At 52.4% G+C, this 121,896-nt stretch overlaps 9 protein-coding genes and 2 non-coding genes across 24 annotated transcripts; 3 read left to right on the forward strand and 8 right to left on the reverse strand.

Annotated features, from left to right (window-relative positions):
• Positions 1 to 1,547: 1,547 nt before the first annotated feature.
• Positions 1,548 to 5,603, reverse strand: POLR2H (RNA polymerase II, I and III subunit H). Of its 2 annotated transcripts, XM_041731999.1 has the most exons (6): positions 5,347 to 5,603; positions 4,973 to 5,212; positions 3,890 to 3,973; positions 3,713 to 3,806; positions 2,843 to 2,926; positions 1,548 to 1,899 (listed from the first exon to the last, which is right to left on the reverse strand). In XM_041731999.1, coding segments are annotated over exons 2-6 (381 nt in total). In that variant the 5' UTR covers positions 4,974 to 5,212; positions 5,347 to 5,603; the 3' UTR covers positions 1,548 to 1,781. The 2 variants fall into 2 exon arrangements, with proteins under 2 accessions (XP_041587933.1, XP_041587932.1); XM_041731998.1 differs by lacking the exon at positions 4,973 to 5,212 and having other exon boundaries at positions 5,347 to 5,601.
• Positions 5,604 to 7,229: 1,626 nt separating this feature from the next.
• On the forward strand, positions 7,230 to 22,060 carry CLCN2 (chloride voltage-gated channel 2). Of its 2 annotated transcripts, XM_041731556.1 has the most exons (24): positions 7,238 to 7,628; positions 9,888 to 10,044; positions 10,206 to 10,337; positions 10,695 to 10,823; positions 10,911 to 11,044; positions 11,229 to 11,306; positions 11,400 to 11,478; positions 11,603 to 11,728; positions 11,843 to 11,927; positions 12,017 to 12,118; positions 13,378 to 13,462; positions 13,601 to 13,756; positions 14,142 to 14,211; positions 14,439 to 14,549; positions 14,760 to 14,973; positions 15,267 to 15,400; positions 15,652 to 15,824; positions 15,942 to 16,056; positions 16,262 to 16,335; positions 16,554 to 16,613; positions 16,764 to 16,802; positions 16,976 to 17,080; positions 21,233 to 21,319; positions 21,450 to 22,060. In XM_041731556.1, the coding sequence occupies exons 1-24, from the start codon at positions 7,554 to 7,556 to the stop codon at positions 21,642 to 21,644; spliced, it is 2,715 nt and encodes a 904-aa protein (XP_041587490.1). In that variant the 5' UTR covers positions 7,238 to 7,553; the 3' UTR covers positions 21,645 to 22,060. The 2 variants fall into 2 exon arrangements, 1 of the variants encoding a protein (XP_041587490.1); XR_005984218.1 differs by lacking the exons at positions 21,233 to 21,319; positions 21,450 to 22,060 and having other exon boundaries at positions 7,230 to 7,628; positions 16,558 to 16,613; positions 16,976 to 17,077.
• Positions 22,061 to 22,667: 607 nt separating this feature from the next.
• On the reverse strand, positions 22,668 to 31,132 carry FAM131A (family with sequence similarity 131 member A). 4 transcript variants are annotated; one of them, XM_041731558.1, is made up of 6 exons: positions 30,487 to 31,132; positions 28,079 to 28,221; positions 25,773 to 25,866; positions 25,335 to 25,517; positions 25,057 to 25,173; positions 22,668 to 23,748 (listed from the first exon to the last, which is right to left on the reverse strand). In XM_041731558.1, exons 1-6 carry the CDS (start codon positions 30,521 to 30,523, stop codon positions 23,273 to 23,275), a joined length of 1,050 nt encoding a protein of 349 aa, XP_041587492.1. In that variant the 5' UTR covers positions 30,524 to 31,132; the 3' UTR covers positions 22,668 to 23,272. The 4 variants fall into 4 exon arrangements, with proteins under 4 accessions (XP_041587492.1, XP_041587494.1, XP_041587491.1 ...); XM_041731560.1 differs by lacking the exon at positions 28,079 to 28,221 and adding an exon at positions 29,241 to 29,301; XM_041731557.1 differs by lacking the exon at positions 30,487 to 31,132 and adding an exon at positions 28,893 to 29,175.
• A 150-nt stretch (positions 31,133 to 31,282) lies between these two features.
• On the reverse strand, positions 31,283 to 51,183 carry EIF4G1 (eukaryotic translation initiation factor 4 gamma 1). Its single transcript, XM_041731555.1, is given in 34 exon segments — positions 31,283 to 31,909; positions 35,150 to 35,290; positions 35,431 to 35,512; positions 35,623 to 35,757; positions 35,910 to 36,008; positions 37,757 to 37,838; positions 37,998 to 38,123; positions 38,643 to 38,815; positions 38,941 to 39,059; positions 39,196 to 39,428; positions 39,661 to 39,763; positions 40,005 to 40,107; positions 40,706 to 40,806; positions 41,006 to 41,165; positions 41,277 to 41,381; positions 41,577 to 41,813; positions 42,039 to 42,185; positions 42,401 to 42,598; positions 42,785 to 42,970; positions 43,136 to 43,294; positions 43,417 to 43,550; positions 43,643 to 43,829; positions 43,938 to 44,026; positions 44,320 to 44,388; positions 44,391 to 45,149; positions 45,429 to 45,495; positions 45,702 to 45,794; positions 46,613 to 46,725; positions 47,849 to 47,948; positions 48,176 to 48,352; positions 49,456 to 49,542; positions 49,841 to 49,934; positions 50,158 to 50,214; positions 51,035 to 51,183. Coding segments are annotated over 32 exon segments (4,809 nt in total). The 5' UTR covers positions 49,901 to 49,934; positions 50,158 to 50,214; positions 51,035 to 51,183; the 3' UTR covers positions 31,283 to 31,724.
• LOC121477655 lies at positions 40,881 to 40,956 on the reverse strand. Its single transcript, XR_005984321.1, has one exon. It is a non-coding gene; the product is annotated as a small nucleolar RNA SNORD66 (small nucleolar RNA).
• On the reverse strand, positions 44,178 to 44,248 carry LOC121477656. Its single transcript, XR_005984322.1, has one exon. It is a non-coding gene; the product is annotated as a small nucleolar RNA SNORD66 (small nucleolar RNA).
• A 5,302-nt stretch (positions 51,184 to 56,485) lies between the features above and the next one.
• Positions 56,486 to 65,728, reverse strand: PSMD2 (proteasome 26S subunit ubiquitin receptor, non-ATPase 2). Its single transcript, XM_041731767.1, has 21 exons — positions 65,553 to 65,728; positions 65,047 to 65,103; positions 64,521 to 64,685; positions 63,515 to 63,636; positions 63,116 to 63,340; positions 62,678 to 62,836; positions 62,408 to 62,552; positions 62,155 to 62,215; positions 61,555 to 61,701; positions 61,279 to 61,385; positions 60,963 to 61,090; positions 60,645 to 60,732; positions 59,331 to 59,493; positions 59,106 to 59,207; positions 58,763 to 58,908; positions 58,423 to 58,506; positions 58,037 to 58,205; positions 57,855 to 57,949; positions 57,511 to 57,637; positions 56,951 to 57,069; positions 56,486 to 56,813 (listed from the first exon to the last, which is right to left on the reverse strand). Exons 1-21 carry the CDS (start codon positions 65,685 to 65,687, stop codon positions 56,631 to 56,633), a joined length of 2,727 nt encoding a protein of 908 aa, XP_041587701.1. The 5' UTR covers positions 65,688 to 65,728; the 3' UTR covers positions 56,486 to 56,630.
• A 5,821-nt stretch (positions 65,729 to 71,549) lies between these two features.
• On the reverse strand, positions 71,550 to 103,578 carry LOC121477458 (endothelin-converting enzyme 2). 5 transcript variants are annotated; one of them, XM_041731772.1, is made up of 20 exons: positions 103,332 to 103,578; positions 97,402 to 97,685; positions 84,189 to 84,275; positions 83,724 to 83,859; positions 83,303 to 83,518; positions 82,718 to 82,842; positions 82,486 to 82,632; positions 82,258 to 82,323; positions 79,350 to 79,538; positions 78,317 to 78,459; positions 77,812 to 77,926; positions 76,333 to 76,443; positions 75,135 to 75,233; positions 74,949 to 75,026; positions 74,299 to 74,402; positions 74,001 to 74,111; positions 73,809 to 73,876; positions 73,456 to 73,646; positions 73,236 to 73,331; positions 71,550 to 72,532 (listed from the first exon to the last, which is right to left on the reverse strand). In XM_041731772.1, exons 1-20 carry the CDS (start codon positions 103,531 to 103,533, stop codon positions 72,356 to 72,358), a joined length of 2,745 nt encoding a protein of 914 aa, XP_041587706.1. In that variant the 5' UTR covers positions 103,534 to 103,578; the 3' UTR covers positions 71,550 to 72,355. The 5 variants fall into 5 exon arrangements, with proteins under 5 accessions (XP_041587706.1, XP_041587703.1, XP_041587702.1 ...); XM_041731769.1 differs by lacking the exons at positions 97,402 to 97,685; positions 103,332 to 103,578 and adding an exon at positions 84,975 to 85,110; XM_041731768.1 differs by lacking the exons at positions 97,402 to 97,685; positions 103,332 to 103,578 and adding an exon at positions 84,561 to 84,735.
• CAMK2N2 (calcium/calmodulin dependent protein kinase II inhibitor 2) lies at positions 93,643 to 95,966 on the forward strand. 2 transcript variants are annotated; one of them, XM_041731774.1, is made up of 3 exons: positions 93,643 to 94,057; positions 94,927 to 95,000; positions 95,233 to 95,966. In XM_041731774.1, the coding sequence occupies exons 1-2, from the start codon at positions 93,889 to 93,891 to the stop codon at positions 94,995 to 94,997; spliced, it is 240 nt and encodes a 79-aa protein (XP_041587708.1). In that variant the 5' UTR covers positions 93,643 to 93,888; the 3' UTR covers positions 94,998 to 95,000; positions 95,233 to 95,966. The 2 variants fall into 2 exon arrangements, with proteins under 2 accessions (XP_041587708.1, XP_041587707.1); XM_041731773.1 differs by having other exon boundaries at positions 94,927 to 94,998; positions 95,228 to 95,966.
• A 145-nt stretch (positions 103,579 to 103,723) lies between the features above and the next one.
• On the forward strand, positions 103,724 to 109,707 carry ALG3 (ALG3 alpha-1,3- mannosyltransferase). 3 transcript variants are annotated; one of them, XM_041731860.1, is made up of 9 exons: positions 103,725 to 104,466; positions 106,431 to 106,530; positions 106,620 to 106,767; positions 106,876 to 107,036; positions 107,550 to 107,670; positions 108,069 to 108,274; positions 108,417 to 108,493; positions 109,169 to 109,313; positions 109,455 to 109,707. In XM_041731860.1, exons 1-9 carry the CDS (start codon positions 104,271 to 104,273, stop codon positions 109,615 to 109,617), a joined length of 1,317 nt encoding a protein of 438 aa, XP_041587794.1. In that variant the 5' UTR covers positions 103,725 to 104,270; the 3' UTR covers positions 109,618 to 109,707. The 3 variants fall into 3 exon arrangements, with proteins under 3 accessions (XP_041587795.1, XP_041587794.1, XP_041587796.1); XM_041731862.1 differs by having other exon boundaries at positions 104,297 to 104,429; XM_041731861.1 differs by lacking the exon at positions 108,417 to 108,493 and having other exon boundaries at positions 103,724 to 104,466; positions 109,171 to 109,313.
• Positions 109,708 to 109,783: 76 nt separating this feature from the next.
• On the reverse strand, positions 109,784 to 121,421 carry VWA5B2 (von Willebrand factor A domain containing 5B2). Of its 2 annotated transcripts, none has more exons than XM_041731859.1 (20): positions 121,243 to 121,421; positions 120,553 to 120,697; positions 120,241 to 120,411; positions 118,264 to 118,483; positions 117,926 to 118,083; positions 117,266 to 117,397; positions 116,911 to 117,035; positions 116,356 to 116,511; positions 115,852 to 115,962; positions 115,564 to 115,772; positions 115,361 to 115,472; positions 114,668 to 114,853; positions 113,691 to 113,862; positions 113,287 to 113,600; positions 112,598 to 112,787; positions 112,139 to 112,495; positions 111,177 to 111,314; positions 111,004 to 111,087; positions 110,702 to 110,925; positions 109,784 to 110,615 (listed from the first exon to the last, which is right to left on the reverse strand). In XM_041731859.1, exons 2-20 carry the CDS (start codon positions 120,689 to 120,691, stop codon positions 110,067 to 110,069), a joined length of 3,747 nt encoding a protein of 1,248 aa, XP_041587793.1. In that variant the 5' UTR covers positions 120,692 to 120,697; positions 121,243 to 121,421; the 3' UTR covers positions 109,784 to 110,066. The 2 variants fall into 2 exon arrangements, with proteins under 2 accessions (XP_041587793.1, XP_041587792.1); XM_041731858.1 differs by having other exon boundaries at positions 113,287 to 113,603; positions 121,243 to 121,420.
• Positions 121,422 to 121,896: the final 475 nt, after the last annotated feature.

The following is a 121,896-nucleotide window of genomic DNA, read 5'->3' on the forward strand; positions in this document are numbered from 1 at the left end:
GGTTCTCAGCAGTCAGATGAGAGACAAGGACAGCAAAACTGTAATAAGTATATGGCCACTAAGTTCCAGACATCCTGTATTGGCACTTGACTCACTTTAGGGCAAATGCAAGTTAACTCATGGGCTTCTCCAATGAGAACTAATCTGTCCCTGTTGAGAATTTAACCCTTCCCAAAACTTCCTCAGGCTGATTCTATCCCTTCTTCCCTTCACACAAAAAGCAAGACTGTTAAAACCAGAACACTCGTCTCTCTACTCAACTGCATGCCAGGTCTCTCTTGTGCTACCTCGGGGCAGCCAGGATAGCGTCCTATGCTACCCCACAAACTACCACTGGTAATTAGGTTCTCTGACTCTAACCTAAATCCATCTTTCTCCAACACCCCAAAAATCTGACTCCATGTAAAAGTCCTAGGATTCCATAAAAATTCATCCCAACCCCCACTGCTTCTTCTATTCCCCTCCCACATAGTAAACCAAAGAAACACCTTTTCCTCCCCCCTGTAGAGATCATTCATTTTCAACCCATTTCCCTAAATACTGTTTCTAACACCTCATGTAAAGACCTGAAAATGATGGGGAAGGAAATATCCCCGGGCATCCCAGCAGGGGGACAGGCCCCCAAGGCAAAGTCAGGAGATCAAAAGAGAAAACTGCTTAATACACATTCTCAAAGAGAAAACTGCTTAATACACATTCAAAGTCTTTCTGGATTGCCACCCTGAATTTCCCAGGGGAACTCAGAGTCCAGTATACTTTCTCAGAGACCTCAAAAGCCAGGCTGGAGAGCCAGTTCATATGCTGGAGTGCTAGTAGGCATCACCACTTCCGCAATTTTGTTCTTGCCCAGTTATAAGTTAGTGACTGTAATCAGGCTGCTCCATTGTCCTGGGTACTGGCATCGGACTGCCAACCTCATTGGTATTGCTGCCCTGTCCACTTCACTGGTCTGTGCAGCAGCCGCCTGTTCAGCATCACTGGTAAGAACCCCCACCACTTACCCTCCCTCCAGGTCACCTATGAAATGTAGAACAGACACCTAGCTCCTCCACCTGTTCCTATACCCACCAAATCTGCTCTTCCTATTCTCTTCGTAGTAGCATCCCAAGCCAGGATCTAAAAGCCTCCATCTAAAGCTTGCACAAAAATGATGAACATTTCCAGGCTATGCAAGTGACTCATTCAAATCAACGTGATCTGACTTCCTAAGAGACTGGAAGTGTTGCAAGGACACAAGCGGGGCTCCTTGCCAATTCAAAATTCTATGCCAAATGGGTGGTATCTTCCGGGGCTGGGGTGCCCTCAAGAGCCAAAAGCACAGTACTCTCTCTCCCAGATAGAAAATCACATTGGAGGATAAATATTGGGGATAGTAAACCAGGAGGCTGAGACAACCCTAAACCCAGATACCAGGAAGCCAGAATAGATTCTACATTGACATGTGATCACCTGGCTGTGGGCCAGAAACAGAATATACCACAGGCAAATTGGAAAAAAATGATTTTAGGGTAATGGAAAAGATTTTTTTTAAAAGGTGGAGAAAAGAGTCTGAAAAAGCAAAGTTTAATTAAAAAATCATATACACAAAACAACTTCTGATTCGTTTTAAGCTCTCCCACTGGGTCTTTCACAGGCAAGTTTCCCATTGAGTCCAGATCACCTAAAGATGTAACAGTCAGCCAGCCCTTTCTGACCAGGTGGTCAACAGTAACTGCTCCTCAGGCTCGAAAGGATGTCCAAGGCCTGAGTGACTGAACAGCAAGGTTGGCTTCCTGGGTGCTTCAGAATGCCAGTTTCTTCATCAGCAGATAAACTCTGGAATCCACTTCAAATCCATGCAGGTTGTTGGCATCACCCTGCAGCCTCATGAGCAGGCCACCATAGGACACATAGGCAGAGCTGAAATGGAAGTCCCATGAGTTTAAGCTCTGGAGCAGCAGCAACCCAGTCGCTCTCCATCCCAGCTTAAGAAAAAGAGGCACCCTTCTAGCGTTTTGTCATTAGGAACCAACATTCAGACAAAGATGAATGCACAGATATGTGCAAAGTAGTGTTCTTTTTATCAACAAAAGTGGAAAATGCTACATGCCCAAAATAACAGAAATGGTCAAACGAATTAAGGTATATCCATTTACTGGAATGTTATGCAGCTATTAAATTGTTTAAGAAAAGCTTTAAACTGACACATGGAAACCTGTTTTATATAACTTGAAGGCAAATGAGCAGAAGAAAACATTGTAACAAACAACGTGATCTCAAGGAAAAAAGTACACAGGAAAAAAACCTAGAATATTCAAAAATGTTTGTGTAAAAAGTTCCCAATGGGTATAGAATTATAGGTGACTTTTCTTGCTTCTTCAGATTACTTCTCTGCTTTTCCAATTTCTTACAAAGGGCACATACTGTTTTGATAAAATTTTAAAGAAGAGAAAAGAATAGTTGGGCAAGGAAACCAAAGAACCAGGGATTGGATTACAGAGTAGTGAAACACACACACACAAATAAACAAATACCAAAAAACCTTGCAGTTTAATCACTTAATGCTGCATTTAGTTCCTGGGGAAGCAACCTTCCTTTGCACTTCCCATATCAAGATCATCAGTTTCTCATTTGGACCCCTGAGCCCTGAGGGCCTGACAAAGGGCCAAGCGAGCAGCCTACATTTCGGCTTGGAAACTGTTCCAGAACAGACAGTTTCCTTCTAAGTCCTACCTAGGTCTGAGGTGCTTGGGGAGAGACCCAACCCAGGAAACATGAAGCATGGCCCAAATTTTCAGAGCGGAGCTCAGATTATCAGAATAGGGCTGGGGGACAAGGGTTCTCACAAGACTATGGAACTTACAGACGCGTTGCTGCTTCAGTAGAAGTTTCGTCGCCCTCAATTCTGTATACTTTCCCATACATTACATACTCAAACTGGTCAGCCCTGTGGAACAGTAGGAGCAAGGTTATTCTTCAAAGTAGTAAACAAAAGTAAGAAGCTCTTTAAAAATGGTTAACTGGTAACTAAGTGTCACCATTCTAACAGACGTTTTCCAAACACAATGCCATTTAGTCCTCCCAGCAACCATATGAGCAAGGTGTGATCATCTGCACTTTACTGATGGGGAAACTGAGGCTGCAAGAGGTTAAAGCCATTCAACAAAGAACTGGTAGGGCTGAGATTTGAACTCAGTAGAGCTCCAAAGCCCTTCCATCACACCAAACTCTCTCCCAAGACGCAAGGCTCACATAGCCTGAGTCACTCGATGGTCATCTCCTTAGCCATCGATAAGGCACAACCCACAAGCATGTAATCGCTGTCCTGGAAAAACACCTGGTTGTTTGAATTTTTTTTTTTAAGATTTTATTTATTTATTCATGAGAGACACAGAGAGAGAGAGAGAGAGAGAAAGAGAGAGAGAGAGAGAGAGAGGCAGAGACACAGGCAGAGGGAGAAGCAGGCTCCATGCAGGGAGCCCGACACGGGACTCATTCCCAGGACTCCAGGATCATGCCCTGGGCCGAAGGCAGGTGCTTAAACCGCTGAGCCACCCGGGGATCCCCACTAAATTCTTAAGTGCAGCAATTTCCTTAAGGTTGCTCAGATACTACTGATAATCATTTATTCCACAAATTAAATAAGGGTTTTTTCCTATACCACTTATCTACTTAGTCCTCAAGCATATTTCAAGTACTCCTTTCCTGGGAGGGAAGTACTTCACTTCCTCACCTGGAAGGCCTATCATCTGTGGGGTTGTATTCACCGTCATCCAGGGTACCATCTTCATATAATGTACTGGCTATGACCAACCGGAACTTGTCACCTGAAAATCACGGTAATACCAGAGGCTAAAGAACAGCTGAAATGTCAAAAAGCCTTCTGCTATTGTCTGTGTTCAATACTTACCCAAGTCTACAGGGTAAATCTGAATGTTTACATCTAAGATCAGGTCCATTTTGAAAGATTCACTCTCACAATGTAGCCGAGACACTGGAGGGAGGTAGAGAAAGAGTGGCATAGGTAATTGCCAGGCTCTGCAGACCCCGCAGACCCCACTTTGAGGGATTACATGCAATTGAGCACTCATTCGAACCCCATCTGCATCCACTAGCCTCTCATCTGCTCTCAAAGAAGTGCAGACTCAATGAGAACCAGATATGCCAGAAGGAAAGGAGTGAAAACTATGGCAAGTGGACAGAATCACAGAAAACAACCAAAGGTCCCTCTGGCAATAAATAATATCCAGGTTCTAGGCCTGCCTAGGTGATTAAGAAACAACCTGACTTTAGACAAGTTATTCATTCATCCAAAGGTTTTGTCTTTTTTTTTTAATAAAGATTTTATTTGTTTATTCACGAGAGACACAGAGAGAGAGACAGAGACACAGGCAGAGGGAGAAGCAGGCTCCCTGCAGGGAGCCCGACTTGGGACTCCAGATCACACCCTGGGCCAAAGGCAGGTGCTCAACCGCTGAGCCACCCAGGGATCCCCCCAAAGGTTTTGTCTTGGGGCGCCTGGGTGCCTCTGTTGGTTATCTGCCTTCAGTCCAGGTCGTGATCCGGGGTCCTGGGATGCAGCCCCGCATCCGGCTCCTTGCTCAAGCAGGGAGTCTGCTTCTCTCTCTCTCTCTCTCTCTCTCTCTGCCCCTCCTCCTCACTCATATGCTCTCTCTCACTCTGCTTTCTCTATCAAATAAATAAATCTTTAAAAAAAAAAAAAAAGTTTTGTCTTTCTGTGCCAGCTGCTGTGCTGAGTGGACTATCAGGACTGTTAAGACCTGGTGTTTGTCTTGAAGAACATCTCAGTCTCTGGACAAAAGAAGAGACCCCCGAGGAGGCCCAGTCTGATCAATGGCAGAATAAAGAGCTGTATGGCAAGCAGCAATCCTAATTCAGAGCGGATGTCACAAAGGGCTAGAGGTTCTCCGGACAATACAAGAATACAGGCTCTGAAGTCGGATTAGTCACTGTGCAGCCCTGGGCAGCTTACTTAACTTCTCGGGGCAAAATGGGTAAGACACCAACTACTTCATGGAGGCTCCTGAGAGAACTGGGCAGGACGAAGTGTGTGTAAGGTGCACGCGACAGCGCCCAGCAGAGTGGGGAGCGACCGGAAGATGCACAGGAGGGCACCAGCACCGTGAGAACGGGCCACCCGGGCACCGGGCGCAGCCTGTGTGGAGCCAGGCGGAGATCGGGAGACGCCGAGTTCCCATCGATCCAAGGCCTCCTGATGGGGATTCCTGAGTCAGGAACTGCCGGCAGGGGCGGGCCACGCGGCGTGGGAGGACCAGGGGCCCACAGGCGTGTCCCCGAGGAGGTTAGCCCCTGACTCGGCCGCCCCTACGTCTACCTCCACCTTACCTCGGTCAAACTTCTTGCCCTCCGGGTCAATGTCTTTCACATCGAAAATATCCTCAAACAGGATGCCCGCCATGGTGAGGAGGCCACGAGAGTACGAGAGGGGCCGGGAGCGCGACCACGCTAGGGGTACGCGCTCCCCCTCGCGTGGAGGCAAGGAGAGAAGGAGAGAGCGCGCCCAGAGAGCGGCCGCAGAGCCCTAGAAACACGCATGCGCGCGGGCAGGCAGCGCCGCCGCCACTTCCGCCGCCGGCCCTCGGGGCTCCCGAACTTCCGCCCCGAAAGACTCCTTCCGAGAGGCCTCGGGAGTTGGGGGCGGGACTCGGGGCCGGGTGGCTCCGCCCCGGGGCGGGGACCCGGTTAGTCCCACCCCCAGCCGAGGCGGCGCGGCGTCTCGCAGGACGCGGAGGCTCCACTGCGCCCTCTTGAGAGGCCGGGTCGGGACGCCTGGAATGCAGGCGGGCCTACCCCAGCCCGGGACCTTGATCCTTGGCCCGGAGAAGCCCGGCGCAAGCCTTCCCCGCTGGTCTGCGTGCCCGCCGAGGGCACAGTCCACGCGGAGGGCGGACGGGGCGGAACTCCGCCCCCAGCGCGCTGACCCTGCAGGGCGCAGAGCCCAGTCCGCACAGCTGGCACCGAGGCTTCCCAGCCGGGCCCGGGCTGGACCGGGCTGGACCGGGCTGGACCGGGCTGGACCGGGCTGGACCGGCTTGGCCCTGCTGGATGTCACCCGAGCCGGCTCCGTCCCGTTTGGGAATTTGCCATGATGTCACTATGGGGAAGAGGAAAGCCTGCGCGCGTCCCTTCCCCTGGCACAGCACCCTCCCTACCACTGCCCTCTTCCCCGGGGCCCCACTCTCTTCCCCTCCGCCTCTTCAGCCCGGCTGACGTTTAACCCCATCACACAGCGCTGCCCCTGCAGCTTGGTGCCACCTGTTCCCCCACCCCCGCCTTCTCCCTCTGGACGCTGATCTACGTGCCCCTTCAGGCTGGCACCGTCCGCTCCCACAGATACGAGCTCCCCCCTCCTGGGCGCTGCTCCTCTCACGCTGCCCCGCTCCTGGGCACCGCCTCTGCCTCCCGCAGGCCCCTCCATCCTGGTCCTGCGTCCTCCCGCACACTGCCGGTTTCCTGGGCGCCGGCCTCTCCCCGGACACGCTCTCTCATACATTGCCCATCCACCCTGTGCCCACCCCACCCTCTGCTCCATCCTTCTCCAGACCCTGATAGAGAACACAGATCCCCAGGTGGCGAGACGTCAGCAGCTACTCGAGTTTCTCCTTGGGCCCAGCCCGGGAAAAACGACCTCTGTACCCCCACGCCCGCCTTCCAGGAGCCTCCTCGCCAGCACCTAGACATCTCTCCCCTCGGGCCTCACCCCTTCACCTTCCCTCCCTGTCTCCACCCCTGTACACCCCGCAGGCCAGGTTGCTCCAGGTGTGACTTCCTAGAAGAGGAACCCTGGAGAGGAGGAGGAGGGAAGAGGTTGAGACACGGAGGGTCTCAGTTCCGAGCATCACCTCCTCACCCCCGCCTTCTGGGCCTAGCGTCCCCCTCCGAGTCCCTCCAGCTTTGCTTCTCACCCTCGACGGAGCAGAGAGGGGCCTTGCGAGGCCCGTCTGAGCCGCTGCCCGCCCCCCCCCCCCCCCGAGGCAAGAGAAGGCGTCACTCCTGAGAGATTGAGCCCAAAGGGTGTGATTTAGACGGCTTTGCCGCCCCGGGCCCCAGGCCCTCCCGAGCCCCAGCCCCTCCTGCCCCTCCTGCCCCTCCCGCCCTGGCACTGGGCGCCACCGGCCGGGCCCGGCCCATCCACGTGCCAGCGGGCCCGCCCCCTCGCCCCCGGCGCCCCTCGGTCCCGGGCCTCTGCGCCGAGGGGGCGCAGCCTAGCACGTTCCAAGCGCCCCCTGCCGCCTCCCGGGTGCCCAGGAGGCCGCTCCAACGCAGACCCCCGCCCGGCTGGGCCGGCCCCTGCGGATGGGCGGGCGGGCGGAGCGGCACGGAGGGCACCGCCCCCGGCCCGCCCGCCGAGGAGGGAACGCGAGCGGGAGGCTGAGCCAGCAGCGCCCGCCCGGGGCCCGCCGCACTCTGCACTCGGCCGCCCGGGCGGCAGGGACGGGACGGTGCCGGCGCGGGCTCAGCGGGCCGGGGACGAGCCCGAGCCGGAGCCCGAGCCCGAGTCGCTGCGGGAGGCCGGAGGGCTGTAGGCGGAGATGGCGGCCGCTGGGGCCGCGGCGGCGGCGGCGGAAGGGATGGAGCCGCGGGCGCTGCAGTACGAGCAGACCCTGGTAAGCCCGGGCGAGCCCTCGCACGACGCTCCGGGACCGCTGCTCCGGGTTACCTGGGAAGCGCGGCGCCGGGGGCCTGCCCTCAGCCCGCCGCGGCCTCTGAGCTGGGGAAACCGAGGCTCGGGGGCCTGAGAGGCTGGAGGGCTAAAGGGTGGAAAGCTGCATCCAGCTGGGGCGGGGGGGCCTACGGAACGAGGACATCAGGTGCTTATCCCAGGTGTCCTTCCCTTCACCACCCCCACAGAAACACATTTTCTTTGCTCTCCCCATTCGCACCTGGGTTGAGGTCTTAGCACCCCACTACCCCTCCCCAGCGCCACTCGCACCCTGGAACTTCTCTCTTCCCTCCCATCTCCACCACCCTAGACATTCCCTCTGCCCCCACTAAGTGCGTGGCACTACGCTGTAGGTAGAAACAAGAGTGTGTGGAAAGATGTTCAGACCCAAATTCACCCCCAGCCCTGACCCCTGGGGAGCTGGCAACCCCGCCTTGGTAGGGACCCTTAGGGATTCTCTGGGGGGAAAGGCAGCCTGCCACCCTAGGATACAGGAGGTTTCTGGAGGATGTGTCAAGCAAGGAATGGGTGTGGAAATTGGGACCTTTGTCCATGCTGACTCTGGGTATCCAGCCCCCACCCACCTCAGGGGTGTCCCTTGACCTCACTAGAAGCAGGGGTCCTGGGGTTTTGAGCTGACTCATGGCCACCACTGTAACTTAGTGTTCGAGAAACATTTTGCCCCTCCTTGTGTCACTGGGCAGAGGACCCAAACTCTAGGAAAGGGAATGGGCCCTGTGGCTCCTTTTTACCAGCTTGGGTTGGAATTTGTCCAGGAAGGAGGCAGGGAGGGAACATCTCCAAAAGGAGGGGTCCTGGGCTGTGGCTGGGGCTGGGAGGTGCCCCATTATAAGAGAGGGACAGGATGAAAGGATGAGAGACAGGTGGTAAGGATGGGGGTGGGGCAAGAAGTGGGGGACAAGTCTTTGGGTAGGGGGGAGGTGTCTATCAATCTGCACTGGCTGGGAATGGGGCTTTAGTCAAAGAAGCCAGGCACCTGACCTCTGAAATGGTGTGTATCTGTTGCACCAGCCACATCTCCACCTCCTTCGCCTGGTCTCTATCTCTGGAACCGATCCTCAGGGTCACGCTCTCTCTTGAACACGCTCTGCTCCAGCCTCTCCCCCTTCTCCTTCTAATCCCTTTGTCTTTCTCCCGCACACTCACCTCCCCCTCCTGCACCGTGTCCGCCTCTTTGTATTCTACTTTCTTTCTCTCTTTTCCTCCTTCCTTCTTGCCCTCTCCTCTCCTCCTTTCTCTTCTCTGCCCCTTCCTCTGGCCTCACTTTTCCCCCTTTCTCCTCTCTCTGGTGCGCTCTCTCTCTCTCTCTCTCTCTCTCTCTCTGTCTCTATCTTCCCCTCCCTACCGCCCCCCCCACACCAACCCCAGCCCCAACAGGAGCCCTTTGTGTCCCGAAGCTCTGCGGGTGGCAGCCGGAATCTACTCCTCCCCACCCCCCAACACACGCCCAGCTTGGCAGGTCTCGGCAGCGACTCTCCCGACTCTCACCCCAACAAGTCACAGCCTGGCCATCAGCCTCTGCTGGCCCCCAACCCACCACTGGGCTTGGGGCAGCTGCAGAGTGGGGCTGAGGCCACTAAGCGCTCTCCACCCACCCAGAGACTTGTCCACTCCCAGCTGGGCTGGCAGGCTGGTGGGGCGGGGGCAGGCACTGGAGAATAGGGACAAGGGGATTAGGGTGGGTGGGAAGGGTGCAGCTGAGTTGGTCACAGGCTAGAGGCCCAGCAGGAACGTGATAAGGATTGAGGCCCCGCCTGTTCCTAGGCCCGACTCAGCTACCCCCAGTTCCCTGAGGCCCTCATTGTTACCCTTCTGTCCTTGAACATCCTTATTCTCTGACCTTCCCTCCTCCCACTTTTGGACTGCCTAGGTTTTTCCATCTTTTCCTCCTCTGGGGCCTTCCCTCCCACTCCTCCTCCATGCTCCCCAGCAGGCCTGGGAGAAGAGGACCGATTATTCTGCTACCCTCAGCACTGTGCCCTGTACCTCAGCTGTCCCTGTCCCCTCCAGCCAGGACAGCCCCCACAGTCTGCAGTGTGCATTGTTTCCACACCCCAAGCCCAAGTGGGGACTGTGGATTCAAGAGGAGGCATAGAATGTGGAGGCTGGGAGAAGGGGAGTTAGTGCAGTGGCCCCCACTCCGCCCACATCTACTAATGCCCCCATCATCTCTATTGCTCAGATGTATGGCCGCTATACTCAGGACCTTGGGGCCTTCGCCAAAGAGGAAGCTGCTCGGATTCGCCTGGGAGGGCCTGAGACCTGGAGGGGTCCACCTTCTTCTCGGGCTCCCCCGGAGCTCCTGGAATATGGACAAAGCCGTTGTGCCCGATGCCGCAGTGAGACCTGGGTTGGGGCAGGAGACCTGGCTGTGCTGTGCTGCGTTGACAGGGGCCATAGAGCTGCCCACTGGGAAGTTGGAGGTTTTGGGGGGAGGGGGTGCGCAGAGGTAGGAGCACTTTGGTGCTAGCCTGCCCATTCTTCCCTTCCCTGCTCACAGTCTGTTCCGTACGCTGCCATAAGTTCCTAGTGTCCAGGGTTGGTGAAGACTGGATCTTCCTGGTCTTGCTGGGGCTTCTCATGGCTCTGGTTAGCTGGGCCATGGACTATGCCATCGCTGCCTGTCTACAGGGTAAGGACAAGGACTGGCAAGGGGAAGGCTGGGAGGAACCAACCTGTTCCCTCCATGCCACACTTGTCCAAGTATCTTGGCTACTTGGTCACTGACCGTGTTCCCCAGCCAGCCTGACTGCCCCCTCCTCAGGCATAATCACCGCCACACCCACAGGCCACAATTTTCCTGCCGCCCCTCTTACCTAGTGTGATTTTTGTCCCAACGAATGCCCTCTAGGGCCCCCCTCAACCCCTCCTGCCCAGTTCTCTGCGATTGGTATTCCCTGGGACAGCTTGTCATATCAGTATGCCCCAGTGGCTAGGTGGGGACTGGGTGTGTGCACTCGGGGCCTAGCAGCTCGTCTTCTCCCCACAGCCCAACAGTGGATGTCCCGGGGCTTGAACACCAGCCTCTTTCTCCAGTACCTGGCCTGGGTCACCTACCCCATTGTCCTCATCACCTTCTCAGCTGGATTCACACAGATCCTGGCTCCTCAGGCTGTCGGTACAATAAAAGAGAAGGGGAGGGTGGAGATGGGACCCCTTGAAATGGGCACAGCAGATGATTCTCCTGGAATTATACCTTCTCCAGGGTCCGGCATCCCTGAGATGAAGACCATCTTGCGGGGAGTAGTGCTGAAGGAATACCTCACCCTGAAGACCTTTGTAGCTAAGGTCATCGGGCTGACCTGTGCCCTCGGCAGTGGGATGCCCCTTGGCAAAGAGGTAACCTCGGGTTGGGGCATAAAGGAGTCCCTCCCAGTGGAGGAAGAACACAGACCAGAACTTAACTGAAAAAAAAAAAAAAAAAAAAAAAAAAAACAGAACTTAACTGCAAAAAAAAAAAAAGAACACAGACCAAGGTCAGGGTGTGTCCCTTACCCACTTACAACCTGTCCCCACCCCCCAGGGCCCTTTTGTGCATATCGCCAGCATGTGTGCTGCTCTGCTCAGCAAGTTTCTCTCCCTCTTTGGGGGCATCTATGAGGTAAAGGGGAGCCCGGGGTAGGGTAGAGGGGAGGGGTGGGCTGCCAAGGCTGTGCTGATGCCCGTCTCCAACCACTACTACCACTCTTGCCAGAATGAGTCCCGGAACACAGAGATGCTGGCCGCTGCCTGTGCCGTGGGAGTAGGCTGCTGCTTTGCGGCACCTATTGGAGGTAGGCAGTCAGTGGAGCCCCCCAGCTCTGCCCTTGGAAACCCCTCCTGTGCCCCTCTCATCTGGCCCTGAGTCCTTAGGCCGGGCTCAGGCCTCAAGTGGCACTCTGCCTCGCCCCCACCCAGGCGTCCTATTCAGCATCGAGGTCACCTCCACCTTCTTCGCCGTGCGGAACTACTGGCGGGGCTTCTTTGCTGCCACCTTCAGTGCCTTCATCTTCCGGGTCTTGGCAGTCTGGAACCGTGATGAAGGTTGGGGTGGTATGGGGTGGGGGGACCTGGGGAATGAGGAGAGCCCCTGAGATGGTTCAGGTGGGGGCCCAAACACAATGCCGGTCTCCCTCTGCTACTCTTCTTTCCTTTCAGAGACCATTACAGCTCTCTTCAAAACCCGATTCCGGCTTGACTTCCCCTTCGACCTCCAGGAGCTGCCAGCCTTTGCTGTCATTGGGTGAGGAGCTCAGGGAGCCGGGTGCATCAGAGTGGAGGAGGTAAGGAAGGGAAAAACCCCTTTTACCTCGATCCTTCTTCCCTCTCCAGTATTGCCAGTGGCTTTGGGGGAGCGCTCTTTGTCTACTTGAACAGGAAGATTGTCCAGGTGATGCGGAAGCAGAAAACCATCAACCGCTTCCTTATGAAGAAGTGAGTTGGACCTGGGCTCCTCTCTAGTCCCCTTTGGGTTGTGCAAGGGTCACAGTGGGGCGGGAGGGCCAATGACAGGTGAGATGACAACTAGTAGTTAAAAGTGCCAGTTAAAGACGGTGCTTCATTGAGAAAATCAGCCAGTGGTGTTTCCCAGGATAATTGAACATTTAGGGTTTTATATGGATTATCTCAAAATTGGCACTTTGGGTGGGTATTTTTTTTTTAAGATTTTATTTATTTATTCATGAGAGACAGAGGCAGAGATACAGGCAGAGGGAGAAGCAGGTTCCCTGTGGGGAGCCCAATGAGGGACTCAATCCCAGGACCCTGGGATCACACACCGAGCCAAAGGCACACGCTCAACCACTGAGCCACCCAGGTGCCCCAAAAATTGGCACTTCTAAATTTTTAGTCAAGGCAGTTTAGATTAAAGAGTAAGACTTCCACGGTGCACCTGCCTAGTTCAGTCAGAAGAGCACACAACTTTTGATCTGAGGGTTATGAATTTGAGGCTTATATTGGGTGTAGAAATTACTTAAAAATAAAATTTAAAAATATATATATTATAAAAGAAGACTAAGCCTTCCTTAGGCCCTGGGCTTGGCCAGATGGCAGCACTCCCTAGAGAGTGTTAGTTTTCCTCCTGTTGAAGCACGGAGATGGGTGAGATTTTTTTTTCTCTCTAGAGCATAGCTCTCTCATTTGTGACCTTGAGGGTTAGGAGTGGGGAGGCCTGGGATGTGACTTCTGTTGGGACTGACGTCCTTCAGAGAAAGGGCAGCCCACTGAACCTGCTCCCTGTGGCACCTTTGGTCAACTTCACGAGTGACCCCAGCTTTTCCCAACACCGACCTTCACTCTAAGTCACCACAGAGAAACACAGAAGCAAAAGCTTTTCCACACTCACACAATGCGCCCTTCAGCCGGGGCTTCTGGGAGCATGGGGAGGAGTCACAGCTAGGAGGTGTCCAAGAGAGGGCTGGGGGTGGGGGGTTTGGACTTTCTGCTACCTACATAGGGAGTTTCGAGCCAACAGAAAGGCATTTGGGTTTATAATAACCCCAGATGGCCACCACCCTTGAGGCCATCATGTCATGAACACCAAAGGGGATCTTCTCTCCCAACTGGGTGCTTTTATGTAAGAGCTGAGACTCCGCTGTGATCTCAGCCCTGAGGTATGTGAGGGCACCCAGCCTATCACCAGTCTGTAGTAGGTACACCACCCATGTTTGATGCTATGAAACCTACATCCCTAGACGCCTGCTCTTCCCGGCTCTGGTGACCCTGCTCATCTCCACTCTGACTTTCCCCCCTGGCTTTGGACAGTTCATGGCCGGACAGGTAAACCCAGGCAGAATGGACACTTGTGCTTTCCCTTGGGGTACATCGCTTCTAAAGCCAACGGCCTCTGTTCTCCTGTGGGCCCCTTTCCTTCATCCTGGCTGTTCCCCGGCCTGAGGCACACCTGTTCACCTATAGCTCTCACAGAAAGAAACTCTGGTCACCCTGTTTGACAACCGGACATGGGTCCGCCAGGGCCTGATGGAGGAGCTAGAGCCACCAGGAACCTCACAGGCCTGGAGCCCACCACGTGCCAACGTCTTCCTCACCTTGGTCATCTTCATTCTCATGAAGGTAGGGCTCCTTCCTTGTATATATAGCACCTGCTGACCTGGGCTTACTAGGTGCCAGACACTGTTCTAAGCACTTTCCACAGAGTCATTCCTTTTAAGTCTCACAGCAGTGCTACGAGAAAGGTACTGCCGGTAGCCCCGTCCTAAAGATGGGAAGTCCAGGCACAGAGAGGTTATATAATTGGCCCAGAGCAAGATGACAGAGTGAGATTTGAAGCTAAGCCATCTAGTTCTGGAGTCCTCACCCTTCCTTCACCTCTGGGGAATTCTGGGAGAGCTGGGAGTTTGTGGCTGATGAGAAGCAAGTTAGGCTCCTCCAGGTGGAGCGGGGGACTGCCTGAGGGTTGGGGGTGCCTCTGCCTGTTTGAACCGCCTCCTGCCTGCAGTTCTGGATGTCTGCACTGGCCACCACCATCCCGGTGCCCTGCGGGGCCTTCATGCCGGTCTTTGTTATCGGTGAGTCCACAGCCACCTCCTCTCCAAGCCTGCACCCTCCCCACCCCCTGGCCAGCCCCTCTCTGCCTGGGAGCGGGTTTTGGTCCAGCCTCAACCCCTACCCCCTGCCTGTCCCCTGTACTGAGTGACCCACTGGCCCCTCCCCCACCTTCTGACCCTCTCTCTTCCTAGTGCCCCTGCCCTCCCCCTCCACTACCTGTTTCTCTTCCCACCCCCCCTCCCTGAAGGAGCAGCATTTGGGCGTCTGGTGGGCGAAAGTATGGCTGCTTGGTTCCCAGACGGGATTCACACTGACAGCAGCACTTACCGGATCGTTCCTGGGGGCTATGCAGTGGTGGGTGAGTGCTCCAGGTCCCCTTGGGACGCCACCGTATCTGAGGTTCTGGTGCCCCCTGCTGGCAGGAACCAGGCTTCCCTCAGCTGCAGAAGCCAGTCCCTTGCTCTGTCTACACTGGGTGAACCTGAGGGTCCCTAGAGGACCATCTCTGGGTGGGGAGGGTCATCTGAGACTTGGGCAGCCTGAGGAGACTGAGGGTGGCTATCTCCAGGGGCAGCTGCACTGGCAGGAGCAGTGACACACACAGTGTCCACAGCCGTGATCGTGTTCGAGCTCACGGGCCAGATTGCCCACATCCTACCTGTCATGATCGCCGTCATCCTGGCCAACGCCGTTGCCCAGAGCCTACAGCCCTCACTCTATGACAGCATCATCCGGATCAAGAAACTGCCCTATCTGCCTGAGCTGGGCTGGGGCCGCCACCAGTATGGAGGGCTGGGCGACAAGGGGGGTGCGGGTGAGGGTCAGAAAGACCCCTCTCAGACCCACCTCCAGCAAGGTCCTCAGACAGTGAAGCTCGACGACCAGCCACCTTGCTCCCTCCTAGTCAGAGCTGCCCCACCCACACCTGAGCACACTGAAAGCAGAAATACTCCTTGGCTCTTAGCCCTGGTCCCCATGACCTCTGGGGCCTTCCTTATGGCCCTGGCATGGTGGTGCTCTGGGCTACCCTCCCCATCCTGACCACAAGCCAAATGCTTCCTCTCTGTGCCTTCAGGCAGTACCGGATGCGAGTGGAGGACATCATGGTGCGGGATGTTCCCCATGTGGCCCTCAGCTGCACCTTCCGGGACCTTCGGTTGGCACTGCACAGAACCAAGGGCCGCATGTTGGCCCTTGTAGAGTCCCCTGGTGAGACCAGGAGGGGATCCCAGCGCTAGGGGCATCTCCCAGGGTTGCTTCTCAGGAAGGGGGAGGGAGCAGGAAGCTCAGAACCAGTGTCCTTGGTTCTAGAGGGAGCAGGCCAGCATTTGCCAGCCAGGAGTTCCCTCTGGTGTGTGGCCTATGTCCAAGGCCACACTCTGGGTGTGAAAGAAGGCCAGTGGGGGTGGGTAGGAGGACCTCATCCCCAGCTCCTGAGTCCTCCCACCTGCTCTATCCAGAGTCCATGATCCTCCTGGGCTCCATTGAGCGCTCGCAGGTGGTGGCATTGCTGGGGGCCCAGCTGAGCCCAGCCCGCCGAAGGCAGTACATGCAAGAGCGTCGAGCTGCCCAGACCTCTCCACCATCTGATCAGGAGAGTCCCCCTAGCCCTGAGACCTCCGTCCGCTTCCAAGTGAGGAGGAAAACCCCACAATCACACACACTTCCTGAATGTCATGTAGACTAATTGGGAGGGCGACACAGAGGTGATCTGGGCTCTAGCCTCACCGGCCCCTTCCCGCCCATGCAGGTGAACACAGAGGACCCCGGTTTCCCTGCAGCCCGGGGAGAGACTCACAAGCCCCTGAAGCCTGCTCTCAAGAGGGGGCCCAGCAATGCCATGAAATTTGGGGAGAGTCCCACAGGTGAGCCTGTCCCCCACTAACAGAGCTAGAACACGGCCCCTGAGATTTTGCTTGAGCGTATCCCAGGTAAAAGGCTGCCCAGAGGGGCGAGGGGTAACACCAGGACACCTCTCCTCTTGCCCTCCTCACCCGCTGGTCCCCTCCCTCAAAGATGACATCTCCCCCCCCCCCCCACCTGCTTCCTGCCTTGTGTTTGGGACCGCAGGCAGCATGGAGCAGGCAGGCATTGCCCTCAGGAGCCTCTTCTGTGGCAGTCCACCCCCCGAGGCTGCTTCAGAGGTGAGTAGTTGAAATCTGTCTCTTTCTTTCCAGCTCTCTGTCTCCCTGATGCTGAGACCACCTCTCCATTTACCCTGCAAAGCCTGCCTCCATTCTCCCTGCCCTCTGCCCTAGATGTCAGCTCTGTCCCTGCTGCATGCCCTTCCTCTCAACCCCACTGCTTACCCTCACCACCCTCCCTGTAACATCAACTCCTCTTTTCTCTGGCTCTAAACAAGTTGGAGAAGTCGGAATCCTGTGAGAAGCGCAAGCTGAAGCGGGTCCGAATCTCCCTGGCGGTAAGTGCTCCCTCTCTTCCTGCAGTTTAGGAGCCCTAGCTGGGTAGGGCTGGGGGCTAGCAGCATAACCCTCCCCACGCTGGGGAGCAGATACACCCACCTCAACCTCTCCTCAGCCACTAGCTGCCAACCTCCCTCCCTCTCTTCTAGAGTGACTCAGACCTGGAAAGCGAGATGACTCCTGAGGAGGTAAGGTGTGACTGGACTCTGGCCCCTCATTTTTCCTGGCAGTGTTCAGTCATCATCTTGGCTGCTGTCCCCATGGGAGGGACCATGGGGTGAAAGGGGGCAGGCCAGTTTTCAGGGAGGTGAGAGGAGCTATTGGCCCCATCCCTCTAATCCTCTCAGTCTCATCCTCTCAGATTCTGGAGTGGGAGGAACAACAGCTAGACGAACCTGTCAACTTCAGTGACTGCAAGATTGACCCTGCCCCGTTCCAGCTGGTGGAGCGGACCTCTTTGCACAAGGTAGGGTCAATGGCCAGGGGCTGGCCTGGGCTCTCAGGAGCACAGGGTGGGGATCTAGGTCTTCCCACAGCTTGGGCTCAGGCCAGTGTGTGTGTGGTAGGGGAACAGAACAGCAGAGGGTGGGCTCTTTGCTGAGATGTTTTTCAGACACATCACCTCAAAGGATGGGAAGCCAGGAGCCAGGGCCCCTTAGCCTCTTCCTGCCTACCATGGAGCCAGGCCTCATTTTTCCTCTGCTCAGCCTTGCCCCCGGGGAACTCTGGACCAAAACAGCAACAAAGACAGGGTTTGAGCTGGGTGGAAGCCAGAAGGCCAGGCGAGGGTCAGAGCCAGGCGGGAGGCTGCCAGCACCCAACAAGGCTGATACACTCACGCTGAAAAAAATGGGTGAGAAACAGGCAGGATAAGAAAATCTAATAAACAAGCTAACAAACATCCAAGTAGGGGTGGGGACACTGCAGAGAAGAGATAAACAGAGATGTGAAACACCCAGTGGGGGGCTTGGAATGTCAGACCCCAGAAAGTCTGACTTAATGTAGGCCAGAAGAAAACTGGTAGGGACACAGGAAAATCGCTCAGTAGAAGGGCAAACTGGCCTGCAGAAGTGGGGAGAAAACTTGAGTGCAGACAGTTTGGAGGGTGGGGCTGACACTGGAGAGCAGAGGGGACTCTCCAGCATAGAGGAGGGGCATCATCCAGGCATTTTCAAACTTCCATGCGAAGGCAGGGAATGCAGGCAAACCCGGCAGGGTGCTGGGGTAGAAACCAAGCGTTGTAGCTAAATTGTTGACAGATTGGACGTGTGAGCCTCCAAGACATGGGGGCTGCCAGCAGTGGAGGAACACTCCCAAGGTCTGCAGCTCTGGAGGTGCAAGCTGTGCCTAAGAGCCAGCCTATCTCGGACAAGAAGGAGCTAGGCCAGAAAGAACAGGGCACAAAGATACAGAAAAGCAAAAGGTAATTTAAAAAAAAAAAAAAAAAAAAAAAAGCAAAGGGCAATAAAGGAACTTATAAACCTTTGGGTAAAGACCTCAGATGAAAGTAGGGAACTACAATACAATTGCAAGAAAAAAATATATAGGCCTGAGAATACACTAAGTTTTTATTTAAAGCCTTTCTCCAAAAAAAAAAAAAAAAAAAAAAAAAAGCCTTTCTCCCTAAGACCACTGCAGTTTTTCTATCATCTTACTTAGTCCTCACATATCCCATAATGATGATAGGGATAATAACGCCATTTTTTTTTTTTTTTTTTTTAGTGCCTGCTGTGCGCCAGGGACTTGCTAAGCTCTTCACATGTTTAATCCTCACAACTGGACTGTAAAATAGATACTGCGATAGTCCAGTTGTTATAGATAACACTGAAACTCAGAGAAGTTAAGCAAGTTGCCCAAGGTCACACAGCTACTATGCAGCACTATCAGACTGGAATCTAAGACAGTCTGACCCAAAGCCTAGGAATTTAACCACTTTAATACCCTGAAACTCAGAAAAGTTAAGCAAGTTGCCCAAGGTCACACAGCTAGTAAGCAGCACTATCAGACTGGAATCTAAGACAGTCTGACCCAAAAGCCTAGGAACTTAACCTCTTTAATACCCTGAGAGACTGAGGCAGTGAGGAGATCACTTGCCCAAGTCAGTACAGCAGAATGAAGCCCAGAGCCCAGATTTCCTGGCCCCAATCCCAGGATTCTTTCAGAAGGCCGTGTTGTTGTCCCTCTCCCGTCAATTCACTGTTCCCAAGCCCAAGATGTGCAGGCCCTCCAACAGGCTCCCTGGTGTCTAATTAAAGTGAAAAAGAACAAAGTAGGTGTTTGTTACAAACTTAAAAATTAGAGGAAGAGAAGAAGCCTTTGAGGAACTGGCTAACAAAAGTACAAAGAACTGGAAGTGATAAGAACATAAAAGATTAGAATTCAAAATGTCCTTGCAGGCCTGAAGAATCAATTAGTAGTAGCCCAGTCAAGTTCAGGAGGAGAACATTCAGGCTGAGAGGGAATCCACTGGAAACTATTTAGGAACCTGGGAGACTAGAGCTGGCCAGCCATGGCAGCTAGATGCCACATTCATCCTGAGGCCACCTACAGACAAGCAGTGGGGGAGGCTAGGGTGCCAAAGCTAGGCCAGCTGGGCTTTACCCAGATCCTCCGTCTGCCGTGCATTAGCTAGCTTTGTAGCCTTGGTGAATTTCTTAGCCTATGTTTCACTTTCCTTATCTGCAGGATGCGGATCAGAGTGCCTACATCATAGGTTTTTCTTTGGATGAAGGACTTGATACAGGAGATTTACAACAGTGCTGGCCATAGTAGGAGTTCAATATATGTAAAGGACTCCTACTTACTGCTTACACCGAGAGGTGGACAGCGGGGTGACTTGAGAAGGCAGTGTAGCCAGGGAAGGGTTGAAGTGTGTAAGAAATTGAGGTCTTCAGGAAAAGAGTGATTATGGGAGGCTGGAAGCTGGAGTGCCTGGCTGAATCTGAGGCTGGAAGGACCAGCTGGGATGGCCTTGGGAAGGGACTTGCGGCCATTCTGGGGAGTCTGGGCTCTAACTCAAGTTTGAGAAAGCTTGGCAGAGCCAAGTTGGAGGGGAGACCAAAAACAGAACCAGTGAGGGTGCTGTGGCCTGGTCCTGGTAAGGATGGTGAGGGAGTCCGAGAGAACAGCCAAGATGTTGAGGATGATCGGCAGATCGGCAGCACTTGGTGACTGCCCAGGACCGGTGGTTTGCAAACCTAAAAGGCATATAAGCCTGCCAGAGGCTCATTCTCATCAGGATTGTGGAGAAAAAGAAAAATCCAAGGAATGATTTAATAAGATACTTGGAAGAAGATAGAGGGATTATTAAATCATAAGGAGACAAAGCTACAGAATTACTGAGACAAGAAATCTCCTAATAAAGATCTGTTTCCCTCTGAAGTCAGATGAGGAAATTAAAGGAAACGTGTAGCACATGGGATTCAAGTTGGATATGAGGAAGTACTTGCTAACCACATGACAGTTACGATAAAGGTATTGAAGGAGCACAGAAAAACTTAGTCTACAACTGAACTTCTGCCTTTAGAAGTATTGTCATGCCTTAGCTGGAGACTTAGGAAAGTTCTGGAAGTCCTCTAATAAAAAATTTAGCAACTGTTTAAGAAAATATTTTTAAAGCTTTAAGATGGTTATAATGAGTGCTGAGTAACTGGTACTCAAAAAGCTGGGTTATCAATGCCCATTTTGATTCAAACACTAAGCCAAGAGGCTTACAAACTCACAACACTGCAATAAGTGATAGGCCCCAACTCCAGGAACTGCTGTGTCAGTAGGGTGTTTTTCAAGACATCTGGCCCAAGAAAATCTACTTAGACCACAAGGGGAACTAGTTGACAATTTCTGAGCCCTGGGGATTATTACATTTGAAAATTGAGGCAAGAGTCCAAAACAAAAACATGGGAGGATGTGGATAGCTGTTACTTCCCTGGACTTCAAGCTACGTCTCAACAGCACTTGGGATGCTGCTTGGGCCCCAGAAAAGGCAAACTGTATGCAAGACAGTGCTTCAGGCCATGACTGAAGTGTCAGAGCCAGGGTGAAGGGACACTTTAACTGCCAGACAACTGGAAGCAAACGGGAAGCATGTGTCAGCCACAGAGTCCAAGGCCAGTACCCTTAAAGGATATGGAACCTCCCTCCTAGGTACCTGTGTGACTGATTGGACATCTGCACAGGACTGGGGCTATACTTCCTCCTCCTGTGGTGTGTTAAAAAAGCTCCTTCTGGAGCTGCAAAGTCCCTTCACCCTGAGCCTCATGCTGCCTCTCCCATAGAATGGGTATCATACTTCCAACAGGACTGAAATCAATGGCTGACTTCAGAATGACCTAGCTCAGTGCCTGGCCAATCATTAGATGTCACATTTGAACAGTTGCTCTCTCCTCCATCATCCTCCTAACACGGGACAAAGAATCCTTTCCTTTCTCTGTTTTTCTATCAACGTAAGCAACATAAAGATTCCCACCACCAAGTTTCTGAGGCCTGGCTGCAGAAACATTCTCATGATTCTTTTCCTTCCAGTGGTCACCCCTCCCACCTGTCCTGGGCCCCTCTGGCCAGTAATTTAAAACTGTCCCCTGGCATATGACATCCAGTATGTTTTCTCCCAAACCCGCAGACTCACACCATCTTCTCACTCCTGGGAGTGGACCATGCTTATGTCACCAGTATTGGCAGACTCATTGGGATTGTCACGCTAAAGGAGGTGAGATGATAATAGCCATCAGACCATTTCTGCTTCGAAAAAGTCATGTAGGCTTGTGTCCAGCCCACCTGGGGGTGGAGTCTGAGCAAGGAGCTCGGAGTCCGTGCACCTGACCCTCTCCCCTTTCCAGCTCCGGAAGGCCATAGAGGGCTCTGTCACAGCACAGGGCGTCAAAGTCCGGCCACCCCTCGCCAGCTTCCGCGACAGTGCCACCAGCAGCAGCGACACAGAAACCACGGAGGTGCATGCACTCTGGGGGCCCCGCTCCCATCATGGCCTCCCCCGGGAGGGGAGCCCTTCTGACAGCGATGACAAGTGCCAATGAACCCCTCAATGTGCGGCCTGAGATGACAGTGGCCATGGCTGTTGGCCCATCCTGAAGCTCTCCTATTCCTTCTGCCTTGGGAAAGGAGGCAGCTACACTAAAGGCTGGAGCCATAGCACCCCCTTCCAGGCCTGGGGTGCTAAGTTCCTCCTCCTGGTTCATCCTACCTGGAATCTGACCCAGTGCCCACCTGCAGCAAGTATTCCATGGGCAGGAAGATCAGCATCCCCCCTGGCAGGATAGGAGTTACTTGACCCCTGAGTCCCTCTGAGGGGGAAAGGGGTAGAACTAAGATGGGTTTATACTGGAACCTCCTCCAATGACCAGATGTATATAGAGATTTACAAAGATTTTTATATTAATTTAATAAAACAAATTCTTAAATAGAACAAAATAAACACCTAATGAGCCACTTATATATAGAATGCCTGTGCCCATCAGCTCTTGTTCTTACCTTGAGCCCTCTTATCTGCCAAAGCCTACAAGGCTCCAAATTCTGCAGCTACCCACACCCTCCTACAGCCCATCAAACTCCAGAGCTCACTGTGTAGAATACAGGATCTACAGAAGCCTCCACTGCTTAGTTATCAACACGCTAGCTGGGGCAGAGGCCCTCGGTATTGTAGCTTTGGCCTTTCATTCAGCCAAGAAAGACACTACACTCTTCCCTCCCTAGGGACAGACACTCCCACATGACTGTCACTTGTTGGCACGATTCCTGCTCCTGCCCCAGCCCGGCTCAGGCATCAGCAGACAACTGCCCAACCACCCATGTGGCCCCCTTGTGGCCCTTTCTGGAAGAACATCAAAGTCACAGCTCTGTAGCAACCCAGAGCCTCCCCCTTCCTTCTCCCAGCTCCACTCTGAGAGCTCTGTGAATGGGGCAGGCAGGCAGGCTGTGAGCCGCTTGGACTCTGCCCACACACCCTACAAAGGGCCAGTAAAAGGGTGGAGGGTACATGATTTCATCAATCCAGTGCCTCCCAGAGAATATCCGACTGAAAGAACAGACCAAAACCCCTCTTTCTTTAGGAAAAAGAAGAAGATTTAGAGATGATGGAGAGGCGAAGCACAGCACGAGCCCAGCTGGGCGAGGGGCCCTTGGGGGACGGCTCAATCCTAGGCTCCAGGAGGGTAAGAGCCAGCCCGCCCTGGGGTAGGGGTGATTCTATCAAGCACTGCACATGAACTCAGAGGTGGAGAGAAGCAGAGAAGAGAGAGGCATGGGGGAGGGGGAGGAGGGGCCGGGCTCCCTCCCATTCCACCCCACACAGCCCAGTCACAACCACCCCCTTCGGGGTTCACATCATCCAAGGAGGAAATGTGTATGTGGCGTTTTTGATTTAAGAACATGAACATCACTGTCTGCCACAGCTGTAGCCATGCCCCAGGGGCCCCGGGCAACCCCCGGCAAACCCCAGGAGTGGGGGCAGGACATGCGCCCCCAGCCTGGCCCCTGCCTCCTCTCCAAACACTTTCATGCAAAACACACAACGGAGGAGTGAGTGCTCCCAGGAGCCCTCTAGGCTTTGGAGCTCTGCCGGAAGCCTCTAGCCCGCACCTGGGCACAGAGGCTCTGCCCCCAGCAGCAGCCGGGAGACACATGCCGCCACCAGGCATGATGTGGGTCACTGTTCCTCCGGCTGTGCCTCATCCTCGTCTAAGGACACCACCCCAGAAGAAGCTACATCAGAGGCTTGCCGCTGCCGTTCCCAGCTGCCCACTGGCGGCGGACAGAGAGGCTGGCAGTCCTTGCAGGGGGCTGGCTCCTCCTCGGCGGGGGAAAGGCAGGACTCCATGAGGGGCGAGTTGTAGAGCGAGTCCTGGGCCTCCAATGGGCCCAGGCTACGGAAGGCACTTTCCCGGCTGGGGGGCAGTTTGGCGAGGAGCAGCTCGTCGCCCAGCAGCTGGGAGGCCAGGCGGGCTGGGGAGCCCAGCAACCCGTCCTCTAGGCTGCACAGACTGGAGCACAGGGTCTCTGGGGACACGGTCTGCGAGCAGTCGCTCTCAGGCTCCACAGAGCCCTGGCGCATAGGCCTGGAGAATCGGTGGCCCGTGAAGAGATCCTGGAGGTGGGGCCCCAGGGGCAGCTGCCCAGCCATATCTGCAGAGGGAGAGACAAGAAGAGAGCCCCTATTAGCCCCATTTCAACTGGCCAACCTGGAAGCCACATTCTCCCCATGCCACCCCTGGCACCCCTAGCTCTGGGAGGAGCTGAGTAACTTTGGGCACGTCACAACATCTCAGTGCATCCATCTCCTTTATGGTAAATCGGGGAATCTACTATACCTACTTATGGGGTTGTTGAGAGAACAAAAGAATACAGCACACAGTAAGAAAGCAATAAATGTGGGGATGCCCCGCATGGCCGTGTGCTGGTGGTTCATGCGCAAGGGGAGCCCATCCAAGGCAGTGAGTGAAGACTAGAGTTCAGCCCACCCTTCTGCTCACCAAGCAGCATGGCCTAGCTTGGGGCTGTGCCCGCCAGAGAAAGAGGTGCTTTTTTTCAAATTTGCACAAAGGTTCTACGTGGGGTAGTAGTGGCCTTGGATAAATGTTAGTTGTTATACCAGGAGTCAAAGCAGGCCTGGAACTCAATCAACAAGAACATTTGTGGTTCAGGGCTCTTTCTTGGCCTCAGGCATCCCAATCAGTCACCTCTGGACCACAGCAGAAGTCTAATGTATTGCCAATCTGCTCTGCTGTACTGCCCTTGGAGAATCTGTTAATTAGCAGGAGAGGTAGGGGCTGGTGGAGGCAATCTTCAAAGGCAAAGAAGTATCGGGGGTGGGGTGTTGTGAGGCATGAGCCCAGAAGCTACAGAGAAAGTCAGCCGTGTGTTCTGGGAATGGGAAGATGAAAGGAGGGCCGTGCACAGCTGCACAGCCCCGCAGCGTCCCCTCTGCGAGCATCGGCCCAGAGAAAGGCCCAGAGGCAGGTCTCGGATGGAATTCGAGGATGCTGAGCCTGAGCCAGCATGGCCCTGTGGGCAGTCCAGGCCCAGCACGCCTTCCTGTTTGCCTAGGGCCATGGCCCTGTGAGGCACTATGCTGCCGCAGCTCATCTGTGCTGCTGCAGCTGGCCAAAAGGCCGCCCAGGAAGGGAAAGGCAAGGCACAGCAGACTCTCCCAGAGATGCAGCTGCATAGAAGGTGTCCGTGAGGTCTCTGGACTACACAGCCCAATGGCCCAGACAGACAGAAGGCTCAGCATGTACATGAAAGGAACTGTTCCATTTCCAGCTGCTGACTGCCCACCCAGGAACGTGGAAAGCCCTCTTGCCCCCAGACTGTCAGCGACTGCGTGGCCAGGGTCTGTTCCCACCCTCCCCTTCCAAAGGCTGAGCTCTGAATCACAAGGCCTCTCAGGCAGTCTCACCCCAGCTAGGGGTCCTAGCATTGCCTACCCCTTACCTGAGTCAGTTCCTCCAGTAAAGTCCTCATCATAGGATTCATCAGTGGAGTCCTCACCATCCACTGAAGACCACGCCCGAAGCTTGGCTTCTGCAATGGCAAATTGCTCAGCCACTCCTGTCAGGGAGGACAAAGAATTTATTAGCAGAGAAGATTCACCAGCAGAATTCGTTAGCTGAAGAGCTAAGACGAGGGCTCAGGTTGGAGACAGGAAAGAGAAGAGATGGGCATGTGGAAAGAGCATCCCAATGACAAATGTGTAGCTGACCCTTTCCCACCTGCTGCAAAGCGAGCCTCTTGTTCACCCTCACTGAGGTCCGAATAGGAGGAAAAGGCTGATTCCAGGGCAGCAGGTGAATCACTTGGCTTGCTCCAGCCCTTCCACTCAATGAGGTGAGCCACTCGGCCCTGGGCCATGGCCGTGGGCTTGGTCACGTGGTCCTTCACCACCTGAGAAATACCTGCAGGTGGGGCAGAAGGAAGAAGCCTGGTTAGGGCACAGGCCAGGGAGGGCAGTGCAGGGTGGTGGTAGCTAGGGTCCACTCGTGCCTTTGGATGGGAGGAGGGAGCTGAGATTCCTCTGAGAAGGGGAGGAAGAGGGAGATCCCAGCAAGAATGCACAGGATACAGTCCCCGAGGGTATGTGCAAAAGGAAGAAGGAAGGACAAAGTGGGCCAGAGGTATGGTGGGGCGGGGGGGGGGGGGGGGGTGCGTACCATGCAGGGAGGATCTGGCCAGTGCAGCAATCTCCTGGATAGTTAGGGCTCTCCGGGACTTGGGCAGCATCGCGACTGTGTCTCCAACATTCACCTTGGGTGACAGCATCAAAAGGTCAGTGCTCCTCTGACAGCAGCATCCCCCTACATGCCCATGGCCCACCCAAAGCATCAAGGGGATATGGGAGCTGGAAAGGGAATGTCAGGGCAGTACTTAGGTCCCAGTGGCCACTGAGATACGTAAGAGGGAGAGTAAGAAGCCAGGATCAGCAAGCTATGTCCTCTAAAGGAGCAACAGAGATTCAGGCTGACCCAAAGGAACAAAACTGTAGCTACCATCCCCACCCTCCCAGCTCCCAGAGGGAGGGAGGGAGGGAAGGAGGGAGGGTGGGCGGTTGGGAAGTCAAGAACCATGGAAGGGGGCCTTTGAGAAGAAAAAAGGAAGGGATGCCATAGGGAGTCCTATGTCATCAAGGACTTCCCCCAGGTTCTCTCCTCTTTGCCCCTCTCCTCCTCTCAATCTTCAGACATCCCAGTCTCCTAGCTGTTTCTACAGCCTACCACAAACTCAGCATGACCCAAACCAAACCCAACCCCTTTTCCCACATCTGGCCCTGCTTCCTGACTTCCTTGCACTGCAACACCCAACCACTCTGCCCATTCAGGCTAGTTCCCAACCTCAGCATTACCATGAACTCTCCCTAAGCTTTTCTCCTCCCTGCTGTTCCCACTGCCAGTGCTCCCTTCCTTGAGCCCTCAATATCCCAGGTCCAGATGAGCACCATTGTGCCCCCTCAAGCTCTTACAATTCCAGGCGCTTCTCTCAGCCTAGAACGTTGTGTAAGTGTTCCTCTCACTCCTCCCTAGAGCTGGCTGGCTCTCATCTTTCAGGTCTTGGCTGAAAACAACACTCCCTCAGAAAGGTCTTCCTGGCCATCCTACCAGGTGTCCATCCTCCCTCTGTAGCAAGTCACCAACCTCTATGAACATACCCATACCCTGTGTGTATAATCATGGGTCTACTCCATGTGTTTCCCTATCTCTCGTTGGTCTCCCTTACTGGTCTCTAGCCCTTGGAGGAATTTGGTCTCTTTTGGTCACTGCTGCACTCCAGCGTTTAGCACAGTGCCCAGTACAGAGTAACCTTTCTAAATACATAGGCTGAATGAATGAGGCAAAGTATAAATGTAAACAATTTTCTCCAGAGTGCAACTGGTCACATGTCCCTATTTAAAACCTTTTCTGGGCTCCTCCACTGCCCAGTGAAGTGCTAGCTTCACAGCCAGGCACTGAAGGAGCCCACTCTGTGAGGGCCTGCCCCTTTCCAGGCCTTGGAATCCACCATCTGATCTTCTCTGCCCAAGAAAACCCCACTTCCACCTTCCCTGTCAGCAAACAGCCCTCCTGCCTCCAGCCAAAAGAACCCAGCTCTCCCCTGGGCTAAGAACGCCATCCTTGCCTGACAAAATGCTCCCTACCATCTAAGGCCTGACTCAAGTGTCGCCTCTTATTATGTTTTCAGTAGTTTTCTCTGTCTCTTCAATACCCCCACCCCACCCCCACCCCAGCATTGCCCTCGCATCTCTCCTGAGGGATCTGGGGATGGCAGGGCCTGACTCTGATTTACCTGGGCTCCTTCCTCCACTTGGCACCTGGTTCAGTGTTCCCTGGCAAGCCCCGCAAACGTTTGCCTCAATGAATGAATGAAATCGGAGATAACATGCCCCCTCCCCAGAACTGCCTAGCTCTCCAGATCAGGTTCCCACCCTTCACAAGAAGGGCCACACCTGCTCCCTTGACCTCGGGCCCACCCTCTGCTCCCCTCCCCCTCCCTCCCCCGTCTCAGTACCTGGCTTACAGGGGCCCCAGGGTGGCGCCGTTAGCTTCCGGCCAGGCCTGGGGGGAGGAGCACCTGCTGGGTGTTTCCTGGCTCGCTCTCCCTCCCTCCCCTCACTGCCCCCAGCCACCGCCATCCGTGCCGGCGCTCCGCGCAGCTGCGGCCCAGGCCCAAAGAAAAGGTGTGTGTCTCCCTGGCAACCCATCACCATGCAACAGGGTCTCCCGGGATACGGCCTGGGATGCGCTGACGTCAGCGCCCAAGGCGCGAGCAAAGCCCGCCCGCTGGCTCCACGCCGAGCCGAGCAGACCGGCGCGGGGGCGGCCTTGGGGCCCGGCCGGCCGGATAGCGCCTCCGCTCGCAGGAAAAGGGAGCCAGAAGCAGGCTGGCGAGGCGGGGGTGGGGGATACAGATCCCCTTCATGTGAATGCGGCCCCCCTTCCCCCTACCAATACCAGGGGCCCAGCACCTCTGGCAAGTCCTGGCTGTCCACGGAGGAAGGGCGGGAGGACCGGCTCCAGCCTCGGAGGGTCCGAGCAGATCCCAAGGAAGATAGAGAGAGGCCCCGAGGAAGTTCGATCCACTCCACAGCCCAAGCAGGGTCCGAGGCCACTGAGGGGTGGGGGAAAGGCTGTTCACCTGGGCTCCCACTTCTGTCAAAATCCCCATTTTCATCCGGCGCTGCCGTATCATTCTCCTCACCCCTCCCCCACCTCCCAGGATACCAGCAACCACCTGGTGCTCTCCACAATTCTGAAGACCCCTATCCTACATTCCTGACCTTCAGGCCCCTGGGGCCACTGTGTGGCAGCCCACTGGGCCCCTTCCTCGGGATGTATTTTGCCATCAGAACTCTAGGGATGAAACCTAAACTTTCATAAATTCTGAAAATCTTGGGTTTTTCGGCCAACCCATTCATTCATCTTGGAAAGCACACCACGTTCTTCCACCACCACCACCATCACCACCGCCATCCTTCTCCCCACCACCACCTTGGATCTTTTACAGGTTTGGTACCTTCTTTCTCTTGGTCTTTCCTCTCGCCAGCATCCACTGGTATGCAGCTTTTTTCTCTTCTGACAAACCCATGATTTTTTCTTACTTTCACCCCCTTGTCCCCCAAGGCTTTTTTCCTGATGCCCTGTCTGTCCCCGGCCTGGTTGTTCCTGTTTCATCCTGGTTCCCAAGATCTAAGCCAGAGTAATTGTCCTTTTGCCACCTGAGCATCCTACTTCTCAGCTTCCCCTCACCTCCCAGATCTCATCTACATTCCCTGGTCTCACCTCTGCGACTTGTCTGACAAGTCCATCGTCCTCCAGGCCCTTCACGCTGCCACAGAAACATTTTGCCCAGCACAGAAATCATAGGCATGCTGGCTGTGTTGATGCAGAGAACCAAAAGCCCAGAACCGCTCCAGGCTCAGCTCCCAGTTCTATTCTTATTTTGGCTCCGGATGCTGAGCCAGTCCCCTCCCCACTTGGAACCTGTGCCTAGTCACATAAGGAGAACACTCCTTCCTCTTGGCTTTGAGGAGGTGGGAGTGCAAGGGGCCCAGCAGAGCTCTCTAGAGCTCAGGGAGCTGAGGCCCTTCCCCTAGACAGTGCCAACAGGCAATGTACATCACAACTGACCTTTAGCTGGAGCAGCCGTCTCTGTCCCTGAGCCTCAGCCAGCTGGTGGTCCCCAGAAATGCTACCAACCAGAAGGAAGACACAAGGTTACAGGCCATCCCTGGCCCCCAGCTGGTACCTAATCAGGGCTCTCAAAGCCAGTCCTGAGGTCAGCCAAACCCTCCCCTGACTACAGGAGAGAATGACTTCCTGAACTCCAAGCCTTAGCAGGGCCAGAGGGATCAGAGCAGTCTGCTGCTTCTCAGCTTCAAAAGTCATGAGGTTAATTTAGGACTACAAATCCCAGAATTCTTCGTGGGAACCCAAAGAAAGTACAAATCTCAGCCAGAGTCTTAGCTCCAAAGAATCTTAAGTACAAACCACACTAAGACCTGTATGACTAACCACCTGCTCTGAAAGCCCAGGACCCATACCAAACCCAGCCCTCAACCTCACAAGTGAGTCCCCGCCTGGCCTTAGGCTTGGAGAAATCCATGACCCTTAGGTAAACTGGCAGACCTCAGATGCATAGCGCTGAGGCCAGGCCCCAACGTGCACCACCATCCATAGGAACCAAGATCCAAGCAGCAGGGATCACCAGTTGTAGGAAGCCCTAATGGCCTCTCTGTGGGCTCCTCTTTCCCACCACAAGGTAGGATGATTTTGTTGGGAGTGGGGGAAAGGAACAAAAAGTTATTATGGTGATCTGTGCTCACAGGTGCCCCAAAGGGGGCCTCAGTCCCCTTCATCACTCATCTGATTCTGAAGGAAGCAGTTAAGTTTTAGCCAAAAAACTCCATAGTGGGGTGCCTGACAGGCCTTGCAGGCTACCTTCTTAAGGGGGTTGGGGCACAGCTTAGGAGAGGCAGGTTCCCAGCAAGGGCCACTCCCAGGGCACGGGAGAGGAAAGGTGTGGGCCGCGGGGGCGGCGGGTGTGTGGGCGTGGAAGGCCAGTGGCCGTAGACAACTTGCCCCTCCCAAGGCTGTGCGCGCCTCCTGCCCCCGGCAGCGGTGTGAATCCGGGCGTAAAGACTACGGGTCTGCACCGCAAAGCCCAGAAGCAGGCAGGCCGTGGGAGCGAAGCCGAGTCGATTCAGCCCCCTCCCCGCTCGGCTCGCTCCCTCCTCCGGCCGGGCCCGCCTCCCCGGTGCAGGCTCCTCCCTCTCCCCGACACCGGCCCCCTCCTCAAGGCCCCCACCCACCGGCGGCCCGCGCACCGGGCAGCCGCAGCCCGATTCCCCACCGGTGCCTGGCCTCCGCCTCTTACCCTGACCCGCCGGACTCCGAGAGCCGATACAGCCCATGGCCGGCACCCAAGCACGCTAGCCCGCGCTCGGGGCCCGGGCCATCGCCTTGCAGAGGGTCGGGCCGCGGCCGCCGCCGGGGAGGGGAGAGCCCGCGAGAGGGGAGGGGGTGGGAGCCGCGTCCGCCGCCGCTCCCCGGAGAGGGAACCGGGCCGGTGACGTCAGCGCGGGGGCGTGGCCACCCGCGTCACCACCCAAGGCAGGCGGGGCGAACGCGTCACGGCCACGCAGGGGCGGCCTGGGGCCGGGTCCGGAAACACCCCGTCCTCTCCTCCCAGGCCCTACTGCGGAGCGACCCTGAAGGAAAAGGGTGCGCGGGAGCTCATGGGCGCGGGCTGCCCGGCACACCGCCTTGGGGTCAGACTCCTCGCATTCAGCCCTTCTTACAGAGGGGACCTTGAAGCCATAAAGGCCTTCTTGGCCACAACAGCGTGAAACCCAGGGCCTCCTCCACGCACAGGTCCGTCTGCATCACATTCTTCTAGGAGAGTAAGCCCAGCAAGTGTGTTCTGGCAGTACTCCCACAGCTATTTTTCTTCTTCCCTACCAGCTAACAGGGAACCCCACCATGTCGGTTTCAAGGGTCCAACCCTCCAGGAAAGTGGACCCTCCAATCCCCACAATCATGGACAGGGGAAGAGGCAAGAGGGGTGCCAGGTTACAGGAAGTGCTACAGTGCCAGCTCTGGAAAGGAGGCTGCCCACCTATCCATACCCCTTCTCCAGAGGGAGCAGGCCATAAAGCAGAGAGGCAGCGAGCTTAATTGAATTCATGTTTAATAATTACAGGCACCGTGCCCCCCCCTTCCCCCTGCCCAGGCAGCAGCAGGGGTGGTGCAGGGGCTGGGGCATATGCCCCCAGCAGCGAGGACGGCAGTCCCATGAGTGATTTTCAGAAAATAAAAAAGGACCCCAGGGGCAGGCGGTGGTGCCCCCCCCCAAGACACACCAAATTTCAAGACTTTATATATAATATATCTCTGTGCCCCAGGGGGAGGAGAGGGACACCTGGCAGCATCCTGGAGGGGGGGCCCCAGGCAGCCCCACGCCATCCTGCCTCTTCAGCCATTTTATTAGCTCAGACACATCGCACTACAGGCACCCACTGCCACCGCCGCTGCTGCCGCCCCCCCTGCAGTCCGGGCGGCTGGCCGGGCCATCCGAGTGTCCATGGGGCTCCAAGTCCCCGGCCCCACCCGCCCTCAGTTGTGGTCAGACTCCTCCTCCTCCGCCTCACGAAGCCACTTGAAGAAGGCTGTGACAGATTTAAGGGCCACGCCCTTGCCCTGTTGCTCAGCAGGGTCCTTGCTACTCTCCCAGCTGTAGAAGGCATCCTCTTTCACCACATCCTCGTCATACAGCGCGTCAAAGAACATCCGAAGCAGGTCTGCAAGCAGGCAGGAAAACAGCAGTTAAGAGGAGTGCTGCCCACAGCCACCCCATTCCACTCCTGGGCTCCACTGTTCAAACAAGGGCCTGACCCACCATCCTGATATTTGTGTCTGACCATTCTAGAGTGACTAGGTGGGTCTCTAGAACAAGATGTTAATCTCATGATCTAAGAGACTAGTGCATAGTAACAAGTGACAGCAAAACCTTAAAACCTGTCCAAGCTTCACCTCAGCAGCTTCACTCACAATATATTTAATGAGAAAAACTATACAAAGAATTGGTACTCCTCATTTTGGGAATGATGTTAAGTCCCAGATCTATCACTCACCAAAGTCAAGGGTTTGTATCCTGGAACATTCAACAGCCCCCATCAAAGACCCTGGAAAACTATGGATCCCAATTTCTTCTCACTTTCTACACATCTCCTGAACATACATACCCTCTCTGGCCTTGACACTTAAATGTGCGGCATTCTTTCCCAGGAACATCCTTTCTCTTGTCACCTTCCCAATGCATTTCTTTAGGCTCAACTCCAGCACCCCTTGCTCTGACCCTCTTTCTCCCCAACCTGGCTACTAATTAAGTCTTCCCAAGCACTTGTCCTATAAGCCCTGAACACAACCTATCCCAAAGCCCACACTTTTATAATCTTTCCAAAAGCAAAGGGAGGCCAAGTTGTGAATACAATTTCTGGAGTCTAGGCCTAGATGAAACACTGACAGCCATCTATGAGAAGGTGCAAGCCAGGATGTTTCTCAGGGTACACACATTCAAATTCACAACCACTGCTCTCCAGACCCACCCTACAGCAGTGGAGCATTTATCCCAAACTTGTGTTCCAAATCCCATGCACACCTACCCTGGGGATCCTACATAATCAATTATCCACTCTGCCCTGTATTTTCAAGCCCAAGTTTATCCCATCTAAACACAAATGGGCCTCCTTTACAACCACTATCTCTTACACTCGAACAAAAGATTTTTGTCTTTGGACAAAAGATTATCTAAATCCAAAGACCCTGTCTACACTTAGCTATTTTATTTTCCTTTCTTCCTGTCTCAGTCAAGTATTACTCAGTCCTTTCCAATCCAGATTACTCTCTGCTCTTCCAAATACTATTTATACCAGAGTAGCCTCCGTGTTTTCACACTCCAAAGGCCCTAAAATGTTCAGGTCTGTTCCTATCAACTCTCAAGCAGAATCTACCATCATTGACCACTTCCCGCTCCTAAAATCACTGTCCTTTGTTCAAAGCGCCGTCTTCCTCTGATCCCTACCTGTGGGTCCTCCACTTCCCTCAATGTTCTATCCTAGAATCTCATCACTTTTTCTCAGGCAATCTATATCCTCTGACTTGCACATGTGTTACCCTGTGCCAGCTTCTCACAGATCAGCTGCCAACCCTGACCTCTTCCTTTCCAAATGAATTCCAATACCCAGCTGTCACCTGACATCTCTGATTACCTGGACCAGGGACCACAAAACTCAGTATGACCAAACTGGACTTGATCCATTGTTCCTAACCCCATAGGTGAATGGTACCACACTATCACCTCACCTGCTAAAAGCATCCTGGAAGTCATCCCTCTCTCATCACCTCTTCCTCTGACCCCAGTGTTACATTTTAACTGTAAGTACACCCTTCCTAGCTCCACTGCTACCAGCAAGTTTGAGCCACCAGCAACACAACCCGCTTCTAATTTGCTGCTCTTGGGGATCCCTGGGTGGCGCAGCGGTTTGGCGCCTGCCTTTGGCCCAGGGCGCGATCCTGGAGATCCGGGATTGAATCCCACATCAGGCTCCCGGTGCATGGAGCCTGCTTCTCCCTCTGCCTGTGTCTCTGCCTCTCTCTCTCTCTCTCTCACTGTGTTCCTATCATAAATAAATAAAAAAAAAATTAAAAAAAAAATAATAATTTGCTGCTCTTACCATGTTCACATTCATCCCATTTCAAACCACTCGTCCTACTAAATGGCCAGAATGAGCTAAAAACTAAAATCCCACAAAGCTTTCTCCTGTCCTTAAGCTGAAGGTTAAAACTCATCCCACAGCTCAGACAACCCTGCATGACCTGGCCCCATGTCCAACTCTCCAGTCCCATCTTTCCTCACACACAACTGGCTGCTATGCTCACCCACACTGGCCTCCCTGAGCAATTCTTTTACCTTGTGTCAAGCCCTTTCTGCCTCAGGGCCTTCCTTTACACACAGTTTCTTCAAGTACCCCCCTCCCATTTGTCATTTGGCTGCCATTTTCAATTCCACTCATTATCTCTTACACTAGGTGTCCCCAGAGAGCACCCCACAGGACCCATGTTCTAACACTCATCACCACTGTGTTGTTAGACTCCATGCCAACAAAAGACCTGTGTTCAACTTAATCACTACCAATGTCCCAGTGCCTTAGCACATACCTATTTGCCGAATGCATAATCTCAGGCATGTTAACTAAGCCTCAGTCTCACAATATGGAAAAGGGGTAACAGCATCTACCTTAAACAACAGTTGTGAGAATTAAATGAAGGAAAGAAAAGCTTCTCAGCCCCCTGCCAGACTGCAAGAGCATTCGGTACTTAGAAATCATTATTGCGGGCAGCCCGGGTAGCTCAGCAGTTTAGCGCCACCTTCAGCCCAGGGCCTGATCCTGGGGACCCGGGATTGATTCCCACGTCAGGCTCCCTGCATGGAGGCTGCTTCTCCCTCTACCTGTGTCTCTGCCTCTCTCTCTCTCATAAACGAACAAAATCTTAAAAATAAAAAGAGAATTCAAAAAATAACTTAAAAAAAAAAAAAGAAATTATTATTGCAGGGCACCTGGGTGGCTCAGTCAGTTAAGCATCTGCCCTCAGTTCAGTCATATCCCAGGGTCCTGGGATCGAGCCCCGTGCCAGCCTCCCTGCTTAGCAGGGAGCTTGCCTCTCCCTCTCCCTCTGTCCCTTCCCCTGGCTCGCTCGCTCTCAGAAATTTAAAAAAAAAAAAACTGTATCACTTTTCACCTCCATGCTCAAGGCATCTAATAGCTGGCTAGGCACAAAAAGGGCAGTCAATTAACCTTCAAAGCTGAGTCTTAACTCCTTTCACTTGTAAGCAAGGAAAACAGTGCAGGGGAAATAAACCACCAGGATGTTTTGCTCTCCAGGGACCACCCCCCTTTCTTGGGTTGAGACCTTTTCCACAACTGCTCCCTGCTCTCAGGCTGTGCACCCACCCACACGCCCTGCAGCCTGATTCTTACTGGCAGGCTGTTCTAAGGTCACTACAAGGGCCTGGAGGGCATAGAGTGCCTGCAGCTCCTTCTGCTCATCACACAGGTATTTCTGTAGCAGTTTCGCTCGAGCTTTCAGCACCGCAACATCCACTCGGAGGGGCGTCTCAACTACAGGGAGGAAGACAGAGTTAAGTGGACTAATGCACCCTCACCCTGGTCCATAACTAGGAGGCAAAGACTAAAACTTCCCTCCCTCCATTTGTCCACTGGGCCCACCCTTGCCCCACCATCTCCCTGGCTCCTCTTACAGATAATTGCAGAATAGCAGACAGTTGTCATGAGGGCTCGAACTAGTGTGTTGGATGCTACCTGCTGCTCACTCAGGTTGGCCTGTGCAGAAGAGAAACAAATGGCCCTAGAGTTCAGAACTATGCCCCTACCCGCACACCAAGAACTGCCTCTCCTTTATTCTTCTCTCCCAATACCCAGGAGAAACATACCTCTATCCAGTCAAACACCCGCTGGTTACTGCTGCCCTCCTTCAGCAGCTTCTCCAACTGTCTGTTCAGCTCCTCGGAGGAGAGCATCCTTTGGCCAGGGGCTTCTGACTCCTCACCCAAGGTATACTCCACCTTCTAAATAAGACCCACAGTCAGAAAAAACAAACAAACAAACAAAAAAAGACCCAGAGTCAGGAGGTTAAGCGCACCACGTAAGTGTGCTGAAGCAAGAGGAAGAAGAATGGCCAGTCCCAAATGCTAGAATTAATCTAACTCTAGCCGCAAACCTGATCAGCGACGAATGCACTGACATCCTGGCCTTCAGGTAGGAAATCCTTCCAGCTGAGTCCAGCCTCTCGCCACATCATCCCCACCTTTTTGGGACCCTAGAAAATACAAGAACAATTTAGCAACCTTCTCTCCCTCCAAGACCTAGCTCTGCAAATGTCACCCAACAAATATTTACTACAAGGTCACTATGTGCCCACTAGGGGCTTCAGGATGTTACATTAGTACCAAAAAGACACCATCTATCCATGCCTACAGGCTAGTACCAGATACAGATTATCAGCCAATAATCACTCAAAGACACAAGAAATCACCTACCACAGTGCTAGGAAATGGCAAGGGCAAGGAAGAATAGCCTAAGAGCCTCTAGAGAAGAGGTCAATTAGCTTTCACAGGATTACCTTTACTGAGAAAGGTAAAACACCAAATCCAAATACCTCAACTTAAGCCTTCCACACTCCTCTACACTTCTTTTTCTAAAATAGCTTAGTTTTTCATTATTCCAAGCTATAACAAATGTTCATGAGACAGGACATCTCACAAATAAGCCTTTTTGGTTACCAAGTCCAAAAAATTTAAGAAGCAGATAAATCCCCCCACACAACCCCAAGGCAAACCAGAAATCCTCACAAACAGTCTGAGCCCATTTTCTGTGAAGGCACAAGAGATTCCAGAGGCATTACTCTATAATAACAGATATTCAGGGGTGCCTGGGTGGCGCAGTCAGTTAAGTGTCTGCCCTAGGCTCAGCTCATCATGATCTCAGGATCTTAGGAACAAGTCCTGCCATCGGGCTCCCTGCTCAGCAACTTCTGCCTCTGCCTCTCTTGATCTACCAAATAAACAAAATCTTAAAGTTCTATGTGTATAATAACAGATATTCAGAATAACATTAATCCTTAATAAGATTACCATACTTCACAAATCTTAAAAATTCTCATTCTGATGCCACTAAAACAGAGTCCTCTCACAGTTGATATACTACATTTAAGCGAATGATCATGTCTTTTCTTTACTAACAGGGTAGCAATAACATATCCCACAACCTGCTGTACCACAGATTCAATGAAATACACACTAGTTCAATATGCCTCTTTTTTCAAATACAGACTATCCTAACACAGGTTTCTACCTAAAAGGATTAACAGGACACGGAAATAGCAATTCTTTTCCACTCATTGTCCAGGGCCCAGATCCTGGGGGCAGCTACTATACTCTATAAAGTGCTCTTCCCAGCTCTCACTGCCACAGAGTGCCCCGCCCACTGGCCTTTCCGGTCTCTCTGCTATGACATTTGCTAGATACCACTTAACTTTTACAAAGCAATTTCAGCAACCTTCTGGGAAGCTTTCTGTCATGAACATTACCAAAGAGAAACTCCTTTGCAACCTCACAGTACTCAAGACACTCCATTTCTACTATTTTATTTCACGCTTTGCTTCACACTGTTTTTATTAAGCTGTCATTTCTTACTTTTCTCTTCCAGCCAGTTTCCCGTGTTTTATTCAATGTGCTATCCCCAGTGCCTACTATGTGGTTGGTACATATTTAAAAAAATGTTAGTTGAATGAATGATTGATAGAATCAAAGAATCAATCAAGGGCTTAGGGTCTCAGACTGTCATTGTCCTCCAGTCTTAGCCAGAACACATGCATGACAGGAACTGGTCTGAGAGTGCCAGTGCCAGCCTCGACATTTCCTCTCTCAGGTACCAACACAGCACCACCCTCGCCATTAACCCCATCCCACCAAAGGACCACGAGCCATCAGGGTCACAGCAACTGGCCAAAAGAGCATGGTCGGAAGAGAAGTCTCAACACATCACCCCCAAAAGGCTCTTACTTACCATACTTTTGCATAGGAGCCCCAGGATCTCCAGCAACAGAGAAGCAGCTTTGCCCAGGGGTCTCAGAGGTTTTGTAATCTCCCTGTAGAGAAAAAAAAGGAAATTACAGTGTTAATGGCCCACTCAGTCAGTACACTGCCCCATGCCTCTCCAAATCCAGGCATTGAACTTGCCATATATACTCTCCCTCCCCAGCTTTCTTCTTGTCTTTACCTCCCCTGAATCCCCAAAGGGGGCTTACCTGAACAGCTCCCCCATAGGTACCCCACCTTCCTGCAGAATGGGCGTTATGAGTTCTGCTAGGTAGAGCCACACGTGGGGAATGTCAATTTCCATGTCTTCAGCCAATTCTAAGATTTCATACAGCCTGCAAATGGAATTCAAAGTCAGGGCATTCTAGGGGCACCTGGGTGCTCAATCAGCAGAATATCTGATTCTCAATAATCAGCTCAGGTCATGATCTTGGGGTCCTGGGATTGAGCCCTGTCTAGCTCCATGCTCAGTGGGGAGTCTGCTTGAGGTTTCTCTCTCCTTCTACCCCTCCTTCCGCTTGCCTGCCTGCCCTCCCTCACTCTCAAATAAAAATAAATCTTTTAAGAAGAAAGAAATCATGCATTCTAGGAAAGGTAAGCTGGACCCCCACCATCCCTCTGGGGCAAGATGACATTGTTAAAGGATCCACTGTGGAGACCCTCGAGAACACTTCCTAGACATGGGGCACTTATCTCAAGCAAAGGCCACACTTTTGTCCTTACATGGTACACTCTACCCCTGCCAAAAGTAATGCTAACCGGGATGGCTATACTCTCATCCAAGGTTCCACAGGTCCTACACAAAGAAAGGAAGTCTGTGGGATGTAAAAGTAGAAGGCCCTCAGAAGACATACCCTTGGTAGTACTGAGCAGTGGAGAGGTGCCCAGCAGAGAGCAGCTGGTGCAGCAGCCGCCCCATATGCTCTCGAGCAATGGTGCTGCGCTCCAGTGTTGACTCAATGCCATGTCGCACAAAGATGAAGAGCAGGGAGGGTGAGGCCAGCTCCTGTACACACTGCACTGCCTCCTGCAGGAGTGTGGGCAGGAAGGAGAGGGCAGTCACTGTCTGGTCCTGACCCCACACTCCATGCATGTCAGCACATGTCCCTCCCTGGCCACCCTGCTGTCACTGAGACACCTCCCACTGCCTACCTTCATATCATTGAGATGGAGATATTCCTCAATGATGGCCTTGGATTTCTTCTCCAGCTCTTCCTCAGAAAGCGCAGCTTTCGGGGGACTCACTGGTGGCAGGGTGGCTTCTCGCTTCACTGAAGGGGGGAGAAACAGATCGGAGACTCTTCAGTTCCAATTTTCCTAGCAAGAAAGACCTGGAGCTCTGAAGACTGGAGGCTGGCTAGTCCCTAACCCACACCTTACCTTTCCCTTCCTCTCCCAGTCCCTTACCGGCATCCCGCCCACGGTCCCGATCCTCTGTGAGGCTAGCTGCCTTGCGCAGTCCCTCAGGCTGGGAGGGCCGCTCTCTACTTCGCTCCTCCACTTCCTTGCTGAAGCTCCGCTTGGTGGCAGGTGTCCGAGAGCGATCGAGGCGGTCCCCACGGTCACCTCCCCGTTCACTCCGCTCTAGGCGGTCTCCCCGGTCCCCAGCTTTCTCACTTCTTTCCCGACTCAAACTACTCCTGGAGAAAAAACAGGCATGTCACCTCTCACCTGTACTGCCTAGGCACTCTCCTGTAGAACTTTCCAACAAGCTCAGCAATCATCAGGCATAGTTCCTGGAATCTGGAATGTGCCCCCATCTAACCACGGACTATGAGCATTACAGATGTGAGGATTCCTATGGCAACCACCAAAGCCCAATCCCAGTACTCCCCACGTGAAAAACAAAGACACTCGCCGGGGAACCCTCACCTCTGTACCACACGTCTGCTGTCTGTGCTTTCTGTAGGTACTGCTTGTTGAAGGGCTGAGAAGCGGTTCAAGGTACTAGTAGCTGGACGAGCAGCTTCTGATGCTGGGGAGGCAGAAAGCCCACATCAAAATCTCTTCCTACTTTCTTCCATTCCATCTCCTACTCGCCAGTTTAGGACACTTGGTCCTACTCCCAACATGAACACAGTTCATTCAGTTCCCCTCGTCCCAAATAAGCTCCTATTACCCAACCACTTTGTACAAAAGCCTCTCCTACAAATAAGGCTCTGCCCTCAAATAAGAGGATTCCTAGGCCCCCAGCTCCTTATGATGGCCTCAAGTACCTGCATCAGAGGGCTTGGCTCCTGAGCCTCCACTGCTGCCCTTGCCCCAGCTCAATCGCCCTCCGGGTGCAAAGAGCTGGTTGTTAGAATCAATGGAGCCGGGCTGTGGAAGGAAACGGAGTGGAGCATCATGAGTCTGATCTGGCCAAAGCCCATAGCTACACAGTAGCAAATGGCGTAGACCAGGAGCCAGGCAAACTTTTCCTCTAAAAGGCCAAATAGTAAATACTTTAGGCTTTGCAAATCATATAGTTTCTATTTCAACCATTCCACATGGCCACTGTAGCACAGAAACAGTCACTAGCAATACTTAAGGGGAATGAATTTGGTCATGTTTTCTAATAAAATTATGCATGCTGAAATTTACATTTTGAGTAATTTCATTACTCAAATCATCCATTTTATTTTTTTCAACCGTTAAAACTGTAAAAGCCGCTTCTTGGCTGTGGAATGTAGGGAAGGAATGGGACAGATCTGCTGTGCGAGTTTGTTGGCCCAGACAGATGTGAATACATCCTCTTGAGCTGGCAGTCCTGTCTCTAGGAGTCTAACCAGTTAGTCCAAGAGGAAAGCCATCACCTTTTCAACCTCAGAAGTAAGGAGATGAAGATCCAAATCTATGCTCAATGCCAACTGATCCCTCTTTTCCCTCCCATGACCACTACCACTAGGGAGTAACGCCCTCCAATACGCCCCACTACCTTCGTGATCTTGGTGAGTCGTGAGGTGTCGATAGGGCGGCTGCCCTTGCTGATGGGGACTGTGTTCCAGCCACCATCATCCACAAGTGGGAGGCCACGACCTGGGACAAAGAGAATATTACAATAATGAGTAACTCCTAGTCCCCCGATCACCTGGGGCTACCCCCAGACCCACTTCCTCAGATCCTCAGTTCCATCATGTGGTCTCAGTGGCCCAGACACGTGGCACTAACAAGAAGTCATCAGTGGAAAGTTTAACACCTCACTCTGCCCCCTCTGTAACCGGAGTCCCAAACTCACTAATGGGTGGGCCTGGAGGGCCACCCCGACGCTTGTCACTGCCCTTGGCCATTAGCTGCTGCACTTTTACGTGCTCCCAGTGCTCCTCCATCTCAGCCTCCTTGTGGATCTGGTCAATGGTCTTGGGACCCTGGTCCCCACGGCGTGGCACCCAATTGCTCTGTGGGGACAGAATGCCAGTCACAAGGTAATCATATCAGAGGGCCAGACCAAGCAATGTTGGATACGCATACAGGCAGCAGACCAACAGTGAGAAGGAGAGGACACATACCCGTCGCAGATCCAGCACGTCTTGCAGCATAAAGCGGATTCGGGATGAAGTCTTCTTTTCCTTAATGATTTTTTCCATCTGGTTGAAATACTGATCCATTCGGGGCTAGGAAGAAGCAAAAGGATCAGGTCAGGAGCTTGTGACACCTTACCTCCAACTGTAGGCCCGGCCCCTCTTCAGACCCTCGGTCCATCACTGTAGCTCGATGACTCACACCCGGCAGCCCAACAAGGAGTCTGTCAGTGGACAGCAAGCCCCAGGCACTTCAGCCTGTCCCATTCCCCAACCCAGGACCCTCACCTTGGCTTTTTCAAAGTCCAGATCTTTGCCAATGGTAGTGAGCAGACGACAAAGGCATTCAAGGGACTCTTCATCATGATTCTTAAGTAGCTTAACCACACAGTCATGCATTATAGCCTCTGTTAACATCTTCAACTTAAACAACTCCCCAATAAACTTGATATTCCCTAAAGAGCGCCGCCGGGCTATGTCTCGAGCCTCTTCCAACTCTTCCTTCAAGCGTCCTCGTTCCTCTGCCTGACAGTTATAGGACAAAAATCCATCAAAAAGGTACCTAGCCACTGGGCTAAAATCCTTCTCTCCACTATCTAGATTCCTAACCCTAGCAGCAAGTATTCCTGTCTTAAGGCAGAGAAAATCCCCAAAACACCATCACCCCCAACTTCCATTTACTTCCCCACCCCCTATTCTATAGCAAAGTAGCATCTGGGTGGACTGTGGGGTTGGTGGGTTTTCTCTCACCGTGGCAGCTTCATCCATCTCTTTTTGCTTCTTCTCAAAAACCTCATCATCATCTTTGTCTTTTTCAAACTCTTTCTGACATCGATTCAACAACAGTTTTCGGAAGTTCACAGTCACCGTTGGCTTTTCTGTAGTGGGCACTTTCAGCTGTATGTCAAAGAGAGTATCACATTAGTCCTGAGCAGGTAGGCCCTCCAAGTCTTTAGCTATCTAACCCAGGAAGATCCTCAGCTCCCACTCTGCCACTGCCTGGCTGCCGTTAACAGCACAGGCTGGAAGAGAACCAAGAAGCTGGACTCAAGGAGTCTTAGGAAGAGAAGTAGGAAACTAGACCACAATGTTTAGTAACAATGGAAACTAACCGCCATGAGGCAGCGGCACATGTTGGCATAGGCCACAGAGAAGTTGGGCTCTGAAATGGCCTTCTCGAAGATGAGGTCAATGACCCCTTTGAGGCGTTCCTCGGTGTCAATGGCCAGCTGCGTCACCTGCTTCATAAGCTGCTGGAACATCTGGGGTGTCAGCTTATTCAGGATGGAGCGCACCCTGCGGAACAGGTCCTGATAGAGGGAACAGAGAAGACACAATCCAGTGAGGTTCTCAGAAGAGGTCGCTGGGAGGGATGAGAGAATGGTAAGGACTCAGATACTGGTGATAAGGAGGACAGAAATGAAGAGGACAAAGTTGGCTCAGAGGACAGACTTTGAAGAGAAGACATGGAGAGCAAAAACAGCACTGATCATTACCTGGGTTTTGCTGCCATCAGCATCCTCTTCCCCTCGATCCTTATCAGCGGCTGTCCGCTTGCTGCTGGGCTTCCAGGCTTTCTCTGCTTTGTTCAACTTTATATCTTCAGTCATTAACACTGTGGCAATGATCTTGCGGGGTTCCTTTCGGGGGCCTTGCTGAGAGCGCCGGGGTCCCAGACCAGCCTGCTAAGCAAGAGGTGAGGACGAGTAAGCACAGAGCTAGTCAGCACAATCTGTGACACTGCCACCACACATCACTAAGGCAAACATCCTCCTTCTCCCCAAAAGACAAAGGAGCCATCCCCCAACTACCCTTGACCGTCCACCCGTCTCGCCAGTCCCACTCACCGGCCCTCGGGGCAGCTCCCCACCTGGCCCACCCCTTGGGGGCCCACGGTTGCTAAGGGCTGGTCGGCCAACGTTGGCAAAGGAAGGGATGAAGTCTGGACCACAATTTATGCCTTGAAGTCTCGTGGGGTCCAGTGGCCGCAGTGGTGTTTTATTGGCCTGCAAAGAAGACAGGGAAGGCATGAGAAACAGGCTAGGGCTCTTGACTACTCTTTCAGGACCTCAGGCTCCTCCCCTAGCCAGCCAGCCCCAAATGACTCCTCCCCCTCAAGCCTACCAACCTTATCCAACACCACATCACTGATGTGGGGCAATCCCTCTGGCTTCTGCATACTGGCAAAGATGAACTGAAAGCCAAGCAGGAACTCACGGTCATAACGCTTTTTCTCCTCAAGGTTTAGAGGCTTCCACTGATCTACGAGGAAGATGAGATGAGCGAATCATACCTTTGTCTCCCGGGGTCCTGGCAAGAATACCCAACCCTGCTCAGCCCTTTCTTCAGCATACCTGACTTATACTCATACTTCTGTTCCCCGGGCTGGATGTTCTCAGCATTGTGAATTTTGTCTTCCTTTGAATCCCAGGTCTCGTCTGCTTCCTCAGGCCTCGGGGGTCCACTGCTGCCCTCAGGCTCCGGGCCAGGACTGGTGCCAACAGGAGGCTGATTTTCCACTTCTGGTACTCCTGGGCTCACCTGTAGGTCACACATAGGACACGTAGGACATTCCATTTTAGTTGCAGTATGACTAGTGTTCATACCCAAACTCTGTCCTCTCCCCTCCATTACTTTCTGCTCCTTTACCTCCTTGAAAGCATCTAGAAGGTCTCCCACAGCCTCCTTCTTATTGAGCTCCTTAATTTTCCGTCTCTTCTTTGGCACAGACACCGCCACTATTTGGGAGGTTAAAAAAAAAAAAGTGGGAATAATTTATGGAGTACCCCTACTCCCTGGGGAAATAAAAAGCAGCAGCTACTCCACAGTATTTCATCTTTCCACCACACCCACTCCAGACTATTAAAATCCCTTAATCTTGGAATTTTATCTCTTAGGTTCATCAAAGGGTTTCTATGACCCAGACACAGTGCCACACAATTGAGAGATCATCAATGAAAAGAAAAAAAAACACAAAAAACAAAAAACACCTTCCAGCCCAACCCACTTGCACCATCCAGCCACACCTTACCTTGGGTGGTAGCTGCTGCCTCTAAATTCTGAGACAGGTGGGCTGCAACAGGGGTGCTTTCTGGGGGAGAAGTTCCTCTCCTCCCTTCTGAGCCTCAGCATCTCCAGCTTCTCCTTCTTCCTCCTCTTCTTCCTCTTCCTCCATTTCCTCCTCCTGAGCTGGGGAAGTAGCTGGAGGAGCCATAGCTGGAGTGGCAGAGAGGACGGTGGGGGGAGCCACTGATGCTGTAACCTCCTTGGCCTGCTCCTTTGGCTCACTGACTGGGCTTAAGTCCACAGCTGGTGGCGAGGGGGCTCCGTTGAGCAGTTCCTCAGGTTGGGCAGTTGGAGCAATGGGCGTGGGGGATTCGGAAGGACAAGCTGGGGGAGGGAGAGGAGCAAGCTCTGGGCTCGACTCCACCTCTGGTTCCAGATCCTCAGATGGGACCATGCCATTAGGTTCAGGAAGAATTTCCTCTTTGTGAGATGCAGAGGGGGTGGGAACCTGGAGAGGACTGGAAGAGAACTCAGATTCTGGAATCGGTTTGCTAAGTGTCACTTCTACTTCCAGTATGGGTTCAGCGAGGGGAGTGGGTTCTGGAGAGAGGCAATATGGCTCCCCAGTTTCACGGGGCATGGGGGTGGATTCTTCTACAGACATTTGGATCATCCCCGTTGTCACAGTGTCCCCAGGAATGGAGAGGACTGCGAGATTAGGCTCAGACCCCGGTTCCAAGATTGGGGGTGGTGATGGGGTCGGACAAGGTGATGAAGGCTGGGATTCTGAAGGGCTGTGTTCTGGGCCAGGCAACCCCGGCCGGCTCCCAATGATTGCTCCCTGGGACCGGTCATCTACACCACAGGAAAGACAAATCATTAAAGGCAGGTCACTACTTTTTTCCTCCTCCTGCCAGCCAAGACATTCCCAGCCTAATACTCACCCCTGCAACATTCTCTTACCTAAGGCTTTCTCCCCTTCTCACCCCAAATCTGGCCCACTTGCAAAATCCCACTACCTAAAACCCAAGTCATTCTTCTCTGGCACCCAGGTCAAGTTACTCTACCTCCTTAGCATTTGAAATAGTCACACTCCTTTTCCCCATAAAAGCTCTGCCCCACCTGCTTACCTACCTGGCCGGACAACAACAGCAACCTGGGGTGTCTCCCCATTAGCTTGAGGCTCCAGACCGCCTCCCGTCTGCAGGACACAAAGGGTTACCAAAGTTTGCCCTGAAGAGGCCCACAACCCTTCTCTATTAGAGCCATTTCTACTTTCACTCTGCCTAAAAATCCACGAAAGCAGGGAAATAAATCCTTTCATTGAAAGAGAAGATCAAAGAACGTGGGAACTCAGGTCAGAACAGCCATCCTAGGCAAGAGCCTCGCTCAAAGATCAGACAATACCTGGGGAGGGGTGGGTGTGGAGGCGGTGCGGGCCCCAGACATGATCTCCTCCGTGATATCCTTCCCTCCTTGGTTTGGATCTCGAATTCGGATCTGAGGAAAGAAAGCTCCGGGATGAGTGGAAAACCAGGAGGAGCCCACCTCTCCACCCTGCCCCACTCCTAAGACTCTAGGCCAACCCCCCACCCCCCACTGGGTAGCAGGTGGGTGGGTGCCAGAAACCCCATGAGTTCTACTGTCAACCCATCTAGCTAATCTTGTACTCCCTACCTTGGTCCCCACCCCTAAGAGACTCTTGACCTCACAGAGCAGTCCCGTACATCACAATGCCCCTCCCTCCCTCAGCCCTGCGCCACCAGCAGTCCCCAAGTCACTGGCTGCACACCATGGGGCCCAGGACCCCCATCTAGCACCCATGCAGCTCACTTGTGGCTAGTCGGCCTGATCTCTGGGGGCAGGGCCCAGATCCAGTGGGTGGAGCCAGGGTGACTCAGCGGCTTCCCCAGCCCTGGCACCCTATTCTGGGCACCACGCCCAGGGCTTGAGGATTGAGCAGAGGCGGAGGCCTCAAGAGCTTCCAGGACTGGGAGGTGGGGGGTGGGGCCACAGAAAACAAACCATTTCCAAGACAAGCCACCAGAAACCCAAAACCAAGCACAGATCTTATGGACCCCCAGAACCTGGGTCTCTCAGGAACTCCTGCAGCACTAGCCTTCTCAGTCTTCCCATGAGCTACTTCTACACTTAAGTCTTAGTACCTTACAAAGAATCTGAGCGCTTCACAAATCTCCATTCTCTAACCACTCCCAGCTGAAGCTCTCCTTCCTCAACTTTCTGCTCCCTGACCCACAATGCGCTTGACCTTGATTCTCCCTTTCCCAGATGTCCCAGAGCCCCTTGCTGTTACTCACGGTCTTCCGCTCCCTCTTGGGAGCAATCTGGGGTGGCTGGTTCATCAAAACTGGGGCGGGGGCCACACCAGTGGGAAACTGCTGCACACCCTGGGCTGGGTAGTAGGCGCCAGCTTGGGGGGCAGGGGGACAGACACAGAAATGAAGAATGGTGGCAGCGTCAGGGCCCAACCATATACAAATGCCTGCTTGAATACCTCACACCTCCCATCTCAGAACCTCTCATCACCCACAGTCGGCCCCTTGCCCTGCCCCACCCGCCTCCCCAAGGGATTTAGGTGTCTATCAAAGCTGGGGAACCAGTCTGAACTGCGTTTACAAGAATTCCTGACACTGCCATACACACACCTTGTAGGCAGGCACTCCTTCTCCACCACATACCAGCTACCACTAGCAGGACTTCTGTTTCTCTTCTACCCTATAAGGTATTATGTATGCCCCCCACCCCACCCCCAGCAACACACACACATGTATTCTGAGGGAGCAGTAACTACTTAACCTGAAACAGAATCAGGTCTTTGGCTGGGAATGAGAAAAACAGATTTGCCAACCCTGTTCCACTCAACCTGAGTCCAGTTCCAGTCTCCAGCCCTTTGCTAAGGGGCAAGGAAACAAAGAGTAACATTATGAACCAGGCCCAGGATGTGGAAAAATTAATTCCTTAAAGCAATGGTCTCCAAAATGGGATGTGTTCTTTAATCTCATCCATAATCTCCACTTGTTTTTGACAAGGAACATTAAGTGTGTTGTTTAAATGATGCATATGTATAAACAAACAAAAACATACATGTATTAGAGGTACATACTCAAAATTTTTCCTGATAGATGATCAAAAAATTTTGGAAACCACTGCCATAAAGAACAGACTAATCCTTTCCTAGAATATAAATGAAAAACAGCTACAAAAACTTCCCAAATTCACGTTACATGGGCTCCCACCAACCACGGAACAAGTGTCACTGGGAATGTTTATTAACAGGCCCCTCAAACTTGTATCTGATCCTATATTCTTTGGCATGGCAAGGAATTCCAACTCTCATCAATAGGATAAAATGCTCCCTGCCCCACCTCCCCCTGCACACCCAACACCAGTTATATATTAAGCACCAATCTCTACTACCTACTAACCCTATCATTTTTAGATCAAGAAATAAGGCTAGGAAGGACCTAGGAATTTTTGGGTGAGTTTAGGTGCTCCCTGGGACTCACTCTCACCTGACTCCTTCCCCTGCTTACCGTAAGTCCCAAACTCTGTAGGGCTCGCACTCGGATAGAAGCCTGGGGCTCCTGGCTGTACAGGATACTGCTGTGTCGGGACAACATATGTGGAACGCCCCTGGTGGGGAAGGGGGAAGAGGAGGGGAGAGGAGTTGAAGGAGCTATGAGTACCATATCAGACTACAAAGAGAATGCAGGGCAAGACAGGACAAGCCAACTGTGGGCAATGACCAGAAGAAGTCCCACCTCTGGAGAAGAGATGGGACTGGAGGATCAGGGTAAAGGGAGAGGAGGATTGAGGTTTAAAGGTTCCATGGCTTCCAGCCCCCAAGCCTCCAACCTCACCTGTCCAGGGATGTAGTAGGCCCCTTGGGAGGCTGAGTAGGAGATCTGGGAAGGGATCATCATTACTTGGGATCCAGCAGGGTAGACATGGGCAGCTGGGCCAGGGCGGGCGGGGGCTGCACTCTGCACTCGGGTGGCTGCACTGCTCGGGGGCTGGGCCCGGCTAGGGTAGAAGTGCTGTCAAGAGGGAGGAAGGCAGTTGGCGTTGGGAAAGGGAGGAAGTGGACATCCAAAATGGCCACTCCGCCATGTCTCTAGTCTGGAGAAAAATACTGGGGGCTTTGGAGCACGGGGGCCAATCCTCACCCACTTAACCAAACTGATGGTTAGGTGGCCTCTTGTACTCACACATACCCTCCACACTGAGGTATGCGCTTTGCACTCCACGAATATTTACTCCCTCACTACTGTGCATACTCATGTCACCTCTACCAGGCTACCCCTCTGCAAAGGCTTCCTAACACCCAGATGCATCATGCCTAAGTAAAGCCCTTTTGAGCAACATACTCCCCAGCATGCATTGCTCCACCCTAAGGTACAGAGGAGCTAACCACTAACATGCAACAGTCTCCCAGTTCCCAGATTTGCAATCTGCAAGATCTAGCCTCTAGCATGCATCAATCAGTGTCAGACTGAGAACCTTAACAGCAAACATGTCCCCACCCTGAAGACCCCCAGTCCCTGTGTCTAGCCCTTGACTAGGGTAGAGGTGAAGGGTGAGACCGTGAGAGGGTCCAGAATTAGCAAAGGGGTATTACCTGCAGAGACCTGAATCCTCCCTGAGAGCACATGGGGACAGGAGAGAAGAGAATTATCCCCAAGGTGATGAGGGAGAAAACAATGAAGGAAGTAGGACAAGAATGCTCCCACTTAGTGAGGAAGAATTTAGGGAACAGAGAAAGGCAAGAACCAGATGGAGTGTTTATCTCGCCACAGTCCAAAGAGAAAGAAGGGAAGGGGAGCGGAGCAATCACAACCTCCCAGGAAAAGGAGGAAATAGGAACAGGAGTTGGCAGCAGGGCCCGAAGCGCTGCTTCCAATTCTCAAGGCACCAGGACCCCTAGTAATGCCACCCCCACCGACTACATACTCCCCAAGGGGCCAGCCACCGTAAGTAATCAACAGCACAAAGTGCAGAGCCGCATGAAAGAACACAGAGCAACTGTCAGGAAATTGGGGCAGGTAAAGGGCCTCCACCGTTTCCATCCTCGGCCCGAACTGGCCTAAGCTTTCCATGGCTCCCACCCAGGCCCCCTACTCCCCTCCCCAGAGCCCCTCACCTGGCGGGGCTGAGAAGGCGTGTTCATTTGTGTCGCTTGTGGCGTACTGAACACCACCGGTGCTGTCTGCCCCGGGGGAAACGCAGGCTGAAGGGGGGAGACCAGAGTTCAGCAAGAGGGGAAACCCGGGTGGGGCAGAAACCTAAGCTGGTAAAGTAAGGGGAGCAGACCTGTGGCAAGAGCTTCAGCAGTCCACATGCCCCCTCTTCCCCATGACAGCCCCTGGGAACAGCCCAGGGGCCCTGTCTCAATTTGGCAGCAGGAAGCTGCACTTTGCCCTGACACAGATGGGGGTGGGAAAATCCAGAGGTTGGAACCTGTTCCTGACCAGCTGCCTGATCTCCCCCACCCCCACCCCAGTCTCTACTAATTCCTCCCTAATTACCTGTGGGAGTCCAGGGGATGGGGCAGGTGGGGGGCCTGTGGGCTGTGGAGCTTTGTTCATTTCATTTGGTGCCACATCAGGGTCCCCCCAGCACCTGTTGGGAAAGAGTGGAGCTCGGAAAGGGGAAGGGACCCAAGCTGAAGGCAAGCGGAGTGGGGGAAGGGTTGAACCAAGGGCTGGGTCCCACACCGAGTCCCGGAGGCGCGACCGGGGTGAAGGAGCAGAAAAGATCCAGCTAACGTCCCCACCAACACGTTGTCAAACCCGCATCACCTCCAACCACCCCCCTGGTCTGCTCAAACAGCCCCCTCACTCACCCCCTCGGTTAAGAATAAGTCCACGGTGCGGCCTACAGGTTCTGGGCATCCGAGGGCCTGGGGTTGGGAGGTGAGGGGTATCAACCTGGCTCCGCGGGGCCCAAGACCAACCAGACCGGAAATTCCAGGTCTCGCTGGCACCAGGCTCCCGGATCACAAACGGAGCTAGCAGCTTCGGCCGTGGTGTCCCCACCCCCCACCTGGGGACACCGGGTTCGGGGCCAGGCCCAGGGGCACACAAGGCACGCCTGCTGCGGGTGGCCGCGGGGGCGCCCGCACGGGGCCAGTCGCGAGGCCTGCCGCCGCCCAGGACTGGAGGCCAGGAAGGGCGGGAGTCGGGCCCTAAAAGGCCAGGCGGGCGGCGGCCGAAGAGAAGCCGGTTCCTAGCAAGCGAGGGTCGGCCCGGAGGGCGGGCGGGGCCGGGGGCTCCTCCCTGCCCGCCGCTGCCGCCTCCCTCCCCTGCGCCCTCCCTGCGCAGCGCCGGCCAGTGCCAAAGAACAACGTGTCACTTCCCGGCGGCCGGGCCGCAAAGGGGGGAGGGGGCGGTGGGCCGGGAGCCGCGGTGCCTGCGCCCGCGGGGCCCCCTCGGGTCAGGCCGGGGTGGCACTTCGCGGCCGGCGAACCCGGCGCCCTAGCAGCCCGCGGGGACCGCATATTCCGGCCCCGCGCTCCCCCACCCCCACCCAGCAGCCAGGCCGGGCCAGGCCGGGCACACGTGGGCCAGGGATCGGGCCCTGGCGGGCCGGGGCCCGGGCTTGGGCCGCGGGGCCAGGGCGCCGGGGCGGCGGCGCAGGGTGGCCGGTCCCGGCCCGGATGGCGGCGGATGCGGGGGGAGGGGGTGGGGGGGCCGGGTCGGGCCCGGACATGGCGGCTTTACCTTCAGTCTCCTTCAGTCCGCGCGGCCGAGCCCCACGCAGCCGCACAGACGTAGTCCACAACCATTTCCGGCTCCCCGCACAGATCCCGCTCGGCGGCCACCGCTTCTCCGCAGGCGCAGCCGGCGCCCCCACGTGACCGGCGCAGGGGGCGGGGCCGCGCCCGGCGCCGCGGAGCACAGGCCGCTCGCCCCGCCCCGTCACGTGACGGCCGCTGCCCGCCCCCTTGTCCCCTCCCGAACTTCGGAACTTCCAGACCGACCCCCCTCGGCGTCTCTATTCCGCGGTTCTTTTAGTTCATTCATTCTTTGAACAGGCATTTATTGAGCGCATACTAAGTACCGGGCGAGGTGCCGGCGGGGGAGGGAGGGCGTGCTGAGAATGCCGAGATTTGTTACTCGGTCCTGCCTAAATAGATCATGATACAAGTGCGCAAAGAAGTACGAATTGCGCAGCCTTTGAAAATAAAGCGATTGAAATACTTATTAAGTTGAATGCTAGGCTAAAAAGGATTGAAACATTTTAAGGAATTCGTGAAGAGTAGATCTTTTGCTTTACAAAGATCAGGCACTCCCAGGGAGGGACAAAAGTCAGTCGCGGAGAGTTCAGAATAACGAAGGAAGAAGTAATCCCAAAATCCCTGCCCTGCAGCCAAAAGACTTTTGGCACCAGGAGGAATCGCCCTAGAGCCAAATCCAGGTACTCAGGTATCTGAGGTTTTAATCCAAACTCTACTTCCTGGCCAGGTCACTTACCACCTACTATTACCTATTATTGTAAAATGGGAAGGCTGGAAACCAGGCAGCCTGGCTCAAGTCCGAGCTTTCAACCACCGTGCTTTCTCTCACAATAACATCCACACTATTGGATTGTGAAGATTAGAGTTAATTTATGTGAAAAGGGCTCGAAACGGTGCCTATGTGCTTACATACGTGGCAAAGACACTCTTGTGCACGATCTGTGGGTGTGCATGTGTGCATGTGTGTACATACAATCTCAGAAGGAAACATTTTCTCTGTACCAATGATAATGTGGTCAATTAATATATATGACCTACGTGATCTCAATCTTCACAATTTTCTATAAAAACAGATTCCATTGGGGCACCTGAGTGGCTCAGTGGTTGAGTGTCTGCCTTTGGCTCAGGCAGTGATCCTCTTGTCCTGGGATCGAATCCCGCATCGGGTTCCTTGCAGGGAGCCTGCTTCTCCCTCTGCCTGTGTCTCTGCCTCTCTCTGTGTATCTCTCATGAGTGAATAAATAAAATCTTTTAAAAATTGTGTTGTTCTTACCGCTGTATATGAGGACCTGGAGCTCCAAAGGAGAGCAAAATAAATTCATGCAGGAGGAACCATAGTGAGTGAAAATGCAGATCTAGCGTTCTCTGACTCTTCATTCTGTGACTACTCTTCTCATTTCTTTCTCCCTAAGCAAGCTAATATATAAAAATCAATTACTGCCCACCTGCCAATCTGTTCCTAACCTGAAACCTATCTCTCAAACTCCAGTTACAAGGTACCACTCCACCGGATCATCCCACAGGCATCTCAAGTTGTGTATGCCCACACAGGAACCTGTCATCTCTCCCTACTCAAGGGTCCTTCACTGCAACTTTGTACATGTTAGTGCCCATGTATTCTTTTTTAAGATTTTATTTATTTATTTATTTATCAGAGATTCACAGAGAGAGGCAGAGACATAGAGGGAGAATCAAGCTCCTTGTAGGGGGCCCAATGTGGGACTCAATCCCAGGACCCCAGGATCACACCCTGAGCTGAAGGCAGATGCTCAACCACTGAGCTCCCCAGGCATCCCCCTGTATTCTTTTTTAATGAGTAGTGCCCAACCTGAAAACCTAGGATTCATCCTACATTCCTTCCCATCCATGTACTACCTCTAATCAGTCACTAGGTCCTCTTGGTATTTGCATCAAATTCAAGTCCTATTGATTTTACTTTTTTTTTTTTTTTTTATCTTTAAAAAAATCTTTCTTCTGCCCTTCCCCATTTCTAATGCCCTAGTTCAGGTATCTGTTTCCTTTGCCTGGTCTCCCAGCCTCCCTGGTGAGCTTCCTTACCCAGATAACTGATGTGACTTCCCTGCTTCCCTACCCAGATAACTGAATCACTTCCCTGATTCAGTAATCTCCATTGATACTGTCAATTTCTTAGAACAAACCTCTTCTATTTTTTTTAAAGATCTTATTTATTTATTCATGAGAGACACGGGGTGGGGGGGAGGCAGAGACACAGGCAGAGGGAAAAGCAGGCTCCATGCAGGGAGCCCGATGTGGGACTCAATCCTGGGACCTCAGGATCACACGCTGAGCCAAAGGCAGACACTCAACCACTGAGCCACCCAGTCCTCCCAACAAAGCTCTTCTAAACCTGATCTGAGGCTGTGTCTCTTTTACTATATCTCCTACCACACTTTTTCCGGGCCTTGCACACTTAGCAAACTATCCATGATTTCTGAAAATAAATAGCCTTACCGCCTGCCTTCTTTTGGTACGCCCTTAGCGATATTCTATCCTTTTCCTCTGGGCAGACTCATATTCCTCCAACTCTCATTGCCCTCGAAATTCTCCCCTGACCTACCTGGGCATTTAGGCTCTATTTCAAAGATTCCAGGGTACCTTCTTCACACCCCAGTACAGTATCTATAACAATGTATCACAATTGTTTTCTTTTCCATTAAGTACACTTCTTGAGGATAGGGTTTTATTTTTTTCCGCTATCTTTACATCTCCATAAACCAAAATAATGTCCAGCACAGAGTAAAACTGTTATTTGTTGATGAATGAATGGTGAAAGGTTGACTCATTATGAAAATTTTATTCTAAAGCACAATCACTGATTTGAGAAAGAACTGTTCTTTTTTTAGACTATTTTGCAGCTTACAAATCCGTTTTTTAATTTTTTTAAGTTTTAAGTAGGCTCCACACCCAACATGGGGCTCAAACTCACAAATGAGATCAAGAGTCACATGCTCCACCAAGCCAGCCAGGGATCCTTGCAAATCACTTTCTATCTTTTTTTTTTTTTTTTTAAAGATGCATTAATTTGAGAGAGAGCAGAGAGGGAGAGAGAAAAAGAGAGAGAGAGATTATGAGCAGGGGAGTGGGGTAAAGTGACAAGCAGACTTCCTGCTGAGCAGGGATCCCAATATGGGGCTTGGGATCATGACCTGAGCTAAAGCAGATGCTTAACCATCTGAGCCACCCAGGTGTCCCTAACATCTTTTTTTAAGATTTTATTTTGGGGGCGCCTGGGTGGAGCAGTCAGAAAGCATCCGACTCAGGTTGTGATCTCAGGGTTGTGAGATCAAGCCCTGTGTTGGGTTCCGTGTCCAGTGCAGAGTCTGCTTATGTTTCTCTCTCCTCTCCCTCTTTCCCTTTCCATGACCCACTCTCTCTCTAAAATAAATAAGTCTTTTAAAAAAAGGAAAATATTTTATTTTTTAAAGATTTTATTGGGGATCCCTGGGTGGTGCAGCGGTTTGGCGCCTGTCTTTGGCTCAGCGCGCGATTCTGGGGACCCGGGATCGAGTCCCACGTCGGGCTCCGGGTGCATGGAGCCTGCTTCTCCCTCTGCCTGTGTCTCTGCCTCTCTCTCTCTCTCTCTCTCTCTCTCTGTGACTATCGTAAATAAATAATAATTAAAAAAATTAAAAAAAAAAACCAGTTGTGTACGTAAAAATATTAAAAAAAAAAAAAAAGATTTTATTTATTCACAAGAGACAGAGAGAGAGAGGCAGAGACACAGGCAGAGGGAGAAGCAGGCTCCATGCGGGGAACCCGACATGGGACTTGATCCTGGGTTTCCAGCATCAGGCCCTGGACTGAAGGCAGCGCTAAACCGCTGAGCCACCCGGGCTGCCTGAAAACATTTTAAGTAATCTCAATACCCAACATGAGGCTCAAACCTACAGCCCCAAGATCACGTCATATGTTTCACCAACGGAGCCAGACATGTGCCCCTCTAATTTATCTTTACTTCACCACCGCTGGGTATCAGGGAAAGCAATTATCATATCCCTTTTTACAGGTAACAGAGGCTCACCAAACATGCTGATTTGCTCAAGACCACACAGGATCCCATTAACAAGGTTTGACGGGTCTACTGACTCTGAAGTCCAGTACTTCAACTTTTTACACAGGTTTTTATACAGGCCGCCAAATAAGAACAGAGAGAAGACAAGAGACACTAATCCGAAGTTGCCATTCTCCAGCTAGCCAAAACCTTGGATTACAATGGGGTCCACAAGTCTCCAAGGCTACAAAGACAGATTAATGTAATAAGGGTGTAGGTTTTGGAGTCAAACTTAAGATTCCAATCCTGGCTCCACCACTTACTATGTGACCTGGAATTAAGTTACTGAACCTCTCTCCAAACTTTATATTCCCCATCAAAACACTGGGATAATAACCTACCTTTCAAAGCTGTTTTGAGATCTCTGAAGTATGCAGAAAAATTATTCTTTCAACATTTATAGAAGACCTATCATGTGCCAGGCACTGCTCGGAAGCTAAACCCACAGAACGTGTTGGTTAGCTAGCTATGATTATCTGGCAGAGCCATATGTTCTTCTGCACTGCATCCACAGGGGTCCAGGCCCCAACTGGCAGCATAACTATACTCATACCAACCCCACCAGGAAGCAGCACTGAAGATCAAAAATGATTACATTCCAGGAAGGAGGCCACTCCTTTTTTCCCATTGCTACACTAAGAGGAAGGTCAGGGTCAAGCTTTCTTGCACTCAGTTTTTGTCTACAAAGACAGCACAGAAGTAGACCAAATCTCTCCAACAGCAAACTTCCAAGAAGGACAGAGGATCACATGAGATAAAGATGTCCCCTTCATTCAGTAGCACAGAAGTTAGAAAGACTGACTGCTGGGATCCTTAGCCCAAAGTCAGGGCATGATGGGCTTGAAGTGGGAGTGCACTGGTGGGGTGGGGATGGGAATGGGATCCGCAGCCCCTTAAAGTTATTTATAGGGCAGCCCAGGTGGCTCAGCAGTTTAGCACCACCTTCAGCCCAGGGCATGATCCTGGAGATCCGGGATCGAGTCCTGCATCGGACTCCCTGCATGGAGCCTGTTTCTCCCTCTCCCTGCGTCTCTGCCTCTCTGTCTCTCATGAATAAATAAAATCTTAAAAAAAAAAAGTTATTTATAAGTTTGTATTAAAATGTGTGCATATGCATCTCCTAGAAAGAAAATCCATTATACTGATGAGCTTCTCAAGGGTCCATGCCCCTAAAAGATGAACCACTATTTTAAGATGATTAGGAAGGAGGGAAGAAGGGCAAGGAGTTTAATTTGTTCCATTCAGGACAACCTCCCTGCTAGCCTAGGCTCAGAGTTGCTATAACAATGGCTCCTCACATCGACTCCCCACCCTGGTCTGGCCTCCAGCCACAATACCCCAGAAAACAGACATAGAGGGACCTTGGGGATAAAGGTCTTTATTCAACAAAGTTATCTCACTTAGTAACAAAATAACAGGAGGTTAACAGGAGCAGTGTCCACGTCTGGCAGCAGGAAACACGGCCTGCTGACATTATCAGTGGCAGCTCAGCGCCCCTGGTAGCCACTTAGAGGTCATAGTTGGGGTTCTTCCGAAGGATAACAAAACCTTCCAGAATGGGGGTGACAGGAAGAAACTCCTCAGTGGCCAGTTCTGCCCTCTCCCCATGGGCCAACAATACTGGGGTTGTGTGTGTCTGGAACCCCGTGATAGTCTTAGGCTTGCCGGCCTGGCCCACCACATCCACTGCCTGTAGGGTGAAGAAATAAAAATAGAGGTGTAGCAGATGGAAATGCAGCAACAAACCAGTGCCCATACCAGTTTCAGAGAAGCAGGTATGTGTGCATTCTCCAAGGTCTACAGCCCTCCCGCTGTTCAAACCCTCACCTGGCCCACACGGACAGACACTGGTAATGGCCGCAACTCCTCATCGAATGTAACCAGCATCCGGGGCTGCATGGCAGCCACCAGCCCATACAATACATAGTGCGATTTGCCGAGGATGACTGAGGGAAGAACAGAGGACAGTTAGATGCATCAAGGCAGACCTGACCTGAACCGTGGGACCCCACCCTAGCCCTGACTCTTGAACCCTTCAGTGTTTCAGCTGAACCCACACTCCTTCCCTCATATACCCTACCACAAACCAGAGATCCCCCCACCTTACTCTGCCCATAGATTTGAGACTTAATCATTAATTTCTCTCAGTCACTTAGGAACAGACAGTGGGCTCAGCACTTTATCTTCAAAAAAAGAAATCTCTGTGGGCCAGATCAAAAATGTGGGAGACGAGCTTCACAAGGCCCTATACAGGCCCAAAGAACATCAGGAACCCAGAGTGATGCAGAACTAACTTGGGAGTTGGCTCCTAAATTACAAGGTGGCCCTAGTAAATAAGGGTAGAGACAGGGCCATGTGCCACTATAGGATTCTTGACAGGAACTCACTGTTACGGACATCCAGGAAAGAGACAAGCACAGTGAGTAGCCCAGCCACGGCCACTTGACTCATTAGCTGCCGGTCACTGTGGTAGGGACATAGGGTGAGTGTGCCCTTCCCTAAATGTGTCAAGCCCTGGGGAAAAAAAAAAAAGAGAGAGAGAGAGAGAGAGAGAGAAGTAAAGATCATATCTGAGGAGACATCACCTAACCTGGCCATATAGAAATCCAACTGATTCATATCCTCTCTCCCAGCAAAACTCAAGGTCCCCTTCATGTCATTACATGTCCCCTTTCCATGACCACAGATACTTCCCTTGGCACACCTGAAGGAAAAGAGTTCTATTCTTTACCTGTGCCAAGCGCACCATGAAGAGGTTGTTGGGGTCCTTGGCATGATACTGGGCTAACTGGCGCAGCATTGCAGCCAGACGGGCGTTATTGGTACCTGGAGATGTTAACCATTACAGTGTTGAAAAAAGGGCCTCAAACATTCTTTCAAGCTATTTCTGATCTTTTTCTAACAGATACTCACCACTACCCACCATCCCCATGGCAAAGATGGAGTTGTAGGAAACTTCTGGATCAGCATCATGAGAGAATTTGCTTAGGGTATCCAGGATGTTGAGTCGTGGATTTGAAACAGAGATTAGGGCCAGTGCTAAAGGCACAGCCCTTCGGAGGGTAGGCTCCCCATATCTCAGCTGGTAATAACAGAGAATAACCAGAGCATCACAGAAAGCAGTACGACAAACTCAGTTATAGGAACAGACTAATGGGTAAAAGGGGCCTTAATCCAATTTTGCAGAAAGGGCATAGTAAAGAGACTATTTCTCCACTAAGAAAACCTATCAAGAAAGTCTCCTCCAGGGATCTCCAGGCACCTAAACCAGTATATTCCCATCTCCATGCAATACTCACCAAATGGCCAAAGGTTCGTAGAGCCATCTCTGCACCAATTTCCTCCCCCATAGCAATAAGGGCAATCCCCAGCACAGCCACTCCCTGCAATTGAAAAGGCAGCAGAACCCAATAAGCGCAGGGAACAAAAAATTCACCCTTGACTCAATTCCCATGTAAGAAAAAGCTGTCCCATGGTGGCACATCTTGCCCTTCACATATAGAACCCAACCTCACATCATCTCGATACACAGCACCACCCGGAAGTGCTCTAAAATAAACCCAAATCCTGCACCCCTACTCCTCTACACACTTATCTTTTCTCAGAGCCTGACTCAGAGTGCCCAGCCACCCACAGAACCTGATGTGCTCCCATGTCCGCAGGGGCTTCCTTCTTGTCCTTATCCTTCTTTTCCTTCTTGTCCTTGTCTTCCTCTTTTTCCTTGGAGTCAAAGTGTTCACTACAAATATGGAGCAGCTGCTGTACCTTCAGTACATTCCCAGAGCCTGCAGGGTACATTCCCATGGTGGTAAGGATGAGAAAAGACAGGAAAAAAAAAAAAAAAAAAAAAACACACACACACAGTCCAGGAATAGAAGCTAAAGAATCTAAAGATTAGAACAACCGAGAAAGGAGAATAAATTTGAAAAGAGATATCCCAGAGAGAAGTAAGGAGTCACAGGAGAAACACAAAGACACAGACCTGCATAGGCACACACATCTACTAATGTGTTGGCAAAACTGCGGAATGGCTCGGACACAACTTCTAGCGCTGCCAGGATTGCTTCGATGGCCTCACCCTTGCCTACAGGAAAAATTCAAGGTATCAAGAGGACACTTGTTTCCAACCAGCAGTTTGACACATAAGCCCCCCTCCTCTGTTGTACCCAGTTACTGTCAGCCTTTGCTCAGAGAGACATCCCCTCACCCAGGTGGTTGAGGCCCAGTCCAAGAGGAAGCCAACGGGCATAGGTGTCCTTGAGCTCAGTCTCTGACTTTTCCATGATGGTCTGAAGGATAGTGGAAGTGACATCTCCATTGCAGGATCCCACTGCTATCATTCCACAGGCTAAAGCTGTCACACCTGCCACCTACAAATAGGAATGTCAGTATCATATACAGTAAGTTATTAAAATAACTGTTTATCTATCTTGATTCCAGACAGACAATTCCTACAGACCACTGTAACCACACTAAGTAATAATCTCTTTCGGATGATAGGTCAAAATAATAAGAGCAACCATTCACTGAGTATTTACTAGGTATCAGCCAGTATGCCAACTCTTTTGTGTACTATTAACATTTAATCCTCACAACAACCCCATGAAACAGGTCCTGCTGTTGTTATTTTTTTACTGATGACGAAAATGAAACCTGAAGGGATTGAGTTACATGTCCAAGATCACACTGCTTATAAGCAGAGGTGGCACAATTTGAATCGAAGTCTGTCTTTTTTTCTTCTTCAAGATTTCATTTATTTGACAGAGAAAAAGAGAGAGCACAAGCAGGGGGAGTGGCAGGCAGAGGGAAAGGGAGAAGCAGGCTTTCTGCTCAATGCAGGACTCGATCCCAGGACCACCTGACCCAAAGGCAGATGCTTAACCGACCAAGCCACCCAGGCACCCTGAACTGAGGTCTTCCTGACCCAAGCTATACTTTTAGCCCCCATACTATGTTTATCTATCACTAGAATGACTCTGCGTAAGAAAATTGAAGGTTGGGGACACCTGGATAGCTCAGTCGGTTAAGTGTCCCACTTGGTTTGGGTTCAGGTCATGATCTTATGAGTTGTGAAATCGTGCCCTGCAATGGGCTCCATGCTCACTGGGGAGTCTGTCTGAAGATTCTCTCCCTCTGCCCGTCCCCCCACTCGCACACGCAAGCAAGCTCTCTCTAAAACAAATAAATATATTTTAATTTTTTTTAAAATGATTTAAGGTTGGCCAATGACTAAAACAAGGAGTGAGAATCAGCCACCTCAAGCTGGATTAAGTTACTCCCCTCTCTAGTCTGAGTACTTCTTCATGGACCCCAAGGGTTAGAACTCAATACCAAAATGTTAACTTTTTAGCCTCAATACCACCTGAGGCTTAAAATTCCAGTTCTAAGAGATTTCACTGAAGTGATACACACACCCCTATAAACAGAAATATACACTTTTTTTTCACTACTTATCACAGAGAGTGATAAGACTCAGAGCACTTTCCCTACCTCCCCTAAATGTCCAACAGCCTCTCCTCACCTCCATACTAGACTTGGAATCTCCCATCACAGGGAGCAGCAGTGTTAGAACATCTTCACGATTGGAGCCAGCATAAGCCAAGCCTAGCCTGCAAAAGCCAGGGAGAGGCAGTCCCAGACACACAATCAAGGACAGGACAAGGAAGGAACAAAAAGAGGATTGGTCATTTATTCATCATTTCAATCAAGTCACTAAGAACCAAATACTCAACAGACATGATGGTAGTCCTTGGCAATACAAAGGTGAAAAGGACCCAGTTCCTGTTTTCACAAAGCTTACAGGTTGAATACTAGCACAAGAAGAAGCAAGAAGCCTTACCCAAAGATGGAACCAAGTCTCATAGTGTTGCTGTTGTGAAGAACATAGTCTGAGAGCAGTGCCAGAGCGGGGTCACACTCATTCCGGACCCCAGAGTTCACTATGCCACAGGCCAGAAGGGCTCCTGACTGCAAAATGCAAACAGATCCTTCACTCAATCTATTCTGCCATAAAGTATACAACATGGACTTCATTGCAGTTTCCACCTTAACTGGAATGAAAAACCAGGTAGACCTTACCCATGATAGGGAGGCCCTTAGGGCTCTAGAACGTGGTAGGAGAATGTCCCCATTAGTGGGCTATGCCCAGAACCAACCTTGATGTAGTCCTCAGAGGAGTACAAGTACTTGTCAATCTGGGTGAGGCCACCATCCACATCCCACAACAGAATCATGCCAAGGGATGCAGCTGCGCTCAACATTCCTACACCAAGGAAAAATCTATCAGACTTAAAATGGTTCTAATCCTAAGAAAACTGTTACAAAGAGCTCTGTAAAAAAAATGGTCCTGGGGATCCCAGTCACATTAACACCTGAACCTAGGAGAATAACAGAAATGACCAAAGCAACATAAAGTAGCCATAAAGTTATACCATGGTCTTTGTTCTTGTAAAGCCATTTGTTGCCATCATCAGTCAGCAACTTGTCCTGGCCAAAAGCTGCGTTCACAAAGCCATTCACAAAAGAAGAGGCCAGGTTCATGCGGGCAGAGTCCACTTGAGAGCCACTACCCCCAAACCCTGCACGAGAGAAAGAGAAAAAAAAAAAAAAAAGGTTTAGAGTAGGACAAGAAAGGAACACAGCATGGTGGTAGTCTCTGGCTCTGAACAAGTCACTTAGGATCCCCTATCTGGGACGCCTAGGTGGCTCAGTGGTTGAGCATCTGCCTTTGGCTCAGGGCGTGATCCCAAAGTCTGGGATCGGGTCCTGTGTCGGGCTCCCTGCTCAGTGAGGAGGCTGCTTCTCCCTCTGCCTATGTCTCTGCCTCTCCCTCTCTGTTTCTCATGAATAAATAAAATCTTAAAAAAAAAAAAAAAAAATCCCCTATCAATGCCCCCAGTAGTGACTTAGAGAAAAGGTATGTGTGAATTCTTAGCTCTATGGGATAAATATGTTGGGCCATGTCATCACTCCAAATACAAGGGATGTAATTAAGGATCCTCCAGTCCTCACACACATGGAGGGCTACTCACTATTGTTCTCCAGGTGGGTTTTATAGATGTCATCAGGCACCTTGGGCTCCATGATGTCCAGCTAAAGAGAAGTCAGAGGGTCACAACTGCTGCCCCACTATCCCCACCCCGCCCCCGCTGTTCTTTCTGCTATCCCACTGAGTAACAATTCTAACCAAAGAAAGTCTAATCAAAATTATAGTCAGGGAGGTGAAATGCCAGGTAAAATTGCAAGTGAAGAAAAGCCTTAAAAGAAAAGGGCAAAGAGTCTCACCTCCCGAGCTAATGCCAAGAAGTTGCTGTTGAGCTGCACATTGGACATGATCTCTGTCAGGTCCTCATACTCCTCCACATCTTCACTGAGCTCCAGGAACACACCGTGCCGGCCAAGCATGAATGCCATCTGCTTCTGTACTACCCTGGGGAGAGCCATCACGTCTGCTTAGCCCCCATCAAGAAAAGCCCCTCCAGCCTTAACCAGCAGCTACCAGTCCCAGCTCTTCATGCAAATGCTCCATCTATGAGCTCAGCTCTCCCTACATACACATCCTTGCAGGAGGTGAAGATGTCTTCTACTAGCTCCATGTCATTGAGCATCAATGCCAATCTCAGAGCTTCAGGAAAGCGACTGAACTTTCGGAACACGCCCAACGCGCAGCGTAGTAGGGCAGAATTCTCAGGCTCGGGCACGTAATTCACACAACTACAGAGACAGAAACAACAAAGCTGTCAGGGAGTTCCAGACGTCATCCACCCCCTTTAATTCACCTATGCAAAATAAATACCGCATGGCTACCATATACCAGGCATTATGCTAGATGCTGGACGACTAAAGAGTCACAAAGTCTCTGTCCTCAACAAGCTCACAGACACCCACAAATCAACTGCAACCTCATTCCAAGAGAACAGAGGTGGTACAACTGACAGAGAAATGCTGGGGAGGCAAGGCCCTCCACCCACCCCTCACTCACTGCTCACTCACCTGGTAAGATAGAGGCAGACCTTTGCATATGCATTCTCATCGATGTCCTTCTCCAGCATATCCACCTGCTCAATTTCCATGAGCAGGTCACAGGCCTCATGCTCTGCATTGTGGGCCATGTTGTAGGGGACAATCTCCTTCACCAAGGTCAGCAGTGGTTCCCGTTGTGATTTTTCCGCATCATCTAGCTCCTGCCATTCCTTTGCCACTTCCCCTGCGAGATGCCTGTGGATAGGCCCATGACCATCAGGAGGGATACAGCTTCACTCCTGTGGCCCAAGGAATTCAGTATTTGGGAAATGCAACACTCTGGTTCTCTAAGACAGATAGTATCCCAATACAGAACTCGGAATTAGGTCTCAGAATTCCTTTTAGATTCTCAAGAAGGAAAGGTCTTACCTGACATACTCATGACCCCATGATGCCAATTCCTCCTGGGAGCCGACCAGTCGATACTTGAGGCACTCACGTTCCCCACTCATGGTCATGGCCAAAACAGAGATGATGTCAGCAGCAAACCGCTGTAAAGAAACCAATGCTTTAAAGTCAAATCCAGGGGAAGGAGAGTGGGAGACTATAGAGTTATGACTACCATTACTATCCCCCAAATTAAGTTGTAACTATCCACCAATCTCTATATTAGAAATTTGCATGCTTTATCTAATCTAAGCCTCAAGATAACCCTAAGGTTGGTGTTGCTATCTCCCTTTGAAACCAATACGGCTGAAGAATGATAACAAGGAGAAAACGAAAAAGATGGGAGACTGAATTTTGTTCTAGTTGCAATAATAAATTATTAAAAGGTTTTTTTTTTTTTTTTAAAGGTTTTAAGCAGAAAAGATCTTCACAATCTAAAAAGATCACCGTGGCTGCTCTGTGAAAGACAACTTGTATAAGTCACAAGCAAAAACAAGGGAGCCAGTTTAGGAGACCACTGAGGAACAAAAGATTTCCTGGATTATAGCTATACTAGTAGACAGAGAAATAATTGAACTAGGATTTTATTTTAGAAATAAAACCAGTGAACAAACATGGGAAATGATAGAAATAAAAAAATCAAAGCTAAACATAAGTTAAAAACAGATTATGAGGGGTGCCTGGCTGGCCCAGCATGCAACTCTTGATCTTGGGGTCATGAATTCGAGCCCTGCACTGGACACATATTACTTTAAAAAAAAAATCATGAAAAAAAATTCTAAGATCCACCATAAATGACAAAAAGGTGTATTCTGAGAAGGTCACCCTCCCGTCAGCTCTTATGCCAGTATTTTGACTATGATCAGCTCAGTTCAACCAGCTCAGATGTCAGGTCTGTTAGGCTTCCTATGATTCACCAGGAGACCCCTGGGCTAGATGAAAAGGTATTCCTAAGCTAGGCCTCCATCAGCTTCTGAAACAAGTTTACCTTATTCTCCCCGGGGGCCATGTTCTCATAGATTTCCTTCAGTTTGCCATAGTGTGGACGCAAAAATTTGAGAGGCTTGGGTACTGAAGTCATGGAAGTTGTAGAAGATCGAATTTGCCTCCGCAGTTCCTCCAGCGCTGGTCGGTACAGGGATGTGTCCTTCTCCTGATCAGATGTTAGAGTTCAGACACAAACGAGTCCCATCTCTCAAGTCATAACACAGAGGTGTTTAACTAACAACTCCCTTAAGAAAGTAATTGTGTCTTATTCATCTGTGATTCCCCAACTGCCCGCTCCCTGCCTGGTACAAAAAAAAAAAAAAAAAAAATCCCAGTAAAGAGTTCAAGAAAAAAGCTACAAAGTCTTTCAACTATCCTTTGTCATTCTTTTCTCTCACATCATCACAACCCTAAACAGTCCGTCTTTCCTTATACCTCATATAGGAATTGTTGCCCCAAAATGTAATAAAACAAACAGGCAGGAAAGATCCAAATATGTACCCACTCATGTCAACATCATGACTCACCCCTAGCCGTTCCACAAGCATCTCCAGTTCATCCTGCAGTTGTTTGTCCTCCTCAGACTGAGGGTTGGGGGAAGAAGTTCGTCAAGAGAAGGAATCCCAAACACATCCTCCTCCCATTCACCCCGGGGCAGGTAGAGGTAACCTGCCTCCTTAGGAGGGATCAGGTGGACAAGGAAAGAGAGAAGAAATGGCACCCTAGCGGGAAGGCAGGTGGGAAGGCAACCTGGCATCTAGGCCAGGCTGCTTCAATGCCATACTAAAAAATAGGGGTGACAATGTCCGGCCCGGGCCCACCTCACGGGTCAGTGGTGAGGGCTGGTGGGTCGGCAGAGGCGAATGCGCAGAGTGGAGGATGAGGGGGCAGGGAGTGCGAGGGGCCCCGAGGATCGCTCCATCCGCCCTCTCCCGGACGCTGCGGGGCCGTTGAGAGTCGGGCCCAAGGCCTGCGGACCCGCGGTGACTCAGCCCCGCGGCCTCCTCCGCCGGGTCCCGGGGCCGTGCCTCACCAGCTCCTGTTCTTTGTCCTTGTCGCTTGCATCCCGCCGTTCCTTGCCGCTCGGCTTCTCGTCCGCACTGCCCGGGGCGGTCGCTGGGGGTTGCTGAGGCTGCAGCGGAGCCTTCTCCCGTCCACCCTCCTCCATCGCCGCCGCCACTGCCGGCCAGCTGCGCGCGCACCGCTCGCACCGCCCCGTTTCCCATGTGGCCTTGCGCGTGGCCGACGGCGCCCCGCCCCCTGAGCGCGCCTGCGACCGGAAGCGCCGCTGGGAACCTTCCACCGCCGCGTCGCGGGAGGCCGGGCCTCGGACCCCGCCCTCGGAGGCCGCCCCCAAAACTGCAAGTTCCAACCGCTCACGCGCCCCAGGCGCCGCCCCGGCTCGGACCGGGAGTTTCCGGAAGGCCACGCTGTCCTGCAGTCTGCGGTCCGAGTCCGCTGGCTGCCGTAGGAGATGAAGAGCCGCGAGCCGAGGGACCGCCCGCGGGGTCTCCTTACTCGCCGAGCGACCGGTACCCACAGTGACACCGCAGTCGGCTGCGTGGTGGGACAGACGAACGAGACTCCCCACGTCGGAATGCTTGATCGCCGCCCGTGTGAGATCTGCAACCTGTACCTACTTCCGCCGCCGCGGAATATTAACCTCGTAACGTTTTACCCCCGGGTGAAGAGAAGGAGAGTGCTCGGATACCACCTGCCGGGTACGGCCCCCACGTTAAATCCACCTGCGGAGCCTGGTCGGAGTCCATCAATACAACGTAGCCCTATGCTCCGATGCTAAACTCTAGGACTAAAGGCAGATCAAGACACAGGCTTTGCCTTCAATCTCTGTCTTTTGGTCTTTGCGTGATTTGACTTAGAAGGGGTGTGAAGGGCACTGTTGAAGTCAGGATTAGTTCTAGATGATACATAACGTCCTCTCGGCCGTTTGAATTTGGTAAGGCTGTGTCCCGTTTCCACAGAGGAAATCAGGTAGTCAGTAGTAGGATCAGGATTTGAACCTTGATCCAGTCTTCCAAGTTCTTGATTGTTTGAAGCAAACCTCCATGTTTTTTCTTAAGTTTGGGGCTACATGTATGCATCCAGAAGGTGAGAAAAGAGGTCGTAACTTCTCCCCCTCATCTGGTGGGAACACTCACCAGTTGACCTGGGGTCTTCATTATGGGTTCTGGGGAGTTAAAGAATGCAGAAAGTATTTGTGTTTTTTTTTGTTTTGTTTTGTTTTTTAGAAAAAGCTAGGACAGCATTGTTAGCACTGAATGAATGTTGGCTAAATATATTTAGAGATAGAATTGCGTAGCCTATTTTAAAACCTGTTGCTTTTTTCATTCAGTGCTTGGATTCTGGGGGTGAATCTCCCATTTCCATCACCAGTGACTTCCCCAGCCCTGGTCTGGTGACAGAAACCCTGTAGTCCATGGCTGTTCTGCTTATTCCATCTCTGGCTTCAAGATGTCATGCTTTCTTCAGTCATCCGTAGAGATATTTCTCCTAAATCTCTCCTTCCATGACTTTCCTTCTATCAGATCTCAGATTTTGTCTTATATACCAGTTGTATCCCAACCAGTACCTTAGAGAAGGGGTGATGTTGTGGCACAAAGCACAGGCTGTTAATAGTTGGTGCCTCCAGATGAAAAGTATATGAATGTTCGCGTTACTATGTTTCAACTTTTTGTAGGTTTGAAATGTTTCAAAACAAAAAGGGGGAGGGCAGGAACATGAGTTTTAGGGAGCAAGAGGCCTGGCTTTGCTAAAGCCCCTGACTAGCTGTGATACTTGGGCAAGCTTCCTAACCTCTCTCAGCCTGGTTTCTGCCTCTATGAAATGAGAGTAATAAAGTATCTCCCTTGTAAGTTGTGTGTTGAAAATGAAATAAGACAATGTATATAAACTGTCCAGCTGGGTTTCTGGCAACTGGAAAGGAGCCAGTTGTCATTCTCTAACCACCTCAAATCTGCAGGGCTGAGATAAACATTCTTGCCCCCTCTCCCTGCTTCCAAGTATTCAAGCCCCCAGTCCTTTCTAGCCAAACAAAGATGTCTGGCAGCTATTTCCAAGGCCATGTAATAACATTGATACCCTGCCTCAACCCTCCTTTCAGTCACATTGCCCAGAAACTTTTCTTCCTACCATTTGGCCAACTCTGAGCCTTGTCGTGGCCAAATAGCTCTCTAACTGGGGATGTTCCCTCACCTGTCCCTTTCCTACCACCTTCCTTTAAACTGCATCCATAAGCCATCCATGCTGTCCCCAGACTCATGGCTTGAGCTGTAGAGCTGCACATCTTATGGATGGTTCCACTCATTTGATAACCTTTCAACTCAAAGCATCATTTTTATATAACACCAGAAGTGCTCTTGGCAGGACTCTGCCTTGCACGGTTTCCACGGGTTCCTACTTTCTGTGGTATTTCTTTTTTTTTTTTTAATTTTTTTATTTATTTATGATAGTCACAGAGAGAGAGAGAGGCAGAGACACAGGCAGAGGGAGAAGCAGGCTCCATGCACCGGTAGCCCGACGTAGGATTCGATCCCGGGTCTCCAGGATCGCGCCCTGGGCCAAAGGCAGGCGCCAAACCGCTGCGCCACCCAGGGATCCCTTCTGTGGTATTTGTTAAATAGATTGCACTGTGACCCTTGTGACTTTTGATCTCCAGGACTTGTCTTTTCACACATACTGTTACACCTTGCCTTTTTCAGAGGCTCCTGGGTGGCTCAGTCAGTTAAACATCTGCCTTTGGCTCAGATCATAATTCTCGGTTCTAGAATCCTGATCGGTTCTGGAATCCTGATGATCGGCTTCAGGCTCCCTGCTTAGCAGGGAGTCTGCTTGTCCCTGGCCCTCTGACCCTCCCCCTACTCATGTTCTCTCTCACTCACTCTCTCTCAAATACATAAATAAAATCCTTTAAAAAAAGAAAAACCCAAAAATTCTGTTCTTCAGACTCTCACCTTTCATCATGGCCCTTTGACCTAATCATCCTAAATATTTCATCATTTCTGAACATGTCTTGGCCCTTCAAGAGATGATTGACCGTTTCACATTGTTATTGCTTCTATACATGCCCTTCCCTGTTTTTTACCTAGCAAATTCTCCCATCCTCTGTACTACAGCTCAATGTCACCTATCTAGGAAGCTTTCCCATTCTCTTCAAGTTATTCATTTCTTCCCTGTGCTCCCACCGTGCTTGATACATCTCTCTCTCTCTCCCTAGATTCTGAGCTATTAGAGGACAGGAACTGTTTCTTATTCATCTTTTGTCCTAGTACTAACCTAATGCCTAGCTTATGGTAAGCGTTGATAAATATTTATTGAATGAATGAGTTCATTTTGCATTCATCTTCAGGTCATCCTTACATATAATAATGGTCCACTGAGGGCTCTTTAGAGCTCAAAGCTGGGCATCGAGAAACTGTTGAGATTCTCTATTTGTAAGTCATTATAGGCCCACTGAAACTGTGCTTATTTTATGAGAGATTCTTTTCCAACCTAAAATTTCCAGAGTGTTTCCAAGTGTGAAATCATATTGTTTGACCTATGTTGCCTTATTGTGCGTGGGAATTGGTCAGACTTCTCAATAGGGCAGTATAGGGTATGGCCCAGCACATTACCAACAACTGCTCTCATTGTCCACCTAGGAGCACCACTCTTTTTTCCTCCTTCTGCCTTAACACACCAGATCATATCGCAGATGCATATTCATCAGTTTGGCAGGGCCACTAAGGGTGAAGATTCCATCTGTCAGCTGATGTTCACCTTGCCTTGCCTTTAAAACCAAGCACCTGCAGAGTGTTCAACAAACAGGTGCTACCTGGCTTAATTTCAGTTCAATGTGTGTTTAGGTTTCCTGCAGCTACCTGGTTGTTACATATGCCTGGCCCAGGGGAGCTGGGTAGCACGGAAATACACCTGCTGGTGATGGTCTGATGTAGAAGTGCAATGACACTGACCAGAAGACAGATTTCTATGTATGAGTCTAAACTTGGTCATGACCTAGGAGACTAAATGGTGGTGATTAAGGGCATCTGAGCTCCAAGTCTGACTTTAATGCAATTTGTCTTATCTGATATTGGAAGTAATGTAATTTTTTTAAAAAGATTTTATTTATTTATTCATGAGAGACACACAGAGAAGTGGAGACATAGGCAGAGGGAGAAGCAGACTCTATGCAAGGAGCCTGAAGTGGGACGTGATCCCAGGACTCCAACATCACACCATGAGCCAAACTCAGACACCCAACCACTGAGCCACCCAGGCATCCCAAGAAGTTATGTAATTTTTTTCTCTTAGTTTCTCCACTTGTACAGTAGAGGGAATTAATAGAACCTTCTTATAAGTTGTGGGAATTTAGTGAAATGACTTTAAAGTACTTAGCACAGGCTTAACAAAATTGGGACTCTCAGAAAATGAAAGCTGACCTTTGACCCTTTTGGAAATATGGAGTTTCAATGCCAAAGTGGCCCACTGGTCAGCATCCTAAACTGTCTTCTAAAATCAGATATAAAGGGAAGGGCTGCCAAGCCTCTCTCCTCAAGATCTCGGACATTATAAATCTCATTCTCTGTGCAACACTCAAACTTCACATGTTATTTCTCAACATTTCTTAATATTTGCTAAGCCCATGAATTCACTGCTTAGAACACTAATGCTGAGCTAGTCCTCAGAGATCATCTCATCCAACCCATCACACAGCTGACAAGTGGCAGAGCTAGAGCCAGAACCAGGTTTCCAGATGTGATGGCCTTCCTCTTTCCAATACACTTTGCTGCCCCTCCCAGAGTCATCATCTCATTCAGCCATGTTTTCCCTCAGTCTTAGGGTTCCTGAGGCCACAGTCTTCCCTTCTAAGTAGCCAGCACCTCCATGATGGGGGGCCCACATCCAGCTCTTTATGAGGCTAGGACACATGGGCCATCACCCAGGGCCCCAGTGGTAATCACAGCCAAAGCTTCACTTGCCCTCAACAGACCCACCCCTACCTAGACTTTGGAGAACACTGAATTTTAAAGACAATTTAGATGACTTTCCACTGTCCTGCTCTGGTTCTCATTTTCCAGTTAAAGAAACTGAGGCTCCTAGAAGTGCGATAACAAGCTCAATCCCATAAGGCTATCCAATCTTCAATTTCAAGCTAGGTGTCTGACTGCAGTGACGTGCTGACAGTTAGATCTGCATTTATAAATATGGTTGCCATGAGGCTCAGATGAGCTCATGGAGGTGAAACTGCCAATAGAAGAACCACCTAAGGGAAGAGGCCATCTTACTCATTTTTGCATCACCAGTGCCTGGCACATTGTTGGTAATCAATACACTTAAAAAAAAAAAATAAAACCATGAATGCATATATTATAAATTAATGAATGAATTTAAAAAATGAGTCACTTAGCAGAGGTGCCTGGAACACAAGAGGTATTGAATAAATGCTCCTTTCCCTCCCTTGCTCTGGAAGGTGGCAGCCAGGCCCTTAGTCTCTGTGCCTGGTACTTGGTAGGCCTTGATGAGTGCATGTGGTGGGATAAGTGACTCCCAGGAGTTCTGAGCCTTCAAGGCCATGGGGAAATGCATGTCTTCTCAGCCATAAGCAGAGGCAAGTGCTCAGAGCTCCAGGTAATGGCATGTACCTTGGCTAGGGCTTCCCTCCACTGCAGGGTAAGGGCCAGCCACTCATCTTCCAAGCTGACCTTGGCCCAGTTGTCAGCCAGACTTGGTGTTAGGCCTGGCTGCATGCACCAGTGGAGGTCAGAGGCAAATCCTTCCAGGTGTAGAACAGCCAGTGGTGGGGATATGACCACCCAAGGAGGTATTCCACCCAGCCAAACTCGTCATTCCATTCCTCCATCCTGCCTCTCCTCTGTCTTCTTGGAGTTTCATATCTTAGTTCCCTGTATCTGGTGACTGAGTAAATGAGTATCTAGAAGAGTGGCCTGGAATATAGTAGGTGCTCAATAAATACTGGTGGAATGAGTAAATGAATAAACGAAAACAAGACTGAAGGAAGAGACAGTCTGGCTGATGTGTGTCTATTTATTGGCACAGGGTCCTATAGGGCCAACACCCCTCCATCCCCGCCCTCTTCCCTGTAAAAATAAACTCTATCCTTCTCTCTCCCTGCTCTATTCGCTTTTCTGCTTGGGTCAGGGAGGCCCTGTCCAGCCCCTATGACTTGTGCCCCAAGACACAAGAACCAGCATCCCCTATACATACACACCATACATACTTCCCCTCTGAGCCCAGGGAAACTGGGAGGCAGCAGGTGGCCTCGTAAAGGCTCTCAGGCTTCTACTAACAGCTGAGCACAGCTGGTCTATCAGTGAGGGTTGGCAGCAGTATTGGGAGAAGCAGCATAAGGAGCATGGGTTGGGGGTAGCCCCTGAGAGTGGAGCTGAAAGGAGCTGAGTCCACTCCCAAGTGTGCACTGAGTGGGCCTCAGGGAGAAGTATGGGAGGCACACCACCCTGTGTGGTCCAAATGCAGCAGGTACAGCAGGCCCCGAGGCCACCAAGTCACATGATCTAAGAGGCACACTCCTTTCTGTGGGAGCTGGTGCCCCTCTCCCCTCCCAGCCTCTTCCAGACAGGGTGACATGGAAGGATGTCACAGTGAATGGTGGGGGCTCTGCTGGAGGTAGGGGTACCCCCAAAGCAGAGGCACAATGTGGTGTTTGAGGGAGGATCGGGACTTGTATCACCTATGGTGTGGAGGGGCCAGACCCAGCCCAGCTGGCATGTGCCCTCTCTAAACCTGGACCGAACAGCCCTGCTGGGCGAGCTGCCCCAGGCCTTGGCAACAGCAAGCTATTTCTCCCCAACCCCAGGTCTACCACACCTCACACAGCTGCCCTGGGTTCATGGGGGAGCCGACAGGGCAGCCGAAGTGTCGCAGGAAGTCCCGGGAGTTGGAGAGAGTGCCCAGCACGCGGAAGCGGGCGGGGCTGTGGGGGTCAGTCACCAGCCCCTCGTGAGAGCTCTCGGGTGTGCGGACTGAGCACCACACCTGCGGGCCAGGACAGACATGGGGACACATGGTGTCTAGCACAGGCAGGGCCACAGACTTGGCTGCAGCAGAGCCATCCCAGGGACGCAAACCACCACAACCCCAGCCCCTTGGCTGAAGAGACCTCTAGGATACAGCCAGCATCTCATCTACAACCCCTTGTTATCAGCACCAAGGGAGGGAAACGTGCCCGCCCTCCCAAATTCCCAGAGCTGCCCTGGCCACTGGGTTGCCCAGGATGGGTGGATCTGAGGGGAAGAACCTCGGCCCCCAGAGGCTGCTTGCGGTAGTGCAAAGTACCCCAAGGAGATCCCGCCTTAGTCCCTGCTCTGCCACTTACTTTCTTTCTGGGCATCCCTGGATGAGCCACTTTCTCCCCAAGCTTTAGTCGCTTCCTCCAAAGCCACCTCAGAGGAACATGGTGGGGATCAATCCTGCACCCTACCCGCTGCCCCTCAAGCAGGGCAGCCCCACCCTTCGGGATCTGCAAAAGCCTCCTGGAGAATTCTTCCTCAGGCCTTCTGGCATGCTTTCTTGAGCCCCAGCTTAGAAGCTCTGGACACCAGACCTTCCCAAACCACCTTCCACACCCCAGCTTCAGCCCCATTTCTCAGTTGCTTTCCTGCATGCCCCAGACTTCTAATGACCTGCCCAGGATGGAGAGGGAGAGGGGCAGGCCCCAGATCTCCTAGGAGGGCAGTACCTGAGCAAATCCCACAAAGAAGAGCTGGTGATTGGTGAGCCCCACGGCTGGCAGCTGCTGCTCTTCCCCATGCTTGCTCAGCCATGCTTTGTAAGCCTGGGGTCAGGCACAGGGGTGGCAGGTCCATCAGGGGTTGCCCACCACCTCCACCCACTGCCCGCCCCACCCCTCCCCGAGGACAGGCGAGCCTCAGCCCCTGAAGCCCAGCCAGGCCACTCACGTTATAGGCAGCCTTCAGCCCCCCGTTGTCAGCGATGTTCTCCCCCAGCGTCTGGCGCCCATTGAGCCTCTCCCCGTTGACCTGGTACTGGCTGTACTGTTCCTCCATGCAAGCTGTGTGATTCCGGAAGGCTGCCAGGGACTCATTCTGCCACCAGGGCCGCAGGTTCCCTTCCTTGTCATATTCGCGCCCTGAGGAGAACTAACCTTTGCACCTCCCCAAGACTCAAGCAGCCTTCCAGCAGCCTGAGTCCACAGACTCCAGGGTCCCTGTGATCTGCTCCCAATATTCCAAGGCTTTGCAAGAACTACTGGGAATTCTAGGCTGGAGGGGGCAACTCCATGGGCCTCTACCTTGGTCATCAAACGCATGTGTCAACTCATGGCCCATCACCACGCCGATTCCACCAAAGTTCAGGGCCCTGGTAGGTGAGGAATGCTGCATGAGGACATGGTGGGGGAACTTCTGGATCCCACCTCCAGCCCTGTGCCCAGCTTCTCCACAGGCCCAGGCCCAGCACCCAACCCCTCCTGCTTCAGACACACTTGGGGTGGTTACGAGTGTAGAAGGGGGCCTGCAAAATGCCGGCAGGGAAGACGATTTCATTCTTGGTTGGAAGGTAGTAGGCATTCACTGTCTGGGGGGTCATGCTCCACCTGGGATAACAAGAGGAAGAGGCTGAGGCTCCTGATTCTCTTGATGCCCCTCCCACCCCAGCTGCTCTGACCTACCTCCTGCAAAGACCTTGGGCTTCTGGTTTGAGATGTCTTGCCCCCCTTCCCCAGTCCTGGAAATCACCCCTACCTCTCCTCCTGCCCCAAGTGTCTAGCCCTCCATGCTCACTGGTCCCGGCTGGGAGGCTTGCGGAGCTGGTCAGCCATCACCTTAGCAGAGAAATTGTACAAATTCAACATGTTCTGGAAGAAGGAATCTTCAGAGACTTCGTACTGTGGGAATGGTGGGAAGCAGAAAGCAAGCAAGACAACATGTTGGAGAAGAGAATAGCCCCAGTTTGGTTACTAATTAGCACCTCTCTGAGCCTTAGTTTTCCTCAACTGCAAAGAGGAGTGAAATATTAGGAAATAATAGTCGCCATACTTAAAGACTATTTATGTTGCAGGTGCTTCATTGTTTTACATCCTGCCTCCTTCTAGGCTCACGACAACTCTATGAGGTTGGTACTAATAGGATCTCCATTTTATAAATGAAGACACTGAGGCCCAGAGAGGTTATATAACTCGTCCAAGGTTACACAGGTAGGTCGGAGTAGAAAGAGGATTTGTGAACACTGCATTCTACTGCTGCCTAGCCTGCAGCCTGGCACAGAGCCAGCACGTGAACAGCATCAGTTGCCTGCACTTGCCTCTGAAAGGAGCCAACAAGCACCTCCTTCCCCCCCAGGGCTTGAGCTCCAATTACTCAGCTGAGAACAGCTCCCACCCCCCACCCCCACAACAGGGATGAAGTTCAGCATTGGTGAGACAGGTACTCACCCCATCATAAACATCATCCAGCTCTTTGGGATCCAGGATGAAGTCCGGGAAACCAATCATATCATATATAGCGTCTGCCTGAAGAAACCAGGCTAAGTAAGGGTTTCCCTGCTCTGGCTCCCCCCCAAAAAACTGTATCCTCCATCCCCACCTGAAGATGGCGCCCCAACCCTGGCCATGGCTCACTTTCTCCTTGGCTGCCTGGCGGGTCTTCTCATCCATCCAAACCAGCTGCCCCAGGGCTTCCTCAAAGGCATTCCGGATCTCGCTGATCATCCCTTCAGCCTGGGAGGAAGGGGGTGTAAATTGGCCTCCCACTTGCACTGATGCATTTTTTTTCTCCCCACACACCCTAGTACCCCATCCGTCCTTCCAGGGGAGCATGCGGGAGGGCCCAGACTTGAAATGAGGCTGCTTCTTGGGAAGGTGAGAAGGAAACACCATTTGTGAAGGTGCTGAGATGGTGGGTGGCTTTTTTTCTAATTAATCAAAAAATTTAAATTGACAATAATTGAATTAATAGAATTTAATATAGTGTGTTGATTTTTATCTGATTATGGAAGGAAGGCATCAATAGCAGAAGATTTGGGAAATTGGGAAGAGGTGGGGATCCCTGGGTTGCTCAGCAGTTTAGCGCCACCTTCCCCCCAGGGCTGATGCTGGAGTCCTGGGATGGAGTCCCACATCAGAATCCCTGCGTGGATCCTGCCTCTCCCTCTGCCTGTGTCTCTGCCTCTCTCCTCTCTCTCTCTCTCTCTCTCTCTGTCTCTCATGAATAAATAAATAAATAATCTTTAAAAAGAAAAAAGGGAAGAGGTGAAGAAGGAAACAGACCACGCACGTATAATCCCATCACTCAGAAATAACTCCTTTTAACATTCTGATTATCTATTTTGAGGGTCTTTCCCTGCCTGGATATACATATAGAACATGGATTTTACATTGTGCAACATAAGATATATCTTGTAAACTACTTTTTTTTTCACTTAACAATATATCATGAGTTTTAGGCTGCCTCATAATCCTCCCTAACCACAATCTTTCTTCTAGTCTCTATGATTAGGTGTTTAAGCTGTTTTCATTTCCACCTATTATAAACCACACCACAAGAAACATCCTTGCAGATAATACTTTAAGCATATTCGTTAGCATCTCCTAATAAGTAAATATTGTTTTCCTAATTCTATAAGCAACATAAACTCATTGTCGAACATTTGGAAAATACAGAGAAATGTAAAGGACAAAATGCCACCCAAAAAGTAATTACTGTTCATTTATTGATGAATTTCCTTTCAGTTCTTCCCCCTTGCTTCTTGTACACACGAATGAACAGTGGATTTTAACTAAAACAAGGAGTAGGGTTGGAAGAACTTTGAAAACTCACAATTTCCTTGCTCTGCCGATCGAACGTGGCCTTCACAAAGAGGGAGCCCAAAGCGAAGCCAAGTGCGTCGTCCGTGTTGGAGATGCAGGTCTGCCACCTTGGCATGCAGGACTGTAAGGGACAAAGAGCCAGGCCTCCCAGAGATAGCTCTGTTCTCCAGTCTGAAGGCCTTTCTCTTCTCTGGGGCCAGCCCTCTCGGCTCTGAGCAATGGAAACCTGAGTTTCGGGTGCTGTCGTCTCTCCCGTAGACTCCAGAGAAGATAAAGGGCAAAACTGAAAAGTGTACCAACTCCAGCAGCAAAACCCCAGGAGGAACATGTGTGCTCCCCACTCTGTGCTCAGTGCTCTTCTCCTCTTAAGTTTCTAAGAGGCCCACTGGGGTCCAGAAGTTTTTTTGCTCAGCTCCATATCCCAGTCTTATAACCAATCAATCCCCTGCGCCAGAAACCCACAAGTCACTAGCTTCCTCCATTTCCCTACCCCCACATTCAATCTATCACCATGTCTACTACCTCGACCTCTTGGTCCTCTCTCTGTCCATCCCTCTGGTACGTTCCTGCCCTCAACACTAACATCTCTGGCCCAAAGATTGCAGTCACCTCATAACTAGACACTCTGACTCCATTCTCATCCCCCTCCCCTGCCGCTCCCCTCTATCTTCCATTTAGCTGCCAGAAAGATCATCCAATACATAAATCTAATTGGGTTATTCTGCTTAAAATCATCCGATGGTTCCCCATTATTGAAAGAATCAAGGCCCGATTTCTTAACAGAGCATTCCGGTCCCTTCATGGACTGCCCCAGGCTGACCTCACCACCCTCGGCCTCTCAGTTGGCCTGTTCTCCAGCTCATAACAGAACATATGCAAACCTACGGTGTTCCTGGCCTCTGGGAATTTGCACATGCTGTTCTTTCTGCCTAGAATGCTCTTTTCCCTTGCTTCCTTGGTAAACTAATTCTTCAAATGTCACCTCTTCATAAAAGACAGTCTTGATGCCTGTCCCTCTCCTAAGTAGGGTGTACTATATCCTTTCCTCTGTTCTGTAGCACAAAGGTCTTTCACACAACGTGAGCCCTTATCACCCTGAAACACAATGTTTGTATACATGTTATGTTCTCCTAAACTTACTGGGGCATCTTGAAACTAAGAACTACATTTATTCATCTTCTTAACCATCACTGTCAAAGCTGAGTGCCTTTGCATATGATGCACTGGTGCCCACTTTCATCAGCTCAGTCCTAAAGACACCCTGCAAGATATTCTTATTTCATACACCAGGAAACGGAGTGTCAGAGAGGTGACACACCCAAGATCCCAGAGGCCAATAAATGGAGGACTTGGAATTACAACCCGAGTCATCTTGATTCCTACACCTTTGTTCCACACTCTACCATGAGGCAAATGGTGCTTGACACACAGTAGGTGTGCAGCACCAGCTAGGCTGTATGGAAGGCGGGGACAGAATCAGAAATCCCACCTTCTTGGTGCCATAGAGAGTCTCCAGCAGTTTCTCCTGTGCAGATTCAAAGCGGTGGTCCAGGCTTGAGGTTGTCTTCTGTACCAGATTCCAAATCAGGTAATTGTTCAGGACACTGGCATCCAGACCAGAACATAAGGAAAGGGCAGGTGGGGTACCACTTCCACCCCAAACCTGCTCCACAAATGCGGAGGCAACAGAAGTCCTGAGAGGCATATATAGGAGCTGTCCCAGAATCCCTCTCTCTCTCTCTCACCCTGGGACCACACACCTGCCTGCAGAAGTCAGTTTGGAGCAAGGTGTGGGAATAAAGAGCATAAGTGGGGCCCCTGAAGGCGCAGGCTAGGGAAATAGCCTGCAAACATTCTCTTTTGATGTTTGGTAGGTCCAGGACCTTGTCAAATGCTGCTCTGTATTTGACTGTGCCAGTACCCCATGCCCGGTCCCTGCCTGGACTTGCGTGGAGCTCTGAGCCCCACCTCCCACACTTTGGGCTCTCCCCAACCTTGGCTCTGTGTGGTTGATGAGCTCTGACACCTGCTGCAAATAATCCGTTCCATACACCACCACAGGTTCAGAGTCACCCAGCTCCAGCGGTGACAACAAGAAAGACAGAAACTCCAGCCAGTCCACAGAGGGTGCCAGGGCCTACAACAACAACAACAACAACAACAAAATCTCAAGCCTCCTTGCCTGCCCGCCTGGCTTCCAGCAGACCCTTCCCCCATTGATATACCGGAGCCTGGGAGCCCTTCCCATTGCCATGGTAACATCTACAAGAAGCTTGGTAGCCTCTTCCTGCAATAAATCCTTTTCCAGGCCTGAGTGCTCCTCAATCTGGGAGCCCAATCATTTATTATACAAGAAAAAATACCCTATGTAATATTCAGCTGGGGCACAGATACTAAAATATTTTTACAACAGTTGATAAAACACTCCCTCGAAGGATGCCTGGGTGGCTCAGTGGTTGAGCATCTGCCTTTGGCTCAGGGCGTGATCCCGGATTCCCAGGATGAAGTCCTACATAGGGCTCCTTGCATGGAGCCTGATTCTCTTCCCTCTGCCTGTGTCTCTGCCTCTCTTTCTGTGTCTCTCATGAATAAATAAATACAATCTTAAAAAACAAAAAACACTCCCTTGACACCATCCAGGGTCCCTACATAACTGGTATCTCCTTCAGAACCCCCTTCACCCAACCTCTCCATAATCCAACTAAAGGGTTGATTCCTGGCACAGTAGGGGCCCTCCAGGAGATGCTTCCAAATTTCTTTTGATTGTTTTGTGGACATCTTGTGCAAATTGTTAGAGAGTTTTAACATAATCCCTCTATTCATCCCCAAGCAACAAAAAAGGGGACCAAGGAATGGCCTACTGAGAGGTGATCTAAAATGGATAGTGACAGTGCAGCTGGAAAGCTCAAAAAGCAAGCAAATGAGGAAAGGATTGGCTGTCTTGGGAAGACAGCAGGAAGGAAAGCTGGGAGGTCTGCTCCAGAGGCCCGTCCCTCCCAGTTGTCTCTGTTCCCCCACTTGTCCCACCTGCAGCTCTGCAATGCTCATCTTATGATAGATCTTCTCCTCATCGCGCCTCTGGTCCTGGGGCACTGTGATGTTGGCCAGTTGTATCTCCAGCTCCAGCACCTGTCGCATCTGCTCCCGTGTGGAGGTTGGCCGTCCGCCCAGCAACATCCCCAGCTCCTCCATGTAGTCAAGGTAGGCGGTAAGCACCTGTCAAGGCCCTGAGTCATCCTCAGAGCCCAACAACAGATCCTGCCCGAGGCTGAGAGGGTCTGTTCTGGCCCCCACCTCTGCTTACCATCTCTTCTGCTGACCCTGCTCCCAGAAACTTTCTTGAACAATCCTGTTTTGTTCCTGTCATACTGCCACCATCTGCTTGGATCTTGTTTATTTATTTGTATACTTATTATCATCTATTTCCTCAAAGAGAAGGTAAGTTCAAGAGAGCACTCTTCTAAGTTACAGCAGTTTATTCACCCCTCACCACTAAGGGCTAGAATGAGGCCTCGCACAGAACAGGCACCTTGTAAATATTTGTCCTATAGATGGACCTCCTTCCCACACGGCTTTGCCTTCTCATTTCCTAAAGCCCTTCTATTTTTCAGCATCTCAGTGATCACATGCCTTCACTTAACAGCTGAGTGGACCCCATGGGGAATTTAGTCCACAGTGGCTTTAATGGCCTTCTGTCTCCCATCCAGCCAGGCCTCAACCTTGCTGCTTTCTCAGCTCCCTTCTAGTCTCTAAGGAGGAGGAAAGTGCAAAAAAGAAATACATAATGACCACATGTATACACATGTATCCGGCTCTGCTGGGGCTCTACAGGTAATGCAGCTTTCTTCCCTCTCACAGCGACTCCATAAAGTGGGTATTCATCTTATTTCACAGATGAGGAAAGAAGCTTGAGAAGGCTACATGATTTGGCTCATATCACAAACGAGCAAATGGTAGAGTCCAAATATGGCTCAGGCCTGGCAGTTGCAGGACTGAGGCTCTAGGACTACATGGACCCAGTGCAAACTCATTTTGCTTCGGCCTCTGCTGACACTTGAGCTCAAGTGACATAGGGGCTGCTTTCTCTGTTCTCCACTGTAGTCTCAGGCTCTATCTAGCACAGCATCTGGCACATAGTAGGTGCTCAACAAATATTTGTTGAATGAAGGGATGAGAACCTGCAGACAGCCCCTCAGCACTGCTTAGCACCAGCTCCCTGTGGCCCTCCTCCCAGGGATCACTATTCACTCTGGCCCTGAAACCCCACCCTGGGCTCCCTTAATCATCAAAGGCCACTTCATGTCTTCTCTCCCACTTAGAGGGCAAAGGCAATCAATGTCTTGTTTACCACATGCCTGGAGGAGGGCCTGGTTGAGGAATGCTCAGTGTTTGAGAACCAAAGAAAGGACAAAGGACTGTCCCAGTTGTTTTACTCCATGGCTGCCTACCTCACTGGCTCTCTTCCTCCCACTGCCCTTAAAATTCAGGGTTCTCCTTCTTTCCCTTCTGTATTCTTCCTCTGCCTCTCACTTCTCCTAAGCCTTTGCCTGCATTTTTAAAGAGATGCCCCACAAGCCCTCGGCTCCCTCCAGGCTCATCCTCAAGACTTTACCCAGTTTCCACAGCTGCCTGCTGACCTCCCCAGGTACCTCACAATCACACATCCAAAATGAGTGGTTCCCACTACCTAAGTGTCTTCATAAGCTTGTATCCACCCACTCCCCCAAATAAGCACCATAGGAGGTAAATGTTATGATCCTCATTTTACAGATTAAGAAACAGCTTCAATTTGCATGGAGCTGCAGGGCTAGATAAAAATCATCGTCTGACCCCCAAACCTGCCCTTTTCCTGTGATGTCACATTGTCTCCTCCTCCCCAACATGCTCTGAGGTGATTCTTCCTATGGGCATCCCTGGTTCTCCAAAGACTCCTCCAACCCACTGTCACTCAGACTTACAATCTCTTCTGTCTTTATCCCTTCCTTCTTCTATTCCTCTCTTTGAACACCCAGTCACCCCGCAATTCACAATTTACACTTGATTATATCTCTTGCATCCCTCTGCCACTTCCCACATCCGGGCCCTAACAGACTCAGAGCCTAGAGTACTACTGACTCTCAACTCCTCTGCAGGCTCCCTCACTTGCATCAACTTGTCACACCAAGCACTGCTTACTGGGTTGCTCTCTTCCTGCTCTGGAGCATGCATCAGCTCTTGGGGGCCTCTACAATAAACTCAGTATGGCATTCCAGGTCCCTTCCACAGCTAGCTCTTACCCACCTGTCCAGCTTCTCATCTGCTTTGAGCTCCACATTTTGCCAAACTGGACCCCTTCTCATGGTCCAAATATAACTTAGCTTTTCCTTCTTCAATATTTTGTTTAAACTCTTCTCATTACCCCGCAAGGCCTCACCCACTCTTAGATATTCTAGAGCGCCCTGCTCAGATGCAATCTCATTAGGAAACCTCCAACTACCTGAGTCTCTCCTGAGGCCTAGAGATCCCTCTTTTGAGCCTGTTCTCAGCTCTCTTGGTCCATGAACCCATCTACACTGAAAGCTCTGTGTGGCAGTGTTTCTGGAGGTACATCTCAGAATTCCTCCATTGCACCTGGCACACAATAGGTGCCTATAAAATGTTGTCCTAGAAGAATAAGGGCAAAGAATGAAAGAAGGGAAGAGGGAGCATAAGGAAAGAAAGAAAGGAGAGAGAGAAACAAAGGAGGGAGAGAAAGAAAGCTGGGAGGGAGGGGGGAAGGAAAGGAGGGAAGAGTGAAGGAAGAAAGAACGAAGGAAGGAAGGAAAGGCAATTGGCTCACTAGGTGACAGGACAGGCTCATCTTCCCCACAATGACCCTAGGCAAAGGGAAAAGTAAACAAGTATCAGCACAGCCCAACAGAGAGGTGGGGTTGGGTGTTCTGAGAATGCTCCTTACTTTTTCATTGGCGGTCCTGTTTAGGTAGTAATCTCGAGAGGGGAGAAAGAGCCCAGATTGGTCCACCTGCAATAGCAAGTCAAGGAAGTGAGCCTTCCCCCAACACACACTTGGACTTTCGGACATGGGTGGTGGATGGAGCCACCCCAGTCTGCCTGTCATAGGGGAGGAGAGTCTGGGCTCAGCAAATGGTCAATAAGTCCCTCCCAACCCTCTCCAAACTGGTACCTGGATAACATTGCTGTTAGAGCTCTTAGAGTCGGCACTGACATAGACAGTGAAGAAGGGAGTAGCTCTGTAGGTCCCAGCTACTGCCTTCAGCACTTCCATGAAGTTGTCCTGGTCCCAGGGCCCGGTAATGTTCCAACCACCAATCTGAGTAGAGACCATAGTGGAAGCTATGGAAACAGGGGCCACATCCTCTCCCAAGACCTATCCTGACCTCCCCCAGGGGTCCTACCTTGTCAATGAGGTCTCGCAGTGGCTGGGCTCCCAGTTCCTCAATACGCTCCACCTGCAGGCAGGAGAGGTAGAAACGCTGTGTCTTCCGCTCAGCTTCACTGGTAGAGTTGAAGGTGGTGTTTTCTGTGGGGTAGAACACAGGTCCGGTTGGTAACTATGCTAACTGCCGAAAGGGGTCCTGGGCCTTCACTTGGTCCCTCTCCTTGCCCTGTTAAGGGGCAGTCCTCCTAATGTAGACCCAGGAAGATCATCTGAACAACAAAGAATGATCTCTTCTCCCCTGTCCATGGAAACCCTCAAAGATCTCTAAGCACTACAGACTCCCTCGTGCCCACAACACCTCAACAGTGATCCAAGCAGAGTGCAGAGTGGAGTCCCTTCATTATATACTCAGAGGTCTGTCCCCTCGAACCCATCTCCACCTCTCAGGATCCCCCTGCTCTCTGCATCGCCTGCCCCAGGAGTGTTTGTGGTCATCCACTTATTCATTCAGTTGTGGATATTTACTGAAGATCTAAATGCAAAGCCCTGTTCCAGGCATGACTTTTACTTGGCACAATGCCTCCCTGACAGCCCCACTCACCAAGCAGGTGCTTCAGTATGGCCTGGTTTTGGTCCCAGAGGCTGTTGAAGGTGTTCCAACGAGAACGCCCATCGGGCAGAGGATTTCTCTGAATCCAGCCACCACAGGAAAACTGGTAAAAGTCCTCACAGGGACTCACCCCGCGGTCCAGGGACTCCAGGATCTTTCCAGCTACTCGAATGCAGGCCTCTGTGAGGCAGGTGTTGTGGGATGGGTCTGTGGCAGGGGACACGGAGTGAGGGGTGGGGTTGGGAGACTGTCATTGGGTCTGAGAGAAGCAAATGCTTTGGGAAGGGCCATGACAATAAGAAGATTGGGAGGAGAGAGAAAAGCTGGGGGGAAGACTGGCCAAACCAGAGAAAATCTTAGCGGCCCTGGAGCCCCCAGAGCCCCCACGGCTTGGAGGACTGGTGCTACCTACCCCCGTGGTACTGGACCCCCAGAGCCACCAAGCAGCCCAGTAGCAGTGCAGCCAGCAGTAGAGAGACAGCGGCTAAGACCAGCTCCAGTTGGGTGTGCGAGCCCAAGAAGTCTCTTGTCCTCTTCCGGAATCCCACCTAGGGAACACAAGGTGACAGTGAGCTAGCAAGCTGCCGGGGGGATCCACCATCACAGAAGTCCTCCCAAAGGGTTTCCAAAGCCATGGAGCAAAGACGCTAAAGGGCTTCACTTGGAGCACAGGGGCAAGGAGGCAGCCTGAGTCAAGCCCTGAGCCTGCTTAGTGCAGCGTCATGGCTTCCGATGGCCTCAGCAGAGTTCCAGCGCAGAGGCCAGAGACCAAGCCGAGCTGGGGGCAGGGGACCCTCTGGGGCAGCCCGGAGCTCCTGGGTCTGCCGGCGGCACGGCAGGGCGGGGGCCTGTGAGAAACCGGGAGCCCCTTGCCCACCTCCACAGCGTCCGGGGAGGCCCCGCCCTCTACGGGGGTCTCAGGTGCGTCTTCCTCCCGCAGCGTGGTCCGCTTGTACTCCACCATCTGCCGGACAGTCGGGGGCGCCCGCGGGGTCAGGCCGCGAGGGCCTCCGCCCGCGGCCCTGCCCCGTGCCCCTGGCCGGGCCGGGCCCCTCCTGCCTGCGGGGAGGACCCCTCTCTCCGGCCGGCCGCCGCGGCCTGGGCCCCTCCGACCCGCGCCCCCTCCGGCTCGCGGGCCCTTCTCGGCCCCCTCGGCCCCCTCGGCCCCCTCGGCCCCCTCGGCCCCCTCGGCCCCCTCGGCCTCAGCCCCTCCGCCCCGTCCTCTCCGCGAGCCGCGGCCCCTACTCACGTTGCCGCCGCCGCCCAGCTCCTGCAGCGCGACGTTCATGGTGGAGTAGGGGCGCGCGGCACCCTAGGGCTCCCGGCGGCCGGCCCTCGCCCAGGCCGCGGCCTCGGCCCCCGGCCCGGCCCCGCCGCCGCCCGCCATCGCCGCCGCCCCCGCCGGCCCGGCCCCCTCCCGCCGCGGCGCCGCGCCCGGGCTGGGGGGAAGGCGCGGGGAGGAGCGCGCCTGCCGCCGCCCGCCGCCCGCCCTGCGCCCGCGCCGGGACCCCCCTGCCCCTCGGGATCAGCCTGCCCGGCTCCCGGCAACACCCTCTTGCAAGCCACCCGTCCTTTCCATGCCTTTGAACCAGGCCCAACCCCTGGTGCTATTTCTTGGCCCAGTTCCCCAAGTTGCAGGCCCTCCCCACTCCCTTTTAAACACCTTGAGGAAATTACGCTCTCGGGAGGAGCATCTGCCCCCGGCAGTTCACACAGCACCTCTTCAGCCAGCACATGCAGAGCAGCAATCGGGGGCGACCCACACACAGGGTGTCCACACGGCATCTACCCAGAGAGCACGCAGACCCAAAGTGCACAGGCAGGCACTCAGCCCAGCACATGGTTCCCCACCCCCACCCCCAAGACACACATGCCCAGTGTACGCACTGCACACTCACCATGTATACAAGGCTCCCAGAGCCGACACACACTACACTGTCCTGCTGTACTCACACGGCACACATGTACAGCACACGCGTAACCCACACTCTGACTCTACTCTTACATGTTGCTTCAAGACTGCACTTTTACTCCTCAAGATAATTGTTGTCATCAGATCATCTCACAAAAGGAGGGTTACAGATGGTGACAAATTGGCAGGGAAAAAAACAGCCATGCACAGATATTTAAAGAAAAGACGTGTTCACACTTCTAACTTGAGGAAAGCAAAGCATTTTATTTGGGAGGTTTACAAGAAAAAAAAAAAAAAACCCAAGCAATATTTAACTGAAAGGCAATAGCGTGGCATCTATGCATCTGCCATCTGCCTTCCATATTGTCATTCCCTAATCAGGCCTGGTGGTGTTGCAGTCTGCTGCACTGAAGAGTGCCTAGTGTTTGTTGCCACAGTTTTTAAAAAAGTGCCTGATCCACCTCCTTCTTCCCCAACCGACTACATGAATTTGACCTGAGAAGGCTCAGAATGGTGGCAAATCCATAATCCATTTCTCAACACTCACCCCAGTCCTCAGCCTGCTGCATGAGATTCTAACGTGGGCTGCTCTTGTGGTTGAGAAAGGGTGGATAATGAATCAATCAGGTTGAGAATGTTTTATTTGGCAATTACACACACACACACACACACACACACACACACCAATTACATGTTCTCAAATAGGAGACAGTACAGCGTTATAGGTAGGATGAATTCTGGATTCAAACTCAATGTCCTCACTTGTAAAATTTAAGTAAGAATAGCACCCTTGTCAAAGGACAGTGTCTGACACATAAAGGGCACTCAATGTGTGAGCTGCTATTTTTGTGTTATTGTTGTTAAAATCCTGTAGATAGAAATGAGAATTGTAAGGGGCTGTTCTATTTCCCCCAGGTAGATGGGTTCTAGGTCAATTAGGGGTTCCCTGAGCAAGAAGCTTTCACATTCAGCCATACTGGGGTCATACTGGGATATCTACTTGGAACAAGTTTCTGGAGCTGTTCGTGTTCACTCTGATGACAGTGTGGCATCACAGCACTTACCTCTTCCCCTTATCCCTTATCGCCCCCAGGAGTGGATGAAAGGAGATGTGGCAGCAGGGGCAGTCTTGGCCCATGGGAAATTCCACCATGGCATGACCGTGCAAGTGTACCATAGTCCTACTATGTAAGGACTTCCTGACAACAGGTGCATTAGAAATAGTCCTTATGGCTCCTTGACATAAGGAAAATAGCAAGCTTATAGCACTCTAGCATATGCCAGCCACTGTCTAAGTGCTTTACATCTCATGGTATGAAGCTTTTTTACAGATGAGGAAACTGAGGCTTAGAGAGGCTGAGAGTCACATGGCTAGTAAGTAGCCGAGCTGGGATTCAAATCCAGGCAGTCTGACTGCTTTCTGGAGAGAACTTTGTCAACATGAATCAAAAGGAGGATATACTTCCTCCCAACATTAGTTGCTAGTCTTCTGGCACATTTTCTCTGGAACAGTGAGGGGAAAACATCAGTTCTCAAGCCAGACAGACTTGGACTGAAATCTGGGCTCAATTCTTGATCAGCTGTATGATCTTTACCAAGTTACTTGAAAGCTCAGACCCTTTTTCTTCATCTGCAAAATTTTCTTCATCTGTAAAATGGGAACAATCACCAGTGTCTTGGAGAGTTGCTGTGATAATTACATGCAGCCACATAGGAGAGAGCCTGGTACCTAGTTTTATGGTGTTCTCAGTTTCACTAGGCTTGGCCTAAATGCATATTTCCTTTCTATCCATTCTCTTTCCTGATTCAAATCATTTATTAGGCTCATAACTATTCCTAAATACATGTTAAATACCCTAGCATGAGAGACTTGGAGTTTGCTCTATTCTATAATTCCATTTTCTTTCCTCTGTGTTTATCATCTTTGCCTCTTTTTTCCTCTCTCATTCTTTTTTCTCTATCTTTTCTGCTCTTCTTTTCCTATAGGAATAATTTCTTTCTTTTGGGTTTTTCCCCCGTCTAAAGTGATCGTGAATTGAGAGGGAATAGATAATGGTTTACCCGCTAAATTTACAAGCCATGTAAATTTATTATTTTTTTTAATTTTTAAAGATTTTATTTATTTATTCATGAGAGAGAGGAGAGAGAGAGAGAGAGAGAGAGAGACAGAGAGAGACAGAGAGAGACAGAGAGAGAGAGAGGCAGAGACACAGGCAGAGGGAGAAGCAGGCTCCATGAAGGGAGCCTGATGTGGGACTTGATCCCAGGTCTCCAGGATCATGCCCTGGACTGAAGGCGGCGCTAAACCACTGAGCCATTGGGGCTGCCCAAGCCATGTAAATTTAGCCATGAAGATAACAAGATACATTAATGTCCAGTGTTGACAAGGATGGGATATATGGGCACTCTCTACATTGTTGCAGGCTTACAAATTGATGTAACTTTTTTGGCAATATGAATCAAAAGGTGTAAGTATATATACTCTGAACCAGAAAGTCTAATTCTGGGAAATCGGTCCAGGAAATAATCATTATCCATAGGATGCATATATTAGTTAGCTTTTGCTGAAGAACTAACCTCCTCAAACTTTGTGGATTAAAATAGCAAACATTCATTATTTCTTATGCACTGCAGGTTGATTGGGTGATTCTTCAATTCCAGGTCAGCTCAGCAAGGGCTGAATGATGTAGCTCAGTGGTTTGGGCCTCAGTCGGGATGACTGGGTCCTGTCTCTATGTGGTGTCTCCTTCTCCAGTAGGCTAGCCTAGGCTCCTTCATATGGTGGCCTCAGGATCCCCAGAAACAAACAAACAAACAAACAAAAAACGGGACAAACATAAACGGTTTTCAAGCCTCTGCCTGCCCCACATCTGCTAATGTCCCTATTGGGCAAAACAAGTCAGATGCTCAAGCCCAGTTTCAGGGAGGGAGAAATAGAATTTACTTGATTGGAGGAGCTACAAAATATTGGGGCCATTTTTTCCCCTACAACATTTACTCTTCACAGCACTGTCTCTAATAACCAACAGGGGCACCTGGGTGGCTCAGTGGGTTAAACGACCAACTTTTTTTTTTTTTAAGATTTTATTCATCCATTCATGAAAGACACACACACAGAGAGAGAGGCAGAGACACAGGCAGAGGGAGAAGCAGGAGCCTGATGTGGGACTCGATCCCCGGTCTCCGGGATCATCCCCTGGGCCGAAGGCAGGCACTAAACCACTGAGCCACCCGGGCTGCCCAAGCAACCAATTCTTGATTTCAGAGTCATGATCTCAGGGTCCTGGGATGGAACCCTGCTTCAAGCTCCTGGCTCAATAGGAAGTCTGCTAGAGGATTCTCTCCCTCGGGCAGCCCCGGTGGCGCAGCGGTTTGGTGCTGCCTGCAGCCCAGGGTGTGATCCTGGAGATCCGGGATCGAGTCCCATGTCAGGCTCCCTGTGTGGATCCTGCTTCTCCCTCTGCCTGTGTCTCTGCCACTCTCTCTCTCTCTGTGTGTCTCTATGAATAAATAAATAATTAAAATCTTAAAAAAAGAAAAGGATTCTCTCCCTCTCCTCTGCCCCTCCCCCAGGTATCTCTCTCTAAAATAAATAAATTGATCTTTAAACAAACACAAAGAGTAGATGACTTAAAAAAAAAAAGAGTATAGGTCTTGTTGAATAAATCAAGCATCCATACGAATAAATCAAGCACCCATACAATAGGATAACAATGTAACATTTACAAAAGATGAAAAGGAAGAGTTAACACTCTGGGGAAATGTTCTCCATATAGAATTAAGTGAAAGAGTAAAAGGGTTTTTAAAAAAAATCTCATTTTGTGAAGTAAAAAAAGTATAAAAGCACAGATTTTTAAAAAGAGATTGGAAGGACAGCAACAAAATGTTAATATATCTAATGATGAAATTACTTTTAATTTCTTCTTTGTGCTTTCCTGTATATAGATAACAATTCTATTGTCCTGCACTTTACCTAAGCACTTTACCTGTTATTTACTTAATCCTTACAATGACCCAATAAGATATAGTTTAGCAGTATCATTGTCCCTATTTTATAGATGAGGAACCTAAGACACAGGGTAGCTTTTCAACATTCCCAAAGTCACACATCAGGTAGAAGAGAGATCCTTGATTTGATTCTAAACAGCATGCTCGGGATCCCTGGGTGGCGCAGTGGTTTGGCGCCTGCCTTTGGCCCAGGGCGCGATCCTGGAGACCCGGGATCGAATCCCACATCAGGCTCCCGGTGCATGGAGCCTGCTTCTCCCTCTGCCTATGTCTCTGCCTCTCTCTCTCTCTCTCTCTCTGTGACTATCATAAATAAATAAAAATTAAAAAAAAAGATTTATGAACTCACAATGTTCATGAGCATCTTAAAAAAAAATAATAAACAGCATGCTCTTAACTAGTATTCTTTCTTCTAAGTCAAGTGATTTGTCTGGGACCAGAGTGTGATGTTTGGTAAATAGACTATATCACTGGTTTTATTTTTTTTTTATTTTTTTTTATATCACTGGTTTTAAAAGGTAAAAAAAAAATTATTGCAAAAATAATATACTCCCTAAATATATAGAATAAAAGATAAAATTCCACATTCCAGGATTCCAGTACCATCCTCAGAGAAAGCCATTAACAGTTTTGTATGTGTCCTTCCAGATCTTTCTTTTATAAGCATTTACATACCTAAACAGGACATGTATAGGTGTGTATGCATTAGTGTGTGCATACTTTTCCCCCATATATGAAATCACACTTTACAGTCATTATTTGATGACATTTTGACAGGCTTTGGAGATTCTTTTTTTTAATTTTTTTAAGATTTTATTTATTTATTTATTCATGAGAGACACACAGAGAGAGGCAGAGACACAGGAAGAGGGAGAAGCAGGCTCCATGCAGGGAGCCCAATGCAGGACTTGATCCCGGGACTCCAGGATCACGCCCTGAGCCAATGGCAGGCGCGAAACCGCTGAGCCACCCAGGGATCCCCAGATAGGCCTTATTCTTTTTGTGATTTATCAGACTCTGCTAAATAGAATGAGTCCCAGAAATACCCTCCTGGTATGGCCTTTCTTCAACAAGGTGAGAGCAAAGGGCCCCCAGAGAGAGTTTAAGGAAGGAGAAACATAATTGCAAGAGATGTAAAAAGATGACCCCAAAATATTTGTAACAGGTTGCATTTGTTTCCTAGGATTGCTGTTACAAAGCATCACAAACTGAGTGGCTTACAGCAACAGAAGCTTATGCTCTCACAGTTCTGAAGATGAAAAGTCCAAAATCAGAGTATCAGCAGGACTGTACTCTCTGGAAGTCTCTAGGAAGGAATCCTTCCTTACCTCTTCCAGCTTCTTGAGGCTACCAGCAATCCTTGGTGTTCCTTGGCTTGTAGGAATGCCTGCTTCCCCTTCCTCTCCTTCCTCACATAGCCTTCTTCCCTGTGTGTGTGTGTGTCTTTGTGCATCTGTCCTCTTATAAAAACATCAGTGACTGGATTTCAGACCCACTTTAATCTAGGATGACCTCCTCTTAATTTAGGTAATTACATCTCAAAGTCAATAGCCAAAATAAATGTAAAGAAAAAATTAAAATACCTAATTATATCTGCAAAGATCCTATTTCCAAATAAGGTTACATTCCGAGGTTCCAGGTAGAAACTTTTAGGTGGAACTTTTAGGGGGCCCCTATTCAACCCACTACACAGGCCTAAAGTTTCCACCTGAATAAAAGTGCTATTACTCAATTGTCAAAGAGCATGGTATTCCGTTTAGAACATATGGATCAAACCCACTAGGTTTTGAGAGACTTTCAGTTGAGAAATTCAATGCACTGTCACAAAACTCCGAGCAAAATTAATTTAATTTTATCTGTAAAAATGAATTTTCATCTCACGGACAGTGATGCAGAACTTCTCAATTTTAAGTAGAGGATCACAACTTAAAGACCCCCCCCCCACACACACACACACTGCATTTTTACAACATAGATGTAGCTTATATAATTCTGTACCTTTACAATTTTGCACTTAGGTCTTTTGCTTTATTTTTTAATAGAAGTTTTATTTACTTATCCATTAGATACACACACACACACACACACACACACAGACAGAGAGAGAGAGAAGGCAGAGACACAGACAGAAGGAGAAGCAGGCTCCATGCAGGGAGCCTGATGCTGGACTCAGTCCCAAGACCCCAGGATCACACCCCAGGCCGAAGGCAGGCAGCAAACTGCTGAGCCACCCAGGGATCCCCCAGGTCTTTTGCTTTAATCATGACCTACCACACACAGCAGGGACAGGAATAAGATTATTTAAGAAGGAGCTCACCAAATGGATTCCAAGTTAAATGGTCACTTCTTCAACCTTTCCACTCTGGGAGTAGAAAAGAGAACAATCTCTATTCCCCACTCAGGGCTTAGCTCATCCTTGGCAAGAATTCTCACCTTTCCTTTAGCACTTTTAGTGAGGGACAGCTCATTACCTCCTGAGACAACCCACTTCCCATCAGGACAACAATTTCATCTACAAAACTGTCCTTCATGTAGGTTCTATCGTCTCTAATGCTTCAGACTAGAACATAGAGGTTCAGAAAGGTATGTACATCATGCAAATGACCAGAAAAGTTTGGAAGGATATCTATCAAAGGTTTCATGCGATTTTCTGTATTTTCCTAAAATATTACAAGAGTAAGTGAATGAATTTTTTTTAAGATTTTATTTTTAAGGGCAGCCTGGGTGGCTCAGCGGTTTAGCGCCGCCTTCAGCCCCGGGCATGATCCTGGAGACCCAAGATCGAGTCCCAGGTCGAGCTCCCTGCATGGAGCCTGCTTCTCCCTTTGCCTGTGTCTCTGCCCTCTCTCTCTCTCTCTCTCTAGGTCTATCATGAATAAATAAATAAATCTTAAAAAAAATAAAAACTATAATTATGGGGCCTTCCATTCAAGGCCACGGAAAGTGGCTATTCTCTGGAACTGCTCCCGCCGCCAGTCCTGGTCCCTGGGGGCAGCCTCCGCATCCCCGGCGTTAGCCTCCGCATCCCCGGGACTAACACTTGGGGAGGAGTTGTTAGAGGATGGAGACTCAGCAGCACCAGGCAGTTTCACTAACTGCGTGATTTGGAGGGAAGGAGATAAAGCGCTTCAGGGACAGTGGAGATCCCTTCGCCTCAGGTGTGGACTGAATGTACGGGAGGATTATCGTCCTCATCATTGCTGTCGTCAGCTACGCCAAGTGTGGGACCTCCCCCCCACCTCCAAGGCCAGTGATTGCGCCAGAGCCCCTGCGTGCAAGCAAGCAGGTGACGCTGCCGCTGACGGCCAGCTGGGGGTAGGGGAGGGAAGGGGGCGCTCCCCGGTAGGTGCCGCGGGAACGGTCACGTGAGGCCCCGCAACGCGGGCGGGCGGACCCTCTGTCCCTCCTCTGGCACCTCCGGATGCCCACGGGCGCGCGCCGCGTCCTCAGGCGCTCCGGGCTTCCCCGCGTCACCTGCGGCCAGGGCGCCCCCCGCGACGCCGCCTTTCATTCCTCCTACACGGCGCGCGCAGCCCGAGCCTCGGGAGCCTCCGCGGCCGGGAGAACTGCGGGACGCGGGGGGCCCGGGCGCCCGGGGTTGGGCGCCGGCAGCGGGGGTGGGGGTCTCCTCTGGTGCGCGCGCGTCGGCCCAGTTACCGAGACTCGTCCTAGGAGAGACCGAAATACACACTCAGGAAATGGTTACAGTAACGCGTAGGGCGCGGGTCCAGGCATGGAGCCATTCAGAAAGGCAGAGACACTTCTAAGAAGCACAAGTAGACTGACACAGAGACGCGGGGCGCAGGAACAGATACGCACGAGAGAGAGACTGAGGGATGGGCAGCCAGACGCAGACGCGCAGAGAACGCTCCATGGAGACAGTGTAAGACCCGAAGACCAATCCGACACAAACGCGCCAACGGCGGTGACACCACCCACCGCCTGAGCCATTCCCACGTCCGCGGGTTCGCACAGTTGAGCACACCGAACCCGTACGGGACCTTCCCTCCAGCGCTTTCCGGGGTCTCCTCTTTCGAATGCTGCCCAGACTCCAGGCTTGCGGCCCCGCCCCCGTCCCCTCGCCAGTCCCCCTTCCTCGCCTCCGGGAGCCTCCTGGCCAGACCCTCCTCCCGCCGCGCGCTCCCCAGGCCCGCCCCTCGCAGCCAGATCCTACACCCGTGGGCCCGCACAATTGGCCCAGCCGCCGCTCCCGCCTCGCGCAGGACCCTCCCGCGCACGCCGCCGGCCCCCGGTGGAGCGCAGGGCGCGCTCCGGTCCGCCCCCCGCCCCCGCCCCCGCCCCCGCCCCGCCTCTCTCCCGCGGCCGATGCCCGCCCCCCTCCACCGCGCCCCGCCTGCCGCGCTCTGCGGCAGTCGGGCGCTCATCGTCATTCCGCTCCTGCCGCCGCCGCCACCCCCGCCCCCCGCGCCGCCCCCGCCCCCGCCCGGTCCCCGTCACCACCTCCGCCGCCGCCGCCGCCGCCTGCCCAGCGGCCCGGGAGGCGGAGGCGCGGGGGAGGAGGCCCCGCTTGGCTCCGCAGCCCCGGATGCTGCATGACTTCATCCTTCCGCCGGCTCCCCTGCTGAGCTAGGGCCGGTCCGGCAGCCTGCCCGCCGCCCGCGCCCCGCCGCAGTCCCGCGCCCACCCCGCGCCCGCCATGTCCGAGATCCTGCCCTACAGTGAGGACAAGATGGGCCGCTTCGCCGCCGACCCCGAGGGCTCCGATCTCTCCTTCAGCTGCCGCCTGCAGGACACCAACTCCTTCTTCGCGGGCAACCAAGCCAAGCGACCCCCTAAGCTGGGCCAGATCGGCCGAGCCAAGAGAGGTATGCGGCCGGGGCCCGGAGTCGCCGCTTGACCCAGAAACCCTTCGCCGGGCGCCCCCCGGCTGCCGCTCCCCGCCAGGCGCCCGCAGCTCTTGCCGCAGACCAGCGCAGCCAGCCGCTCGCCGGCCGGGGTTGGGGGGGGGTGTCCCCGCTGCGGTCTTGTGTCCCTCTCTTCCCCTCTCCCGGGAACGCAGTGCCCCGGATTCGATGCTCGCCACCTCTGGAAGTAGAGCCCTGGCACCTGGGCAAGGGGGAGGGGCCGGCCGGGGCATTTGGGGCTGCCCGAAGTGGGAACGTGGGGCGACGGGCCGCTTCTTCAGGATCAAACGCTGAGTCGGTGGATGCTTCGGAAGAACCTTCGGGTGGGAAGGGACGTCCGACTGGAGAGAGGACAGAGGGGCTGGGGATTCGGCTGCCCTCGTTGCTTGCCTGGGGAGGGGGCTCTGTTGGTGCCAGGATCGGAAGAGAGAGGTTCAAGCGGCGAGAGGGTGAGGGTGGGCAGAGGGCTGGACTAGCTGAAGATTCTGTTGGAGAAGGGGGTCTGTCGAAGAAGGGGCTCCCGGGAGCAAAAGGATGATCAGCTCGGATGGAGGAGAGCTCAGGTGGCGGGAGGGTTTGGACTGGGAGGTTGAACCGCTGGTTGGAAGAGGGGGCGTTCCTCCACCGGGAGGGGAGCAGGGCCTGTGGGAGCTGGGCTCGGCGGAGGGTCGAGTTGTTGGAACTCCGGTGGGGAGGGCACTGTGGCACGGGCGTCCGAGGGGCGTCCCTGGGCCACCGCAAGTAGCTGTTCGGGCGCGAGGACGCGGGGCCCACTCTCGCCGCCGCTGCCCCCCGAGGCCGCGCGGCTGACGCGCTTTCTCCCTGCGCAGTGGTGATCGAGGATGACCGGATAGACGACGTGCTGAAGGGGATGGGGGAGAAGCCGCCGTCCGGAGTGTAGACGCGCCGGCTCGGGCGGCGGGCTCCGGGCCCGGCCCCGCAGCGGCCAGGAGCGCGAGCCGGCTATGCGGCTGCCGGCGCCCCCCGCCCCGGCCCAGGCGCCCGCGGGCGGGGGCTGCAGGGCCGCGCCGCCTTCGGGCTGCAGTCGCTGCCGCCGCCGCCTGGCACTCCGGAGCTGTCCGCTTCAGCACCACGGCGGCGGCGGCGGCGGCGGCGCGGACCGGCCCGGAGCCCGCCGCCGCGCTCATGCACTTTAGAACCTCGGGCCGCAGCCCCACCCCGCACACCGGAACGGACACAGAGACCCGCGGCTCTCAGCCCCCGACCCGCCCCCTCCCGCACGGCTCCCCTGCCCCGCCCCTCTCCGGCCGGTCTGGTCTGCAGAGCCGGCTGCCGGCCGGTGTCGAACCGCGCGCGCAGCCAGGGATGTTTGGCTGCGTATTTGCATGAGCTTCCCACCCACCTGAGCCCAGCCCTCCAGGCCGCTCCCTCACTCCCACCCCTGTCTGGCGTGACCCCAGCCTCAGCCTCTTTCTAAGGGACTTCCTCAGCACATTTGTATTTTTATATCCGACTCTTTGTTTACTGGCTCCCCTCATGGTTCATGCCCTCCCCCCTCCGCCCAGTCTCGGCCACGCTCTTCTGCGCCTGGCAGATAGGATGGGTGTTGAGTCTGAGATGGAACAAGCCCCCAACATGGTAACCAACCACATGGCCAGTCTGCCCAGGCCTGACCCCAGGCGACTCTCTGGCAGACCCCTCCTCTCAAGATATCACCTTCCAAGGGCCCAGGGCTGATTTTACTCTGGACCCCTGCATCCTGCCCCTGGGAACCCAAGTGAGGACTGTTCTGCACCTTTGGATGACACCTGTGGCCCTGGAGATGTTTTCAACCCAGGGGTGTCCTTTGTAAATGTTCCTCCATCCTCACTGTACCAGGAGTGTGTGAATAAACACAGACCTCCCTGTGTGTGTGTGACCACTGTTTTGGTCTGCTCAGGAGCCAGGCCAGAATGGCTCCAATCCCTTTTGGGGAGGGGGCAGATTCTTGGGAATCTCAGGTGCATGTTGCTGGCAAGGAAGAAGTTGCCAAGTAAACAGGTAGGCCAGCCTGGCCTGAGAACATTTTACAATGTAGCTTCCTTGGGTAAATACATAACCTAACCAGGATAAGAGGCTCGAGTTGGAGCTGGAGCTGAGATTAGAAGCATAACGCAATCTTGATTCAAAGTCTGCAGCCTCCTGTGAATAAATCCAGGTTGAATGGGGGTCAGTAACAGGCCCCAGGGTTACCGGTCTTGAAGTCTGGCTGGCATGTGGAAGGGTCATGCTAAGCTTTGCCCCCGGGGATGAATCACTGGTGGTTTAGTACTAGGAAAAAAAACTGAGGAACCCAAGAAGGAAACCAGAAACCTGGGATTTGGGATCTAGTTTGACCTGGGCTGTATTGTTTCCTGTGGAGTCACTTCCATCAGCTCTATCTTAGGCACGAGGCCTCTGGGATTGTGAGCACCTTGAATCAAACCCTAAGCCTTTAGTCAGGAATTCAGCTACTTGAAGAGCCCAGGGCAGAAAGGCAGGGAAGACAGGAGGACCATGCCTCTGGCCTCACAGCTGAATGGCACTGAGGAAGTCCTCATGATCCGAGTCCTGGAGGAAGCAGGGCGAGGTGGGAGGTCTAGGGGGTGAAAGGATCTTGGTCCCAAGGGCCAGCTGGGCCACAGTGAGCTCTTTGCCCTTCTGCATGATGTAAAGATGGAAGTGGAAACCACTGCCATAGGTTGCATGCCTCAGGGACCAGCCATATCGGGCTTGGGCATAGTGTCTGATCCGAAAGTGGGGGGCAGCTGAGGTCAATGAGATGAACCGGCCTCCATGGACCAGCACCCGGCTCACCTGCAAGGCAGACAGAGAAGCCACTGGTGAGGAGTCTATCTCCAGGTTCTCAAAGGTCAGTATGGTCCCAGATACCCTTGCAGGTACCACCCTACATTCTGTAGCTCAGGGCTCTTCATGGCAAGAGTGAGCCTCCTCTCTGCCCCTAGTCATTCCATGGAGGTAGGGCTATCTTCTACCAAGCCAGGAGCATGGGCATGATGTCAGGTATAGGGGGCACTGCTTTCTGGTCAACTGCTCACTCTCCTAGTCTGTGTTACCTATCTGGAAGCTGGCTGTTAATTCTTCCCTATGGTAACCCAATAGCCAATCATCAGCATCTGTGAGCCTGGCCACCCCTGCCCCCTATAATCTTGACCCAACTTAACCACCTCCTCCTTCAGGTCACCACAGTCCTAAAGGTGACCTACCACTTGCTCCTTCTGGCTTCTGAGTTCTTTCAATCTCCCAAAACCCCAATCCCTTCTCCCCACCTCTTGGTCTGCCCTCCTTTTTTGTTGTTCCCTCACCTCACTCAGCACCTGGTCCATGGTGTGGACACCTTCAGAAGACACATTCCAGGGATCCTGTTCTCCAGCTAACAGGGCATCCAGCGTGCCCTTCTCCAGCACCACGTCGAAGGAGCCACTGGGGAAGTCCAGTGCCCGCACATCCATGGTCTCCCAGCGCAGCGTGGGTACATGGGCATAGCGAGCCTGCATAGCAGCCACCACTACTGATGAGTAGTCCACACTGGTGACATCAGGGAAGCCCCCAAGGAACAGCTCGTAGCTCAGTGCGCTGTTCCCACAGCCTGGGGTGGGGATGGGTGGCAAAAGGGTTAGGTTAGCTTTGGTTCTCACTTCTCCCCATTATCCATCCACCCTTGGCCCATTTGCTCTCAGCCTAAACTAAACCCTCCCAAACTGTGGGACAAGCAGCGTGTGCAAAAAAGAGCATGAGCCTTAGAGTCCTACAGACCTGGGCCCATATCCTAACATTCCTTCCTGTGTAGATTAGGGTAAGTTGTTTACACACTGTGAACTTAGACTTCCTATTCAGAAAAATGAAGATGTAATACCTAGCCTACATGCAGGATGTGATACACTAAATTTAAAAACTAAAACAGCTGGGGAATAGCTGAAGGAACTCTGAACTTCCAAGTTCTAAGATCTAGATTCTGATATGTCTAGTCATACAGCCATGGCAAGTCATTCAGCTCTGAGCCTGTACTATTCGCATCATTAGGACCATAATATCATTATTTGGTTAATAGTATTATCCTAATCCCTAACCTCTCAGGGAAGCTTTGATGCTATCAGCCCTGCGAAGACTTCATGTTAGGGGTTACTACTCTGTTTTGGTTTCCCAGGCAGAATTAACCAGTGTAGGGGAACTTGCTGGGGACACACGATGGAGTTGATTCCTTGTAATTCCTTAAAGTATTAAGCACTATATTTGGGTTCTGCAGATAAATAGGGAGATCATGCGCTGGTGGGAAGAAAAGATGTGTGTTCAGGCAATTGCCATGTAATGCAATGAGAGTTTCAATAGGGACAGGCTGTGAAAACACACTGGGTGGCTCTTGTCCCCACTTCTGGTGAGTTGGCCAACGCTTTCAGGGCAGTTGACAGAGTCTTGAGGAATCCGAATACTCTGGTGGGAAGTACTGAAAAGCAGTCCCAGGGGGCAGAGTATGGTGAGAGAAGGGGTGGGGGTTAGTGGACAGGATGTGGATCCACAACACACTAGGTGTGACTTCCTAAGAAGGTATGCTGGCCCTTTCACGGTCAGTCTCAGTTTGGGAATGGAGCTGGACGACAGTTCTGGTGGCCCCACATAGGATCCCAGCTCTTGGGATTAGATTGCCTTTAATGCCCATTTGCCTCCCTAAAGAGGATCACAGGATCAGCTGTTGGGATAGCCCTAATCTAGTAGGGCTTGGCACCTGGACAGGGCACCCAGGGGCTGCTGGCTGGTCCTCAACTGCCCCTTCCTATGTTCCTCCTTAGGCCCTATAGCTGAGGAAGAGTACTAGCTTGCCTAGGAAAGCCTAGTGGATGTTTTTCTGGAACTCCTTAGGCCCTATAGCTGAGGAAGAGTACTAGCTTGCCTAGGAAAGCCTAGTGGATGTTTTTCTGGAACCACAACAAGCCCCAGGAGATACACTACATGGGATGAGAGAGGTGAGGGTAGCTTTACAAGAGACCCTAAATCAGTTCAAGCTGAAATCTCACTGGGTTCTCTGACTCAAAATCCCTTCACCATCCCACACCTGACCTCATATATCCTCAGAGCTCTGCCCAACTGTGGACAAACCCAAATTTCCTTCCTGTGTTTCCCTTAGTACAGGAAATGGCATCTTCCAAGAGAACTTTACTAAAGGATGAAGGAAGAACAAAACCTCACCACATAGCCAATCATGCTTACAAAGCAGTGATTTCCAATCCTACTGCCTCAGTAACTGGAGGCAGGCAATAAGAAGGGGCTTGAGAAGACCACTGCCATCCTGGGTAAAGCTTTAGGGAAGCCAAGCCCTGAGAACTGAGCCACATCCAAGAACCTATTACATGGGAACCCAGAGCACTGTGGATGCTATCCTAACACCAAGGGACAGAAGTGTAAGCCAAAAATACCAATTCATTAATTTATAATAGGAAAAACAACCATCATAGGGATTGAGCTGGCGGTCAGTCCTCTCTGGTCAGTCCCTTCTCTCTCCATAGGAAATACAAATTGAAGCCAAATTAGGATCAGAAGCATACAGTCAAACAAGGAGAGAGAATGAGAGTTGTGTGATACTGGCAAAGCTGGGACAGCCATACACCTGCATCTATCATGAAGATCTAGCCATAGGTACTAGACACACAAGCCCTCAGGCAGGGTACTGATCTCTGGACAGTCCTGGATAAGCTGCCTCTCTGACTCCCATTTTCAGTACTAATGATAGCTAACAGTCACTGAACACTGGGTTCTATGCTAAGTACTTTATAAGAATTTTCTTAGTTTATCTTCAAGGTAGCTCCATATAGAAGATACTGTTTAAGATTTTATTTATTTATTTGAGAGAGCGAGAGAGTGAGAGAGAGATAGAGAACACATGAGTGTGTGGGAGGGAGGGCAGAGGGAAAGGGAGAGGAAGAAGCAGGATCCCCACTGAGCAGGGAGCCTGATGCCGGGCTGATGACCTTAACCAACTGAGCCATCCAGGTGCCCCTAGAAGATACTCTTATTTCCATTACCATGTTCTTTTTTTATTTTTTTTTAAGATTTATTTATTTATTTATTTATTTATTTATTTATTTATGAGCGACACACAGAGAGGGGCAGAGACACAGGCAGAGGGAGGAGAAGCAGGCTCCATGCAAGGAGCCCGATGTGGGACTCAATCCCAGGAATCTGGGATCATGTCCTGAGCCAAAGGCAGACGCTCAGCCCGCTGAAGTACCCAGGTGTCCCCATTACCATGTTCTTTTTTTTTTTTTTTTTAAGATTTTATTTATTTATTCATAGAGACACAGAGAGAGAGAGACAGAGACACAGGCAGAAGAAGCAGGCTCCATACAGGGAGCCCGACGCGGGACTCCATCAAAGGTCTCCAGGATCAGACCCCGGGCTGCAGGCGGCGCTAAACTGCTGTGCCACCGGGGCTGCCCCCATTACCATGTTCTTAAAGGAGAAAATGAGGCTACCCAAAGTGGATAAGGAACTTTCCCAAGGTCACACAAGTAGTGGTAGAGCCAGAATTTGGACACAGGTCTGTCTCACACTAGAACCAGAGCTCATAAACCACTATGCTAAACTGTCTCCCAGTTTTCAAGAGGTCTACTCACCTTTGGTAGTGACATCCCATCTTTAGCTGTATCAGCATGACCATTAGGCTTAATTCACAATGTGGCCATTTTATCAGTTTCAACAGAGGTCTAGATGCCTCTCTATGCCCATCTGTGTTGTGCAACAAGAGAAATAGAAGCTCTGGAGTCAGATGGCACCCTTCACCACTTAATTTGCTTCATGACAGTAGTGGACACTGTCAGGGCTCTGACTAGATCCCCCTAGCATTCCTAGGTTTTAGCATGTGTTTGTTTGTTTGTTTGTTTCTTTCTTTCTTTCTTTCTTCTCTATCATCTATCTACTTGTAGATTTTTTTAAAAAGATTTATTTATTTATTCATGATAGACAGAGAGAGAGAGAGAGAGAGAGAGGCAGAGACACAGGCTGAGGGAGCAGCAGGCTCCACACAGGGAGCCTGATATGGGACTCGATCCTGGGACCCCTGGATCATGCCCTGAGCAGAAGGCACTCGCTCAACCACTGAGCTACCCAGGCATCCTGGCATGTGTTTACATCTGACATTTTGCATCTCTGACACTAGGGGTTGAAACTATCCTCAGAGAGGCTTTGCCTGTGGTCACAATCCTGCTTGGCCTTTTCCCCTTCCCTGTTCCCTCACTCTCTTACCAATTTCTCCTGCAAGCACTTTCCTAATAAATGACTGGGACACGAATCCTCATTTTAGGATTTGCTTCTGGGGAATCCAACCAGAGACAACCACCTAGAACAAGGTCACCAAATCCAGCTTCCCTCCTCTTTTTGTTAAGTTTTACTGCTACACAGCTATTATGTATCATTCACTCATGTATGGCCTGTGGCTACTTTCCAGTACAAAAGCAATACTGAATAGCTCTGATAGAAACTAAGTGGCCTACAAAGCCTAAGATATTTACTATTTGGCCATTTGCAGAAAAAGTTTATGGACTCCTAACCTAGAGTAAATCTTCTAATAATTATCACTCACCTGTATGGGTTGTCATGAAGGCTAAATAAGTTAGAAAGGGCATAGCACATTCCCTAGCACCCACCAGGTGCTCAACTTATGTTTGTTGAGGTGGAATGTAACATAGGATACTCTGAGGTTGTAGGTCTTGTTCAATTTTGGGAATCTTGCCAGGAAAATTTTCCTCTGATTTTTAGAATTTCTCCCCTCTATTCAGAAAAGGATACCTCCTGGTCAAGCAGATTTTAAGGCAGTGTTATTCTGCCAATTACCAGCATGAGAATCCGTTGTGGGCTTGTTGAAACTACAGAATCCCAAAGACCATCTTAGACCATCCCTGAAATTAAAATCTTAGGGTAGGATCCACCTTTCCAGGTGATTTTGATGGACACCAAAGCTTGAAAAACATAGACCTAGAGTAAATTTATAAATAAATACAATGGTTTAAAAGCACACAATTCAAGAGAGTTTTTTTTTTTTTTTTTTTTTTTACCTCTGGGGAGGTGGGGTTTGGGGGGGAACCACGCAGAGAACCTTGAATATACATGGAGCCTTTTATTTTGCTAGGCATTTTCCTAGATATCTTTCATACTCAGTCATCTTAAAAACCCAGTAAATAAGTACTCTTATTTTTTTTTTAAGGCTGAGAAAATGAAGTTGCAGAAATGTAGGTGTTTTGTCCAGGATTCCACAGCTAAGATTCTAAGCTTTTGCTCATGATTCCAACAGCTAAGGTTACATAAGCGAAGATTCCAACACAAATTAACTACCTCCAGGGTCCAAGTTCTTAAGCACTAGGTTATACTTCCTTTCTAGTCCTACGAATGTTCTATTTCTCAAATTGCGTAGGGTTTCTGGACGCATTACACTTATTATTTATACCTTACACATATACTGTATTATAGGTCATATATATATGTATATGAAATATTGCACTTAACATACACATGCTTTTACAAACACCAAAATAAAAAAACTAAATTGGAAGGAAACTCGTGGCTCAAACTTCACTGAAGTCCCCAAGGTTGGCAGTGGGAGAGAACCCTGAGGGCGCAGCTGGACCTCTCAGAGCCCCCCACCTTGTAAATCCCTGCATTATCTGGACGCCGTGGACAATCCCACCAATCTTGGCTGCAATCTCCCCTCCGACCGCAGAGGGCGCTATCCTCATGCTCACTGCACATGGGGCACAGGATCAAGTTTCAGTTAGGGCGGGGAGCGTGGAGAGGTCTTTCTAGGTGACAGTGGCTTCCGGTGCTCACGGGCGCTAACAGATAAACGCTAGGCATCGTGCTCGAGGTGCCTGAACGTTCCTCGCCCGACTTGAGCTCGCAGTTCCGTTTCTAGGAGTGAATCTGAAGCTCAGAACGGGTTCACAACTTGTCCTAAGTCATACAGCCAACCAGCAGTGGGACTTGAACTAGGTCCTCTGAGCTCCCCAGTGCTCGAGGCTGTCTCCCCGAGGGTCCTAGGATATCTGCAAACTCTGATTTAAAGACTGTCTTTCTCCGGGGCGGGGGTGTGTGTGTGTGTGACCAAGAATCTCCTGGCTTCTGTTGCCCTGGCTAAAGGTGCATCTTGGCTCCCGACTGGGGGTCCTCCGAGAGGAACAGGCTCGAGGAAAGCGGGCAGGGCCGGGTCCGGCCAGCTCCCTCTGGGCTGGGCAGCGCGGGGACTACCCACCTAGCACGAGGATACGGTCTTCTGGCCGCAGCTCAGGCTCCAGGAGGGCACGGAAGGAGGAGAAGTCTCCGAACCACTCGTAAGGGGCAGAGTCCGCGGCATCCCGGTAGCGCCGGTCCCAGTACTGGACCTCACGGTACCAGCAGTTCTGCTCCGGTATCTCCCGCGCCGGGGCCGGGCCCGGGGCCCTCGGAGAGGCCATGCTCGCGGCTGCAGGGCGGCCCCGCACAGCGCCGGCACCTCCGGACCCGGCTTGGCGCCCAGTGTAGCCAATAGGGAGGGGAGCGCTCGGGGGCGTGGTCTTCGTGCCTCCGCCCACCACCTGCAGTTGCTCAACATAAACACGTGGAACTTCCGTCCTCTGCTGAGCGCTCTTGGAAGAATACTCCGGGTGGGAAAAGCACATCATTGAGAACTTGAAGCCTCCAAACGTACTGCTCCGTCAAACTCAGCGCCAGACTCCCTCGACTCATCACTGCTTCCTCTCATATTTTGTCTGCCCGGCTCCTTCCATTAAGAAGCCTGAAAGTTAATGAAAGATTCCTTTGTGCCCAGTTTTGAGCACACGGCAGGCTCTGAGAGGAGGTAGGAGGCGCGCGACACAGGTCTTGGCCTCCAGGAGAGACGAACACAGACGAAGTGTGATGCCAGGCAGGGGAGAACACGAGGAATGCTGCTCTTCTGAGCAAACGTTCGATCTAGTTTAGCGCCTGTGTGCCTAGAACCAAGTATGTACTGAGGAGTAAGACTGTTCCCGCGCGTACGGAGTGTGCAGTCCACCAGGAAAGATGTGGAAGAAGTAAATTTTAATGGAGAAAAATAGGACGCGAAACTGGTCAGCATCAGTCCGTTGGGACGGCCGGCGCGGGCAGCGGAACCTAAGTGCCGAGGGATCGGGCTTCCGGCGTGGCGGGCCAACACGAGCGGCGCACCGTCAAGATGGCGGCGGGCGTTCGGAAGCGCGGCCGGTCCGGTCCCGCAACCCGGGCTGCGGGACTCTGTGGACAATGGCTGCGGCGCGCCTGGCAAGAGCGGCGCCTACTACTGCTGGAGCCGCGCTACACGCTGCTGGTGGCCGCCTGCCTCTGCCTGGCGGAGGTGGGCATCACCTTCTGGGTCATTCACAGGGTGGCATGTGAGTGCGCCGAGGAGGAGGGGAGGGTGGGGAGGGGAACCCGAACCCCCTACCCAAACTGGGACCCAGATTTGGAACTGAAATCCAGACCCCGGATCCAATCAGCCGTCAGTTGCAGACCATGATTTTTACCCAGGTCCCAAGCTTGCTCCACAAAAGCAAACCCTGTCTTAATGCCTTCCCCATGATGGAAGAAGGGACCCTAGAGATTGGCCCTCTACCCTGAACCTACAGCCTGCCAGGCTAAGAAAATAAGCCAGCCTGGAAATCAAAAGACCTGGGTCCAAGTTAATGTACTGCTGCTCCTTCTTGTCTCTGTTGCTTTGGACATGCCCTTTCCCCTGCTGGCTCCGAATTTTCCCATCTGTTCAATTCTGAAGTCTCAGAGTCTCTTGTCCACCGTGGCATTTTGTGACCACTTGAGTCCTTTTGGTCTTATTGGGGGCTCCTTTCCAGGCTGAATCTAGACACTGGGCTTAAGGCTTCCTTGCTAAAGATAATTAATTCAACACATTTACTGAATGTTTATCATGTGCTTAACACTATGTTAGATGCCAGGGGTAGAGTGGTGAAAAAATAGACACATTTCCTATTTGGGTGTATGGGCCTGGGCAAAAATAAGTTAGCAGAAAATGATAGTGGATCATTCATCATGATAGTAGTAAGCCAGGGAGCCATAAAGGACCCAGGAGGGCACTTAGGCCAGACTTGATGAGTTAAGGAAGGCTTATTAGAGTCCCCCTTGAAAGGTAAGAGCAAAGCAGTGGCGGAAAGAGAGAAAAGGGGAGAAGAGAGAGCACTCTAGGCAGAGAATCCTGTAACTAAAACTTCCAGTCAAAAGAGAACCTGCTTCCTTTGAGGAACTGAATTTTTTTTTTAAGAGCTGGAACAATGCAAGTGAGGATAGCAGTGAGAGATGAGATTGTACAAGTTGAGACCAGATGGTGAAGCAGTCTAAATTGTGTGAAGGGGACAATTAGCATGGTGGTTAAGAATTTAGAACCTCATGGATGTCCAATCTCAATTCTACCCTTAGCTCACTGATCTTGAACTAGTCACTTAACCTCATTAATTCATAGGTTCCTCTTCCAGAATTGGGAATAATAGATTTTAGTCTTTATTTTAGGAGCCTTGAGGAATCATTGAAGGGTTTTAAGCAGAGAGATCTGACATTTCTATTACAGGAAGGCATGGTTGCAGGGTGGGAAATATATTGTATTTCCCTGCAACTCTGGTTGCAGGGTGGGAAATATATTGTAGTGGGGTAAACATGGAAGCTGGAAAACTAATTGGGAAATTGTTGCATCATTGAGGCTAGAGATTATGTTAGTTCCAAATTTTATTTTATTTTAAAGATTTTATTTATTTATTCATGAGCCACACAGACACACACACAGAGGGAGAGAGAGAGAGAGGCAGGCGGAGACACAGGCAGAGGGAGAAGCAGGCTCCATGCAGGGAGCCCGATGCGGGACTCGATCCGGGGTCTCCAGGATCAGGCCCTGTGCTGAAGGCGGCGCTAAACCGCTGAGCCACTCAGGCTGCCCAGTTCCAAATTTTAGTATGTAATATCAGAAAAGGATGAAAGATGGTAGTTATTTAGGATGAAAAATAGGACTTGGTGACTGGGTGTTGGAAATAAGAAACAAGTGTCAAAGATGTTACCCAGGTTTGTGGGCAGCTGGGACGCGAAACTGGTCAGCTGGGAGGTTGATGGTGCCATTCATGGAACCCAGGAAGGGGAGCAGCTTTGGAGTAAACGGTTTGAGTTCAAGTACAGACAATTACAGACATGTTGATTTTGAGTTGCTTGGATTCACCCAGAGATAGGCAGTTGGATAAGGGGTTGGGATAGATGTCCTGGGAAAGAGCTGGAACTCTGTGTTTTGATGGGCTGAATGTGTGTGTGTGAGGCAGACAAGTTCTGAACTTGGAAGCAACCACACTGTCCTGTCCTTTTCCAGATACAGAGATTGACTGGAAGGCCTACATGGCCCAGGTGGAAGGCGTTATCAACGGCACCTATGACTACACCCAACTGCAGGGTGACACTGGACCTCTTGTGTGAGTTGTGATACAGGGTTCAGTGAGGACCTGAGGGACCGACCGACTGGATACCAGGCTGGGTAGCCTGACCCAGACTCCTCTTCCAGGTACCCAGCCGGCTTTGTGTACATCTTTATGGGGCTGTATTATGCCACTGGCCGGGGCACTGACATCCGCATGGCCCAGCACATCTTTGCTGTGCTCTACCTGGCCACCTTACTGCTTGTCTTCTTGATCTACCACCAGACCTGCAAGGTGAGTCCTTACTGCCAGGACCAGGGGGCCCCAACTGTCAGTGCTGGGGAGTAGGGATGGCTCAGGATTAGTGAGCTGACCTTGTTCCCCATTGTCCCCACCTCTCAGGTACCTCCCTTCGTCTTTTTCTTCATGTGCTGCGCCTCTTACCGCGTCCACTCCATCTTCGTGCTGAGGCTCTTCAATGACCCAGTGGCCATGGCGCTGCTCTTTCTCAGTATCAACCTCCTGCTGGCCCGGCGCTGGGGCTGGGGCTGCTGCTGTTTCAGGTCAACACCTCTCCCTTCCTCCCCTTCTCTCACTCTGTATTTCCATCCAATTTTCCAATTCCCCAATTCCATCCCCCAATTTTCTGCAGCAGAGGAAGTAGGGGTGTAACCAGACAGTATGGGTCAGTCAGGGCCCTACTAGACAAGTCTAGATCTGTAGAAAGTCTCTGTGCCCATCCCCTCAACACACACACTGTTTTCCCAATCCTCTTTTCCTTCCAGACAGCATCTATTGTTGGAGTTAGTCCTTGCACATTCTAAATACTCTAAACATGTATTTTCTGGCTCACTCTGAGCATAGAGACTTGGTATCTGCCCCTTACCTTCAGCCTCCTCCCAGGCTGCTTTACCCTCCTTCCAGCAATTCTAAGTGTGGGCCCTGTCCTGGAGGGGAGGAGTTGCTGTGTGTGTGTGTGTGTGTGTGTGTGTGTGTGTCGGGGAGAGATGCATCTTTGAGTGGGGTAAATGGGCTTGGAGCTAATCTCCACTCTTCCTCTCCCGTACCTCCCCCAGCCTGGCAGTCTCCGTGAAGATGAATGTGCTGCTCTTTGCCCCTGGATTGCTGTTTCTTCTTCTCACACAGTTTGGCTTCCGTGGAGCCCTTCCCAAGTTGGGCATCTGTGCTGTTCTTCAGGTACTGCCCCACTACGCCTTCTCCTTCCTAATGAAGGGGAGGCTACTCTCTGGCCTCCTTCCATCATTGAGACTTTCTCAGAGCTAACAGGGTTTTTGGGAGTTGATACTGGGCTTTACTTTTATTAGTTCTAAAATAAGGGCTTTGAACTGGATGGTTTCTGAGGGTCTGATTCTGCCCATTTATGACTTGGTGAATCCAAACTTAAAGTTCTGTTATTACCTGCCTTCTCAGCTTCTTTGGCCCCAGCCTCTGGCCTAGATGTGGAGGCTGGCTTTCCTGCTATTCCTGGGGGAATTTGGGATCCCTTGAGACCTACACCCTCTGTCCACTCCCCTTGATGATTAGTATGAAAGCTCAAGTCTGGGCATCTCTGCTGATGTCATACCTGTCTTCAGGTGGTGCTGGGGCTGCCCTTCCTGCTGGAGAACCCCATTGGCTACCTATCCCGCTCCTTTGACCTTGGCCGCCAGTTTCTCTTCCGCTGGACAGTGAACTGGCGCTTCCTCCCTGAGGCCCTCTTCTTGCATCGTGCCTTCCATGTGGCACTGTTGGCCGCCCACCTCACCCTGCTCTTTCTCTTTGCCTTCTGCAAATGGCACAGGTGAGAAAGGGGAGCAGTATCATGGGCAGAGTTGGGGGAAGGATAAAGGGCCTGCTTGGGGGACGTGTTGAGTTCATGTGTGTGAATCTAGAGCTTGCCCTAGGATGGGGGCTTGATAAATATTTGAATGGCTTCTCCCTAGGACGGGGGAAAGTATCCTGTCACTGCTGAAGGATCCCTCCAAAAGGAAGGTTCCACCGCAGCCCCTCACACCCAATCATATCCTTTAAATCATGGGAGGGTAAGTCTTGCCCTTTCCATGTACAGTTGGGGTGCTGGTCAGTGAGCCCTGGATGGCTGGTGAGCCAGGGGAAGGAAAACAAGGTGCCAGTAGTAACTACAGGCCCTGTTCATGGAGTAGAGCTGTTCCCTCCACCACTCTGCACCACTGTGCTAAGCACTTTACATATTTAAGCATATTTTATTCTTAATCCTAAATATTATTTGACTTACCATCATGACTACTTACTCTCTGCCTGATGCTGTCCTCAGAGATTTACATACATTCTAACATGTAAAGCTCACAAGAGACTCTGAAATAGGGAGGCTTTTTATTAATTATTATTATTATTACTATTATTATTATACTTATTTTACAGATGACAAAATCAAGACATTAAGGAGTTTAAGTAATTTACTTAAGTCACTCAGTTTGTAAGTGATGAATTTAAACTCACAAGGCCCTGTGGTCCTAGTATTCTTGTCTCCACATTAGATTGAGGAGCAAGCCTGGAGAAGTTAAGAAACTTGTCCAAAAGTATGCATCTCAGAAACGTAGATCCAGGGGGCTATCTGACCCCAAACTTTTGCCCCTTTGCTTTGGAACCTCCCTGCCTGCCCCCAACCCAACTCGTGGCCTTTCTACTCCTGCCCTTGGCCTTGACCACTGCATACAGATCATCTCTACTCTCTTCACCTCCAACTTCATTGGCATCTGCTTCAGCCGCTCCCTCCACTACCAGTTCTACGTCTGGTATTTCCACACACTGCCTTACCTCCTGTGGGCCACGCCTGCACGCTGGCTTACACATCTGCTCAGGTAACTGGCTGGGACCATCTGGGCTAGCGGGAAGGGCCAGGGAACTCCTCATCCCAAGGCTAACTGTGGAGGGTTGGGGGCAAGCCAAAGGGCTGCAGGCTTAGAAACTGGGCAAAACCTGAGCTTATTTCTCATCTCCAGGTTGCTGGTGCTGGGGCTCATCGAGCTCTCCTGGAACACATACCCATCCACGTCCTGCAGCTCTGCTGCCCTGCACATATGCCATGCTATCATCCTGCTGCAGCTCTGGCTGGGCCCCCAGCCTTTCCCCAAAAGCGTCCAGCACAGCAAGAAAGCCCACTGAGGTCCACTTCCCTTCCCCTCCAGTCCACTCTTAGAGGACTCTGGATGGGAATAGACTCTGTGCCCTTCCCAATAAACCTTACCAAGTCCACTTCTGTGCAGCCTACATGGAAGTGCCTGCACCAAGCTGTGAGGGGCATGCACACTGCAGATAAAGAACTCATTTGGGCAGTCCTAAGAGGCACTTTATTGCATAGGATTTGGGAGCTGTGGCTCTCTCCCCTCCCACTGCACTGCACAGAGCTCAGAAGGGAAAGGGCATGGGGTGGGAGGAGGGGGAGAGAGCACAGGCAGGCACTTTCTGTGAGGGCAGGGGGTTTCTGGGAAGGAGATGAGAAGCAGTGGGGGTCAGGCTGACACCAGCCTGCCCCTCCCAGTACCGAGAAGCCGGCCCTGGGTGGCAGTGACTTGAGTTTGTTGGACAGCGCCAGCCAGAGCGATGGGCAGCCCTCACACATTTGCCGGGCTATAGCACAGCAGGTGTAGCTGCAGATTCTGGTCCCAGTGGCGGAGCAGCAGGAAGAGACCCCGGGCTGCGGCTTTGAGGGCAGCCAGGTCAAGGCCATCTGGCAGGTGCTGGGCCCGCAGCCAACAGTCTGCTTTAGCTGCTGCTAGTTCCCACTCGCCAAAGGCTGCAGCACAGCGGTGCTCTAGCCATGCCAGTGCCACAGCTGTGGCCCAGGTCCGGCCCCGCAGGTCGGCACCGCCCAGCCCTTCTGGACCTTCTGAGGCCTCGGTGTCTGAGCCCCTCCCACTATCCACCTGGCCTGGACACTCAGAGCCTGAGCTGGGGGACGGGCTGCAGGAGGCTGTGGCACTGTCACCCTGGCCAACACCAGGTCCCAGAAGCGCCCAGGGAGAGGAGGCCGAGGTGGGGCTGAGGCTGGCACGGTGCACAGCAAAGGGTGAAGCACGGCACAGGCGTTCCTGTGGGATGCGGACTGCTGCACAGAAGGGTGCATCCAGGCGGAAGGAGCCGGGTGCCTCCTGCAGCCGCACCTGAGGAGAGAGGAGGTGGGGGGAAAAGCGAGCTGAGACAGTGCCCTGGCCTTGGTGGCGCCACCCTCCACCTCCCGAGTCCTCACCAAGGGCAAGTAGTCATGGTCGCTGCCTTCACTGTTGCTGTCACTAGCCTGGCCCTGGTTGGGGCTGCAGAGTCTGTGGCTGTCAGAGCCTCTGGCCTTCCCTCTGCCCAGGCCGAGCCTAGAGGGAGGCTGGGGGGGATGGCGATGAGGACTTCTGGTGGCAGCCTTGGGGTTGCCATTTTGGGTCGGGTTCCAGGCGCCTGCCAGAGAGCCTCCTTCAAGTCCTGCAATGGAGCCAGTCAGTGCCAGTTGTGGTCCCTAAGTGTGGCTGTTCCCTGCCCCCACCCGACTTTGATTGTTACCTTTAGACTGCACAGCTGTGGGCAGAAGAGTTGCATCTAGATGGCCCTGAGGAGCTGGAGAAGTGCCTGGGGGCTCAGCTAGCTCTGTAGGGGCACAGGGCGTGGGTGTTAACTAGGAGGCGGGCAGTGAAGCGAGGGCCAGCACCTGAGAGGTCACCTAGGAGGGACTGTACCTGAGCTCCGCACCTGCAGGGCTGATGGGAGGACCTCCCTGGTGGTCGCATCCACAGCTACCGGGCAGGTGAAGCAGGAGGGGGCAGAGCTGACCTTGCTCGTCTGAAGGGCTCGGAGCCAGGACCTCCGGGCATGGCCTGAGACCAAAGAGCAGCACGCTGAACTGGAGCAGGTGCACTTCCCCCGCCTGCCCTCTACAGAGAGCCTTATAGGAAAAAATCTCCGTTTTCCACTAGCTTTTCCCTCTGTCCACTTTTGAACAGGGTACAGTTCCTTCCTGGAGCCAGCTCAGACTCCCCAACTTTTGACAGTAGTTAGGCTGAACCCTCAGCCCGCAGCTGGGCCAGACCCTCTGGCCACCCAGAAACAACATTTTATACACCACCTTAGGTGTATAAAAGGTCGCACCTTTTCTGCTCACTCCTTTCAGCACTGTCCAATAGAACTTTCTGCAGTGAATGAAATGTTCTAGATCTGAATGATCTGGGAGGGTAGCTACTAGCCACGTGTGAGTATTAAGCATTAGAAGTGTGGCCGGCGCCACTGAAGAACTGAAATTTTCAGTATTTGATTTAGGAGTCCACCTGAATGACAGATTTGTTTTTATGTTATAGGCACTGTGAGTTACTAAGAAGATCACATCTCCCTCTGTTTTGGCTGCTAGGAAGCTTGCCAGTTTTGGGTCCTGTGCTCACAAGGGCATATAACCTCATGGTGTGCATATCTTTCATATAACCCCATTCTCTACTTTTATCATTCCATTGCCCTGCTCATTTTCTTTTTCTTTTTTTTTTTTTTCTTTTTTTTTCATTTTCTTTTTCTTGTCAGTATGGGTGAACCACCTCCAGTTGTTTGTGATCAAAGTGAGGCATAGGGTGATCAGACACACAGACCGACACCTCTGCCACTCTCTGCCCCTTACAGGCTCCTTGGGCCCTCACCGGGCCCACCAGCAACTCACCTTGGTCAGCTGTGGCCTCAGCCCCTCCACGGAGAGCCAGCTGTTCATTGTCCCGGACCACGGAGGCTGCCGTCAGCCGATGGAGTGCTTGGTCCCAAGCACCTTCTCTTTCAGGAGGTGATAGAGGCAGTGAGCCAGCATCACCAGATCCCCATAATGTCTCTAGCCCAACGCCCACCTCCCAGCACATAGGCTGCTCCCCACACAGGGCCCGAATCACCACGTGGCAGCGTGGAGCCTGAGGGGGCAGTGTCACTGCCGGAGGGGCTGACTCCCCACTGGGGGGCATAGCAGAGAATAAGAAGGGGGGTTCCATCAACATGTCCCAGTCCATAGCTGCTGGGGAGAGCAGGTTTCCTGCAGAGAGAGAACCATAACAGCAGGGGCAGCATGGTACCTTAGGCCCCACCTCTTAAGACCTCTGTGATGTCAGGACCCAGCTCCCCATCCAACCCTTACCTGAGTCATCTGGGCCCTGTCCCAGCTGCAGCCCTGACTCAGGGCCTGGCCCATCTGGTGCTATGCCCAGAGAGGGGTGCCGGGGACAGCCAGGGACTGGGTTCACCTGACCCGGGGGCGATGAGAGGCTCCGGCCGGCCAGAGCTGCTCTGCGTCGACGACCCAGCACCTCAGCACTCAGGGCCCCAGACTGTACATAAGAAGTGGGGGCCGCCAGTCAAGGAGTACAGAGCTCTGGCCACCATATGTGTATACACCACTGGCCACACAGCCCTTTGAAACGGTGGACAGTTGCTCACTACCCTCAGGAGCAAGGCCAGAGTCCTCGTGGTCCCCATCCCCCTTCCCAGTGCCATCTCCCCCCATGCCCAACTTCTCCCTTGAGATCGTTACTTGTCTCTGTTTTTCTTCATGTCTTCTCCCCCTGCCTGGCTACCTCCTACTTACTCTTCCAGATGTGGCTCTTGCTTTTCTGACTCCCTCAAACAGGACTAGCCATCTTGACTCTGACTCTCCCCGTGCTACTATGTTGCTATGCTCACCACTGTGTGTAACATGGTATCATAGATTTACCCATTTATCTCTTTAGCTGGACTTAATAGTGACCACTGCACAATTTATGGCATATAGCAGATAGTCAATAAACATTTGCTGGATATGTAGTAGAATGCATGTGGACTGAATCTCACCTTGACTGAAGCCAGTGGGGGTGGTGGCAGGGGGCAGGAGCGGGAGCCTGCAGGTTCTGTCCAGGCCAGGCTGCGGCAGCCCTGCTGAGAAGGGAGATGCAGGGGAGCCGTGCCCTCGGGGGAGCCAGGGTCCTGGGAACCAGGGGACTCGCTGCTGCCTGTGGAGCCAGGACCTGGCTCCGGGCTGGCAGAGCAGTGGGTGAGCACATACTGCTCCCGGATGTATGATGACTGGAAGATGCGGCGCCATATGGCTGTATCAGAGGAGGGGTTGGGTCCAGGGTCTGTGACTGGGTCCGTCAGAGCGTCAGTACCTGCTGGGAGGCAAGAGAACAGATTCCAGCCCTGGCCTCTCCTTTGGCCCACTCGTCCAACACAGCTGCACGCAGCTTCCAGGTACTCACTCTGCTCTGAGTCCCCAGCAGCCCATGGACTGGACAGCTCTGCCGACACAGTGCCTGTTCCCAGGAGCTCTGAGGTGCCAGTGGGCTCGGTGCCAGGACTGGTGGCAGATGGGACTTCCTCTGGAGATGGGAACACAGAGCCTCCCAAGCTCTGCCAGCCAGGTTCTTGGCCCTAGAGAGGGACAGTCATTGGAGAAAAACCTGATTGTAGTTTTATGCTGCCTCTTTCCAAACAGGATTTAAAATGTCTCACCACAAGAGGCAATAAAGTTAAACCAGAAATGAAAACCTAGTACTGAGGATGGAGGAAGCATGTAAGGTAATCATAAGGTTAATAGAACTGTTGTGGCTGAGCTGCAGGTTTGGCCCTGAGCTTCCTGGCAAGCAGGCAAAAAGGCCATCGCTCCATTGTATAGCTCTCATGATCAAGATGAGGAAGTGTGCTTATTTCTTGTAGAGAGAGAAAGCTTTTTATAAATAAAAATAACTATCATTTCTTAAACTCCTACTACATGTCAAGTGTCCTACCAAGAGTGTGCACGTCGTGACCTCCAGTTACAACAACCCTATAACAAAAATGAGTATGAGGAAATGGGCTCAGAGAGGTGAAGTGACTCGCCCAAAATCAAATGGCTAGTACATGCTAGACGTGGTGCTTTCTCTAGGGCACTATGTGAAGAAACAAGTGAATTTCAACAAAACTCTTATAGCAAGTGCTAGGGCTGTTTTCTGTGGCTGTGTGCTTGGATGACCTTGGGAAAAGGCCAGGGACAACACTTTCTGGGGCAGTTCAGTGGAAGACCTCATGTAGAGGGCAGACTGGATCCCCTTGAGGAGCCCAGTGTCATCTCTGGGGAGGCTGGGGGTGCAGTAGGAGAGCTTGGCAGGGAGAGGCACAGGGAGTGGAAGAAGTTTTAAAGACATGCAGGGACTTTAGACATCCCAGACCTACCACCCACACCCCAGCCCAGGCCTACCCCTGGGCCGCGGGGCCGGAAGCCATCTACCCTGAAGAGTGAGCAGTAACCGAGCAGCTGGTCCCCAGGGTACAGTGCTGGGATCTCCCGGGGGGTCAGCAGTGCCTCCACCGCATCAGGCACAAACCAGTCCACAGAGATGTCGCTCAAAGCAGGTTCCAGTGCCTTCCGCAGAGCCTGCACCAGCTGTGAGGAGTGGCCAGAGGGAGGACATGGGAGAGAGAGGCGCCACACAGCCCAGAGAGCGGGAAGGCCACCCTTCGGCTGATGCCATTTGCCCAGCCCCTGGGCTGAGGGGAGCAGGGTCAGACTGGGGTCAAAGGAAGGAAGGGTAGAAATAAGCAAGGGGACTGAGTGCTTAGCCCTCAGGGTTTGGTCTGTCTCCTGGCCTGAGCCACGCCTGTGGATGAGGCAAGATTTGTCGGGGATGTGGCTCAGCATCAGAACAAAACAGAGTAAGATTTAGGGGGTGATCAGAGGCCATGTCCCCCGCACCTCTGGCCTCCTGCAGTACCTCACAACAGCACTAGCAGCTCCTCTCCTGATTGGCATCTCAGAGGAGAGGAATTGGAATGGGGGAGAAGTCCTGGTCAAGGGTGCCAAGAGACCCTGAGACTTGACTGGGTTCTGTTGCAGGCTTAGTGTAACTCGGGGGAAGGACTCCTGGGAGTAGGGAACAGGGCTCAAGCTCACCATGGGCTGCAGCCTCTCCCCAGGCCTTGGGAAATAGGCCTGGCCCCTGCTGAGGGCAGACAGACCCTGAAGCAGCTGGTGGCAGGCAGGCCCCAACCCAAAGGAGAAGCACCTGATGAGGAAAGGGAAGCAGCTGTGACCTTCAGGAGCCTCTTGGGGCAGGGGTCAGTCTCAGGCACCTGGCTCCTCTGCCCACCCCATACCTGGCTGCCCCCCTGTGCCACCTCATGAGCTCCAGGGTTTGATGGGTAGCAGCAGCCACGGGCGAGGCAGCAGTCAGCAGGAACAGCTGCCTAGGGTGGGCCTTGTGCTGGGGCTGCCCCATGGCCCAGGTCAGCGCAGCCAGCACATCTGGGGGGCCACTTGCCGCCTGCAGGGTCTCAACGTTCTCACAGATCAGCTGCATAGTGTCCTGGGAAGAAAAGGCATCCTTTGGTCACGCCAGGCTGAAACATCTTCATTAGGCCCCCGAATCCTCGGACCGTACTCACATCACTGCAAGGCCGGCTCTCTGGGAAGAGGGGCTGCACCGCCGTGCCGAACATGGCCAGGTTGATGAGCGTCTGTGGTGGCAGTGACTTCACAGCCAAAACAATGGCATCCTGGGGAGGACCGGGGAGGGCAGTGTGAAGCAGGCCCCATGGGCAGTGGTAGGGATGCCGGACTGCCTGCCTTCTCCAGGCTGCGTGAAAATGAGGGGCTGGTGGTGGTGGTCTGGGAGAGGCCTTGTGCATGTCAGATGAGGCGGGGGACCCTAAAGTGTGAGGGAGGCTGAGTGTGTGACAGCTCCTGGAGGGGTAGGTGAATCCTTGGGTTTGGGATTCGGTGTGAATGAATGTAACTTCACATGTAAGAAAGGCTCCTGGAATCCAGGAGATGCATGTGTGTATGGTAGGGGTGTGTGCCTGAGTGTGTCTTCAAGAGCCTGCCCCCCCAGCCCACCTCAGACCCCCCGCCCCTGCCCCCAGGCCTGCCCACACCATGCCCCCACAGGCCTTGTGTGCTACACTGCTGCCGTCCAACAGGAAAAGAAGCTCCCGTGTAGCTGTGCCCAGGTGCCCAGGCTTGGAGCTCAGGTCTGGGCAGAAGCTCAGCACCAGCACGGGGTTCAGCAGGATGTCCTTGTGGAAGCGTCGTTGCAGGAACCACACCTGATGCGGGAGCCCCAAGTCATCCTGGGCCAGGCTTAGTGGAACTCTAGCCCGGGCTGGCAGCGGGACCTAGCCCTCAGGCCTTTTTCTATCTAATACACCCGAGGGGGGCTCCTTTTTATAGTCCTTTGAATAAAGGAAAGAGCGGAGGCAGGTGGCTGGTCTCTGCCTGTCATTCCTAGCCCCATGCTCTGAGACACACCCCAGGAAGACTTGCGTGGGCCCTCCTATGATAACACTCATCAGCCCTTTGGGATGGTGGTGGCAGCCACTACGAGGTCCTGCTAAGACACAGCTCCCTTCCTCCCAACATAACACGAGTCTGCTTATTTGTTCCTTGTGCACAAGTGCAACTGGTGGTGAAGTCAGAGGCCAGGCCTTGACTCCAGGCAGCCATACCTGCCGGTCCCCGTCACTGTCCCTTCGCTGCAACCTCTGGAAATCCCGGCGGGCCCTCACCTGGGCCTCATATTCTGCTGAGCTCAGGCTGCCAGCCTCTAGCATCAGGTGTGGCTGGTGGGGCTCTAGGGAAGAGGGGACACAGCTATTAGGAAAGTCCCTGTCTTTGGACCCCAACTGCTCAGTCCCACTGTCCCAGGAGGACCTTGCAAGTCCAGCCTCCCTGCACCATGCAGCCCACCCTCACAGATGATTTGATTCATCTGGCTTGGGACCCAGAAATCTATACTGGAAAAACGCTACCCAGGTGTTCCTGAAGCAGGTCAGAGCTGGCCCCCTTGCCCCAGTCTCTCACCACTGGGGTGCAGCAGGATCTCCAACACCCGGTCACAGCGGTGGCCCTCTGCTAGTGTGACACAGATGGTGGCCGCAGAGCTGGCATGAGGTGGGGCATCTGCCCGCAGAGCATGAGAGGGGCTCTCCAGGCCTGAGGGAGAGGCAGGCAGGGAGAGGGGATGATCGCCCCACCCCAAGCCAGTACTAGAGCACGAATATCACCTTGCCAGACAATGGTGATGCGGGCAAGGATCGGGACTGATCGCACCCAGCTCTCAGAGTCCGAGCTATCGGCTTGCACGGACAAAGGGAGGGATTTTGTCTGCTTTTGTGGGCTGGGAAGTGGATTCCCAGTTCTGAGCCTGGCTGATCAGTCGTATATCAACCAGCTGCTGATTTAGCATCCTCCCCCACTTCTTGCACAAGGAAACTCCACTTCATCACTTGGACCGCTCTCAATGTAATCATCTTTCTTCCCATTGGTGAGTAGAGTGGGATATAAATAAGTTACACTGACAAACCAAGGGGTGTGTGTGTTGTGTAGAAGTGTCCAGGGGATGCCCCCACCAACACTGGAAATTCCTAAGGCTTAGATCCTTGTTTTCTTTTCATCCTGTGTTCCTCCCAGTCCTGAGCCCTGAATTGTTCCCCAGTCAGCTATGCTAGGAGGGGCACCCACCTGCCAGCAGGCATGGCCCAGTGACCAGCATCTCGAAGGAGAAGGTGTATGGGGCAGGGCAGCGGGCAGGACCCGAGAACACATCCTGAGGGGCAGCTCGCTCCTCCCAGGCCAGCCCTTCCTCCTGAGGGCTGCCCACCCCGAAGCAGCTGGTGGGGCTGGAAGGGAGCATGAGGAGAGTCACTGGGCCACCACCAAGGCCCCTAGCCCCTCTGGCTGAATGGCCCCAGCCCTTCCCCACCCTGCCCATCCCCCAGGGCACTCTACCAAAGCCCCCTCACCCGCACTAGACCCAGAGAAGCCGAGGGAGGGACGAAGAGAATCACCATAGGCCCAACCTGTCGTCACAGAGCCCCGGAGGCCTGGGGGGCCCAGGTGGGCCTGGTGAGGCCAGTGGGGTGAGCACAGAGGGCAGAGCCACACGCAGCACCCCATCAGGCCTTGAGGGCAGCTCCCGGCTGCTGCACAGGGTCACTGTCATGGTGCCGGCTGCATTGATGAGGCCTGTGGGCAGCACCAATGTGGACCGGGCCTGGGCCAGATCCAAGACAAGATGACCTACGATGAGTGAGAAAAGGGGTCAGAGGGGGCTGGAAGGAGAGAGATGGGGGAAATAGGAAATGGGAGCAGGCACTGAGTCAGGGGAGCCTGGGCAAGGGGAACTTTCCAAAGTGGGAGAGACACGGGGCTAATGTGTTGGTGATGCAGAATGGAGGCATGAGCTGAATGATGGCTGAAGGAGAGGCTGAATGATGGTGGTAGAAGGATATGGCTGTCATTGGGAAAAGGAGCAGTGACATTACCGCTAACGGAGAGCTGAGGAGAAGGGGACATGCCCACACCACCACCAAGATCCTAGGGGACCCATACCCTCTGTCCCTCTTCCCTAGCCTGTGCCTGACCATTCAACCCTTGGGTATTGTCTTCCTAAGGACCCTCCCATATGGACTGACATCTTCCATAGTCTGGGACCCAGCCTGCTCACAAGTCCCCAGTCCGGAGCTCCCCACTGCCCATAGGAGTAGCTCTATAATTTTCTACCCAAAAGGAGTTTAGAAGGAGTCATCTGCTTAGAAGCTGGCTACAGGACATACAGCTGTACTTGCATACTGAGCACAACACTTTACTTATACTGTTGGTTTATTTGGGGACCGGGGGAATCATGGGAGTCAGTGCTGCTAAAGAAAAAACGGCCAGGTGTGTACAGCGGCAGTCAAGGCCTTACATGATCTGGCTCCAGGCTACCTTTATAGCCCTACTTTGCCTCATTTCTCCACAGTAATCATGTATCCATTCTTTTGAGAAATGCTTGCAAAATAAATGAAGGGAAGAAGAAGATGGAAGGAAAGAAAAGAGAAGGAAGAAAGGGGCTTTTATCGCAACCAGGTGAGGCTTGGGGACAGCCTGATAGAGTGGAGAGGGCACAGGATCAGGTTTTGTGTCTCAGCTCTATGACTTAATTCTGCCCTTTGGTAAGTCTCGTCTTGAGAAACCTCAGTTTCTTCATCCATGAAATGGGAATCATAAGAACTACATCTCAAAAACTATGGTGAGGAATAAATGAGATAGTGTGTGCCCAGCATCCAACACACAGAGGCTGTTACTATTATTTTCACACCTGTAACACGGGGATAGAGAACAGCACTTACATTACATACCTCTCTGGATTCAAATGAGGTGACACCAGTGACTGGACTCTGTCAACTGTAAATTACTACAAACACGAGGTATTTTATTGCCATCACTCAACACAACTTACTTCCAGACCTTTGCTTACACCATTGCTCCTGACTGGAGTGCCTTTTCCCTCCTCTGCACTTCAGGAGTCATACCCTTCCTTTTGGTCAAATGCCGCTCCACTTCCTTCTGGAACATTCCTGGGGCCTCAATCCAGAGTTCCCTCTGGTCTCTAACTAACTGCTGGGCTTATACCAACTCTCAGCACCACTGGATTCTGTCTCTCTTACCGGGATGGTAAATCCCATGTACAGCAATGAATGTGCAAATAAATGAAAGAATGAAGCGCAAGCCACGGAACCTAGCAGGGGGTGGGCTTCCGTTCCCCAGCCCAGCCGTCAGGGGGCCTCGGTGCGGGGCGCGGGGAGCTTGGAGGTGACCAAGGCCCTGGCCCAGGCTCCAGGCGGGGAGCAAGCTCAGGTCAGGCCTGGGTCACACTCCCCCGGCCCCCGCGGAGCAGGCGCCCGGTCCGCGACTGTTGAATAAAGGCATGAACTGATGGATGAGCGGCTCGGCGGCTGGGGGCGGCGGGCGGGCGCGGGCCGCAGAGCGGGGGGGGGCGGGGGGGGCGCACTCACCCTGCGGGCAGCGGCGGGGCGTGGGGGCCCCCCAGCCGGGGCCCAGCGCGCGGCAGCAGGCGGCCTGCGAGCGTCGCCGGCTCTGCAGCTGGAACGAGACGCGCCGTCCGGCCGCCTCCGCCTCGAAGCCCGAGACCACTTCGGCCTCCGCCAGCGGGTACACGAAGACGCCTGCGGCGGGGCGCGGGGCACGGGCGGCGTCGGACCTCGCCGGCCCCCGCGCCCCCCGCCCGTCCCCCCTCCCCGCCCCGCGCCCCCCGCCCGTCCCCCCTCCCCGCCCCCCGCGGCCCGCGCCCCCCGCGCGGCTCTCACCTTCCACCGGCTGCGGCTGCGGGTTGCGGTAGGTGAGCCGGGCCCGCAGGCTGAGGCACGGGCCGTTGGCGCAGGCCCGCACCCAGGAGTCGGTGAGCGGCAGCGGCGTCCAGCCGGAGGGGCAGTACAGGCCGGGCATGGCGCCCTGCGGGCGGGGGGCGGGAGCGCGGGGAGGTCGGACCCGGGCGCGGGCCCGGCAGGTGGCGCGGGGAGGGGGTGGCGTGATGGGCACCCAGGCCCGTTACCCGGGGAGCCGGGGAGCGGGGGTTAATGATTAACCGGCGCCGCGGGCGCCCGCGGAGGAGGGTGGGGCTGGGGGGGTCGCAGCTGCCGCCGCCCCCGCGCCGCCGGCCCCGGGCTCCCCGCGGCTGCCAGCTGTCGGAGCGGCGCGGGCGGGAGGGAGGATGCTCCGCGCCCAGAGCGGGCTGTGCGGGGCCGGCACCCCCGAGGGCCCCGCCGGCGAGGGGCGGCCGCGGCCGGAGCCCGAGCGCCGAAGCCTCACTGGGCGCCGGCAGGGGCTGCGGGGGGGGGGGCAAGCGCCCAGACCGGGGGGCGTTGGGGCGGGGGCTTCCGTGGGGGCGGCCCCGGGCCCCCGCGTCTCCCCACCCCGGCCGACCCGAGCCGAGCTCAGGGGGTGCAGCCGGCTGGGCGTGGGGGTCCCCGCCCTCCCCGCGGGCCGCCCAGCCTCACCGCGGCGTCCTCTGCGGAGATCTGGGCGCCACCACCGGGCCGGGGCGGGTCGGGCACCTGCCGGGCACCCGCTCCCGGCTCCCGCGGCGGCCGCTCTGAGTCCGCGCAGGGGCGTCGGCTCTGCGGGCGCTGGGCCCGCCCCGCTCGGGAGCGCCGCCCTCGGCCCGCCCCGGCCCCGCCTGCCGCTGCGGCGGGGGCCGCTCCCCTCCGCCCCCGCTTCGGGCGCCCCCGCGCCAGCCCGGCCGCCCCCGCGCCAGCCCCCGCCGCCCCGGCTCGGCCCCGCGCCGCAGTGCAGGGCCCGCGGCCCCGCCGCTGCACGGCCCCCCGGCCACGAGGCCCCCGGGCGCCCGGAGCCCCACCCCCCGTCCCCGGGGAGCGGAGCTGCTGCAAGCGCAGCGGAGGGCTCAGTCGCAGCCCCCGCCCCCAGCACTGCAGCGACTCCAGCCGTCCCAGTGTCCCCCCACTTCGCGTCCTGGCTGTGCTTTCCGTCAGTGCGGTGACCCTCTTTCATCACTGCAGCGATCCCACAGCTTCATCGCCGCAGGAACCCTCCTCCCCCGAAAAGAGCCTTTTTTCCTTTGCAAAGTACTCCTTCATCACTGCAGAAACCCTCCCGACCCCTGCAGCTCTCTTCGGCTCTCGTGACCACTTCAG

Source organism: Vulpes lagopus, chromosome 17 (assembly GCF_018345385.1).
Source record: "Vulpes lagopus strain Blue_001 chromosome 17, ASM1834538v1, whole genome shotgun sequence".
NCBI classification, from domain to species: Eukaryota; Metazoa; Chordata; class Mammalia; order Carnivora; family Canidae; genus Vulpes; species Vulpes lagopus.

Coding starts and splice junctions, on each gene's coding strand:
- ALG3 (XM_041731860.1), top strand. CDS start 104,271: ATGGCGGCGGGCGTTCGGAAGCGCGGCCGGTCCGGTCCCGCAACCCGG. Junction 108,275..108,416: donor GCCTTCTGCAAATGGCACAG/GTGAGAAAGGGG, acceptor GCTTCTCCCTAG/GACGGGGGAAAGTATCCTGT. Junction 108,494..109,168: donor GCAGCCCCTCACACCCAATC/ATATCCTTTAAA, acceptor ACCACTGCATAC/AGATCATCTCTACTCTCTTC.
- VWA5B2 (XM_041731858.1), bottom strand. CDS start 120,691: ATGCCCGGCCTGTACTGCCCCTCCGGCTGGACGCCGCTGCCGCTCACC. Junction 112,496..112,597: donor ACAGGGCCCAGATGACTCAG/GTAAGGGTTGGA, acceptor CTCTCTCTGCAG/GAAACCTGCTCTCCCCAGCA. Junction 111,315..112,138: donor TGAGGCCACAGCTGACCAAG/GTGAGTTGCTGG, acceptor CTTTGGTCTCAG/GCCATGCCCGGAGGTCCTGG.
- LOC121477458 (XM_041731772.1), bottom strand. CDS start 103,533: ATGGCCTCTCCGAGGGCCCCGGGCCCGGCCCCGGCGCGGGAGATACCG. Junction 82,843..83,302: donor CATACTGAAGCACCTGCTTG/GTGAGTGGGGCT, acceptor TCTACCCCACAG/AAAACACCACCTTCAACTCT. Junction 76,444..77,811: donor CTCTCTATGGCACCAAGAAG/GTGGGATTTCTG, acceptor TGTCCCTTACAG/TCCTGCATGCCAAGGTGGCA.
- CLCN2 (XM_041731556.1), top strand. CDS start 7,554: ATGGCGGCCGCTGGGGCCGCGGCGGCGGCGGCGGAAGGGATGGAGCCG. Junction 13,463..13,600: donor GACAGTTCATGGCCGGACAG/GTAAACCCAGGC, acceptor GTTCACCTATAG/CTCTCACAGAAAGAAACTCT. Junction 16,803..16,975: donor GCGAGATGACTCCTGAGGAG/GTAAGGTGTGAC, acceptor TCATCCTCTCAG/ATTCTGGAGTGGGAGGAACA.
- CAMK2N2 (XM_041731774.1), top strand. CDS start 93,889: ATGTCCGAGATCCTGCCCTACAGTGAGGACAAGATGGGCCGCTTCGCC. Junction 94,058..94,926: donor GATCGGCCGAGCCAAGAGAG/GTATGCGGCCGG, acceptor CTCCCTGCGCAG/TGGTGATCGAGGATGACCGG.
- FAM131A (XM_041731557.1), bottom strand. CDS start 28,980: ATGCCTATGATTTCTGTGCTGGGCAAAATGTTTCTGTGGCAGCGTGAA. Junction 25,867..28,078: donor ACAGCCAGGACTTGCCAGAG/GTGCTGGGCCCC, acceptor CTGTCACCCAAG/GTGAATGTTGGAGACACAGT. Junction 25,174..25,334: donor AGAGGCTCGCTTTGCAGCAG/GTGGGAAAGGGT, acceptor CCTCCCTGACAG/GAGTGGCTGAGCAATTTGCC.
- PSMD2 (XM_041731767.1), bottom strand. CDS start 65,687: ATGGAGGAGGGTGGACGGGAGAAGGCTCCGCTGCAGCCTCAGCAACCC. Junction 61,091..61,278: donor CCTCTGAGGACTACATCAAG/GTTGGTTCTGGG, acceptor TGCATTTTGCAG/TCAGGAGCCCTTCTGGCCTG. Junction 57,638..57,854: donor TCATGGTGCGCTTGGCACAG/GTAAAGAATAGA, acceptor TTTTTTCCCCAG/GGCTTGACACATTTAGGGAA.
- POLR2H (XM_041731998.1), bottom strand. CDS start 5,419: ATGGCGGGCATCCTGTTTGAGGATATTTTCGATGTGAAAGACATTGAC. Junction 2,927..3,712: donor ACAGATGATAGGCCTTCCAG/GTGAGGAAGTGA, acceptor ACTGTTCCACAG/GGCTGACCAGTTTGAGTATG. Junction 1,900..2,842: donor ACTGAAGCAGCAACGCGTCT/GTAAGTTCCATA, acceptor CTTCCATTTCAG/CTCTGCCTATGTGTCCTATG.